Consider the following 121,896-nt stretch of genomic DNA (forward strand, 5'->3'; position numbering starts at 1 on the left):
CTAGACTAGACTAAGCCTCAGCAATAGCATGCATTTATATAAGCATGAACATTATCCAGAATGATGAACATTTAATCTTGTATAATTGAATGCAAAATAAAGTAGTTGTGGTTTATGTTACATTGCCAGCATGCAGGCATGGCAGCAGGATACCGTAATGTAAAAATAATGGCAGAGTGGGGGATTTTTTTGATACTTGGTGGGAATGATCACTTTGATCAGTAGGACTGTGTACAATAGATTTTCATGATACTTGGGGGAATGAATAAAGGACTTTATTAATTCCCGTAAATGTACAAGATCACAACTCCATGGTCAAAATTACATCATTCATTAGTCAGGAACAGAGAGAGATGTAGAACAAGATGCTGGTGTGGGCAAGGTTGGTCTCTGTCAGTGAAAGGGAAACTGACCGATTTCAGAACACATTTGTGCTGTTTTGTCGGAGGTCTGCAGTCTACTAAGTCGTTTCTAGTTTTATATGATTTAAATGTGTACAATGTTTTTCTTTACTATCACCCACTGTTATATTATTAGTTCAGGAACAGTACTTATTGTTGTATATTGTCAGACAATCGGTAGTTGCTTAAAGATGGGTCAAAGCATTAATGGTAAAGTATCACTAACTTACTGTACTTCCTACAGTACAGTATGCACTGATATTCTATGCACATACTGTATGTATTGTACAGCAAAACATCATATAATTCATAATACCTCTGAGGGAATGCATAGCCCTTCATTTGGATTCTAAACTGAAGCGAAGTATAAGCCGCTGCTTCGCATTTCTTCATTTACAATTACACGATGCATTTTTCATAACTCTCGGACTGCTGGCTTACGTTTTCCCTGGGTGTGGATGGAAATACAGAGAACGGTCCACCTAAAATGTAAACAGCAGTTTCTCATTTCTCTGCCTTAATTTCAATGTAAACCAAACCAATCGCTCCCCCCGCTGCTCTCGCTCAAACCACCAAACTTGATGGTTTCTTGGTGTTCCTAGCCCCGGGGCCACCCATTTGGCACGGCGTCCGCACTGTGCATTTCCTCACTGTGCTGTACTGTAGGTCTCGGGAGGGAAAGGAGAAACAGACAAGACGGGCAGATGATGCGAGGCGATTGTCTTTGTGAGTGATTTTCGGGTTGTTGTTGAGAAAGCAGGAAGCGCCCTATTACCATGCTCAATGTATTATTTCTGTACCCATTATGTCTGATAGGGAGAGAAGAGTAGACCTGGTGTGGCGTCGAGGGATTTATAGAGAGCCAGATGGCTTGCCGATATAGTTACACACTGTTGTCTTGTCATGTTTGCCATGTTTGCCCTCTATTTTGATCTTAGGGCCATACATCCACACAATAGTAAGGAGAGCTAATCTGGAAAGACTGCCTTTTATGTATTTGGTCTGGATATGTGGCACTCTAGTGAACCTGACCCACTTCACAAGCCCATACAATTAAGACCAGGATGTGACCTATTGTACACTTACATAAACGGCCATAACGCAGTTTATGATGCAATCTCCATTCAGAGGGCAGGTAGGGAATCCGGGGCATTTTGTTCTTTTTTTGTAAAAAGAACCACCGCTCATCCGCTGAAAAAAACTTAAGTGAGGTGCTGGAGCCACAAAGGGAACATGAGAAAAAATAAAGGGAAGCTCCGCACACTCAGATCTGCGCACAATCAATGTATTTATTTAGCAAGCTTTTGGTCTACTGACCTTCTTCAGGTTCTTTTTTTGTGTAAAAGACAAAACCTTGCTTGCTTCCAGAAGGGTCAACATGGCATGCACAATATTCATGCTGCATTAGTTATAACCATTTTTACGTGGACATGTGCAGATAAACACATCAATATTCAGTGAGAATCCACACACTCACACGGAATAAAAATATATTTATTTCAGCGCAAACAGGCTGTATTTGTTCGCCTAAGCTCTAAAGGAAACTGTCCCTGAATTATACAGTTATAAAGCAATCAGCTGCAGATAACACCAGCAGCATTATTATCAGCCTATTGAGCAATTTCTTGTGCCTGCGTGTATTGCCACCGTGCTGGCCACGGCCTGCGGGTCATCTGTTTCTCTGTCAACTGTGATAGTATCTGTCACAAGACCAAAGCCACAGCGTGTTTTGTTAGCTAATCTTTAATGAGAGGCATCAATGGGTAGATATGGTAACAGTACAGTAGATATGGTAAAGACATGGCACACACACTGCTCAGCTACTGGGGACGATAGCCATATGGGTCAGCAGGTGTTGAGCGACTTATGTTTGTTTATTATTATGTTTGTTATTTTTGTGCCATGACAAACTCGCTGACCTCAATGTCTTCTGTGGTATTTCTTGTTGGCTGCAGTAAACTGGTCAATGTTTAGATTGATCTTTCTATCTGTCAAGGCATTCTTGATTATGGATGATTAATGACATTAATGAGTGTCTATAAATGGGCTATAGCTTTCATCCACACATGCCAAAGTTCACTGCTTTATCAAAATATGTGATAATACTGTACTTTATGGAACAAAAACACTGGGCGTGCTTACTTGTCCATGGTGTGACAATGCCATATAAACCCTTATGTTGTCATTATGATTACAGAAGGATTATGCAAGTAAATGCCCAGCAGGAAGCAAAATACTTGAGGAAATGTGTGATTATTATCATTTTCAATACATTTTGCCTTGATGTTATCACACATCAGTTCTCAATTCAAAACCCACGTGTCTACACTTGCACTGTAACCTCACACCAGAGTACAGGCTCTGCTTTGTGGGATCCCTATTGTTGCTTGTTTTGACAAAATTCAACAAATACTGCCATAATGAATTGGGGGACGCTGGGTAGACATAAATAAATGACTGAGCACCATGTGGAAGTGCCATAGCTATGGCAGAATAGGCAATCAACGTAACCACTACAAATCCACTGCCAGCTGTTTAAGAAATTTGTCAGACAGGTATTTACCCTGTGCCAGTCAATTAGTTGACTAACTCAAGTGTTTTGCACATTCTTCTCTCAACACTCTTGTCTGGGAGTTGGATTAATGAAGCTGGGATACTCCCAGATTTCATAATGCACGACTACATATTGGATATGTGAAGTGGGTATCTGAGCAAAACAAGAAACAAGAAAGCACTCTCTGGTTACAGTCGAGTGTTCATGAGTCACCAAAAGTCTGGAACTTTCCAAAGGTCTGGAAGTTTGACAGCAACATGGGCGGTTGATTGATTGGTTAGAATGTTTAGCTGTGGCTGGCACATGCATACAGATACTATACAGTAATAAGTATGCGTGCCTGCATGGCACTATGTTTGCATGCTATAGGTGCTTTACTGAGCAGAGAGCACTGTAGACCATTGGTTCTCAATGAGGGCACCCGGACGGCTGGTGTAGCCGTCTGGGTACCTAGGCTGCCGCCGCCGCCTGGCAGCACGTTGTGAGTTCGACTCCCAATCCCGACAACTTTGCTGCGTGTCACTCCCAGTCCTCATCTCTCTCTTCCTGTCAGCCAGTCTATACTATCATCGATCAATAATGGCCAAAACATATCTTAAAAGAAGGTTCTCAACAAGTGGTCCGGGAACCTAGCCCTGGTCCAGTGTTTACAGCGAGTCTCTCTCTGACGCCCTGTGGAAGTCCCTTCCGCAGCCCTCTAGCGATTTTCTCACTCCCATGCGAGTGTTTCCCTATTTTAATCATTAAATAAAATGAATCCAACCAGATCGGCGCAGGCAAAACCCGGAAATGCCGTAGTAGAAGAAATGACTGCCCGGTAAATTCAGGGTACATTGCGTTATTAAAATGGCACAAAGTGCATTTTAGAGAGAAGTTGGGGACCTTAGATGCTTCCCAGCTTCGAGAATAGACTTTTACCAAGGTCTAGCAGGCTTTGTGTCGGTGAGTATTTACGTCGTTTTGTTTATTTGCTGGGAACACTCGCACGGGAGTGAGAAAATCGATAGAGGGCTGCGGAAGGGACTTCCACAGTCAGAGAGAGACTCGCTGTAAGCACTGGACCAGGGCTACCGGGAACCTAGCCTGGGTTCCAGCCTGATTCGCTGAGTTCCGCTGATCTGAAATGTCACTGCGCTAATCAAAGTGACATTTCAGACCCGCGGAATGCAGCAAATTAGTCGGGAACCTGGGGAACCCCAGGGGTTCATAAGGGGGCCCACAGCGAAATTCTTTGATATTGCATCAAAATCAGTGTAACCACTTTAACCCTATTTTATTGTCTAATACAAGCTCACAATGCGTTGTCTTAAATTGTGTTAGATAGATGAACTTGATTTCAGACATACAGGTCCATATACAAAACAAGATAAATACAGTACACTTTATTTCAGACACGGTCCATACAAACAAAATATTAAACACTGAGCCTGAATGTCAGACTGACCATCCACTCCGTTACCCAAATCAACTACAGTATATCTATATATATATATCTATATAACATATACCTATATTATAATTCATAACATACGCCTATAGAGTCTATACCAGTGGTTCTCAAAATGTATTAGGCCTTAATGCATATATATACAATCTCATACTGGGCGTCCTTGAAATGAAACCGATTGAGAGACACTGGTATAGCGACTATACCAGTGTTTCTCACTATACTATAGCCCATAAGGTTAAGTGGTAGTAGCAGTTAAAACCCCACACCTCAGGATAACACTTTTTTTTCCTTTTTTTTTAAAGATAATTTTTGCGGCTTATGCCTTTTATTGTTTTTTTGAAGGGACAGACAGTAGGCTGACAGGAAACGGGAGAGAGATGGGGGAAGACATGCAGTAAAGGCCGTGTCGGGCTCGGGAGCCGAACCCGCAGCACACTGCGACTGGATTACCAGTCGGGTGCCCAGACGGTTACGCCACCGCCTGGGCCAGGATAACACATTGAGTAAAATATAAAACAAAATCTACACAACAGGAGACGATGGCTGTTTGGGTTGCAGAAGCCTTACAAAGCACTGCAGCAGCGTCATTACATCATATTGTATACACGGAAGGTTGTTTTTCCAGAGTTTATGAGGGTGTACTGTCGCAGTAACAACACAGCAAGTCTTGTCATTCCGATGTGACTCTGAACAGCGTAGCGTGCAGAGGTTCCGAGTTTGAGAACTATGTTCTCCTTGACATTGCTGCTGTCTCTCTTCACATCCAGTGGTGGAAGAAGTCGTCAGCCTTTTCTTTTACTAAAGGTAATAGCAGAAATACCACAGTCTAGCTATATAGTCTCTCTCGAGACAGACTGTTGACTCATGTAAAATTCAAAGGTAGCTAGCTAACTAATTTCTGTTACTGAATTTAAATGAAGTAAAACAATTTTATGTTTGACTCTCAGTTGTAGTGAAGTAGAAGTATAAAGTATCGAAAAATAGAAAAAAGTTACTTAGTACTTTGAGTAAATAGTTACTTTCTGTCACTGCCTCACACCCCAATCATTCTCCGCTGACTTCTGTTTATGCGGAAACCGTCTGCCCTGAGCTCTGACAGAGGCAGACAAGTCTTTATGTGGCCCTAGCTCTGTGACTGTTAATAGTGCTCTCTTTGTGCGGGCTCCACGCACTGATAACTCACAGCTTTAATCCAACCTGGTGTGTTTGGAAGAGGAACATTCACTGCGGCGTATGTGCGCCGGGATTAGTGGCAAGGGTCGCTGTAACGGCAGCTAATCTGCTGTTCTTCTGTGAGTCACAGCTCTCAATACGGCTGTAAGAAACACAACACAAAAAGCGAGATGTTCCTGCAAGAGTGCCTAGTATTATATTAACCCAGACAATGTGAAATGCATCTTTAAAGTGGCTTGTGTTGTAGTTTGTCATGCATCTGTGTGTGTGTGTGTGTGTGTGTGTGTGTGTGTGTGTGTGTGTGTGTGTGTGTGTGTGTGTGTGTGTGTGTGTGTGTGTGTGTGTGTGTGTGTGTGTGTGTGTGTGTGTGTGTGTGTGTGTGTGTGTGTGTGTGCGCACACACACACAGAGTTTAGGTACTGCCAGTGCCAAACAAACATTGCAAAGTGAGTATTCAAATAAGTATCCTATAAACACCGGCAAATAAAATGCCTTGCACACTTCAGAAGTTGACGAGCTGAGATGGGCCTGTCAAACTACTGTATATCTATCAATAAAGGCAAGACAAAAAAGCCCCCAAGAATACCAAAATAAAAAAAAGTCACATCACAGGTGTACAGGGGGAAATTAGTGGGTAAAATTCATTTTTTTTGGAGCATGCTCCATCAATTTATAGTTTTCGGGAGAAGAGACAGGATAAAGACAGTTAGAGCAGGAGAGGACAGAAACAGGTCAATAATCTATGATAATATATATACAGATGGCATGTGTAGGTGGTACTATAGGTGTATGTATACACTATACATGATGTTTAGAGCATTTGCATTATGCAGGTGTGTAGTGTGTACCTGCTCTTTTGAATATTAGCATCATGCAGATGTGTATATGTTCTTCACAATATTACCATCATAAACATGCCACCGTGATGCAAAGTTGAAAAACATTAGTAGCAGTGTAGTGTTCAGAGCAGTTCACTAGCCCAGTTTGTTTGTACCACAAGAAAAGATAAAAGCTGGTTAATGGTTACGAAAATAATTCAAAATAGTCATCCATATAATACACACACATGCACGCATCCACGCATTTGTGGGCACACACGCACACGCACACATGCTACACATGTATTCGTATGCGTGGACTACACACATGCACACATCCTCAAACATTCGCACTCTCTTTCCTAACATTTAAGGTCACCCCCTCTGTTATCATCAGCAGATATGGCTGAGTAATTGCTGCAGATACATTTCACATGAGCAGTGGGCGTTACCACCGAGCTCTGTTTACCCAGTCACTCAAACACACCCAGAGGTTAGGCTGAGGTACGCGCTTTTTTTTTTCAGGTGCAAATTGTCCTGATCTCCCCTCTCTCCTGTAGCTAAACCTGCAGTATCTGAGGCCACGGGTTCACCGCGCTCTGTCCTTCTGGTGAACCGATTCTGCTCCTTCCAGCATGAGGGTGCTTCACCGGGACGCCTAAAGGTGTGTCTCTAGAGGGCATTTAGAGTGTCAAAGCCTGGAAGAGCTGATAGACGCCGACAGGCAGCAGGAGGGAACGGCTTGCTCAGCAGTTTCACCCCTCTTTCCCCCGTGTCTCACCTTCTGTCCCCCCTTCTCCAGGAAGGAACAAACAACAGGTTTGTGTTCCCTCACACTTGAACCTAGAGAGGGTAGGCGATGTAGAACGAGTAGTCATAATATAACTGGATTTTTCTCAGACCCCCATCCGTTTCTCTTTTCAACCACTTTTTTTGAAAACATCTGTTTATTATGATTTTTGGCATACAAGCATTTCAATAATGTTTAACCAGTAAGTTACAGATTGGACAAAAAATAGCAAAAACATACAAACAAACAAAACAAGAGATTTACAATAAAAAGAGACAAAACATAACCATCAAAGAAAAAGACAAAAACAATAAAATAATAACTGACATGGCTGATGACTACACCGCACTCCGAGGACAGAAACAACATCACAATCAATTCTAAAAAAACATTTCTGATATGGAAAATAAAACATATGTATACATGTGTACCCACATAGACAAACATACATACAGCATACACATATCAAACATTCATAGATACATTAATTAGATTACATTACTATATTGAATTCAATCACTTCAGTCCAACATAACAAGCATTTCAACCACTTTATAAACCCTCTATACTTAGTAATCTAATACTTAGTTGAATAGTTTGCTCTGTACTTGGTCCATCTTGTCCCCCATCTACACCCAAAAATATCTGATCTAATTTTGGCAAATGTCCCTCGTAGGGGATACTATAGGGTTCAAGCAGTTACGTCAAAAAAGTGTTGGAGATTTGAAATGGGGAGAGCAACACGGAAGGAGTGACGCTGGTGAGCCGTTAAAGCGAGAGTATAGAAAGAGGTTTTCGACACCTCTGTGGCAGCTGGCTTTCCTAGTCACGCCATGTTGCACGGGTTCACTGGCAAGCATTACTTCACCTGGCCTGTGGCTGGCTATACGGGAGAGACACAACATCCAAATCCTCCTCGGGCGAAAACAGTCACATGTGACACCAGGTGACGGAGTGCACATGTTTACCATGAATGACAGCATCATTCCACAACACCGAAACTTTCACTGTATCCCTAGATTCTTCAGTTTAAGATCATTGTTTGTACGTTTTTTCAAAGCATATCTAATCAAGTCGTCGTGGTGAAAAATCAAATCATTGTCAGAGCAGAAGCACAATACGTTGAAAGTGCAGAACATTTGTCTCAACCAAACCACAATGAAAACTAAATTTAGAATATTTCAGTAAACCGAGTCCTTCCTTAAAATAGCAGTGCCTTTGTGTATGGGTGTTATGGTGTGCAATATACCTTAAATTATGTAAGTTATCTTTCCATGGAGGAGAGAGCCATAATCATTGTTACTAAATCCATTCACAGCCCCATCCATCCCTCTGGCCATGGAGATTGATTACACAAGAAACACACTCAGATATACAGTACGCACATGCACAGACACAAGATGCACATTATACATTACTTCTTCTTCTTCTTCTTACAGTAGTATATACAGTATGCACATGCACAGACACAAGATGTATACATTACTTCTCCTGCCTGAAACACACTCAGATATACAGTATGCACATGCACAGACACAAGATGTATATATTACTTCTTCTTCCTCGTGCCTGAAACATTCTAATATGTTTGGAACTAAATCATGATCTTGACCTTAATCAATCCCTAAACCTAAATCCAAGTACTGTACGGCCATGTACATTTATTTTAGTATCTGTACTTTAGTATTTGTACTTTTTTGGAGCATGACTTTCAGTCCACTACATTACAAAGTCTAAATTGTACTTTTGACTCCACTATACATTTCTAGAAACAGAAAAAGTACATTATGAATTAACCATTTAAGACCAATTTCAAATATAGTGAAAATAGCAGATCTACAAGCTAACAACACATCACATCATGGCGTGTTGTGGAGTGAGCTTGTAGATCTGATATTTTCTAATTTCTAAAGTTTTTTTAATTTCTAGAAATCTATTTTCTTTGTGCAGAAATTCTCAAAAATGTAATACAGCAATGCATTGGAGCACCGAAGTCTGACCGAAGTCTGACGTCAATATCGGTAGAGGGCGCTAAATCCACAGGTTCATGTACTTTTTGGTCGTAAACGATAGAAACACCTCCCGACAATATCGCCAACCACAATTCTTATATGAGACGAGTTTAAGATTACCCCATGTTATTCTGTTATTATATTATTCGAGTGACGTCAGGACTTCGGCGCTCTATTAAATAGAAATGCACTTTTAATTTAATTCACTTTGAATACTTAATACTTAAAAGTATCTTTTATCCAGATATATGCTCAAATTCACACCCCAAACCCATATCTTTAATGACCTTACGGACTGCAATATTGCATGTAAATCTAAATCTGAGGGTGTAGAAATGGCCCCTTAAGGGTCCCTGTGCCTGCTGATAACGTTCTAATAACAATGCCGATTTCATTTCACAGACGGAGACTTCAGGGCACTAGGCCATTTGCACAATGTGCAGACACTCAGAGCCATCCTCTGGGGACATGCGAGAAGTTACCAAGTGGTGTAAAGTAACTAAGTACTGTACATTTACTTAAGTACTGTACTTAAGTACCATTTTGAGGTGTTTGTACTTTACTTGAGTATTTCCAATTTCTAATTATACTTTTACTTCGACTCCCACTACATTTCAGAGGCAAATATTGTACTTTTACTATTTTTGATTATTATTACAAAGCATACACTAACGACTTCAGCCCTATATACATTTCAGCGATTTGAAAATAGTCAATTTACAAGCTCACATTGCGTCGCAATGCGATGCATTGTGAACTCAAAAGAGTTTTACAATACATTTGGAAACTTGAAATGGGACATTCTGCACAATGAGTACTTTCCCTTTTGGCACTGTAAGTTCATTTTTCTGTCAATACTTTTGTACTTTCACTCCAGTGCATTTTGAATTCCTGACTTTTACTTGTAACGGAGTCGTTTTATATTGCAGTATTGATACTTATATAAACATTTGTGTACTTTTCCCACCACTGATGACGCGGTGTCCATTACCTGTGTCATACATGCATCCTCAGAGTTATATAAATCATTATGTAAAAGCCACACATCTGAGATATGCGGTGTGTCAACCACACCGTATGGCCGTATGGCTCACACATCCGTTTACGTAAAGTGTCCGGCAGACTCCTCCTCCTCGGCGCGTCGTTTGAGCGTAAACAAAGGGAATTTGGTTATTACCGTATGAGTCACCTGAGCGGCGTATCTGTATTGTGTTGACTGAGACTCCTCCTTGTGTTACGACCACTGACACGTTATCAGGTGTACAGTACTGTGTGGAGGTGTATGTGTCTCATCTCTGGCAGTGGTGGTACATTATAATGATCGGCCCCAGGCCAGGCACTGTGACCCAAAACTCTATTATGGTCTTCTGAAATCAAACAGCTACATTGGGCGTTAGCTCTCCAGTTACCTTTTTAGATGCAATGCTGTATTATAGTGTGTAGGGTTAGGGTGTTTTATTAACCACATGAACCCTAGCATCCCTATGCTGGGCATGTCATAGATATGGCAAACGTTTGGCAAAAATAGCCAAATGTTTGATGATGTGTACATTCATGCACATTCTCCACATATATTTAATGATATTGTGAACTTTTGATTTGATAATGGAAGTGAATGGCAGTTGGATCAGCCTGAAACCTTTACGAAACATCTAATCGCGCCTCATAGATATGTCATAGATCATTGACTGACGTAGGGCGGCCGTGTATGAATGAGCCTGCCTGTTCCAGGTTCGATTCCAGGCCAAGGTTGTGTTGAAGTGTCCCTGAGCAAGATACTTAACCCCTAACCCCCCCCCCCCCCCCCCCTTACATAGGATTTAGTATGACCTCATAGACTATGGCCACATGAAGTCCAAGATCAATGCTAGACTAGCATTGCTAGTTATTAGTATACATCTAGTTTTGAAAGACTTTTTAAGGCATTTCTGTTTTAATAGCATGAGAGAGAGAGAGAGAGAGAGAGAGAGAGAGAGAGAGAGAGAGAGAGAGAGAGAGAGAGAGAGAGAGAGAGAGAGAGAGAGAGAGAGAGAGAGAGAGAGAGAGAGAGAGAGAGAGAGAGAGAGAGAGAGAGAGAGAGAGAGAGAGAGAGAGAGAGAGAGAGAGAGAGAGAGAGAGAGAGAGAGACAGACAGACACAGACAGACACAGACAGACACAGACAGACACAGACAGACACAGACAGACACAGACACAGACAGACACAGACAGACACAGACAGACACAGACAGACACAGACAGACAGACAGACAGACAGACAGACAGACAGACAGACAGGAGAGAGAGAGAGAGAGACACACAACACACACACACACACACACACACACACACACACACACACAGAGAGAGAGAGACAGAGAGGAGAGAGAGAGAGAGAGAGAGAGAGAGAGAGCTCTTACTGTATTACATCATTATCCTGGTTAAATGGGGTTTTGTATTCCTTTGTAAGTGGGGCCATCTGATAAGTGCAGAGGGCATATGGTGCAGTGTCTCTGTAGACGGAACAACAATGAACAGTTACCTACATGGAGGTTTTCAAAGGACTGCTTACACAGTAAAATTCCTCAGTGTTCAGTTCATTTAACCCAGAGAGTTGTGTAACCAAATGGACCACCACACTGGATTTTACCGTGTAGCCGAAGATATGTCAATGTGATGCCTTGGTATTGAATTGAGGTTGGGTAATATGGGACTTTTCTCATATTAATCAAGGAAATTATTTTTATGATATTAGATATTGGGCCCTAAGTATGCCCAAAGTCCCTGATTTATTGCGAGTGATTGATTGAATTGATTGATTGGTTGATTTCACTCCAGTACATTTTGAATTCTGACTTTTACTTGTAACGGAGTCGTTTTATATTGCAGTATTGATACTTTTCCCACCACTGACGGCGTGGTGTCCATTACGTGTCATACATGCATCCTCAGAGTTATATAAATCATTATGTAAAAGCCATAAGGTAGCGACATGCGTGGTTCTTATATGGGCCATAGTGTAAGGCAAGATATCACTGGGCATAATGGATAATGGATAATGGATAATGGATTCTCTTAAAGGCAATATTGTGGCACGGTGATTGGTTTCATTATTGTAACGCCCAAACCACACCTATGCATAATGTAATGGTTAGTGGAGGTGTTTTAGGGATTTAGGCTGGGGTACAAGATAACAATTCTTATGGGGGTACGCCTCATGCTAAATGACCAAATTACGGATTTAGTGCCTCTGACACAAGATAGGTCCCATTAAATAAATCACGTTGTTATTATTTAGAATTTATGATCTCTCATAATTTGGTGTTTATGGTATTGTGTCTTAAATCTTTGTGGTAAGCATTGTCAAAAAATACTGTTACATTAACAACTAGGCTGCCTACTGTACTGTACAATATGTCTCTCTTCCCACACGTGTATTTGTTTTTTATCTAGTATGGCAGTCTTGTTATTGGACATCTAAGTATGTAAACCATGTTTGCTCATAAAAGCATCCGAATGCTTGCAAATATTACAGGCAAGCATTATTGGCCTTATTGGCCCTCTAACCAATGCAACGGTTAGAATTCTGACGACAAAGGGTGACCTGAATTGAGACCGAAGTTGTCCTCATTGTTACGATACAATAACCTGAACCTTCGCCAAGTAGTGGAGGGTTGGCCGATAGCTGCAGCCAGTGGCATTTAAAGCCATTAGCCCTGGGTGTGCCCGTCCCGTCCAGCTCTCTGCTTTGTGCAAGTGACTAAGCTTCTACATTAACCTGTGATCGATGACAGCTTTATGAGTCCTGATTGGAGAATGAACTATTTGTGCATAATGAGGGTGCGGTGGCGATGGTACGCGATAAAATACATGACATTTACCCGCAGATAAAAAATTATAAAGTGGTAGAGTGGTTTAACCGCAAGTTGAGCCCCATAACAAAGATGTATCGAAAAATAGCAGTTCTACTTACTGTGTTCTGTTGCATCGCATATTTTTGAATCGCTCATTTACTTTTTTTTTAACATGCCCAAAATAGGGACAACAGGTTGAAAGTGGTTAAAATGGTGTATGGAATGTCCTAAACTTTAAGATTTAAACAGGATTGTCAAATTATTCCTATAGCTACACAATCAAAACTCATACTTGCATATTTCACAAACCTACATATCTTTTGTGTTTGCTTTATATGTCACTGTAGTTTGAGGATTGTTTTTTTTATCCGTGTACGTGTGAAAAGGTCCTGGCCTCCAACCATCAGAATTGTTTAAACTAGATTAGTTAGTCCATTACTAACTCAGGTGTGTATCCATTGAGCATTGAGCCTGTTGTTCCTACAAACGTAAGTCAACATGTGCAACACCTGAACCGATAAGGAACCCCAAATGTTTATCTTAGAAGATCTTCGCACAAAGATGAGAGATGAAAATGGCATTCTTATCGATGAATCGAAAGTATTTTTTGTTCCATGGGTGGCACTTTCACTATTACTGGCCTTCTACAATTTGCAATTTAGGCATTTATAGCAGACACACTATTCCAGAGCGATTTACAAAATGCAAGATCAGAGTAAGTGGCATGGACCCTAGCCAACAATTGACAGGGTAAGTGTTAAAATAAATACTAAAAAAAAACAAAAAAAAAAACAATGAAGAGATATACAAAGTAACAAGGATAAACATCAAACCTATAGAATCTATCTAACAACATGCTATCTAAATAACATACGTAGCAAGGACACCGGCCAGGCAAACAGTATACAGTACATAGTACAGTAGCATATGTGTACAAATAACCAATACATAATATATAGCTAGTATCTAAGAAAATGGGCAATAAGAAGTGATACAAAGAGTGGGCGGTGTTAGGGGCTGATGAGGTATAGAGAGTCTAAAGAAGTGAGTTTTCAGACGGCAGTGGAAAATACAACCCTTGGTGGTATAGTTTCAATATGACCCCCCAGTTACCATGTTATGAACCAAAGAAACGGTGTTTACAACCCTTGTGTTTGTCTGCAGCGTGTCAGCCGTAAAACATTTGATCATTAGTCTCCGGACTGAAAGCGGCAGGTCCCTAAATCATTTTTATGTGCTGTCAGTGTGATAATGCTAGCATGTGTGCGCTGCATTGTGGTCGTTGGGGATGATTGACAGTTTGGGTGATTTTACTTTGCAAATTCATCTATCCTGAGGTGAACTATACCTGCTTGACAGTTGGTCACAGCGAGTTGGCTGTTGATGACTGACTCGCTCACACATACAAAACCGAGCGCACACAAAAAACAACTATTAGTGTCAGGCATGTAGGCCTATTATCTGCGTGAGACATCTCACCTGTACATTCAAATGCATGTGTAACGGCTCGTTTCCAAATGGATTTAGCACCTGTCGCTCAGAAGCCCACACAGGCCAGTTAGGCCACTCCTAGACCTGCCCACGCTGTGGACATTAATGTGATTGCGTGTGTGCGTGTGCGATAGAAAGAAAGATAGTGCACTGCAGTGTTTCCCAAACACTGGGTTGAGTCACTGTTTTTATTGGTCACACAAGCATCATTTATATCCCTTTTTCCTTCTTTACATTTATATTATTATTTCTTTGTCTGTCTGTCTGTCTGTCTGTCTGTCTGTCTGTCTGTCTGTCTGTATGCGCGCGTGCACGTGTATTGCGTCTATGATGAATAAACATATACCGTAAGTCATAAGGAAATGTTACATTTTCTTGCATCTGTTTTAAGAATATGGATTTGTATGGATTTAGTATACAATTTAGGCATTTAGCAGATGAGCATTTAATCCAGAGCGATTTACATTAAGCAAGAACAAAAACATACATAAACTATACATAAAAAGCAGTTATCATGAATCATACGTAAGCTAAGAACGTAACAGTGGAATATCTATATAATGAAGCTATACTATATAGTGATATGTCTACATAACAGTTATCTAAGTTGAGCCTTTGCATACGCCTGTAAGGTCATCAAGGCTAGGGCAACTGCTACGGGCCATGATGGAGTCTGAAGAGGACATAGAAACTTTATTTATTATCAATATTAATATATTAATAAGGCGGCCATAAATGAGACAGTTGATTACACAAAGGAGAGAAAGAACCACAAAAGAAAGTGGAAAGACCAAAAAAGACACTTGGAGTGCTCAGTGGAAGAGGTGCGTGCGTGCGTGCCTGTGCACTGCATTGTATTGCGAGAGACAACAGCAATGGAGAGTGTGCCTGTGCATGCTTGTATGAGCCACTGTATTGGAATGCTGGCCCCGGGCACTCAGCAGCTCTCAGCTTTAACTTCTGTAAACAAACTAATAGCAGGAGACTCTGGGGACCACACAGCCTCTTCCAGTGTAACATCCAAGCAGATGGAAAGGACAGAGCCACATATTCTGTGGTGGAGGATATGTGAGGGAGACAGAGCCACAGGAAATCGATGTGCTTAAACCTCAACTAGTTGTGTGCCGGTGTCATGCTCCGTAAATAGCAATTGTGAGCTTGTATATCTGCTATTTTCGGCATACAACCCCAACGTGCAACAAAGTATAAATCAGGACTTAGCTGACACTGAATTAGCTAACTCAGAGATTGTACAAATGGAACCAAATGGACCTGTAATGGTCCTTTTGGTTCCATTTGTACAGTCTTTGAGTTATAAATGCAACTCCACTTTTACTGTCTGCACGCATTTCAAATCATCTTTGTTTGAATTCACAGTTTGGTTTTATCTATCTTTATTAACATTAATGGCTTCCATACAATAATGTGTGTAAAGATCATGGATTAATTATTGATGGTGCTATAACTATTAGCAACGGAAGTCAGTAGACCTATACCGCAGCTGGACGGCCAGGACACACACTACAGAAACAACTGTAGATTGTACTGTAGATTGGCTATTTTTGGCAAAGAGATTTGGTGTTGAGGGACACAAATGAGGGGGCCCAGTTCAGACCTCTGGGGGACCCCCGTCAATGAAGTATATATGTGGTTTAAGTACACATTACCTTTACCTCATCATGAAAGGGTCCCTTTGGACTCTTTGCTCCTTTTGGTTCTGCTGTTAGTGCCCAAGGCCAGGCTGATACCAGGTCAGCAAGCGGCCGCGGAGGTGTCATCCTTTTCACAATCATCCCTTTGTTTCCCGCCTCGATAACAATCCAACTGTCACCTCATTATGGGTGTAAACTGGTTGGATGACATGCTCAACATCCAAGAAAGCTGCATGTGCTCCAGCCTGCAGCCGTGCAGTCGCACGCCATGGACATTCTTTGGGTTGGTGAAAGATCACACCACAGCGCTTCACTCTGCGTCATTGTGTGCGTGTGTACGTGTGTGTGTGTGTATCACTACAGAGCAAACTTAAGGCACCTGTCCAACAGCTACATAATAAATCATGGGAAATCTTAGGGTCTACTGTATATTCTAACAGTTTATAGTAGTAATTTGTGTGTGCTGTGTGTGTATTTGTGTGCGTATTGTTCATGTGTGCATGATGTGTGTTTATGAGCCCATACAGGGAGATTTGTCTCTGCATGTCTGTGTGCGTGGCAGCATGTGTGTGCGTGTGTGCGTGCGTGTGTGCGTGCGTGCGTGCGTGCGTGCGTGCGTGCGTGCGTGCGTAGGTGGGTGGGTACATGAAGTTTAGGAGGGCAGCAACCGGCGCATTGTCTGCTGGCTGAACTCTTGCCATGATGGATGTGTGCGTAGAAGAGATCATTACCCCTTAACGAGGCTCCGGGTGTTGTTCTTATGAATCATATTAACTGGTGCAAAATGCCTAATATTCCATTTCCTGCTGTGCACAGGGCGTAGGGGTCGAACGCAATTAAATGTGAAGTAGGCATTGATCTTAGATCTTTTGTTGCGCTTCATTCTCCCATGCTTCAGACGCTTCACGCTGAACTCTCAGTTTGTGTTAGATCAATCCCTTGACTCTGTGTGTGATGCAAGGTCACTCACAATTTACTATTACAATTTAGGCATTTAGAAGGGGTGCTCTCCTCACCAGGAGAGGAGAGGAGAGGAGAGGAGAGGAGAGGAGAGGAGAGGAGAGGAGAGGAGAGGAGAGGAGAGGAGAGGAGAGGAGAGGAGAGGAGAGGAGAGGAGAGGAGAGGAGAGGAGAGGAGAGGAGAGGAGAGGAGAGGAGAGGAGAGGAGAGGAGAGGATCCCGTGAAGATGCAGTCCCATTTTCATCCTCACAAGGCACACCTATTCTTATAAAATAATCACAACCCGTTTGCTGTCTATTAAAATAATCATAGGTAGCTACACAGTTATCCTTGTTGTCAGCCAACCATTGGACAGGGTGTTTTCCTTGGCTTGTAGTATTAGTTCACAAACCCAGAGAGATTCCCAGGTGTTGGAACATGTTGTATTATGTAATTGTCCATGCCCAATTTGCCCATGTCTCTGTAAGCAGTTGAAGAGGTGAACTATATACCTCATGCTAATAAACTAATTTTGTCTGTTGATGTTTACGCTCTCCCTTCGGGCATGATTGCCCATGGGGGTTATCACATCTAGACGTCACGTTACGTACCATAGCACTTACCCTAACCCCTTAGATAGAATTTCTGTTGGCTTAGATAGCATTTGACTTAGACTTATAGCATGTTATGTAGACAGCACTATAATTGTATTGTATATAGTCATAGCACGCCATAGTACATATGTATAGCATAGTAGTGAATATGTATAGTTTATTATGTATAGTGTATGTATAGTTTCATCATATAGATATTCCACTGTTACCTTCTTAGCTTACGCATGTTTCATGATAAATGCTTTTATGTGATGTATTCCCATGCTTTTGTTCTTGCCTAAATGTAAGTCGCTCTGGATTAAGAGCGTCTGCTAAATGCCTAAATTGTAAATTGTAAATTGTAAATTGTACCCAATCTAGTTTGAGCAAATGACGTCATGACAACGTAATGATGACTTCATCCAGTGACTCCGGTGACGTTCAGGACTAGGCCAGATCACAGGCTATATGGGGATGATCTTTACGTTGTTTCCAGGACGTCTTCACCAGTTTAAATAATATAGCTTATTCTGGGCCAGATCTGACTAGTTATGATATGACTTAAGTTGACCTGGCCTCCATCGGACTCTCTCTGATTCATCCAGGGATGTCCGTCTTAGTGGGTAAAATGTATGTTGGTTGAAATCAGGTGATATTGTGGGTCAGATGTGACTTGTCTTGGTTTGACTTGATTTGGCCCCAATCAAGACGTCACTAATTTGTCCAGGTCCTGACCGTGCTTGCTGGGAAAGGCATTGTTTATGTGCACAGTGAATTTATCCACTTGTAACTCTGAGAGTGTATAATGTAACCAAATGATGGGTCCATCCATGTGTGTGTGTGTGTGTGTGTGTGTGTGTGCGCACGCGTGCACACACACATGGACAGGTGTCAGAGTGAACCACTGATTGCTCCTGTACATTAATATGGAATGAGGGCAGATTATCTCTCTGATTGGGCCGTTGTACCATCATTTGCATCCTCCCACAGCATTTAATGATCTTTTGTCAGGAGACATGCCAAGCACCCTACACCCCCCCTCCCACACACACACACACGCACGCACGCACGCACACGCGCACACTCATACACACTCACACAGTTTTCATTTTTAACCCAACTCTAAAGCAGAGTTTCAATGGCCACCGGTGTTGCTCACCCAAAACAGCAGATCTACAAGCTTACAATGCGTTGATACACCTTCGTAAAGCTCTTTCCATATAGTTCTTTCCTATTTATACCACAGCCCCCTGAACACACACACACCACTAACTGTTCTTTGATCCTGATCCTCTATTGTATCTGAACATAATATCGTTCCATCCCGTCGTTAATGCTCCTCTGTTCTTTCCACCCTAAAAGCACGGCCGCCGGATGCTTTGAAGTGGTACGCCTACACTGAAAGGTCCTCTGTGTTAACCCATTCTGACCTGAGATCAGATTCTAAAGGTCTTCTGTGTTAACCCATTCTGACCTGAGATCAGATTCTAAAGGTCCTCTGTGTTAACCCATTCTGACCTGAGATCAGATTCTAAAAAATGTCTTCTACATCCTGACAGTTTTCTGAAAAAGCTATGTTTCTATGTCAGTCGTTCTATTTTTCAAAAATAGCAGACCTACAAGCTCGTAGCGCGCCACTCGGTGGCACGCTATGAGCTTGTAGGTCTGCTATTTTTCAATAGATCTATTTTTCAATAGCTAAAGCATAACATGATGCTAACATCAAAAGGGGTTCCCGCCCAACATTTATTTCACTTTCAAAATAATGTTTGGTCATTTTATCGTCTATTCAGGCTTATGTTAACACCCCAGACAGTTTTTAAGTTGCTCGATTCAGTGTTTAGATATTTTATATTAATTTCTGCTGCCTCGCCCCCTTCCTATTGTAACTATTTTAACCATGTTGGATTCATCAAAATCACCTGTCCCTTTTTCTGGTGACTGATACTGCCCTCCTAATACGTGAGGTGCCCGTGTTTATACTTTTTTCATTTATTTTTAATACTTTTTTTGGAAAAAACATGGGAACCTCACATATTAGGAGGGCAGTATCAGTCACCAAAAGAAAGGACGGGTGTTTTCGATTAATCTTTCATGGCTAAAATGGAATTTGAAGTTACAATGGGTTTTTATAGGAAGGGGGGCGGGGCAGTTAAAATGAATATCAAATATCTAAATACTGAATCCAGCAAACTTCTTAAAAACTGTCTGGGGTGTTCACATAAGCCTGAGTAGACGATGAAATTAGCAAAAGTTTTTTTGAAAGTGAAATAACCCTTTCATTTGTACACACTCTGAGTTAAACGAACGGCGGACTTTCTAGTGCTGGAGTCAGTGCAGAGAGAGAAATGAAACGAGAGCGAAAGGGAGTAAACAGGAGCGAGTCCGAGAAACGCAGAGTATAGAGTTGGAGAACGTGCTAGCAATGCTTATAATTTATACCGGGATGCAACGTATTGTGAGCCTGCATAATTAAGTGCCTATAGGTTGTTTTTGGCAAGCGACAGACACCATCGTACAACAAAGTATAAATCAGGTTTAAGAGACCCAGAGGGACAGAAACAGACAGATATAGAGGAAGGAGGAAGGCACCTCCCATACAAACCAGTAACGCTGGCAAACTGGGAGCCAGAGGCCTTATTGCCCTGGGGTTATGGAACCAGACACACACACACACACACGCACACACACACACACACACACACACACACACACACACACCGTATTTCCTCACCATTATGCGTGGGCTCAGATACAGAGTCAAATGGAAAAAGTTATGGAAGAACATAATTAGATGAGTCAACTTGCTTACCCGATACCTGATAATTTACTTCCATTTACATATGTACCATTGTTGTGTTGACTTATGTTGCCTGTGTTGTGCACACTTCTTTTGTTAACATTCATCCTTTTCTGTGTAATGAAAAGCCCAGGCAAAATGCTATCTTTCATTCCGTGACAATAAGCTGAATGCAATTGAATTGAATTGAATTGAATTGAGTCATAGTAAAGTATTTTATTTACAGATATGCAATCATTATTTCTCTGGCGTATATCTGTTTGTGGCTGACATGAACGCACACAGAGATAAATCTTTAATGTTATTTATCCATTTGCCACTCAGATAATGTACAAATGTAATGAAATGGATAAATAGACTCTCTCTCTCTCACACACACACACACACACACACACACACACACACACACACACACACACACACACACACACACACACACACACACACACACACACACACACACACAGGTCTTGTCCCTGTCTGACTCGTGGGAGGATCAAAGTTCGTTGTTTTAAATGTCAGACAAAAGAGAGGGGGAGTAGAGGGGAAGAGATAGATGGAAAGCAAGGATATACACTAGTGTGGATAAAGCAGTGATAAGGCCCATCAGGATTTATATTAGCAGGAAAAAAGGCTTGATGATTTATAGAAACGTGTGGGCGAAGATGGAATCAGAGCAGAGACAGATGACAACACACGATTACACAGTCCACACTGGCTGCAGAATGGGATGGACCAACATTATAAGCATACATTTTACAGCCTGCAGGGTACAAAAATCAAGACTTTGGATTTTTCTGTTAGTTCAGCCTTGAACCTCATAAGCCTCGTAACTTTCACCCGTTACTTATATACTTGGTTGCACACCTGTGTCGCACATCGCATATACCGGTAGCCCATGTACAAGCTCACAACATGTTGCAGCGCACTGGCACGTACTGTAGCAAAGTGCATCAGTGGTTCCCAAAGTGGGGTCCGGGGACCCCTAGGGGGTCCTTGAGGGACTTCCAGGGGGTCCCCAGCTAAATGATAGTTAGGAACCAAATGGAATCACATCAGAAATACAAATGAACATATGTCTTTCCCTTTTTCTCACTGCCTCTCCCTCTCTCTCTCTCTCTCTCTCTCTCTCTCTCTCTCTCTCTCTCTCTCTCTCTCTCTCTCTCTGTCCTAGGCAGGGGGAAGCAGGATGTCTTTCATCCAGTCCTGTGTAAGGATCAAAGCTTAAATAGGCTTCTCGGCTGAAACTGACCTCAATTTGCACTGCGGCACACTCCACACCGCGCCTCCAACATACACAATCTTATAGTTCACCTTGCGTGCACGTGCAGGCGCGCGCACGCACACACACACACACACACACACACACAAACACACACACACACACACACACACACACACACACACACACACACACACACACACACACACACACACACACACACACACACACACACACACACACACAGACAGACAGACGCACAAATACACAAATACACAAACACACTCCTTCCTTTCCTGTACGCCACACTACCTCTTCCACTTAAGACGGGAAATCTGTCACCGCCTTAAACCCATTAGCGATACAATTTACTGCCCCACCCCCACCGCCCCCCACCACCACCACCACCACCACTGCAACATGGAACCCTCATCAATACTCCCCTCATTAGTTGCTATACAGTATATGTCACACACAGTATATTAACCAATACACGCAGATTACCAGTGCCTACTAGACTAACGTACAGTACATGCCTATCCTGTACCACTCAGCCCCTCTGATTGCTTTGTGTTTGTGAGACAACTGGTTCACAATAGTGTTACCCTGCTCTCCACATCAAAGAGCAGCCTGTGTTTAGCTTCCTCTCTGTGTCTCGGGCCTGGCTGTGTTTTCACTACAAACAGCCGCTCTCTTTTCAAACTCCCCACCCACACACATGTATGCTGTGTATACACATGTTTGTACACACACGCACGCACGCGCACATGCACATGCACATGCACATGCACATGCACATGCACATGCACATGCACATGCACATGCACATGCACATGCACATGCACATGCACTTGCACTTGCACATGCACATGCACTTGCACGTGCACGCACATGCACGTGCACACACACGCAAGCAAGCAAGCACACACGCACGCACGCACGCACGCACATCCTTAACGGGAATCATCACGTAGGTACATGCCGGCACACGCAAACATACACCACGCGCAGACAGGCACACATGTACGTATCTGTAGAAATATTTACTACTGTACTGATGTAATTCTGGTTTATTTATTGTGCATGTGATGTATTGACATTGCTTCTTGCAGTTTAGATGGGGGGGACGGGGGCAGTCGTTTTCACCCATTCACACACACACACACACACACACACACACACACACATACACACGTGTGTGTGAATGTGCAACGCATACCAGACGGTAACACTGCAAAATGCTGGTAATGTTCCGGTTCATATGATACTATGAGTCTCTTATGTCAGTCTCTTATGTCACATTGAAGTTTTGAATGTTTATGGTGTCATGCTTCCATAAGTGTATAGGTTATGTAAACAGCTTACAAATACCTATTCTTTATATAATATGATGAAGTGGCCCTCTGCAATGACTGTGATCCTGGGAACTGCTTGCAATAGGATTTATATTTTTTAAGATTGGTTTTTGGACTTTTTTCCTTTATTGATAGTTATTAGTGAAGACAGACAGGAAAGTGGGAGGGAGAGACATGCAGCAAAGGTCGTCATGAACGGGACTCGAACAAGCGACACGCTTTCAGGCCAGAGCCTATACAGTATGTGGCATGGGCCTGGACCACTTGGCCCGCGGGCACCCCAACAGAGTGCGATATTAGTGTTAAATCAGTCATACATAATCAATTAATCATATATATATATATATATATATATATATATATATATATATATATATATATATATATATATATATATACACACACACACACACACAAAACCATGAAACATTCAAACAAAAGCTATGTTTTGTTTTGTTTTTCTTTTTGCCCCTTTCCTCCATGTACAGTACATTGCTCTGTCTCTCCTTAAGGAATGAAATCACAGTAGAACCCTCTGTAAATGATGCTCTTGGGAGCCCCCTTCTGGGCTGTAGCTGTAGCTTACTCTCTAAAACTCACTTGAGATGTCAAAAGGCAGTCAGAGAGTGCCTAAGGAAACATTTGTGGCATGAGACCCAAGCATAACTGACGGTATCAAGACAACAGACATGTTAAGCCAATTTGTTGTAGGATAATATCCAGTTGATGTTTGCAGAGGCTGCTTGACTTCCTGCTGTCTCTCTGATAAATCCTTACAGACCAATGCTTGGAATGGAAAGGAAACCCATGCAGTGTAGCATTAACGGACTCATTGGATTTAAGATATTGTCTTTTTTTCACAGAGCGGAAAGGAAGAGATGAACTTTCACATTTCTATTTATTTTTTCTTTCCTTTAAATATGATTTCCAAATTCCCATTTACTCCAACTCTCACATCCACTGGTGTTTCCAGTAGGTTTGCTCTTTCAGTCATCTATTATGTTGTTTCATTTTGTGTCCTGTATTGTTTTACTTGCTCACTTAGTCACTTCACTTCCATGCTTTCATGGGAGCTTCCCCCCCAATTCCAAACTGGCCCCCGTAATTAAAGTCTGAGTTACCCCCCCCCCCCCCCCCCCCACACACACCACTTTCTCCCCATACTGTACATGTTTTTCCCTTTCTTACTTTATTTATAGGATGATTTCCTGTTTAAAAAAAAATATATAGAAGTGTATATTTGTACGTCTCTAATTGTTCTGATGAATTGAAAATGAAAAGAGATTAAAATAGGGTGCATTTTGCATTCCAAAACGCAGTTTATAGTTAAGGGATGCAATAAAACAACGACCTCTGCTTCCACGGGATGCACTACTGTACTGTTTTTTTATTGTAGTTTATTTTGCTAGCTTTAGTTATACTAATCATTTCTTCTTCTGTTTTCTACATGAATATACCTGTAACCAAATGTAAAAATGTAAAATGAAATGGGAGTTAAACGCTGCAATTTGTAAAAATGGCAAAATATGACTCCTAACGTCGTTGAAGTGGGACACATAAAATGTCACTGGGACTCATCTAATTGTCCAATTGGAATAGAAAATAGTGACCATATAATTACATACCGGGCAAGCTCATAGCTGTGTCCTCTCTCTCTCCCTCTCTCGCTTCCTGATTGCAGTTGGCATAGATCCATCCTGTACACAAATAACCACCAGCTGTAACAAGCTCCACCTGTTTATAAACACAAACAGTTATCCACACACTCCGACCTGTCAGTATTCATGAGAGGACGGCCAGGCTGATGAGCACATGTCCTACCTCAACAACACACACAGCCGCCTGTTCCAGCCGAACCCTCTGGAAGTACAGTAAGGCGGTTCCTCTGTGACCTCTACAAAATTCATAAAACAGTCATTCTAACTCAAATGCATGCACTGTTTCAGAACTTTACATTAAATCACATCATCACTGCTATTTATCATTGGAATGATTCACGCTGGCTCTGCCTCTCATTTATAATGACGTGTTGTGTTTGTTTGGGCCTCCTAATGTCCAGCTTTTGGCGTACAGTATGTATTGTTCACAAACTTTGTCCTACGCAGACATTAAACCCCTTTGACAATGAATGGACAATTTTGAGTGTTTGTGTAAACACAAACATTGCATAACACAAACATTGACGATGAAGGCGAGGACGCAAATTCTGATTGGCCGGAATGAGATGATGTATGATGATAAGAGTGCCCCTCACTTCACACGGGTATGATTTTATTTCCCTTCTGTAGTTGGGCTTTTCCCAGAGCGTTGTTCTGCACGGTGCTCGGGGCCCATCCAGACTGTGCCTCCTGAGACACAGTAGCCTGTTGTCTCGCCAGCGGGGCAGAGGGAGTGTTATGGCAGGGCAAGGGGACATGTTATGTTAACCTGGGTGGTAAAAGCCTGTACATATCTGAGAAAATGCCCCTTCATACTCCCACTCTCACCCTCCTCCCTCTCTCCCTCTCTCTCTCTCTCTCTCATTAACTCCTTCCTGCTCCAATTGTCCCTTCTTAGCTCTAGCAACAGTGATCAGTTCCAAGTAAGGCAGCGATTACCAACTTGTGTGCCGTGACGATATTGCAAGTTGGTCCCCAAATAATTGGCAAAACACGACGATTTTATTGATAATATAACACTAATAGAAAAATAGAAAAAATAAACCTGTATTGTTTTCTTTAAAAGCTTGACAAATTACAGTAGTTTTCATTGTGATACTGCTAAGGGAGTCTAAGTTTATTGTTGGGAATTTTCAGGTGGGTCCTGATCCAGAATGCACTCGGGGTATGTCAGGTATTTTGCTGCTACCTTACGAAAATATCCCTCCTACCTCCCTCCGTGTCTCCATCCTTCACTTAGTTGTTCTCCAGCCATTACGAACTGTGTCAGCAATCAGACTGAAAGGCCTTCTCAGTTCCCGCTAAACTCTCTCTCCACCATTGTGTCCATCGCCATGCTTTTCCAAGCTAAGCCAGGCACAGGCCTGGATTTCCGGAGCCCAAGCTCCGAGCCCAGGGAACTGGACTTGTCTGGGAAGAGGAGCTGCAGGAGGTGGAGCACCACTCTGAAGCAAAACAAACCCAAATATCAGGGGTTTATTTAAAATCTCCCCGTCTTATATTAACAGCAGTGCTACAGGCTGGAGATTAGTCACACATGGGTCATGGGTTGCTGAGCCTCACTTAATTTCCCCAGGAATCCATATTTTGTGTGTCTTGTAAGTTGCAAGTTAGCACCAGGGATTGGGTTCGTGCCTTGTCATTAGAAATATGTTATTGCACAATTTGCAGTTACAGTGACTAAGAAAACAGTAGCTGTCTGACAGGCATGGTAGACATTCTATTACACTGATGAAGGCATTTGCACACACGAAACACAAGACGTGAACATTCTGTATGATGATGATGATCACCCATGTGACCTGTCCATGGTTCCTGATCCTAAGTAGCAACTTGTAATGGCACCTTTTGAGTTATGTTAAACCCATCCATGTCACACACACATACATACAGGTTATTGTAACGTCAGGACCAGCCATATGATCTAACTGTAGTGATCTTTGACATTGATAGATTCATGCTTGTTTGATGTTGCCTTTTGGCCCGGACTACAGTTGAAATGCCCCCCACAAGGAAGGAAGTGCTCACCCACTGGTCGCCTGTTCCCTCTTCAGGAGCTTGGTGGGGGGGTGGGGACGGGGTGGGGGGGATTTCAGTGCAATATTTACAGTGACCTTTTCCTCTCGCTGGCCAGGGGCCCATGGGAAAAAACTGGAGGAGACAAACAATGAACAATAGGGTTCGAGGATGAGCTATGGTACCAGCGCAGCGTGTGCCATTACGGGAAGTGTGAGGATCACGGTGTGTAGGAGGTCACAGTGAGGATCAAGGCCCCATCGCTGCCCCCCACTGGAGCACACCTGCCCCAGAGAGGCATGCACCTCTATTAAAACACATGCCATCTTCCTTGCTAGATGCCAATCCAGTGAGCAGAGCAGATACTGTAGGACAATGTGAATATGATTCTGTGGTCTATGAAACCATGAGCTGACCAGGGCAGTTAACTGGGCATGAAACCAAAATTGTGCACGGACAGCTGTGACCTGGCATCGTGTTTCTCCCAGAATCCTCTGTGATATCTCGCGTGCAAATGTTTCTTTATATCTGTCATGAGACTGAAAGAAAACCCCCTTGAGGGCTCCATTAGCTGCAAATAGAGGGTTCTGTTCTAGGTTAAATAGCTGGCATGCATGATATGTCAGTGTTCGTTCTCCGTCATCGACGAGGGCTGCTGTACCCCTGGGACTGTGACCAAAGTCCTTAAGGCCTCAGTTGGTGTTTATATAGACAAATAGCCCCTGTGCCGCATGGGCATCTGCACTGATTAGTGGCCAACCGCCCAAATCACAGTTTGATCCCTCAATGATCAGATTAACCCTGTCTAATTGGAAAATACTGTTTCCCCAGGGACTGGGCCTTGCCTTATCACAGAAATTCTTTCTGCCCTGCACAATTTGGTGCGATAAATGTACTGGTATCAGTATTCTAGTGTGAGCCTGGGTGGTCTCTGTAGCAGCTCTAATGATGCTGCGCCTTTCCCAGAACAAGTGGAAATGCCTTGGTGATACACTGTGAAAAGAAAGGAAAAGGGCGATCTCCCACCGGGACTTGGCACTCTCACACTCTCCCTCTGACGCGAGGACATCTACAGTAACACTTCAGAGGGCCATATTCCCTAGTTGACTGTGCTGTATTTACTCTCAAGGCAATTCACATGACATTTACAAATTCATTGTACGTATTTAAAGTGGGCTAACTTCTTATACAGAGCACAGTACTGTACAATCCACCCAAGAATAGCTTTGATTTATTAATCGCGACTGAAGGTCGCATTTACTATGAAATCCTGCGTCTCGCGTCCGTCACACCACCATATATGGTTGCCAATTAATCCAATATGCCTTGTGACATCATGTGACGTCATGGAGACCCTTACATGGGACAACTGGTCCAAATCAATCAGATGTGGAGATAAGTATTATGTAATAGTATTGTTTGCTGTGCTGTGCTGTAGGTTACTAAGTCTGTGAGGAAGAAGGTAGCACAATGGGATGTTTATTTTTCTATATCACAAACATAATCTCCATGGGAAATAAAAGGTTACCATGGCATTGTCAACAAGGTGTTTTGTTTTGAAAATTAACTGGATTGAACATTGCACATGTAAAGATACAATGTCACAGGTCAGCTCCATATATGGATATCTAAGGGTTTGAGGTCAGATGTAGAGTTGCTGGATGGCTCCATAAATGCAGATCTAGGTGAATAAGGTGATGATCTAGTCTTCTCCATGTGGCTAGTCAGGGTTTGATGAGGTCAGTGTTGTGATCTTAATATATGGAGACGGTCATATATGGAGCGTGTCACACTCACGAGATGTGATGGACTGACGGCCATATATGGTGGCGTGACGGATGTTTCAGAGTAGTCGCAATTAATATTAATATTAATATTAATATTATTGTTGTTGTTGTCATCATCATCATCATCATCATCATGATGTGTGGCTGTAGTAGTGGCTGAATCTGGGCTGAATGGCAGGCAGGGCGAGGAAGGGGAGTGGATTCTTTTGGGACATATGACTGGGAGGCTTTGACTATACCGGAAGTTTATAGAGCAAGCAGGGACATCCAGTGAAGCTGGATTTCAGCAGTCGCTTTTTAAAACTGTAAGTTATCATTTTCTCTTCTGTAATACGTCTTTAAAAGTAATTATACAATAAAGTCAGCGCGTTTGCCCAGAAAGAGTTGAGATTACTGTCGTTTCAGTTCTCTGAGGACATGCTAACACAGATAAGCCTAGCTAGCGATAGCTGTCAACAATGTCAACAATGGCAATGCCGCTGCAGTGTCTCCTCTCTCCAGACTCTTGTTGTGTTGTTTGGAGGCAGCTGTCACTTTCTCCTTAGATGTAATTAACCTTAGCCATGTTTATAGACACAACGGTTATATATAATGTTATGTCAAGACAGCTCACAAGCTAATGTGCTAAGTGCTAACTTTAGCAGCTGCTTGCACATATACCATCCTTTCCCCAGGGAAAGTAAATAATAGCCGTGCATTTGTGTCTCGGAAACGCGGTCGCGGTGTTAGTATGAATACTTTGGAGACCCCCTAGCTGGGAGCTTTTCTCTCATACAGAGAAAATGGAGCTGTCATTACAGTACGTACAACGTTCCTGTGGCTGTGCGTCTTGTTCGAGTTGTGTATTCTGAGAAGTGGGCAATGGGAATAAATTGGATTACAAGACGGTCGATTGTCATCTAAAATATTATATGCTACCATACCAGGGATTGAGTGGATGATGTAGTTCAGTCACTGTGTAATATACAGGCTGCACCCTAAATGCATGCAGCTGCTTAGCCTGAGATCATTTAGCCGCAATTTGCAACTTTTTTTTACAATGGGTTGAATCTAGAGTTGCAACAAGCTCCATCCACTTCCTATTCATCATTTTTGGTTTGTGATCTGCTTGTCTTAAATGACGTTAAACTCACTAACATTGCAGCTGCAGTCCAAGCTTGAATTATCCTCTTTCAATCTGCCAAGCTTGTTTTTCATACAAATCCACCGTAGAGATGTTATGAGCTACTTTCTGTCAAGACATCCTCTGCAAATGAATATTTTTTCAAGTGTTGCAGTTTGGAAGCACTCGTTTCTGTTAACGGGTCGCGCTGCTGCCTCCTGCATTATGTGCAAATTCGAAACAGGTTGAACGCAGGGCCGTTCAGTGACGTACGACGAGTGCTTCCAAACTCCAGCACTTAGAAAAATAATCACTTGCAGAGGATGTCTTGACAGAAAGTAGCTCATAACATCTCTACGGGGGATTTTTATGAAAAATAAGCTCGGCAGATTGAAAGAGGATAATTCAAGCTTGGACTGCAGCTGCAATGTTGGTGAGTTTAACGTCATTTAAGACAAGCAGATCACAAACCAAAAATGATGAATAGGAAGTGGATGGAGCTTGTTGCAACTCTAGATTCAACCCATTGTAAAAAAAATCTAGAGTTGCAAATTGCGGCTAGAGATCATTATCATATTGACATATCATATATGTATTTTATCGAGTCTGATATGAAAGCAAAATATATGATACTAGTCCAATCCAATAAATTATGAAATTATGTCTCTAGTTAAAAGACAGCATAGATTCATACAAGAATAAAATATCTATGGCAAAAAAATACTTGATTTGTAGATTGTAGATTGTCATCTATTTTTTTATGCATAGGAAAAGGAATACCTCCCCAAGTTAATGTTAATGTAGGGAGACTGGAATTCAAATTTAAGTCTGATTGCCTGTGGAAATAAACTGTTCCGCATCCTTTCCGTCCTGGCACTGATGCTCCTGTATCACTTCCCAGACGGCATAAGGGAGATCAGTCTGTGAGAGGGGTTGGTGGTGTCCTTAATGATTACAATTTAGGCATTTAGCAGACGCTCTTGATCCAGAGCGACTTACATTAAGCAAAAACAAAAGCATGACATACATCACATACCGGTATATAAAAAGTAGTTATCATGAATCATGTATAAACTAAGAATGTAACAGTGTAGTATCTATGTCAACTATACATATACATAGTTACATACTATACTATATTATATAATATACATGTGTACTATAAAGTGCTATGACTACATAAAATGCAATTCTAGTGCTGTCTACGTAACGAGCTATAAGTCTAAAATACTATCTAAGTCTACATAAAGTGCTAGGGCAAGTGCTAGGGCAAATGATGTTAGTCACTCTCCTCAATCATGCATCGTTGTTGGTATATGTCTTCCAGGGGTCGATGGCAGCTAGGTACCGATGATCTTACTGGCTGTTCTCACTGTCCTGTTCAGTTGTTTTCTCTCCTCAGCTCATCAGCTGTGTTGCTACCGTACCAGGAGGTAAAACATTGTAAAATTCGGGTACCTCTGTAGAACATGGTCAGGGCTGGAATAGGAGGGGGTAGAGATGCTGCTCTGCCTTTTATGTGATGGCAGTGGTGTTGCTGCTTGGGGCCAGGTTGTCTGTCAGCAGTAGTCCCAAGCATGTTGTACTGGCTGCGAAGCAGTCTTGTAGCCTGTTACAGTGTGGATCCCCTGCCACAGTCGCTGAGTGTCTTTGTTGTCATTAAAGTGACTTGCCAGCCTTTTCCCATACATTCCTTTTGCCTCTTTTATGCCTCTTGCCTGATTAAAATCTCCCCCCACCAAAAAAACAAAATAGAAAGGATCAGGATGGGCCATTTGCAATGTTATGTATAACTTGCTCATGGCATCCTTTACATTCTCTCACAAACTCTGTGCAGAAACTTTAGAAAGATCTGATTTGTCTTTATCTAGCCTATGGTATTTCTCAAATTAACAGCAACAACCCTTCTTGCCTCTGCCAAACAACCTTTTGACCTAACCAATGGAGTTGTTGCCAGGTCTGTTGAAGAGGGGCGCGACAACACAAACGTAATAAAAAAAAGGACAAAAAAAAAACACTGATACATACATAGGTGTGTGTACACGGACATTGCAGGTTGTAGGAGTGGTTGCACCACTCAAAAACTAAACAGAATCCAGGTCTAGTGAGTCGCGGGCATGTGCACGTAATGAGCACACGCGCAAGAAATTCACGGGGGCGCTCTCACGTAAATACGCTTGCGTTGTCGCACCGCGACTTCTCAGAGCAAAAACGCAGGTCTCATTGGAAATGAACTATAGGCGCGTTTTATTGCTCCCCGTTTGCAAGGCCCTTAAAGCTACTCTTATTCCTAAACTTAACCTCAGTAAAAAAATGCCTGTGTTTTGGAGTGAGCATTCCGGTTACCGGTCAGAGTGCACATACAGTACAATTCACGCTGTGTGTCTCATGTTTGCATGTCTGTGTTAATATGGGGGCATAAACCATTACCCTGCGTGGGAATGAAACACAGACAGTGCATGAGATGAACAGAGCACCGTTTCAGCTGTGGTCTTAGTTAGAGCAAGTGCAGATACAGCTATTTCCCAGTAGACCCAAAGCTTAAAATACTAGGTATTTAATAGACCTAAAACCCTTGCCTGTTATCACACAGTGGTGGACTAGTGTTAGTCACTGTCAACAAGTCTAATATTACCACTAACACTTCTCTGTGTTGGGCTTCTTAAGTGTAATGTTTTTGAACAGAACACAGACTAAGCCGTAGCACTCCAGCTCCTGTCCTCCTTGTCAAATATTGTTGTAGCAAGCTTTCTTTAATTAGGCCTTTTTGGTGAAAACACCACCTTAGCATGTGTGTTTGTTTAACTGATTGATTATATGTGAGTGTGCGAGAGGAATTGATTGACAAGTAGGCGGGTACGGCGTCCCCCAGATCAAGCTGTCATTGAGCCGTCATTCGGACCAATGACGAGTCCCGTGTGCGAGCGCCTCTCGAGTCCTAATACATCCACCCTCGTCCAAGCGTTCCCCGTCCTCCGCCTCTCTCTGACTGACAGTGTACCCCTCCGCTGGGGGAAGGGGGGACTTAAGGCTACACAAGGCCATTTCCTGCCCCCACCTCCACCCCCTCGCAGGGCTCTAATTGGAAAATTTGGGTGGCCCTGCTTGTTTGTTTTGGTGGAATGCAGTGGGGTTATATTTTCGTGGCTCTTTCTCAGCGGCACCGCTCCGTGGTGGAGCCTGGGGTGAGCGGAGCGACTGGGGCGGTCAGGGCCCTGCCTTGTTTGTGAAGTGGCACTTCTCTCTCACCCCTGTCCATGTTTCCCACTCTCTCCCACCTGGTAGCCCCCACCCACCCACCCACCCTGCTGACAGGCTTGCTGGACCACTGGTTTTCACAATCCCCTTTTCCATGACCCAGTCAGACCACAGACCTGGATGGACCACACGTTGATGTGGAGACAGCCAGACAGAGTTTGAAAGGGTAGCAGTGGCTCATAAAAAGGCTCCAGTACTAACTGTACATATTAACTTTTAGTTTAATATTTACTGTACTTCTTACCATTGTTTTTCAGTTGGTTATGAAATTGCAAATTAGTGAAGCTTTATTTGTCTTTTAGGCAACAGTGTTTTTGTAATTTATTCTAGTTTGTGAGCTCCTGTGAATAAGGTTCTCACGCTGTTGATGTGTTTTCCTATGCAAAGCAGAGCAGAGGTAGTGGTGGCGACCCAGCACGGGTTATGAGGGCTTAATCCCCTCGTCTCTATTTGCCATGTCATTCAGCGGAGCTGCCTGTCTCCAGTCGCTAAGCCCACTGAAAACATCTGCCTGCATTCATGGGCCTAAACGCCATAGAACTGTTTATTGTTCCAGGATTCTAAAATGAGAAATCAGTGCATGCACGCCCAAATCTGAAATGCAATTCGAGACCAACAAACAGACAAACAGCCCAGGCCCAAGGATAACAAACCCGAGTACAGGCGGTAACGGAGAGCGAGCCAGAGGCAGACGATATCTCTCTCTCTCTCTCTCTCTCTCTCTCTCTTCCCCCCCACACCCCCACTCTGTCTCTCTGGACAGACACTCCGACAGCCCCATGTTGAGACTGGATGCTCAGAGAGGAAATGCTGAGTCATGTTGGAAGAGACGAGTGACTGTCCAGTGGTTGCAGTGTCCGCTCTGAAACATAGAAAATCGTTTGTCCTTTGACTGAGATTGCTATTCATCAGCATCTTTTTTGCATGTAAAAATCTACACGATATTTGCTCAGTTCGCAGTATTATTTAGTATTGGAGTGTCAGTGTACAAAAATATGTCTGTTTTTTATCGGTCCATTTGGTTACATTTTGTACAAACTGTTAGAAAAATTAGCACATTTTTACTCTGTATGGTCTCAGTCTTCACAGAGATATTAGCCTAAAGTTATTGACAAAACACGTGGGACCGTTTTTGCCATTTCAAGTTTCTACAGTGAAGAGCAGCTCTCTGCTGCGAGTGCTGACCTGGGTGTGAGGCAGCACTGAGGAGGGGATTGTTTGATGCTGTGCTCCGCACGGCCGTGTGATCAGGCCAGGTGATGTTTGGCCGGCTCTGTGCATTCAGTGTGGAGAGGGGGAGATCTTTGAAGGAATCTGGTGTTTGTGTAATGTTGGGGGGGGGGGGGGGGGGGGCACTGAGTGCGATGGCTAGCATGGGGGTACGTTAGCTGCACTGATGGAGAGTTGGAGACATGTAGGTGGGGGTGCAGGGGGGTGATGAGTTGTCTGAAAGAGTCCCTTTGTGCCCACTCGGGCCATCTCTCTCTCTCTCTCACACACACACACACACACACACACACACACACACACACACACACACACACACACACACACACACACACACACACACTGATCTGCCAATCACTGCCACATGTTAGTCAGAGACGGAGGGGGGCCTATGATCTAAGTCATGAACGCCTCATTCATTGGATGGACACACTGCCAAGTGTTGTCGTAGCAGGTCATGTGGATAAAGTTCACCTTTGGTCTGCTGCTCAAGTCACATTTCAAATGTTGGTAAATCCATGTTTGGCCCAGCTCAGTGTCTCTCATCGGAGCCGTAAAGTTGAACACTCCCGTCCCTCTTGTATTCTGTCATTCATTGACCTCCTCCGGCAAGGTTTTGGGGGGGAGAGGACACTACATGCAGCATAGGAGTGAAGTTTAGTACTTGCAGACGAGTGGGCAGATAAATCTCTTGAGCTGTGTGAAGTCAACCTCCTGCTGTATGTGCTACCACCTCCTGTCTCAGCCCCGCCACACCACGTTCCCTGCATTAACCTCCACAGCAGGGGAAAATCAACCACACAGGCCTAACCTGGAACTCATGTCATTATCAGCAAGAACTCTGAGTTGAGCTGATTTGTCTCAAGTTGCATGTTACAAATCAGGCTGACATTGTATCGACGTTTCAGTGTCTACATTTATTTGGCTCTTTTGAAATTATATATATTTTTAAAAATAGTGAATGCCTTAATAATCCATTGTCGCCACCGTCTAGACTAGACCCCATGGGGGTGTATGTTTTGGTATGTGAAACTGCAGTGGTTTACATTAACTTCCGTGGCATTGTTTAGGTGTTAGATGAATGGAGGCATTCTGTACAGCCGTGCACCCATCGCCGTACAAAGCTTGTTAGCCACGCTCGCTAAGAAGTGCCCAGATTTTAAGAGGTCCACGGCTACCACCGCACAGAGTAGAGGCGGTCCCACTGTTTATTAGTCAGCCTAGAAGAAAAACAAACTTGCCAATTATGAGAGGAAGACCAGAGAGAGAGAGAGAGAGAGAGAACGATCCAGGGAGAGAGAAATGGAGAGAGAAACAACGTAGAAAGACCATAGAGAAAGATGACAAACAATGACAGAACTGATCAATCATTTGACACAGCATTTATTATAAATACAACTAAGCCAACAATCCATGTGTTTAATGAGATCATTTCTGTATTAATATAGTACACATGTCAAAGATACATTAAATTGAATGCATTTTTAAATGCTTTGGCAATAGTCTAATTTGTCACGGTCTACTAATATTGTAATCGAAAAGTCTTAGCTGAATTGACCATAAAGAGTGTGACTAAGTGACCGGAGAAAACTTTTAACACATCCTAATAAATCCATGCAAGAACAAAAGTAACAAAACAGTAAACAACTATTACTGTATTTATAATCGAGAATTAAATTACCTTGCACTGTTCCTATCATACCTGCATTTATGACATCTACTCTACCATCCATTCATCCTTTCAGCACAGCTGTTGATATTGCTGATTGCATTACTTTGATGTAACCTACAAAATCCTTAAGTCACTAAACAATAAAACACACTAGTCATCTGATGGAAACAAGTAGCATATGAACTTAAGGGAATCCTCTGATGCCACCTAGAGGGTGAACACACCATGTCCTATGACTATACAAAATCACAGTTCCAGCTGGAACATCAGAAATATGTTTATGATAAATATGTGGAGAAATAATAGGCCAAGGGCTGCGTTGGGCTGTAAGGTAATTAATTGTTACCTCTCTATTGCAGGGTATTCCTGATGTTGTGTGATGTAAGGCTTATGCTTTTTCCTCTGTGTGCGTGGTCGTGTGTGTGTGTGTGTGTGTGTGTGTGTGTGTAGTGTGCGAGTGTGTGTGTGCATGTGTACGTGTGTTACAGAGAGGGATCTGGGCAGTGTTCCCGTGTCCATGCACAGCCCCCAGAGTAAAGTAAACACAGCGGCTCTTTTCTCATCCCAGCCGTCAGCAGGCTCTCCCCAGGCCCGCGCCAGAGACCACACACCCAGACCACACGCACACACATATACACACACATATTATACACACACACACACACACACACACACACACACACACACACACACACACACACACACACACACTCACACACTGCCCAGACCTCTCCGCAGATCCTTCCACACACTCGCATAGACCACACAGCGCCAGTTCGGGCCCCTCGCACGCAAACCTCGCTGAGCTGTCATTCTGCCCAGCCTGTGTGTGTGTGTGTGGCGTGCATGTATAGGCAGTGCAGTGCTATTTGTGTTTGTGCACGTGTATTTTCAAGATTTTTTTGTGTGTGGGGAGGGGGGGGGGGGCAACTAGAAACACTCTTGGAAACATACCGGTTGCAGTTAGAATGCTCTCTCTCTACAAAATAAGAGCCCCGCCCTCTAACTCGCTCCCACTCCAAACATATGGGATTGATGAAGGCCAGAGCGAGCACTCGTTTCAGGCCTGTTAACCTCTTATCTTCTCCATGTCACAACCGCCGCCCCTCCGTTTCCTCCTAACAAGCACTGTGCGGCGTGGGGGGGCTACATAAGTTAACCCCCCACCCCACTGCCTACCTACCCTCCCCGGGAGTTATATCACCCCATCTCTCGTGGACGTTATGGGGTACTACGTGGAGAACCCACCCTCCCACCCAGGACTGTTCCGCCTGTGTGGAACACCTGGTGTCTCCCACCGTCGAGCTGCTCTGCGATGCACTGTAGTGTAACCACATAATGTATTAAATATCCTGCACAATCAAGAGTGCTGTTATTTCGAAAAAATAGACCTGAAGAAGGTAATGATAGTCATTTTAGTTTGACTATTTGACATTCTTGGGGAGTGTGGGCTCTTCTGTTTATACTATACTACCTCTTTCTTTTGGTCTTAAAACTTCTTGAACCCCTAGAGTCCCTTTTCTGGGGTGAACACTCAGCGAAAGTAGTAGATCTGCAAGCTCACAGCGTGTCACATTTGTAACATTATTTTTGGCAAAGATATTTAGTGTTGTGTGAGAGAATAGGAGGGGGCCTAGTATAGAGACATGATGGACTACGGTCAACTAAGTGTATAGGGTGTAATTGGTGATCAGATGATGGAGCAGCGAGCCATGTGTGGACGTCACTGACACCGCGCTGAACTTGCATCAGGTCCAATTTGTGTGAACGCCCGCATTGTTTGCGGAGAACGTGTTTTGGCCGCGTGGCAGGAGAGCTGCTGCGGGGGCCGTAGTTTGGTCAGCCCTAGCAAGACCTGGCAGTAATTTATTAGAAAACATCTGCGCTGGTGAAATGCATCCTTTTAGGATTTCATTTTTCTTTTTATCTTTATTTTTTTTTAAATATAAATTGGCCTTAGCTCAGTTAAATTGTTGTGTGTCTCTCTTCCCTTACTCAGACCTACACTTGGACTGATCTACATGGGCCGCTCTCTCTCTCTCTGTGCTGGTACCTTAAAGGCACCATGGTCACTCTGTGTTGTAGTGTGTAGGCTTATGTGGAAATGATTGAGGGAGGCCAGGTTTATTTATCCTTCACCGTGAGGTTTACATTCTTCCTCTTCTCTCTGCTCTCCCTGTCTCCCTGCTCCTTCATACTTGGCTCCTGGCTCTATTTTCCCTATTATCTGAGAGATAACCACCGCAGTGTATTGTTGGAAGACCTTCAGGGTGGGGAAATTAACACTATAGCCACACCAGCCAGCCAAATGCTGGGATTTTTGTAATTAATATTTCATGCTGGGGCTCGTAGGTTCATTTGTACTGCAATCAACGCTGGCAGCTAATTGAGCATCATGAAAGCAGATGGGAAATCTTGGGATTGAAATACCGCTGTGGCCAAAAAGCAAATAGACCTGAAGACCTTGTGAGGGTAGTAGGAAAACTACACTCACAAGTATACCGCTAAAGGACATTTATATAACAAACTAAGTAGGGGTGCAGCTGTTAATATATTTTAATAAAATTGAGCTTAAGTGGTTAATTAGACTAATCAAGTTAGTTGGTTATAAAAAAGATAAAACAAATGGTTCGGTTTGTTGATATATTGAGAAGAAAAATCATGCTACTCGATATAATAATAATATATAATAATAATAAAAATAATTGGTCAATAAATCGATAAGAAGATAATCGACTGCAGCCTAAACGACTAATAGTTTCTGCCTCCTTTGACGATGCTGCTATGCCTGTCCTTTGCATAGTTATGAGTCATAACTTATGACTTACTAATAATATTTATTCTGATACTTCCTCATATTCCATGCATACACTATACTGTAGGTCTTCATTCCTGATGTGCTAGCTTTGTGTTAATGACTTCTTCCTGTGTATTTCTGTCTCTTCCCAGCTTAAAGGAGCTGGGCATTCCTGTCTTCCTGCTGGCCTTATAGGACACCATGTCTCGTGCTCGTCCACCCCCCCTGGTCACGGGCATCTCGCCCAATGAGGGCACGGCCTGGACCAAAGTCACCATCCGCGGGGAAAACCTGGGCAGTGGCCCCGCAGACCTCGTCGGTAAATATACTTTATATAATCAATCAACTTAGTGACCGCACGCACGCACGCACGCACGCACGCACGCACGCACGCACGCACGTACGCACGCACGCACGCACGCACGCACGCACGCACGCACGCACGCACGCACGCACGCACGCACGCACGCACGCACGCACACACACACACACACACACACACACACACACACACGCAAATGCAAACTGCCATATTGCTTTTTTAAGATTTTTATATTTATTTTAAAAGAAAAGCCCTGTGTTTATAACTGGCCTATTTCTACTGTATGTATTTGTCCTTTTCCTTTATTTTTGCAGCTCAGTGGGTGTGACAGGTCCTAATTATGTTCTTAGCATCAGTATGTTGTGGTATTTGGATATAGATAATGCAAGCAGTCAACGTGCAATTGATTTACATTTGTATTTTATGCGACAGATTCACATTTAGTTTTGTGTGTCTACTGTTGCTGCTGAGTGACTGAAGGAGAGACATCGAGTTAGTTGTTTGTTCTGTTCAAGTATCAGGGATATTATGTAACATCAGTCAAACTCACAGCAATAAGCCTTAGAGTCCACATGGTTAAAATTAGACTGGTTTACACTACAGTTTGTTTGTGTTTAGCTGATATGTAATCGGACAGGGGCCCTTCTTTATTTTGTGTCTGCTTGTGATAAGTATTACAAATGAAAATGATTTTTTTGTAACACTGTGGAGTGTATGTAAACTGAGTAGATATTAGCATAATGAAGATTTTCACATTATAATTTGACAGGTTACATACAGGTTTGAACTAGAAGAATGTTAAGTGTATTAAGAATGTAATTCAATACGTATCTGTGTGTTCTATTTAGCTATATTTTATTAAGGATTTTATTACTTTTTTCCAGTATTTTCTTTACATTGTACTTTTGTATTTAATTATATAATCTAAATATATAATACCTCATATTTATATAACACTAATACCATTTAAAAGACAAAACAGCTTTATTTATTTGTATTTTTGTTGTTTTTCTCAGTTGTAGGACTACTGAATAAGCGGCACCAGAAACAGACTACCTCATTTTGTTCCCTTCACATAACATCTGAAATGACAATAAAATATCCATATCATAATATAGTATATTGCTCAAAAGAATTTAGCTGACATAAGTTTCGCAAATAAATCACACCGCTGGACGTTTTGTTTATTTAAAAAAAATCTTTGCTTGTATGTAATTTGTACGTAAAAAAAATACATTAACTATAGGCTACGTGTCTTACTGTAGCAATGCACTTAACGGTATAATGCACACACACACACACACACACACACACACACACACACACACACACACACGTGCAATACAACTGAAAGCACACGTGTGACTCATATGGGGTGTTGTTAGTGTGCTTTCAGTTGTATTGCTATTACCTGCACTTGGAAATGTAGCAGGCCTAAAGATGCTAAAGGGGTATACCTAAATATTTTATGCATTTATTTGTTATTTCTTCTGCATTGTTTTATAGTGTAGACTAGAGAGACAGGAAACTAAGGGGAGAGGGGAAACATGCTGCTTTACTAATTATTTAATTACTAATTCTTATTTAACTATCAGTGATAAATATAAAAAACCTGACCATGCCTATTTTATTTTCTGTTTTTTAATTTTAATTTTTTATATTTATACTATATCTACCATTATTAATATCTTACATCCATGGAACTGGTGTAATCAGGGACCTCTTATGCATACTACACTAACTACAGTGATTAACACTATTGTTACCTTCATCACTATGTCTCATGTTTATATCAACAGGTTCTATTTTTTGTCTTTTTATTTATACTCTCATACAATTGTCATCACACAGACAATCACTATATGCAAAGGGAACACTCGGACACTGACCCTGGTGTTACATATGTAACCCCCCCTACATATACAGGCATATAGAAAAATGGGGGGGGGGAAAGGCACATGATCTACTGAGAAAAGAGTAGAAAGAGAAATTAGTTTGTCTGATACCCATAGTGAAATTTTAGATTTACAAGCTCACAAGGCAGAGCTTCATGGCGTGCTATGAGCTTGTAGATCTGGTAATTTCACTACATCTTGAAAAAAGAATCGCATTTATTCATGGAAATTATTTGTTTTTATTTGTTTTAAATAATTGTGGAAAAATTGTGGAATTGTTTTTCATTGGTGAAAATATATCATTTTCCAAATTTAGGAAACGGATAAAACGTGATATTTACTCGCAATCCTAAAATTTTTGTCTGCGACCCAAAGATGGTCCCGACCGACCCACTGTTTGGGTGTACCTGTCTCTCACACACAGTTGGATCTGTTGATGCTGACAATACTATGACCATGACTGGATTGATTGTCTTGAGATTGAACATGAATTAACGTACACAATGAGAAAATAATTATAGATTTCCTTTTGTTTTTGTTTTATTCCAAGAAGCCACACAGATGGAATATTCCCGTCTTGTTCCCATTATAGGCTTCGACCGTACACTGTTCTGTGTGGATATTTTCCCTCATATACCCTCTGGCTTGAGTGAAGAGAGGAGGATCATTCCAATCCAGAGCTCGGTTCTCTCTCTCTCTCTCTCTCTCTCTCTCTCACAGTCTCTTGAGTGTTCCATACTTGGCAAGCCGTATCCTCGCCTGTGATACAGGTCTATTTCTGACCATGAATGTCCCCAGGGTCTGGAATTAGCCAATTAGATATGCACAAATTTCTGTGTGTGTGTAAACGTATGTGTTTAAAGTACAAAGTGGTTGGTGGAGAACAGAGGCAGGAAATGGGCTCTAATGGCCATATTATTCACGGTTTTATGGACTATTTGTTGATCAGGCCATGCAGGCTTTTTTTGTTTGATTGTACAGGCGTGAAGGCTTCTATTTACAAGACCTTACAACCCTATTGTACAAGATCCCGTGGAGCACCTCACTGGTTTTCTCCTAGCCACTTCTTAACCACTTAACCTGGTTACGGTATCCCTGTTTTGGCCATGTCAGTATAGGCAAACATTAAAAGCAATGTCACTACTATGTGCTTGTAGATGAGCTATTTTCACTATTGTTGTACGTATGAAATAAGGGCTTAAGTGGTTAAACATTGTCTTCTAGTGCCTAAAGCGGTTTCAAGAGGGTCTCAAAGCAAGGTGGATGACAGACGTACAGCGTACATACAGACGGGCACTCGGTGTGTCAGTAATGAGCCACTTAGGACTGAAGTGACAGCGTTAGCGGTTAGTGCTGCTGAAACGTTGATGGGGCTGAGAGAGGACGAGGGTCGGGGGCCACCCACACCCACCGTGACCCCACAACCCCTCCCTATACGTCCAGTGACGGCTCGACACCAATTCACTCATAAAACACAAAACAAAACAAACAAACAAGCAAACCGAAAAGAAAAAAACCCAAATCTCTCCAAGTGGTAGCCTCTTGTCTCCATAATTGTCCTTTGTGTTTATGGCAACTCCAGCCTGTTTATTTTGTCCTGTCACCGTGTGTCCACATGCCAGGTTTTAGTCTCTTGACCCTCTTCTCTCCACTCTCAGGCCTGTCCATCTGTGGCCACAACTGCCTGCTGACGGCAGAGTGGATGTCGGCCAGCAAGATAGTGTGCCGCGTGGGCCCCGCCAAGGACGACAAGGGAGAGATCATCGTCACCACCAAGTCTGGAGGCCACGGCACCTCCACAGTGTCCTTCAAGCTGCTCCGGCAGGAGAAGATCGGTAAGACCCTCCGATCTGTGCCATAAGACCCTGGACCACGGCACTCACATCTGTGCCATAAGGCAGTGGTTCTCAGCCTGTGGGTCGGGTACCCACAGGAGTGGGGTTACCCGTTCAAATAGGATTATTTTGCGGGGTCACAACCTGAAAAGGTTGAGAACCACTACCAAAATGACTGATTTATACTATCTGCAAGCATATGTATATGCTCCACCAGCTCACAATGTGACATGTTGTGAGCTAGTAGATCTGCTAATCTCGTTGTTATACAAGGCGTGCAACCAGATATAAATCGGGCGTAAATTCTGCACTGTACATTGCACATACTGTATAGTCGGGTTAATAAGATGTAGCGGGAAATTGTAGCTACCAACATGAACCCCCTCTATTCTGCTTCCCCCGCTGCCTCAGTCTTTGTTCGTGCATGTCCCAGGGAGTGTGTGTGTTTACACAATGATGGTGCGTGCATGCAGACATCTGGGATGTGTTGCAGGATGTGAGTGATGTGGGCTGTGCCCGTGGCCCTGCTCTGTCCCACAGGTATCCTGGACCAGTCGGCTGTGTGGGTGGACGAGATGAACTACCTCGACATGAGGACGGACCGCAACAAAGGCATCTCCCCCCTCTCCCTGCGACCCAGCAACCCACTGGGCATCGACATAGACAAGTACGCAGCGGGAACGTGTATTTACACGCAACGCAATGCGCCCCACACACACACACACACACACACACACACACACACACACACACACAAAATCACTCAACGCAATCGCACAACCGTAAACACACACGCTCTAGTCATTGAGTCATGGTTTACATCCCTAAACAGAAACAAACTCTCCCCATGTGGAGGCGTTTGAAATATTATGCCAACACAGCGATGGCTGAGCTGCCCCAAACCGCTGCACATAGGGAGTGGAAAGGGCACAAAATGTGTACACTACAGTATATAAATCGGAGAGAGAGAGAGAATTGGAAAGAAATAATGCATCGACCACTACCACATATGCATTCTCTTCGTTCATATCGATGGAATATGGTGCTGGCCTCCCACGTGCCTGGCAGTGAAGAGTCCAGGCTGTAACGTATAGTTTGTGTAGTTAAGTTCTGGCATGTCTGGGTCTCATGTTTGTTTGGCTTAGAGGGGCCAGGGGGCAAGTGACCGCTCGTGGCCAGGGACTAGTCCCTCCTAAACAGGCTGCTGCCCTCTGTGCCCTTCATCCGTCATTCAGGATCAGGCTGCAATCCAAAATAATCAACACTTTTATAAACAAATACACCATCTGCATCTAAATGTCAATGTTGCAGTGCTACTGGAGAGAAAGAAGAAATGTTATAATGAAAGAAATACAATGGCATCTGGAATACATGTTTTTTTATATAAACATTTCATTTGCTCCAATAATGATAATGAACCCAACCCACTTCCTCACCCACCCTCAGGTTTTGAGTAGTTTAAGAGGCGCCCGGCCCCCAATGAAGTGCAGTTCTAATGAAGCAGCCTCACATAGCGTATTATTCGTACAGTGATATCACCGGCTGGTTATTCAGCTCTGAGGCCTCTGAGAAGAGGACGCTTTTTTCTGGTCAGAGAAACACTTCCTCGTGGTGATGTCACTGGCCAGTTCCCCGGTCATCCCCCGCTGCGCAGGTGACGCTTGAATGATAATGTTGGCTATTCAAGAGCACTCTCGCCTACTGAATTCGCACGAATAGTAAAAAAGCCGCGCTTGTGTCCGTGGCCTGCTTCCTGTCTGCATAGTAGACGGCGGGTGGAGGGGGGGGGGGGGGGGGGGTGTGTGAGTGCAGCCTTTGATGGCATGCCAGGTACAAAGACGAGTGAGTTACATTAGGGAGTGCGAGATCAAGCCCTGACCTTTTCCTTGTTTACAGTCCCTCTCTCGTCTACTGTACTTACTAGGGTTGTAATGATACGATACATGGACGATATTGGTTAATTGATGGCGATACGATTCAATCATTTGAAATCGATACAATAACTATTTAGCAAAGAAATTAAAAATGTGGATAGTGCAGGTTTTTAAGGGAAACATTTATTATGGATATAAAGTAAACCGTGAACATTATATAACACCTACTGTATGGACAAACCCACACCTTGACATGAGCACATACAGATAATGTGTATAATATACACATCGACAGACCAAGTGTAGCGATATGGAATGGAAAAGTACAGTAATTAAACCACTCTTTCTCTTTTGTGTTCTTAAAAAGCAAGGCTTTTGCACACCTACAAGCGACAGGTGCGTTGGAGAGGGACAACCGTGTGCCCGACGTCATGAAAAAGAAAAAACATCCGCACAGTGCGCACACTGTCTTCAAATGCAGTGAAAGGCCTATACGGCCTTCAGCAGTATAAAGATAGCCTGCATTTGAAGACAGTGTGCTGTTTTTTTTTTCCTTTTCTTTTTTGTTCTTAAAATTGCTAAATAAAATTACTAAATGCAGTACTAGTATTGCTACAATTGATTATTTGCATTGCAAAAAGGTTTGATACCGATTATTTGCATTGCAAAACGATACAATACAAAGTCAAACAATGCGACATGTTGCTGTTTACATATCAATATACTTTGATTCTTGAAATTAAAATAGATTTTTCGATGCAGTTACATTCGTTACATCCCTGGTACTTACGGGTCTCCTCGTTCCAGTATGAAATCACAGGTGAGAAGAGGTTGGTGATTTGCCCTGGTGTTACCCTTCGTTAATTAATGAAGAATCCTGCACTTTCACCCTTGGTTTTCTATCGTGTTAAAGTCTTGTCTATCCCATGACAGCCGGTCTTTCTTTGATTGAAATCAGGTGTGTGTGTGTGTGTGTGTGTGTGTGTGTCCATGTGCATAAAATGGTGGTGCTATGTGATTCTGTGAGTGTGTAAGTGCAGAGTGGGTGGTGGGGGGGTTTGGTTTGTGTAGGCCACGGGTCATTAGTAGAGATCAAACTTCTCTAATGACTGCTGGGTCCTCCGAGGGCACCCAGGCGTCACATACTGCTCTTCCCACGCCAGGGCCTCCTCGCTGGGGCACCACTAGGCCACACACTGACCCCTGCTGGAAGTCCTCATCACCAGCATCATATTCAGCGTTTATGTTTCATCTCTTTACAGTTCTATGATTACATACACTATTACACTACACAGTATTCATCCAGCCAACCCACATTCATCAGACATCCACTTACTCGCATTCATTAGGCTTAATTGCACATTATGATTAATTTAAGATTGATTGTGCGCCGGTAGTTAATGATGTAATAAACCAGGCTTTCTATTTATTTTAGCTTTTAGCTCAAAGTTTGTACTTGTTACATATTGTGTGACTCTGTAAAGGTTTTAAATATTGATCATGCTTGATAATAATAATAATAATAAATTATAATGATAATATATATATATAATTTATTTAATTTAAATGTGTTAACCCATTGAGGACAGGAACTCCTTTTGGTGTTTTAAGCATTTAAACTTTTATCAAAAATGTTATGCCACGATTTTGCAACCAATTCTTTTCACCCAGTGTCAATTATCTAATGTAATCCTGGGCGCTACACTTCCTCTGCCAACCTGGGGGGGGGGGGGCAGTGGACTGACCTCATGCCTCCTTCTATGCATGAGGAGTCCAAGCTGCTTCTTTTCACCTGACGGGGGAATTTCACCCGCCAGACGTAGCGCGTGGAAGGAACACGTTATTCCGACCAGTTCCTTTCCCCTCCGGCTTAAGCATTTAAACTTTAGCTATTGAAAAATAGCAGATCTACAAGCTCATAGCGTGGCACCGAGTGCTGGGCTACGAGCTTGTACATCTGATATTCTTGAAAACTAACTAAAATCTTTGCGGTGGTCGGCGGCCAATTACATATCATTTTTGGGATCCTTGAGAACCACTGACATAGAAACATAGGTTTTTCAGAAAACTGTCATGATTTAGAAGACATTTTGTAGAATCTGGTCTCAGCTCTAAATGTTTTAATACACATACTCACAAACACTCTATCTCTGTCTTCTTCCAGGGCCAAAGTCCCCCAGAAGGACATGGAGGTGACATTCCCAGGAATGAGTGGAGACTTCACTAGTGAGAACTTCTCTGCAACGTGGTATCTGATAGAGAACCACTCGGCCACCAGGTAGGCCAATCTTCACAATCACTTAGTAACTTCCCAAATACCTTTCACATTATGATGACAGGGCTCTACAAATGTTTAGCTTGGAAAAAAGAAACATGCAGTAAACAACAGATAATTGTTATCTAAAGGACCATTGCTTTACGTCAAAAATAAGCTTGTATTATTTAATTCAGATTTTGATTCACTTACTTACCACAAATGTCACGTGAAAGTTACTACTACTACTAAATAATAATAATAATAATAATAACTTTATTTATATAGCACCTTTCTAGTGCTGCACAGGAATAATAAGAAAATTCACAATAGAAAAACAAATAAGTAACATGATCTATCATAATAAACGTAACAAACAAGAAATACCCAAACATTAAGCAAATCAAGATAACACAAGATCAGTAAAAGGCAGGGGAAAATAATAGGGATAGGGATTTAAAACGTGTAAGGGAGTCAGTGAGGTGAATTAGTTCTGGAAGCTCATTCCCATGGGCGACATGCGACATACTTAAACCATGTGAACCCTAGTGTCCTTATCCTGAGCATGTCATGATAGGCAAACATTTGTTGAACATTCGGTTGTAGATCTGCTTTTTTCGCTAGTATTTACATACATATTCACAACAAAGTTCAGTACAGTATATAGTGTTTATGTGGTTAAACTATGGTTAAACAAATAGTGCCCTCACTAATGACAAATTGCATGGACAATTTACAAATCATGACATTTAACAGACTTACTGAGAGTGACAAGTGCAAGATCAGAGTAAATGGCATGAACCCTAGTTGACAAACGATAAATAAATTGGTCACTTAAGTAGCGTAACTATTTAGTGTTTTGAAGAAACTAAACGTAGCATCAGCCTAAATAACATCTGTAAATACAGTACACTGCATCTTGGGACAAAAAGGACTAAGTACATTATATAGTATACTAGTATATAGTGTCCCTGGGCATTGTAAAACATACCGTTTATTGTTCCCAACAATGCCATTTTCTTTTCTTTTATAATTATTTTGCCATTTTTCTTATGACATTGTATCATTGACTCTTTGTATTTTTTATTATTCTTGATGCTTTGTCTGTGCTATACAAATCAAATTGCCTTGCCTCGTGTTGCCTACAAAGGCCACTTGTCAGTTGTCACAGCTGTTTATACAACAGTGCATGCGACAACAACAACCTTTTAACCTTGAAGCAGTGGCACCAGGTTACCCGTAGCTGCCCGTGTGGCTCTCTCAGACGGGAGCGGTCAGAGATGCTGGGTGATGCGTGAGCCCTGTAGAGCCGTGGGCTGTCATGGATGGACAGTGGACAGAGTTATTTTGGACTCTCCTGGCTTCCTCTCCCTGTGTTAGCCTCCCGTTCACCCAGACCCCAGGATCCAGCTTGGCCTGTTTGGACCTCACTGGGTGACTGTTTCTTCCTGCTGAGGAAGCCTCACGCAGGACACACTGACACACACACACACACACACACACACACACACACACACACACACAGATTGTGCACACACTGTGTGTGATTGTATGCGTGTGTGTGTGGGAGAGCATCTCCGTCTGTGACTCATTCTCAGTACATGCTCGGTTAAACATGACCACGTTACCACTGTAAACTATAATGTGGACCACATAAAGTTGTATGGTCTGTAACGTTGCCTCTTCAGGGTTTTTCCTAGCTCAGAATGGGCCTTTAGGGGGTGACTGACCACACATGACAATAAGCGCCATCCGTCCACGTTGCAACAGCAAAGGCAATACATTATTCTGTGTTCCCTTATTTGACAGATCTATGTATTTTCCTGTAATTTAGTTTACCTTTTTTATGTTTTTTGTGGCTTTCGCCTTTATTTTATTATTTTTTTATGGAGGGACAGACAGTAGGCTGACAGGAAATGGGGAGAGAGATGGGGGGGAAGACATGCAGCAAGGGCCGTCGGGATCGGGAGTCGAACCCGCGGCACACTGCAAGACTGGATTACCAGCCAATGTGCCTGGACCACTGAGCCATGGCCCAGGCGTTTAGTTTACCTTTTGATAAACAGAAATATCTATCATGGTTGAGTAAACAAAAGCCCATTTAATGTGGTTGAAAAACTAATTTTATTTCAACATTATAAGGGGTAAGGGGAATGAGTTTCAGGAAGATGGGAGTACAATGCCATAAAAGCCAATTGAAGGGGCAGGTGATTGCCTACAATCCTTTTGATTGATTTGTTGATGGGCAAAGCAAATAGCAGCTTGTTTTACTTGCAAGACAACAAGTATACATAGTCATACATATTCTCAGTTCTTATCATTTTGGTGCTGGTGATTTTACTTTGTGGCTAGCAAAAACCTCCAGAACGAAGCCTTCTCTTACATCATTGCTCTCCTGTGTTTAAGTTTTGAACAGTTGCGGATGGGGGCCAATACCCTAAAGAAGCAGGCCACTAAGAAGAATGAGGGCAGTCTGGCGTATGTGAAAGGAGGCCTCAGTACATTCTTTGAGGCCCAGGACGCTCTGGCAGGTAAGCAGGTTTAACACATTTTGAGGCATTTTCCCGGCTTCTTTACAAATGGCCTTTAATTAATCTGCATATTTCCGAAACATCATTCTTCAGAACTGCTCAGAAGCTCTTGATGTTTGGAAAGTGCCTGTGTAATTGAGCCTGTGTGTGTGTGTGTGCAAGTCTGTTTCGTGTGCATGTGCGTGTGTGCGCACGTCAAGCGGTGTGTTTCTCGACTTGCGGTCGATCGGTGGTTGATTAAAGAGACTCATTTGGGCGCCGTGTGAGAACCCTGCTCGCTCCATGCCACAGTACCGGCAGCCAACCTCAACACGCCTAATTCACCTCCATTAAAATGAGATCAGGCCCCTCACCTGTCATTCAGAGCAGTGTGCCTGTGGCTGTGGCGCTGCACCACTGAGGCCCTCTACAACCCAGATGCATAAAAACACACGCACTCTGACGCAGAGAACTCCTCGGAGTCCAGGAACATTTTGAGGTAGCGGAGACTGACTGCTGTCGCTCTGCCAGGTAGCTCAAATCAATTGTCCACTCCATCATTCATAGTTTTGTCTGTTTACTCGCTGCTCTTCTCATAGCCAATCGGCTACTTCCCCTTTACTATTTATACGTCCACGCTTTCTGCCTCTGTCATTATTATTGCTTTCCGTGTGCCCCTGCTTGGGAGAAAAAGGCAATGTTATCGTTGTTAGTGGTCAAATCTAAATAAACGGAGCAGCCCAACACAATGCGGGCTGCCGTATTAGGACCGATAGGGCCGATAACGGCCCCTAATATGAGCGGAAGGGAACAATATGTGACTGTTCTCACGTTAAGACTGAGCGTGCCTACTGTGTGTGTGTGTGTGTGTGTGTGTGTGTGTGTGTGTGTGTGTGTGTGTGTGTGTGTGTGTGTGTGTGTGTGTGTGTGTGTGTGTGTGTGTGTGTGTGTGTGTGTGTGTGTGTGTGTGTGTGTGTGTGTGTGTGTGTGTGTGTGTGTGTGTGTGTGTGTGTGTGTGTGCGTGCGTGCGTGCGCCCCATTCCTTGTGAATGGGAAGTGCACAGACCCTGGTGACCCAGGAAGCACTGCACTCAAATGAACCGCAACCCATGAAATATTGAAGTTCACTCATTCAACACCATACAGGTCCTCTAATACAGAATGTACTAATGTAGTTCACCCTACTACAGTGGTTTTCAACCCTTTTCATATCAAGGCCCATTATTCAGCATTTGAGCCACGGACCACCATTTGATGAGATTTAGCCTCTCGGACACAAACTAAAGATCGTTATCGTTGGATAAGTTTGTCCACAATTCCATGCTGTATTGATGTGTAGGAGAGATAACAGGCGAACTTGATCGAAGTAACAATTACTTTTATATTCTATAAAACTGTAAATTAAGTAATTCAGATGTTTAACAATGATTTAACTCTTGTATGCGTAAAATTTGTTTCAACACACTCAATAGTTAAATATCTATAAGGAGGTTCCATTTGGTTACCAACTCTCCATCATTTGGAGGCTGGGCGCCACCTGAAACCCCCTCAAGGACCACTGGTGGTCCCTGGATCACTGGTTGAGAACCACTGCCCTAATGCACTACAGAGCAAGCACTTTTCCTTTCCGTTTCTCTTACCATCACCATCAGAGCTAGTCTGATGACTCATCGCAGAACTAGAAGGTCCACTCTTGGCTCAAGGTTTTGCTCTCTTGGCCTTAAATGAAGGGGGAGGGAGCCCGGAATGGATGGCTCAAGGATAGGTCACAGCTCAAGGGGTGTATTCCGTATCGTCAAATAACAAGCCAAACCGACATACCAGCCTCGGTGCCAGTCAGCCAGCCAGCTGTAGACAACTCTGCGCTCACTCACTGTCGGGTGCCCCGGTTTAGTACAGCTGTCTCCCATACTGTGAATCCTTTCTTTGTCTCTCAGCGTTTTGGCATCACTAAGCAGTTTTCGAGCCGTTCCAAATTAACCTCACCTCAGGTGTTGCCATGTAAATGGAGAGGAAATGAGTAAAACGCACCGTGTGCGCATTGCAGACGCGTGCTCGCATGTTCTCTCTGGTTTAGAACTGTGCCGCATTAAAAAGCGGGCACGCTTCTAATTGGTGTTTAGCCTGTAGTGCTTCCAGCCCTCTCAATCACCATTAAAAACCTTTATTTTCAGTCTTCTCTCTTGTTTATTTTCTATCCTGCCGGCATGTGCGAATTTTATTGATGGCTCTCATAAAAGTCAGGGGCTTTTATTAATAGGAGACTGACGATGACTGCCGGGTGGAAACGGGGAAGACGAGCCAAATCTGGAAAAAGAAATGAGGCGGACAAAAAACGTTTAGAGCAAATAGTGGCCATCTGACTCAGTATCCATTGAGCTCCTCTCTCTCCCTTTCTCTTGTTCCCTTCTCAACAGTTATTGTTCTCTCCATCCTCCATCATTTTTTATCTTAATTGTAATGGCAAAAAATACTTTATTAGGCTATTTTTTTTAGCCTGGAAAATAGAAGCAGTAACCCAAGATATTTAAGGGCCTAGGGTGGTTAATCACCCTGAATGTGAATTATATCCCGACAATGCCCACGTAGGCAGACATTATCCCACTTAATACATACATTAATAAACAGACCCAAAACACAACAAAACGAGGTATTTCCTTGCTTGCGTGTCGCACTTGCGTGAGTTGATCAATACATTTTTGGGTACTGCTTCGTCTATTTCTCCCTCAAATGTTTTCAAAAACATTTTTGAGAGCAATGTTTAGCTGTAAATGACATTGTGTGTGTGTTGTTTAACTGTCATGTTGGAAACAGCAGTAAATCAGCGCTTTGATTAGGCATCGGTTTGTTAGAAGAAATTACAGACCACTGAATTCAGCGATTGACCAACCAGAATCGAGCATTCAACCAAGCCGTGTAATAATAAAAGCTATTACTAGTATTGTTACAGTATCTGAAGTACCATCAGATGTCGTCCACACACAAAATAATTTCCGTATGTTATTGAATTCAGATTTGGATACCTTGTAAGAAGTTTTACTTCCTATCCAAAAGCTCACAATGCTTTGAGCTTGTAGGCAGCCCGCTCTTTTTCTTTTTTCGTCGGGGGGCAGTCTTTGTCTCCATTACCATAGACTGAAAACGCGCATTCTGTGCAACCAGATCTGCTGTCTCACGCCTCATCTGTCTGCGATTTTTTGCGTTCCCCCGCTGTGTTTAAACACACAGGCTTGTGGAGCGGCTAAATACTGATTTGGTTTCATTACTGACAGGGTGTGTTAGCTAATGTGAGGCTTGTGCTGTAGGGAGGCAACGCTGGGAACTCTTAACTACTACGTGTCAGTATTCCCAAAACTTCAAAGACACACTGACCAATAAAGAACAGAGTCTGGACCAATTAAGTTCTGACACGCAGGTAGACGACTCCACCGGGGTTCCGCGAGGCACGCCGAGTCAAACGAGTGGTTGCATGATGAGGTCACAGGTCACAGACACGCTACACGTGACGTCATTAGTTTGTGGTCAGCCGGCCCAGAGTTGAGGGTTGAGCTGAGGTGCAGAGGGGGTTAAACAGGAAATAAGCGGTCCTGTTAAGCATCTCCATGTGACCCACAGACTGCTGAGAGAGATGGAAGGGTTCACAGTGCGGGCTGTTTTGTCAGCCAGCTCCGGTGACAAATAGAGCCGCGCTCCCTCGCGGGCCTTCTGAGACTTGGGGTCGACTGGGGGGCTGAGTGACTGGCTGGCTGAGTGACTGACAGTCCGTCAGGGAGGCCCCCAAGGGTCATCGGCGCTAAAAATGTTGAAATTAGAGGTTTTTTCATTGTTGTGCGGAAAGGAAGTCTCCCAGCGATTACAGGAAGCAGCGCGGCTACCGTGTTCCAAAAATGCCAGATTCCCAGGGCCTATCCCCCCCAAGCGCCCAGCCCCAGCAGGAGTCAAAACATCTCCAGCTTTAGAATCCAGGGACACTGTATTTTTATTCTTATTCATTTTCCTTTTTCTCTCCCCCCCCCCCCCCCAACCAACGATTCCAGGAAGGGGAGCAGGAGCAAGCTCTTCCTCAGGTCCTTCGTGTGTGTGTGTGTGTGTGTGTGTGTGTGTGTGTGTGTGTGTGTGTGTGTGTGTGTGTGTGTACGTGTACGCACGTGTGTGCGTGCGTGTGTACGTGTACGCACATGCGTGCTATCCGGGCCCTGACTTAGTGTTTAGGTTAGCTGTGACGTCACCGCCCCCGCAGCCAGAGTGCGTGACAGACGCAGAAGACACACAGCTGGCAGTGGGGCGGGGGGTGGCATGGAGACAAGAAGCAGACCTGCAGTGTGTGTGTGTGTGTGTAAGAGAGACAGACAAAAGGAGAAAGACTGATTGTGTGATTGTATGAGTGCCTGTATGTTCAGCCCTATCGAATCCCATGTATGCAGTGCTGTATACACCCTCTGGAATGGCTGGTTTTATCTTATTTTTATTCCATCTTTAGCCATCTTCTCTGCCACACTGCTGGTTCAGAAGATTTAATGTATTCCTCTTTACTTGTTAATAATTTGTAAAGTAGTACAATTACATGTTAGCAAAGCATATCATGCTATGAATGAATGATACATCCACCTTTTGAAGAATATGACTTTACAAATAAGAAATTGAGTTAAAGGTTTGTGATTAGTGCCTCCTGAGCAGGTCTATTTTAAACGTTTGGCCAACTGGCCATAACTTTTTAGTACTGTAAGTCATGTATTGATGTCAATTATGTTCAAAACAAAACATAACAGCAAATTAATACTGCTTTTATATTAAATATCAGTTTGTCAATGTTTTATCTAACCTCGCGTCACCAGACTTTCAACCTCTTGTGTTTTATTAAACATATGGTAAACTAGAACTGTACTCTGTCGAGTGCATACTTGCTTGTTGCACACTAGTATGCGCAACTAATGCGCAAGCAGAGCGCGCAAGTACTTTCGACCGCTGTAAACTGTCAAATCTCAGTATATCTGTGAAGGAACGTTTGAAATGTATGGTTAACTTTTTGACAGTATCGTTACTTTTATACACCCCAGAAACATAATGTTGTATTGCTTACGTCATCATTGAGAGCAGTTATACAGAGTATATAGAGTATGTAGAACAGCAGATTTGTGCCTGGTTTGCTGGGACCAGATTACACAAATTACCATATATCATGGTCATACATATACTACATAGAGTATGTAGTTGTAAGTTGATTAGCGGTATACTGTGGTTACTTTGCGCCAAAAACCGTGACAGCCAACCCGCCATTTGATGCGTATGCAAATAAAACAGCAGATTTGTGCCTGGTTTGCTGGGACCAGATTACATAAATGACCATATTTCTTACATCATCATTGAGAGCTAGTCATACATATACACACCACGTACTCTGGTCCCAGCAGATCAGGCACAATTTGCTATTTTATTTTACTGATTATGTATATAGTATACGTATGACTAGCTCTAAATGATGACGTAAGACATACGTATACATATACATATACTATATAGAGTATGTAGTTGTAAGTTGATTAGCGGTATATTGTGGTTACTTTGCGCCAAAAACCGCGACAGCCAACCCGCCATTTTATGCGTATGCCAATAAAACAGCAGATTTGTGCCTGGTTTGCTGGGACCAGACTACACAAATGACCATATTTCTTACGTCATCATTGAGAGCTAGTCATACATATACACACCACGTACTCTGGTCCCAGCGGATCAGGCACAATTTGCTATTTTATTTTACTGATTATGTATATAGTATACGTATGACTAGCTCTAAATGATGACGTAAGACATACGTATACATGTACATATACTATATACAGAGTATGTAGTTGTAAATTGATTAGCGGTATACTGTGGTTACTTTGCGCCAAAAACCGCGACAGCCAACCCGCCATTTTATGCGTATGCCAATACAACAGCAGATTTGTGCCTGGTTTGCTGGGACCAGACTACACAAATGACCATATTTCTTACGTCATCATTGAGAGCTAGTCATACATATACACACGACGTACTCTGGTCCCAGCAGATCAGGCACAATTTGCTATTTTATTTTACTGATTATGTATATAGTATACGTATGACTAGCTCTAAATGATGACGTAAGACATACGTATACATATACATATACTATATAGAGTATGTAGTTGTAAGTTGATTAGCGGTATACTGTGGTTACTTTGCGCCAAAAACCGCGACAGCCAACCCGCCATTTTATGCGTATGCCAATAAAACAGCAAATCTGTGCCTGGTTTGCTGGGACCAGATCACACAAATGACCATATTTCTTATGTCATCATTGAGAGCTAGTCATACATATACACACGACGTACTCTGGTCCCAGCAGATCAGGCACAATTTGCTATTTTATTTTACTGATTATGTATATAGTATACGTATGACTAGCTCTAAATGATGACGTAAGACATACGTATACATATACATATACTATATAGAGTATGTAGTTGTAAGTTGATTAGCGGTATACTGTGGTTACTTTGCGCCAAAAACCGCGACAGCCAACCCGCCATTTTATGCGTATGCCAATAAAACAGCAAATCTGTGCCTGGTTTGCTGGGACCAGATCACACAAATGACCATATTTCTTATGTCATCATTGAGAGCTAGTCATACATATACACACCACGTACTCTGGTCCCAGCAGATCAGGCACAATTTGCTATTTTATTTTACTGATTATGTATATAGTATACGTATGACTAGCTCTAAATGATGACGTAAGACATACGTATACATATACATATACTATATAGAGTATGTAGTTGTAAGTTGATTCGCGGTATACTGTGGTTACTTTGCGCCAAAAACCGCGACAGCCAACCCGCCATTTTATGCGTATGCCAATAAAACAGCAAATCTGTGCCTGGTTTGCTGGGACCAGATCACACAAATGACCATATTTCTTATGTCATCATTGAGAGCTAGTCATACATATACACACACCACGTACTCTGGTCCCAGCAGATCAGGCACAATTTGCTATTTTAATTTACTGATTATGTATATAGTATACGTATGACTAGCTCTAAATGATGACGTAAGACATACGTATACATATACTATATAGAGTATGTAGTTGTAAGTTGATTCGCGGTATACTGTGGTTACTTTGCGCCAAAAACCGCGACAGCCAACCCGCCATTTTATGCGTATGCCAATAAAACAGCAAATCTGTGCCTGGTTTGCTGGGACCAGATCACACAAATGACCATATTTCTTATGTCATCATTGAGAGCTAGTCATACATATACACACCACGTACTCTGGTCCCAGCAGATCAGGCACAATTTGCTATTTTATTTTACTGATTATGTATATAGTATACGTATGACTAGCTCTAAATGATGACGTAAGACATATGGTCATTTATGTGATCTGGTCCCAGCAAACCAGGCACAGATTTGCTGTTTTATTGGCATACGCATAAAATGGCGGGTTGGCTGTCGCGGTGAACGTTGACCAGGCGAAATTATTACTTGCGCGCTCTGCTTGCGCAAGTAAATATTTGTTTTCCATTTTCTCTCACAAACATACTGTACCCCCTATATAGCATCTTTGCATACCCCTGGGGCTAAACGTGCCCCTACACAGTTCGTTAAGGAGACTAGAGCGGTGCCCAGCTGTAGAGCACCGAGTCGGTAACGATGGAAGTTGGAGATCAATGCCCCACCCGTCTATGCAATACCCATTGTACCCGTGTCAGAGTACCCGTTCCACCCATCTGTCTGTGTCCCTTTATGCCCATATATGGAGATTTCTGTATCTTCTGTATCCCTTTATTCCTATGGAGTTCTGTGTCAGGCATGCCCAAATATGTGCTGTGTTGTGATGTCAGAACAGGCCAGCTCCATATATGGAGATACAGTATAGGGGAGATCAGGTCCAGAGCGGGCGGTGGCTTTTGTGTTGGTCCTGGACAACGGTGTATCTGACTGACTCGACACCGGGCACATCACTCCCTGTGATGGTGTGGAACGCGTCGAATTTGAAGTCGGTGGAGCGAACGGTTCTCGAGTTACGTGGATTACAGACGTACACACAGTGACTTTGCACATTATAGATAGATAGGCCTGCCTAACAGCAGTAACGTTACCATGTTGTTTCTCCAATTGATTGAAATAATATTGTTGTTCATTGTTTCTGATACTAGGAATATCATTACTCTGGCAGTAAGGTGGTTGTGCCCAACACTGTTCATGCGTAGAGAGAGACCCCTATCAGAGAGGAGAGAGCTGGCTGATGTCCGTGCCGATTAGACAACGTCCGTGTTTGACTAGTGCGTTGCAGGAATACCTCGGCCTCCGCCTTCAGGGCTCCCGTCTGTCAAAACCCACCCACATGTTTATTTACAGAGCCTCTACCCTCCCGATACTCTCCGCTGTCTCCCGCGTCAGCAGGCAGCCATTGTTTTCTGGCGGAATACATGGGAGAAGAGAAGAATGTCTAGAGGAGGAAGATATCATCCCGTTTCTTTTTCTTTCCTCCTCTCTGGTGTTCCCTCTGCCTCACTCTCCAGTTATGCGTTGGGTGCGTGTTTGAAGCCGGCCGCAGGAATGCACTGAGCCCCCGCCGGCCCTCTCCGCTCTGTCAATAAACCCACACGGCCCCCCCTCTCAGCACCCAAGCTGCCCCACTGCTGCACACCATTTATTTATTCTTATGGGCAGCCGCACCGCTCTCTCCCTCTCTCTCTCTCTTCAACCCCCCCTTGTTCTCTTTCATATTCCTTCATTTGCACTCTCCCCACAGTCTCGTGTGAAGCCATTCATGCTAAGCGACGGGCACAACGGTCGGAGTGCCCCCCCATCCTCTCCCAAATATTATTCCGCCGGGCCAGATGGAAACTTTGTAGATTTGCATTAGCTCTGGGGTCGACGGCCTCTGAGCATCGTCCCTGGACCCACGGCACCGCAAGAGCTGTGTGTTTTAAAAGCTCTTAGTGGTGGCGGTCAGGTGAATCAATGTGGTACGGTTATGCCCTGGGTACGCGGTCAGGTCCTGGGTTTTCGCGTGGGAATGCGGAGGAGGAACACGGGATGGAGGGGAGCAGGGTCCCACAGACCGTCAGAGGTAATCTCCCCACAATTTCCACCACTGGGGCAGTGTAAGGGTTGTTTATTGTTTTACCTTGGGTTCCTGAAATTGAAAAGGTTCCGGAACTGTGAAATTGTGCATTTGTTAGATTGAGCAGGGGAGCAACCCTGCAGTGACTATTGTATTTAGAACACAGAGTGCCCACCCATCTCTCTGAATAACTCCTTTAGCACTCTGCTTCCACATCCATGATCCATGATTAATCCTATTCTATCTCACTGGCAGTTTTCTAATACTCTGATGCTGAATTTTTGGTCTGTCGTATGACGGTGCCATGCAATGAAAATAGTCAATCTACAAGCTCACAACGCGCCACATCAGTGACCTGTTGTGAACTTGTAGATCAGTGATTTTTGCCATATGTCAAAGTATAAATAATGCCTAATCCTTGAAATTGTTGTTTCAGCGATCCACCAGAGGTTGGAGGCGGATGGCACAGAGAGAGTGGAGGGCTCTATGACGCAGCGTCTAGAGAACGTCCTCAACAGTAAGCCTCCATCTAATAATCCACCTGTCTCATCAGGTGGTACCACTGACTTACATGGCAGTTAAGAAACGCACACTGTTACTTGTGCAGAAGTACACAGACAAGTGTAATTGATGTATATTATGTATATGCCTTCTGCACATTTGATAGTTTGTGATGGTAAATTGTTATCCCAAATTGTCTTCCCCACTTATTCTGCACATCCCCCTTTGCTGCTAAAAAGGTTTTAACCATACCTGCCGTGAAAAGGTTTTATTATAGCTGCTGTTCTTACCCTGTATGAGTGAGTGACAAATATAACTCCCTCTTGATTCCTGATTCGTGAGAGAACGGTCTCTTCCACCTTCAGCCTCCCTCCCTCCTTCTCATGCACGCATGTGCGTGCGTGCGTGCACACACACACACACACACACACACACACACACACACACACACACACACACACACACACACACACACACACACACACACACACACATTCAGAGAAAGAGTGTATCCTTTGTGCATCCTCATACATGAAAATGTGACCACCCTAATGGAGGGGCATTAAGCGGGTCCTTTCCGCGGGCTCCTCAGTAAATAAACGTACCAGAAGGACGTGGCTTTCATCTCCCCCTCATCCCCCACCCCCAACCTGTGGGCCATCTGCCCGCAGAGAACCCGAGGCCCTCAGCCACAGCACACCTCTTACCCCAACCGGCCACAATCCCCAATGTGTTGAACATGCAGTCCGGTCATCAAGTTGGAAACCGAATCTCCACCGAATCTCAAACACATGACAACTCATCAGTCGGAACAGCCGAGTGAAGAGTGAAAAATGCAAACTATTTCGCCGTTCACACTCTCGCTGTTTTTCCTTCAAACTTTGGGCCGTAGGAGGGAGGGAGGGGGGGGCTTTGTTCTGATTAAAAGAATTTGACGTGGTTGAGTATTTTCTTTCTTTTTTTTCTTTTTTCTCCACTCTTGTGCCGGCACATCCGAGGCCACCCAGAGTGTAGCGTGCGAAGGGTCCACCGAGCCAGCGAGTGAGAGATAGCTGTCACCCTCTCCTCCTTAGCAGCCTCTGCCTCTCCCACTCCCGTTCCTCCCTCTCATAGGTCAGATAGCATACGCATCAGGAGGAAAGCCAGGCCTATAATAAGAGGGAAATGTGGTGTCAGAGTTTATTTTCATAACGCCCCCCCCCCCCCCCTTTCTCATTTTCTCCCTTTTTCATACAACTCACAATTTCTGTCTTTCTGACTTTTGTTCATTCGTGTTTCTCTCTCTCTCTCTCTCTCTCTCTCTCTCTCTCTCGGTCTTTGGCAGGAGCGAGTGATACTGCAGACACTCTCTTCCAGGAGGTTCTGGGGCGGAAGGACAAAGCTGACTCCACACGCAACGCGCTCAACGTCCTGCAACGCTTTAAGTTTCTCTTCAACCTGCCGCTCAACATCGAACGCAATATTCAGAAGGTGCTACTCGGGCACTCCCATACGCACACACACACACACACACACACACACACACACACACACACACACACACACACACCCTCACACACACACACACACACACACACACACACACACACACACACACACACACACACACACACACCCTCACACACACACACACACACACACACACACTTTTTAATATGAAACATGGTACATGTGAGGACGGTTCACTAAACTCTACGTCTAACCCAAAAGCCTGCTTTATACCTGTCCTATGACAGTCTAGCACGCCGATAGTCAAGCTCACGCATGATGCAATACGTTGTAGAGGCTATATTTATGTCACATGACACTGTTGTATGAAGGAGTATAAACCCTAAAGCCTAAACCCTGAAGTCCGCTCACCAGCATTCTGAGACATACATGTTCATGTCCTGAACAGTGAATGCAAATGATTTATCTCCTGTGTAACCACAATTTAGTTGGGTTAGACAGAAGTTTTGTCCTTTGTCCACCAGTCCATCGTAAAAATATGTATGGATTAACCCCAGATCAAAAAGTATGTCTTGGATATCATCTTGTGATTGTAATGTTTTAGTTTTAGTTGCAAATTGTGCTACTTGGATGCAAAGGAAATGTCAGGCCAGTCTGACAAGTATCAACACACACACACACACACACACACACACACACACACACACACACACACACACACACACACACACACACACACACACACACACACACACACACACACACACACACACACACACACACACACACACACACACACACACAGTAAAAGGCGCTTTGATCATCCAGAGGGTGGTGCTAGAGAGGCTTAAATGCATGATGTGCTCATCATGATTGATTAGAAAGATAGAAAACATCTGGCCTGCCTATACAAGCTAATTACTACAGTACCCAACTGAGTTATCATTTATTTTAATATTTTTCAGGGAGATTACGATGTGGTGATCAACGACTACGAGAAAGCCAAATCTCTGTTTGGCAACACTGAGGTGCCCGTCTTCAAAAAAGGTACCGGGATTCTGCAATTGTCTTTTCATATTATTATTTTTATGTTGTGGCTCTGTAAGAGGAAAACCCTCTACAAATAGCTCTGTCCATTTGTTTGTTGGTCTATTCGTCTATCCGGGGCTAATTTCACAAACCGCTGGACCGATCGGCGCCAAATGTCTAGTGCACATGGCTATTTGGCGAAGGAAGTAGCTCACATATGTTTCATATTTTCTGATATATAGTATGCAACTTTAATTTTGAAACGGAAGTGAATGGCGGTAAGATCGGGCTACAACCTTGCTCAAATATTGTGTCATACATCACAGATGACTGATGTCATAGACTGACAGGAAGTCAGAGATCCACTTGGGAGCCACGCCGTTATTGAAACCATCTGGTTTTAGAGTAACTCATCCATACACATTACTAGAGTTCAATTATAAACTAAAACAAATTCTCCCTACAACAAATGAATACAAAAATGGGTGAAATTATTATAATTTTTCCGTACCGCTCTGTCCTGACGTCTCTATGGTTGTGTGTGTGTGTGCATCTGTCCCTGTCCAGTGTATGAAGAGGTGGAGGAGAGGATCAAAGCACTGAGGAGTCTGCTGTTGGACAAGCTCCTGCAGACCCCGTCCACTCTACATGACCAGAAGAGATACATCAGGTCTCCTCACGGGCTGTTATGCCTGATTTACTACATTTATATGACAGTCATAGATGACTAGCGTCATAGGCAAAAGTTCAATATCGCCAAGGAAGCCATTGGATTTCATTCACTTCAGTAGGATATGAAACTCAACTTGTAAAGGGTCATGAAACATGCTTGAGTTAGTTCATCCAACAACACACCAAATTTCTCTTTGCCTCATCTCTTGTCCAAGTGCATTTACATTTTAAAGAACATATTGTATTGAAAGCATTGGCCCTTCAGCCATAGTCCCTGGAAACGGATTGCTTTGCAATTCAAACACCCATGACCACATAACCGCACAATGATGTTTATCAAACATTGACTCAATTATTCTGGTAATTTCGATTTAATTAACATTAACATTTTAATGACTACGGAGAAAATATAATCATACGCTAAATCAAAAAAATAACATTGTCCACGGAAAAGTGGTCTCTGTTCATGTGCGACGCATATGTTTTACAACTCATACAGAGTTGTTTTTTCCCATCATTCAAGTTCCAAAATGACAGTGTCTGAAGTGTGTCTGTCTGAAGTGTGTCTGTCTTGTTGCCTTGGTGCCTTCCCGGCTGTCTCGCTCATTTACTTGCTGTCCATCCTCTCCCCTGCCTTCCCTTTTTCTTGTAACTCTGCTTCTCACTTCCCTGCTGCCTGTACACTAATCCACTCAGCTTTCTGTTCCCCCTCTCTCTCTCTTTCTGTTTCTGTTTTATACCTCTCTGCTTTCTCTTCCCCCTCTTCTTCATCTTCTCTTCTTCTCCTCTGCCATCCATCCATCCATCCATCCATCCATCCATCCATCGTTGTGGTCTGTCCTGGTTTATTATTGTTAAGACTGAGTCGTTGGGAGCAGAAAGGGCAGCCCAGGCTCCACCGCACGGCCCTGTCTTTCATCCTGCTGCATTAGGCAGTGCTCTGAACGCCCACTCGGCTCCTGATTACTCTTTACACGCAGTGTGTGTGTGTGTGTGGTGTGTGTGTGTGTGTGTGTGGTGTGTGTGTGCGAGCATGTTTTTGTCTTTGTGAGAACATGTATGTGTCCTGGGATTCTGAAAGGATGCAACCAAACAAAGAGACTTTGATAGGAGGTGTAAGACGGGACTCGGGGCCTAGGGCTGTGATGTGGACCCACAGCCTTATGGCACAGATCAGTCCAACACTGGGGGAATACTTTAGTCATAGAGGGGTAATTACAGATTAGGGATAAGAGGCAGATTGTGGAGGCCTTTGCCCCAGGGAACGTTAATACTATGTGTTTTGCTGTGATTTCGGAGCCATTGTAACGTTGGTGTGTGTGTGTGTGTGTGTGTGTGTGTGTGTGTGTGTGTGTGTGTGTGGGGGGGCGGGGGGTTGTTGAATGCAGATATTTGTCCGACCTCCACGCCCCCGGGGACCCAGCGTGGCAGTGCATCTACGCCCAGCACAAGTGGATCCTGCAGCTCATGCAAAACTGCAGAGACGAGTTCATCAATGACCAGAGAGGTGACTTGACGACTTAACGCATGCACAAACATGCACACAAACATTTACATGCACGCGACAACACACTTGGATGACTCATATTACACACAGAGTGAAAAGTCCCTATTTAGCATTTCCATTCAGGCTGGTGAATGTCGTGATGTGGAAGCTGGCTGAGTCTTGGAGAGCTCCAGCTGCCTCTCTGTTAAACAATCCCCTGCCCACTCTACAACCCCCCCATTCTTCTCAGGAACCCCTTTCTGTCATTCCCTCTCCTTCTCCACCATATCTCCATCTCCCCGCCTGTTCTGCCATCGGCTCGCTTGTTTATTTTTTCACAAGCACATGAATAAGATGAAAGCGGGAGAGCATTGGGTTTGGATTCAGATCTCAGGGGCCTGACATGTTACAGCATGCAAAGACGCACGCACGTGCAAACACACACACACACACACACACACACACACACACACACACACACACACACACACACACACACACACACACACACACACACACACACAAGACAAGGCCACACAGATGGATTGGAACAATTAACCCCAATTAAGCTGTTTCTCTGTTAAATCAGCCAGCAGGAAAAATGTGGATGTGAAACCGTCCGCTCAGGAACAACAGCAGATTCACCCGCCCTGCTCGCACACACGCTCGCACACACACACACACACACACACACACACACACACACACGCATGCATGCATGCATGCATGCATGCATCCATCCATGCATGCATGCACATACAACCGCACACATGTCTATATACACACCCACATGTACTTCCATAAAGAGTACATAGTGAGTGGGTGGCTCCTTGACATAGCCGAGGTTGGAACATAAACATATCTAATGCTAAAGGTAACAGTGGTTTCCGGGGCTCAGGTTGATGGATCTGGGGTCCAGTGGTGTGTCCCCCCCGTCCCCGTCCCCCCCCGTCTTTTTATTATCATTGTCAGGGATGGCCCTGCTCGTCCACACACAAACACCAGAGTCGCACTTACCCATATATACACATACTGTACATGCACACTTTTTCTTTCGCTGTCTTGCTCTTTCCTTCCTTCTTTCTCGTTCTTTTTTTCCCCTCCCAACAGCTGTCTCCTGTCTGTCCCTTCCCCTGTCATACTGTATGCACTATGCAGCATGGCCCCTTCACGCACGCACGCACGCACGCACACACCTGGTAGCTATTTACCACAAAGCCCCCACCACACCTCCCTCCGCAGTCCATCCCTCGCTTTCAGCCCCCGATCCCCCCCCTCCCCAAGTACGAAACCAGCGCTTCCTAAAACATCCCTCTGCCAGAAGCTGCTTCAACCTCCCACCATCGAATACCACATCCACCGTAAAAGCCCATCCCACCCACCGACCCCCTCAAACGCACGACACCCCTTCACTGGTACCCCTCCCCTGATACCTCTTCTCCTTCTCCCTGTTATCACCTTGACGGCGTTCTGCGGCCGTGGTCAGAGGAGACGATTGATAAATCCTCGTGTAAAACAGCACACTGTGTTCCACCACTTCCATTCCGAAATATGTGAGGCTACATGATTCTGTAATTACTGCCCCCGCCCCCTTCCCATGTCAATTGCCTCAAACATGAATTAGGCACCATTCTTCTTCGTTTGACCCAAAGCCAACGTCTTGATGTGAGGGAGGGGAGCGCATAGCGGCACCAAGTCGCTTCCGTGCGCCTAAACGCTCCCATTGATCGCTCTTTTTGCAAGCGCGGTCCTGCCGCTGCCTGGTCCAATTATTATAAAAGTGCGCCGCTCTTGTTTCCTGAGCAATGCTCAACTCTCTGCCAATGTCAATACAATTAGCAGCAATTGTGACTGTGGGCTAATAGCGCTGCCGGTGAACAATTAGCAGGGATTCCTGTGTCAGTACATGGTGTAGGGCATCACGCGGTTGTGATTTTAAGCTCAAACTGGGTACTGTACATGGGTTTAATCTGTCTGTTATTACACTGCACCTCTTTAGCGTCTTAATTAAGTGTCTACTCTGTGTGTGAGCGTGCAGTAGATGTATTTTTGTGTGGGTGTGCCTGTGTCTGTGCCCGTTACATAAAAGGCCCTATGTACTGTACAGAATCGACATGCTATATAAGGACTGTATGTATTATGTGCATTACATTGGAGAGCGCAAGGTGCGTGCCTGTTTTGTGTGTGTGTGCGTATGCGCGAGCGTGTGCGTGTGTGTGTGTTTAGACAGAAAGCAACTGTGTGTGGTCGGGGTTGGTGACCCCATGGGGAACAGGAAGTCCTCCGACCTGCAGAGGAGCGTCAAGCCTGAGGAGGAAGTGAGCAGCGCAGATACATGTCACACGCACACAGTCTTTAACACACACACACACACACACACACACACACACAGTCTTTAACACACACACACACACAGCCAAGTTGAAATCTAATGTCACGCATTTTACCGTAAGACTCACAGCTAAGAAACATAGCAGCATATTGAGTAATTTGCACACACAAAGAATACATGTGCAATGCATTTGCGCACATTACACACACACACACATGCACACAAACTGGCGCCTCACTCTCAGGACGCCAAGGGTTCACCCGACACCTGGATCAACAGCAACTCTCATCCCTATAAAAAGAGAGGAAAACATCTCCCAAGAATGAGAAGACTGTGCCACGGCATATGGGAACTTGTGTGTGTGTGTGTGTGTCTCTCTGTGTGTGTATCTGTGTGTGTGACTGTGCGTGTGTGTGTGCGTGGCTGCGTGCGCATGCATGTGTCTGTCTGTATTCGTGCTGTGTGTTATTTTGCTGGTTTATGAGTCAGACCCAGAGTTCCCTTACATTCTGAACTTTGGGAGGGTTGATAATATGCTGTACAACTCACCATTTGCTCTTTTCAGCTCGGGGATTTCTCAACACTATCAGGGCAAAACACGTAAACCCCACACCAAATGTTTGTTACTCACCAGCATGCTCTGTACGTGTGCGGGCAAATGTTTTGGAAACATGTCTCTTTCCTCGCACCACCACTTTCAATAATGTACTGTAGGCGGCTCGCACGGTTCTGTGGACCTAGCTTAAGTTTCATTTACACTGTCATAGTAATCAGGTTGACACCGCCACGGTATTTCACTTTCACTTCACCATACATGAACGTTTAGCCCTTTTGGCTAGCTCCTCGTTGCTCCAACGTCCACTATACCCAATAGGGACCAGGGCATGAGGCAGGGGTTGCCCCAACGTCCACTATACCCAATAGGGACCAGGGCGTGAGGCAGGGGTTGCCCCAGCGTCCACTATGCCCAATAGGGACCAGGGCATGAGGCAGGGGTTGCCCCAGCGTCCACTATGCCCAATAGGGACGAGGGCATGAGGCAGGGGTTGCCCCAGCGTCCACTATGCCCAATAGGGACCAGGGCATGAGGCAGGGGTTGCCCCAGCGTCCACTATGCCCAATAGGGACCAGGGCGTGAGGCAGGGGTTGCCCCAGCGTCCACTATGCCCAATAGGGACCAGGGTGTGAGGCAGGGGTTGCCCCAGCGTCCACTATGCCCAATAGGGACCAGGGCGTGAGGCAGGGGTTGCCCCAACGTCCACTATACCCAATAGGGACCAGGGCGTGAGGCAGGGGTTGCCCCAGCGTCCACTATGCCCAATGGGGACCAGGGCGTGAGGCAGGGGTTGCCCCAACGTCCACTATGCCCAATAGGGACCAGGGCGTGAGGCAGGGGTTGCCCCAACGTCCACTATGCCCAATAGGGACCAGGGCGTGAGGCAGGGGTTGCCCCAACGTCCACTATGCCCAATAGGGACCAGGGCATGAGGCAGGGGTTGCCCCAGCGTCCACTATGCCCAATAGGGACCAGGGCGTGAGGCAGGGGTTGCATTGGGACTCGCTCATTCACCAGACCAGACCATACTGTAGCTGTATCGCCATCTAGTGGAGCCTTCATTCCTGGCTGAAAAACTGGCCGGCTTCGGACGTTACTGAGCCCAGTTTGGCCCCCTTCTAAACCCGCTTCACCCCTGGCAAACCCCACAGAACAACGGGACATTGTCTCAGCCGCCGGCCATGGGGGAGACGGATCCGAAGACAAATAAAGAAAAGGCGAGGGAGGGCTGTTTGGTGTGAAAGCCCGCTGAGCTTATTGAGGAATGTGGAGTTATGGAAATAGTTTGTTTGATTATTTGATATCCAAAGTGTGCATTTCTGAGTTCATTTCTCTCTCTCTCTCTCTCTGTGTGTCTCTCTCTCTCTCTCTCTCTCTCTCTCTCTCTCTCTGTGTGTCTCTCTCTCTCTGTGTCTCTCACCCAGTGGGTGCTGGGGCCATATCTCTGGACCTGGAGGGGGATAGTCGTCCATCGGCCCTCGGCAGAATCAGCCACACAGCGTCTCTTAACAGACGAGGCAGCCGGTGCACACCACGCCCCAGCAGTGAGCAAAACTTATACTGTTCCTTACACTGCACATGCTACAGGTACACACATGCTCTTTATCTGCTCTTTAAACAGTTTAAACACACCTCGTCTGGGTCACCTACCACTGTACCGCTTCTTGTGCCTGCATGTTTTTAGGTTCAGTATTCATTATGCATAAACATAGCACATTATAGCTAATTTGTGTGTGTGTGTGTGTGTGTGTGTGTGTGTGTGTGTGTGTGTGCGCTGCTAGCCTGGCGCTTTGAGACCCCTCAGCAGGTGCAGTTTGTGGAGAAGCTGTCGGATGTTGTGATCGGTCAGCTGCCCAACTTCTGGAAGCTGTGGATCTCGTACGTTAACGGGAGCCTCTTCAGTGAGGTAACTTTGAGCCTCTTCAGTGAGGTAACTTTGAAGCTGTGAATCTCGTACGTTAACGGGAGCCTCTTCAGTGAGGTAACTTTGAAGCTGTGAATCTCGTACGTTAACGTGAGCCTCTTCAGTGAGGTAACTTTGCTGAGCCTCTTCAGTGAGGTAACTTTGAGCCTCTTCAGTGAGGTAACTTTGAGCCTCTTCAGTGAGGTAACTTTGCTGAGCAGCAGCAGGCCAGGCAGCCTCTCTGAATCTGTGATCCAGAGGAGGGCTGTGAAACGTGCTGCTCTCAACTTTTCTAGGTTGAGGAACAATACCTGTTTGAAACGCATGGACAGTGAACACATCCTAATGATTGTTGTTCTTTGTCCTGCAGACAGGAGAAAAGTCTGGCCAGGTGGAGAAATCCAAGAAGAACGCCAGACAGAGACAGAATGATTTCAAAGTACGTTCCATGGAGACATTTCAGTTTACAGAGTCAGATGTTGTGAGGTGTTTCGCCATATAGATAAGAAGCACAATTGTGTGTGTGTGTGTGTGTGTGTGTGTGTGTGTGTGTGTGTGTGTGTGTGTGTGTGTGTGTGTGTGTGTGTGTGTGTGTGTCATAGAAAATGATTGAGGAGATGACCCATCGGTTGGTGAGGCTGGTGCGGGGGGCTCTCCTCCCTGCCACCGTGGCCCAGGGAGAGCTCAGCTTCTACGGGGGCTGGGAGAACAAGACAGAGCTCTCTGGTCCCTGGCTCACTCAGGTCATACACACCGTCAGGTACTCATTCACATTGTTACAGGTTAACGTACCTGTATCGGGCTATAGTAGTGGCTCTCAAACGGTGTAACATAACACATTGGTGTTATGCTGCGTTCACACGGGCAGATGCAAAGATACAGTCCACCTTTAAATTTCAATAGAAGCCAGCAACATGAACGTCCAACGTTTGTAGCTGCTGCTAAAGCTACAGCAGCTACAAATCTGCAAAAAGGTTCAGCTGGTTTCAACTTCAGCTACAAAGATACAAAGCTACAAATACGCTATATAGCTTTGTATCTTTTGCATCAGCTATTGTGAACAAAAAATATATATATTTTGATTTTTTTTTTATAATAAAAATAATAGTTCTGTGTATTTATCTATTATGAAGATGGTGCTGGCTGGTGTTTCACTTTTACTCTGTGTAGAGTTCTCAAATTCTGCCCAAACCCGACAATCTATGCTAATTAGTCGGGCCTTAATTTTCAGGCCCGTAACTAACTCGAACCGTAATGCATTGTGAGCTTTTTTTTTGCGATTTTCAGGTGTGCCTTGAGACTTTGACTTGCATACAGCATACAGTACATATAAGAACTGTTCTCTCCTCGTCATCCGTAACTTTTCTAATCTGCTTTCTTTCTGTGTCACTCTTTTACTCTCTTTGCTATCCCTCTCTCCTCTCACTCTATTACTCTCACTTTCTCTTGGTCTTTCTGTCTGTCTGTCTGTCTGTCTGTCTGTCTGTCTGTCTGTCTGTCTGTCTGTCTCTCTCTCGCTCTCTCTCGTGTTCGTGTTCGTGTTCGTGTCCAGGGGTTGCCATGAGGCTCTGTCTACCCTAGAGATCCCCAATGATCTTCTGCAGGTGATCCAGGACCTGCTGTTAGAGCTGAGAGTGCAGTGCCTCCTGGTCACCTTACAGCATGGTGCAGAAGGTGACAATGATTAGAAGGCTCAGGCTGTGTTCCTGGTTTAAATGAAATTCCATCTTTTTGGTGTGGTGGAGCATCTGTAGAGTATCTTTATTTTATCTCTAGGACTCCAGTCGACACTGAAAAATCCTTAGTGTTAATTTAACTCCATTGTATGTGTGTGCGCGTGCATGCATGCATGCCTGTGTGCCTGTCTGATGCAAGAGTCAGGGTCGTTGTATAGAAAGTGAATTTACAGTAAAGTGAGAAGTTCTGTGTTTCTGTTGTGGTTAGACATGTTTGGTCATTTTGACATGGGATTCACACTTCTCTGCTTGATAGAAACAGCTCAGTGGTTTCAGTCGTATGGGCTTCATTTCCATAAGTAGTGTGGTGTGGTCGTCCCTCAGAAAGTCTCAATTATTTTTGTTCACACTCACGGTGACCTCTTACAAAAAACATCAATCATGTTTAATCATCGAGAAGGCGTATGTTCTAGTAAAGTCTAGTAGAATTTATTTAAAAATTAGGTATCTTCTAGAAATGCCCCTTTGATTTATGTCTGTCTCCTTCCAGATGTCAAGAGACTTGCTGAGAAAGAGGACTGGGTTGTTGATAATGAGGGAATAACAAGTCTGGTAAGGTCACTTTACCACATCAAGCAGAAGTACTTGTACCTTATCATCAATTACAAGCATAAAAGAATAACTAGGGTATCCCCCAGCTACAGTATCTCATAGCAACAAGACATAACAGAATATCTGTGTTGGGCTACTTGAAACTTAGTATACAACATGATTCTATATTGGAACAGTCTCTTACATCTGTCAGTAACTGATCTCTGTGGAAGTTCATGTTGCTCATGCAATGTGTGTCATGTCATGTTATGATGTTTGTCTATTGGTGGCGATGGTGAGTGCAGCCTGCCCAGTTTGAACAGTGCGTCGTCCAGATGCTGCAGTCACTCAAAGAGCCAATGGAGACCAAACTAGGGGAGATCAACGTAAGAACATCACTGTACTGTACTTACAGTATAACGATAATGACATACAATGACTGTCTTGCATTTTGGACCCTAATATTTCACTAATAATCAGAATTATAGCTCAGAAGAAATGTTGTCCATGTAAATGCAGTCAATGAGACATAATTTATAACAAAAATGGTGTCGTGTTCGCCCCTGTTGTCAGGTCCTCCAACTGGAGATGGCCCAGGACCAGGCCTCAGAGCTCTCCGTAGCTATTATGAAGGTACCCTCCAACAAAACTCACAACCAGAGAACCCAAAGTGGGCCTGTTCTAGTCACATCGGTGACTAAGAATGACTCTTGAGTTCACAATGTCTGCATATGCACACATTGTCAACACTGAGAGATTCGATTTCACAGAATTACTGTTTAGAAATAACAAACAAAAAACAAGTCCTTAAAAATAACATTGTGGGCCCAGGCCGTAGCGTAACGGTCTGGGCACCGGACTGGTAATCCAGTCGCAGTGTGCCGCGGGTTCGACTCCCGGACCCGACACGGCCTTTACTGCATGTCATCCCCCCGTCTCTCCCGTTTCCTGTCAGCCTACTGTCTGTCCCTTCAAAAATCAATAAAAGGCGTAAGCCGCAAAAAAAAAAAAAAAATAACATTGTGAACAGACATCCCTGTCTCTTGCCCAGACTCATGACACCATGTTATTAATCTTGTCATGTGGCCTCCCACAATTTTAGGTTTCATGCCCTAGTTTAAGAAACGCCTCAGTGCACCGCTGTGCAAACCACAGTACTCTGCTCCAGCGTGCTCAAGATCTAGCTACTATATCTGTAGTGAGCACAGCATTATTTATGGACAGATGTCTAGATCTAGCTACTATATCTGTAGTGAGCACAGCATTATTTATGGTCAGATGTCTAGATCTAGCTACTATATCTGTAGTGAGCACAGCATTATTTATGGACAGATGTCTAGATCTAGCTACTATATCTGTAGTGAGCACAGCATTATTTATGGTCAGATGTCTAGATCTAGCTACTATATCTGTAGTGAGCACAGCATTATTTATGGTCAGATGTCTAGATCTAGCTACTATATCTGTAGTGAGCACAGCATTATTTATGGACAGATGTCTAGATCTAGCTACTATATCTGTAGTGAGCACAGCATTATTTATGGACAGATGTGAGTGCGGCTATTTTCCCTTTACTGCTTAAACTATGTTTTCTAATTTATGGAATTTCTTAGTACTTTTTGTTCATGAAATTACTTAGGAAACCAAAAATAAAGGCACCCATGAAATATGTCCATGTTTAATTATTGTAGTATATCGTATAAACACAGAATAAAGATTTACAACGCAGCGACACTTTTCAATGGAGACCGCTGTCGTGTAAAAGTAAAATCTAACCTCTCAGGGAGGTCACTCTAACCTCAAGGCCACTGAGTTGGGAAGGATTAGTCATCAATAAGGCTTACTGTACTTGAACTGTACTTAGTAGTATTAGTAATATGTAATGTATGTGTTTAGCTCTATACTCGAGGTCAAGGTAAACTTTATTGTCCACATGGGACATTTGTCTTTGGCTTTCAGCCCTGCTGTGACAAAAAAGTGCACAGATAGTATGGTTAATCTAACCTCTCACAGTCACTGCTGTTTCAGAGACTCGTTAAACATTTTAGTTGAAGCCGTTAAAAAAAAATTGTAATGTACTTCCACTTTGTTTCGCTGTACCTTCTACCAGAGGGCAGAAGTACCGACCTCATGTAAAACATGGGTAACATCACTGACTATTTTTGTGCCTGTCTTTTTGTGCCTGCTCATAAATACTCCAGAGACAAATTGATGATAGTGGAGTTGGAGTATGGAATAACTACAAATTGGGCATGAGCTATTTATTCACACTCGCAGTGTGAATGAGTACAAAAGAGAAGCAGTTTAATGAATACAATGGTTGGTGTTTCAATGGATTACATATACTGTTAACCAGAAATGAATGATCCTTAGAGTGATTTCTGTTGTTTCAGGTTTTCATCCACTGTTTGGATGATCTCAGCACCAAAACGGATGGAGATAGTAACACATCTCAGTAAGAGAGAGAGAGAGAGTGTGTGTGTGTGTGTGTGTGTGTGTGTGTGTGTGTGTGTGTGTTAATACCATAGTAAACAGTAAAATGATCTGTGTTAAGTTCCATTGTAGTGTATAAGTTTATCTTCTGTCTCTGTGTTGTCAGTATGTCAGACCTGGCCTCTCCAGATCTGTTCAGCGGTGTTCAGGAGGAGTTCAGCCCCACCCCGGTGAGCCAAGACAATTGTTTCATTATTTCTCGCTATCTGTTTGCGGTCTGACCCTCAAAATCCCACATTCGTCGGCTGGCAGCGTCAAGAGTGAGGGTTCTTTCACGTGGTCTCCCTCCCTCACCCCCACACAAACAGACACACTCAGGTCTCATTCATTCAAACCACCATCAGCGCTATGATGCTTGTTTCCTGGTTGTGGACAGGAAGCACATACGTCCTCATTTCCTGTAAGATGTGAGTGAAGGGAAGGGGGTGGAGGAGATGGAGCAGGGCATAGTAGGTTTCTGGTAAAGGGAAATAGAGCATGGTACAGACGGGGTTTCCCCTAAACCTCTGGTGTCTATCAGGGGTGAGACAGCCATGCCGTATTGAAGGCACTTGACCAGAGTTCACACATGGTGCCAGTCTCAATGGCCTGTTGGTATGCACTGCTTATGGTACAGTTAATACTGGCCAATATGTTGTGCTCTCCAGTGTCATGGCTGGCTGTGTTAACCCATTTTGTCCTGAGATCAGATTAAAAAAATGTCTTCTACATCCTGACAGTTTTCTGAAAAAGCTATGTTTCTATGTCAGTGGTTCTTCGATAAAAAAATAAATAGCAGACCTACAATCTCGTAGCGCGCCACTCGGTGGTACGCATGCCACATATAGGCTCTAGCCTGACAGCGTGTCGTGTGTTCGAGTCTCGTTCATGACGACCTTTGCTGCATGTGTCCCCCTGTCTCTCTCTCCCTCTTTCCTGTCAATCGTCACTTCTATCAATCAACTATCTATCAATAAAGGCAGAAAAGCCTAAAACAAACCTTTAAAAAAAAGGCACTACAGGAACTACTCATTATAATGAAAATGAACAATACGAACAATTATGATAGTGTTGAGTATTGACACCTTGACAATACAATTGTTGACATTATTATTGTATGTATATGTCACTCAGTAAAAGTATAATATACAAGTTTTGAGTAAGCAATCTGATTGATTGAAAGTTGAAACAGCCTTCTAGCCGTGCTTCAAACAAGCATCACCGCATACCTAATCAACAAAGAAATCAGCTGCTCTGTTCTCCCAGAGCAAGATTTTTGGGACATTTGTGGTCGTAGTGGCTACATCTGTCATTTAAAAAAGTATGATTTTTTTCAGCGAATATCTTAGTTTTAAGGGTAACTGTGAGCTTTAACGTCATTAATGCACTTCTGCACTGCCTTTCGGAACTCCTGCAGCATCACAGACGTGCATTAATGACGTTAAACCACACCCTCTCGTATAATATTGCTTAAGTATACTGACAGTACTGTACAGTATATGTATATTGAAAGGGTCCTTACAAGTTTCTAAGGCTACTGTTACGTTTGTCACTTCACTATGTGTTCTATGCAATGTCTGTCATCCGGTGACAGACTACCCAAAGTGACACATTTAGTTGGTGTTTTTGGTTTGGATCTAGGCGTACTATCTCAGACATTACATAATTACACATTCATAGGAAAAACAAATCTCCTTCTGTGAAGTGCTTCCACCTGACAAGCTGGAAACTATGGATGACGTTGTTAAACTCCTACATACAGTCTATCTAAAGATCTACAATAGTAGCTAAACCTATCAGGATTAGCCCTTCCTGAACATTCCTCCAAGACTGGAGGAAAAACAAAAAACAACTAAGACATTTCATCATGTTATTCTGTTTTAAATCATGTGCAGGGTCATTTAATCCGAACTGCGTAGATCGAACTGTCAAATGTGGTTGCAACTCAGATCTGGCTTGATAAGAGCAGATGTTGAAATTTGCATGAAAAGACTAGTGCATGCATGCATACTATAGCCCAATATTATTTAAGCAGCAGACTTGAATATATCTATTATGAACACTGCAAGATACAGTAATTACAGTAGCTATTTGTGAGTATGCTTTTGAGTAATTGCAGTAGCTTGTATTTAACCATTACATCCGGGAAAGCATTTTAGATGTCTGCGTTGGCTATTCAAAAATAGCGGATGTCTCTTGAAACTGTGAGAACTACTGAATCGACCTCAGGTCTTGGGATAAGAGTATGCTCTGTACATGTGTGTGTGTGTGTGTGTGTGTGTGTGTGTGTGTGTGTGTGTGTTTAGGAGCAGCGCCTGCTGATCACCCTCAGTAATTGTCAGTACCTGGACAGACACACCTTACTCAACCTGGCCGAGCACTTTGAGAAACATGGCTTCACAGGCACAGAGAAGATAACTCGGGTCAGTGTGGCATACAGAAACATGGCTTCACAGGCACAGAGAAGATAACTCGGGTCAGTGCGGCATACAGAAACATGGTTTCACAGGCACAGAGAAGATAACTCGGGTCAGTGCGGCATACAGAAACATGGTTTCACAGGCACAGAGAAGATAACTCGGGTCAGTGCGGCATACAGAAACATGGCTTCACAGGCACAGAGAAGATAACTCGGGTCAGTGTGGCATACAGTGACTGTACAGTGGTTCTCAACCTTTTCAGGGCGCAACCCCCCAAAATACTCCTATTCGAACTGGGGACCCCCAAAAATAATCATATTGAATGTAGGAATGTAGGGATTACATTAGTTTGACTCGGTTCCACAGATACACATTGAGAACATAGCAGATCTACAAGCCCAGAGTCACAACGCCAACGACGTGCGAGACAATATGGTACTGTACAGTTTGTTGCAATATGGTACTGTACAGTTTGTTGCAGTAATGGTATGTTTTCCGTTAACTTTCTTTCCTTTCTTTCTTTATGTATTAAAAAGGTCCAATTGTAATCCACTGTCATGGGGCCGCCCTTCCCCCCCCTCGCTGGGCTCCCGAGCCACAGGTTGAGAACCACTGGTCTAGTACACGCATAACAGACTTGATCATATTATATTGTCCAAGTTATGCTTAGAACAAAGAGCCAAACATATACAGTGTATTATAGTTAGAGATCTATATGTATAAGAGAAGATCTCACAACGTGGCGTGATGCATTGTGAACTGACGGGATGTCGGACTAACGCGTGCCCCCCCATTTTTGTACGCCACTATTGTACAACAAAGTATAATACAGGTTTAATCAGACAAATTGATGTAGTGGATTATTAAAGAAATGGCATATAAGACATTTGCAAAAACTATTTAAAAAAAGCTACATTTACTGTAATCATTTGAAATATAAGATACTACTCAGCTGTGTTTTGTTACTTATATGGTCTGTTTGAAATGTGTTAAGGTTAAGGTGAATATTGTTGACCAAAGGCATTGAAAACCATGCTCTCTGCAAGGAAGAAGGTGACTTTCTCTTTTTTTAAATACCAACGGTCACCACAAGAGAAATGTAATTTCTCCACATTTGAACTCCCTTCTCGTGTACCAGTTGGACATGTCCCGCTTACCAGCACAGGTACAGTACACGTACCAGTGGTTGGATACCTCTGCTGTACAGAACCCCAAGAGGGGTTCCCGTCCAGAAGGCTTAGAACACCAAAAGGGGTTCCCGCCCAGAATGGGTTAAAACAATATTGAACCAATGAAAATTATTAAAAAGAAGACAAAACCTCTTAATAGTCCAAAATTGGATTATTGAGCAGATTAGGGTAGATTTTTTATCCTGGCTAGTAGACCTAATGTCCTGTCAGAATCCGTTGAGAAACAAAATAATCCAATTTTGTCCAACCTCTGATATTTAATTATTGGACAACTCCATTGGACCCTCAAACTGTCTGCTAAAGCAGCTAACTCCACCACCTCTCCCCCTCTCATGCACGTAATTGAGAATATATAAAGTCACAATACCAACTTTTATGAGGCAGTATTGCTATATTTATTGCTATATAAATAAGTTTTTATTCATTTCCTGAAGAATGTATTTTCATTTCCTGATTCCTGAGTTAGGTAGTTTCTCCCCTACAGCAGAGATATGTTTGATGCGATGCGATGTTGCTGATAAGGATTTGTCCTCATCACATCGGCGGATTATAAAATATTCCACCAGCATATAGAATGTTGGACAGCATGTTTCACATTAGCAGCGGTTCAACACTCCTCCATCCTGTTGTTTGTGATCAGACATTGTTGGCCTGGCCCGCTGGCATAGCGGTCCAGGAACCTATTGCGGTTCTAGTCCCGATCCTGGCGGCCTTTGCTGCATGTCACTCCCCATCTCCCTCTCCCCGTTTCCTGTCAACCTTCTAAAAAAACTAGACCTAGACAATGTTGCCGACAACACCAACACCTGTAATTCTTCTAGCCAGAAGTTTTATGGCTTGAAGTTCTTTGCATTCATACTGCATATAATATATGCTATCAACTATCAAAAATCATGATTTTGATAGTTGTTTCACCATGCAGTGAAACCCATACTTCTGGTTCCTTGATCACAGAGCACAGATTCAACAGATAAAGATGGTCAACAATATTTTGATTTGCAGTATGATAGCAAGCAACCCAAATGGTATGCTGAAGCCGAGGTAGATACAGAAAATCAACATCAACACCGCAAACCCACATACAAAGTCCAAAGACATGTGTCTTTGGACTTAAATAATGGATAATATGAATAATAATGGATGCATGTGGATGACATAAAAAATCTAATAGGCTTATCCATGCTTGGTGAAAAAGTGTTGTTGTGCAACGTATTGGTGTAATGCAACGCAGCGCAGTTATAGATCATAATACAATAAAGGATAAAAATGCAATAATGTGGTTAAATATGTGTAATCAGGTCAGTCTGAAGACTGTGAGGGAGCTGGACGCCAAGCTGTTTGACGCCTACATTGAGAGGAGGGCCGACCCCATCGCAGGTTCCCTGGAGCCAGGCATCTATGCCGGCTACTTTGACTGGAGGGACTGCCAGACGCCTACAGGTACACCTATTCCACATGCACTCGCTGCACAGTCTGCGTGGAAATTAGCCCTAGCCTCATGACAAATGGGCTCTATGCCTGTGAGTGTCAGCCTTTTGCAGCATCGGCCTGCAGGAGGCTGGCAGTCTAAAGGTAGCTATCCACCAAACAGACTGTATACTACAGATTACTACACAGGGCTTAAGGTTCTCACTCCTGGGGACTGATTTCAGTCCTGAGGATTTCATAGGATATTTCATTTAATAAGTGCAGATTTGCAAAAAATATTTTTCAGTCTTGGGATTTCTTTTGGCTTTAAGCCCTGTAATACAGACTGGCAGTCGACACCGACTGACAGCTACTATGGTGCCAGAAATAGCCCTACGGCTTGGTGTCTTTTTCAACAACAAGCCTGCTACTATCTGACTGATTTTTGGCAACGGATGCTTTCCAAGTTCCAACACGTACCGCCACCGACATCGTTGAGGTGGAGAGCTGCCTTTAGAGGGTCAGGATGTGTGTGGTTCATGTCATGTAGAGTAGGCTACAGCTGTTTGAAGTCTTACTGTAAACACACCTACTGAAATTACTTACTCAGACTTTCTCAAACATGAGTCTGACATTCCCCTGGCCTTTCTACGCTATGCTTAGTTTTTTTGTTGTGGTGCTGTGCATGTGATTTTGCGTGTGTGTGTGCCCCAAGCTCAGGTGAAACCTTTGTGTATATTGTGGTTTATGTTTGCACACATGCTTGAGCTTGTGTGTGTGTGTTATCAAGTATGGTGATTGTTGCAAGGCCTAACAAGGTACCATTGAGTGTGTGCAGTCTAGCAGCAGGGGGGGGTGTGTGTGATGTACACGACTCGCGCACGCGTCGTGTACATCCTCTTGGCGGGACTTCTTGTGAAAGAGGAACATTTTGGATTGATAAACCACTGTTCTAGGATATGATAGTTTCACTTGTTGACCTCTGAGTAGAAACCGCACTCTTTAATAAATGAGTTATTTTCCATTGTGCTTTCACACCTCCCTCTCTCAGGTGTGAGGAACTACTTAAAGGAAGCGCTGGTCAACATCATCACAGTTCACGCTGAGGTACGACTCACCAGCAAACCACTACCTCATTAATATACCCTAGTTCAAAAGCTTTTGCTATATCGGAGGTCCAAAACCGTTTTTTTGTTTTGTTTAGTTTTTTTTAAATAATTTTCTAAAAACATTTCCAAATGGTGAAAATATCCTAGTCTTGTAGATCAGCTATATTCACATACGAAAAAAAGAAAAGAAAATATAGTTTCTGCTCTGACGATAGTCATACTGTATACGTTCTGTTGGCTTTGTGATGCTCTTTCTCTCTCTCCCTCTCTTCAGTCAAAGTATACATCAAATCACCAAAAATAGCCAAGCTACAAGCTCACAACAACGCGGTTGCAACGTGTTGTGAGTTTATATATCTAGTTAAGTATCTACTATTTCGGTCACGTGACACGTCCACGAAGCATATATGACGTGCATTGTCCTATTCACTCTGACTCTCTCCACCCATCTGTCTCAATTTATCTATCGTTTTACCTTTTTTCCTCATCTCCCCCATGTCGATCTGCCCATCTTGTTCTGTATATCTCTGCATATGTGTGTGTGTGTGTGTGTGTGTGTGTGTGTCTCTATCTGACTGTCTGTCTTGTCTGTCTGTCTCTCAGGTATTCACAGTGTCCAAGGAGCTGGTTCCCAGGGTTTTGTCCAAAATCGTTGAGTCCGTGGCGGACGAGTTGAGTCGCCTCATGCAGTGTGTGTCGTCCTTCAGCAAAAACGGAGCCTTGCAGGTGTGCACATGCAGATTTTCATCATTTATTTATGTCCACATAAGAGATGCAATACAAGGACAAAGATATGTACAAGGTGCTGTACAGAATGCAATCAGCAAATCCCAGACAAATACCCACACACCCTTCAGGGGTAGAATTAACAGCGTCTTCGCTACCGATAGTAGAAGAGATTGCACAGAATGTTGCAATCCGTTTAGCTGCTTTTTTGGCATCCCAAGTTGTTGGACGCCTCTTACAACCAACCTATGTACATGTCCTAGGCTGCCAAAAATAACGTAGATTTCACCTATAGCCTAGCCTATGGTCTGGAGGAGCGGCTGGTAATTAATGATTTTGGTCTTCTTCTAAGCTAGAATCAAAGGTGCATGCCACTTCAGGAATGGAAACACATGCACACACAAACATAGACGTGAGGGGGATTTACCTGTTGTAATAATCAGTCAGGTTCTTCTAATCAAAGTGACTAACCCTAACAGTGCCAAGGCTTCAACGCTTGACTCCATCTGTCCTCTGTTCACCCCCCACCCCCCTTCTCTTGTTGCACTTGTCAGGCCCGCCTTGAACTCTGCGCTCTGAGAGATGCCATATCTTCCTACCTTAATGCTGAAAGCAAGTAAGTACTACACACACACACACACACACAATGATTTATGGCACTGTATGTCACACACATAAATCTTTAGCAGTCACACATCCCACATGACAATCCCTATTTAGGTTACTTGGTGGCTATTGGAAAGGAAGTGAAAGCAACCTGGCTATGTGGTTCATGCACACACGCGCGCACACACACACACACACACACACACACACACACACACACACACACATGCACACACTTATACATGTATCATGACTTCTTTCTGTGTATTTGGACCTATATTGTGAACATGTGTTGTGGATGCTTGCTTGATGCCATGCTGCGTGTCCTGTCTCCCCATGTGTCCCTTATTTTAAATGGATTTAACAGTGTATTGTTCTTCCAGTGACAGCTTCAAAATGGCTTTGGAGGCCCTTCCCCAGCTTCACAGTGGAGCAGACAAAAAGTGAGTCTTTTTTTACACACGTTTCATCCAATGTACGCTATTTATCTTCCATTTTGTATCCATGAGAGCGGTCGTGTCCACTGCTTTTCTAACTACAAACTGCATCTGTCTCTCTGCCCTCCGTCCCAGGTTACTGGAAGAGCTGCTGAACAAGTTTAAGAGCAGCATGCAGTTACAGCTGACCTGTTTCCAGCCCTCCTCCGTCCTGCCCATCAAGAGATGAAGCTGTTATCTCATGTGTTCATTCGTTCATGTGCAATGCATCAATGGATGTTCATCCAATCATTTCACTTTACTCTAGGACTCTACTCTACTTACGGCTGACTTATTCTCGGTTGTACACGGGTGAGCGCACCAAACATAGCCGATGTACAAGCTTATAACGCGTCACTCGCGTGCAACTAAGTATAAATCAGGCTTTATTTCAGAGTCTTTACTCACAACTTTATGCTATACGAGCACCTGCCTGTATACACATCTAATCACGTTGCAACTTTGAAGTCATAGATCAGATCTCAGTGTTATTGGTCAGAACAGTCCCTGGGTGACAGATCCATGTTGATTATGGTAATGTCGGAATACCTGGCTATGTCACGGTGACTATGGTTCAGAGAGAAAGACCGTGGTCTGTCCTTCAGGGAAATGTGGACCATAGACCATCGTCTTAAATTTTACATTTGGGATTTGTTGTCGATTTCAAGGTGGTGCTGTTTTGTCCCTTGCCATCTCAATGGCAAAATAAAAGAAGACAGTCTTAACATGGCTGGGATTGAATTGCTTCGTCCTTGGTAGCTTATCACCCCATTGTCCTGACACTGCTTTTTTTTCACACTCCTTCACTTCAGATGTCACAGCTATTCAGTGGTGACTGGTGTCTGGGTATGTATGAATGAATAGTAATGTCTTCATGGAGTATTGGGTCAGCATGCACTATGCTAGCAGTGTATGAAGACACAAAATCTCACTCCATAAATACTTTATGTAATAATGAATTATTATTCTTTAGTGTGTGTGTGTGTGTGTGTGTGTGTGTGTGTGTGTGTGTGTGTGTGTGTGTGTGTGTGTGTGTGTGTGTGTGTGTGTGTGTGTGTCACACTTACACACACAGTGCGCACGCTCTCTGTGTGCAACAAGGGCAGGTTTACCACAAGCCATTCATCTCTGAAGATCCTGCCCATTGGTTCATGCAGCATAGACACACACAAACTGGTCTTCTGGGAGTAGATTGAGTGAGTACAGTATGTCCGAGTGTGCGGTGGATGAGTGCACAACCGGGTGGGGTATGTCAGGGTGGAGCAGACAGTTTTGCTACAAAAATGCCACATAATGTTCAAACCTCATTCCTGGCAAGCAGGACAAGGTAAGACCTAGTGATACGTTTGTGAGCGTCACGTGAAAGAAAGCCAGCGGGACTGTTGTGGTGAGGTCTCTCAGACATATCATAGACAGGAGGAGACCACTACACCCCTACCTCACATGAGAAAATGCAGCAACAGCCACCGACTAAAACACTAAACAAAAAAATAGGTTGTAGTAAGACCTAGATGTGTTGACAATCTCTCCTAAATAACCTCTGCTGGTATTGACAAATCAGTATTTCTTTGGTGTCATGTTTTCCCAGACGGGGAATGCTGTGCATGGCGGATTCGGTTTGTTTTGATTCTCTGTTCTAAACTTAGTTCGCTGTCAACCCACGTTATTCATTCACAAAAGCAGGTTCAAAGCCTGAAGTCTCATCCGTCCTCTGACGGTTCTGTTTACAGTAACTGAGGTGAAGAGGGGAGTTTTTCACCAGAACTCTGTTCCGTTCAGGAGACCCAGAAAAACATGTTCCCTTTGATCTGGCTTTAATCAGGGCAATGTGATTTCGGTGAAATATGACAGAACGTAGCTTATATTAGGATGTTAGAGATCTTCAACTCTTTGCAGAGTTGAAGTTGATAGTAGGTTAGAAAAAGTATTTATTTGTTATTTGGTGGCCTCTAGTTAATGCATAGATATACAAACAACCCCACAGCAGTGAATTGTGTATTGTTATCAACTGAGATGCATGCCTTTAATTTCAGGCTCGGCCTAAACATTTCTTCTGACATCCTCGCCCCTAAATGTAAATCATTGAGACCAATAGTTGGTACACAGCATGGCCATATTGGACTTAAAAATCTAATCCAAAAGGAAAGTACGCATATCTCAAAAGATTATATGTGTACTGAACAAAGATATGTACAGTTTAGAAGGAAAGAAATCTGCGTATAGGACCCTCGCATCCTTATTCTGAGGAAAACATTCAGCGAAAATGGCAGAAAATGGCAGTAGTGCAAATGTGGTTTGCACTACTAGTCTACTGCTACTGCTACTACTATAAATGCTACAGTACTACAATTTTAGACAGAGTAATTTACAGTAAGGATATACATCAAATGCAATACATCCTTTTTCACTGGGATGTGATGTCGTCATTATTTTATCTTTGCGATGCATTTTAGACTTTTTCCATGTAAATGGAACTCTAGTCTAGTGTGTGTATGCAGAAGCCAGGAAGGTGCTCTCTGCACAGGGCGGAAAGTGTAGCGCACCTCTTCCTCCCCTCGTGATGTCATTCACATTGTTTATGATAATGATGTTTTTGATTAACCACCACCATCCTGTATTGCAAACATACTTCCTGTACACGAGCATGCATGTGCGCCCAACACACACACACACACACACAGATGATACACCACCATGCTTGTAAAGTTCATATATACACATTGATCATACACAAATGAATATCCTTATTTAGGCTTAATCCATTTATTGTTTAAAATTGTAGCCTACTGTACAATGCAACGGAGGGGGATAAAAACATACAAAAATATGACACCTGAAAAGTACTATAGACTCCTTACAATACATTGTGAGTTAAGTGGACGAAGATTATCTAAGGTGTGTGTGACGTCTCAAATCGTTTCTCGCCCAATGACACCCATGTAGAATCTCTGCTATCATAATTGCGACTGTAGGTCGCAGATTATTATGAAAACCTGCAAAACCTGTCCGTCCGTCAGTCAGTTCACGCCTCCATATATGGTTGTCAGCCCATAGCGCCTCGTGACACGTCACACCACCATATGTGGTCGACGCTCCATATATGGCCATCTCCATATATGAAGATCACGACACTGACCTCATCAAACCCTGGATAGCCAATGAGCCATACATGGAGAAGACTGGATCATCACCTAGATCTGCATATATGGAGCCGGCCAGCAACTCTACATCTGACCTCAAACCCTTAGATCTCCATATATGGAGCTGACCTGTTCTGACATTCCATATGTTGATACTTCCCCATCCGTCCTTCCTCTTCCATGTCTCCCTTTTGACTGATACCTGTCCATTCAAACTCTCGACGGGCCTCGAAGGGTGTCTTAAACTTAAAGTATTTATATAAAAACACTAATGGTTTCCCACACAAGCCTTTATAGTAATCTATACAAGTGAGAAGATGGACAAGTTGTGAGTGCACACTTCGTGTGCAGTTCGGATGGCCAACTTGCCAAGTCATACACTGTTACGTATGCAGATTATGTGGAAGTGCTGGTTACGCCTGGGCTTTGTGGCCGTGATACGTCACTGACTTTACCTCTGCGTTTTTAACCCAGCTATGTGGGTCTGCGACTACTGGCCAATGACAGCGGGCCAGCGTTTGCAATTTCTTTTTCTGTGGACCGATTGCGGTGAGCATGGAAAAAACACGATCAGTGGCCAAAGACACATCACTGCCTGCCTTCGTTCAAAATGTACACTTCGTGTGTGTGTGTGTGTATCACACTCACACATACGGCATTCACGGAGAAACAACACAACACGAATGCGTGTCGTTAAACGTGATCACGCCTGTGGCACGCAAGCTTCTAGTTATCTAGTACAATCATCATAACTGTCAGTTTTATTTTATTTTATTTTGATTTTTAAAAATCCTGAGATCCTGGTAGAAATTGGCCACTTGTTTTAGTCCCACACACACACACACACGTGCACACAAAATCCACACACAATATAACATTGTGCTTTTCAACCTGTACATTTTAACCATGTCATGTCATTATAGAAAGTTTTGAAAATAATATACAGTATATATCATTATAAAAAGTTAATTCAAACGTTTTCAAAACATTGTATAGGCAATCGACAAGCTCACAACACAATGCGTAAAGATGTGTTGTGAGCTTGTACTTTGGCTACTTTCACTATTCATCGTAGGATGAAGTGTATACTGTAGCACTTAAGTGGTAAAATGTTACTCCTTGTCCCATATCAGTCTCAGTACAGTTTGGGTTCGCCAATTATAGTCTCTTGGACCAAGCTGTGAAGGGTTCATTCAGTCCAGTTTGTGATCCACAGAATGGTCTCCCCATTCATCTTGTCCATTCTTGTCCTTCCCATGCACCACTGAGGTCATTCCTGCAGGTTACTGTGGTGGTGTGTGATGACCCTCTGGTAGTCCTCTGAGGGGCCCATATGGTCCGTGACCCCCGGGTGCTCGTAGCTGCGGTAGTAGTGGCCACCTGACTGCGGCGGCGTGTAGTACAAGAGCTGTCTGGCGATCATGGGTTCCACCTGTGCGAAGAAAGTGGAGGAAATCAATTCTCAGTCTAGAAAGGTGTATATATACCGCTATACGCTGAAAGGCTTCGTCGAGATTTTGTCACTTGATTTCACATTTAAGATTTTGTCACTTTGTTGTTCCTCATAGACAGACATGCACTGACACACATTATGCATGCACGCACGCGCACACACACACACACACACACACACACACACACACACACACACACACACAAATAAACCAAACCAATCTGTGTCTTCAAATGGGTTTGTCGGGTGGAAACGAATGTCCAAAACTGTTACATTTCAGGATTCAAATTCAAAAGTTGCAAAAATAACAGATCTACAAGCTCAAAACGGGTCATTTGTGGATATGACGTGAGGAGCAGTAGAATGGACAGTTACCTGGACAGTGAGGGTCCTTTGGTGTTGGGGGTCCATAAACTCTTCTCCAAAACTCAGCAGTACCTGGAACCGAGGCAGCGGTCGGCCGTGGAGTCCATAGCCCTGTATTTCTGATAGGAGAGACATAAACAAGGTTAATGTACTGTATAGGTGCTGCAACTATCCATTCTTTTCTATAGCGATTACTCCATTGATTACTTTTTCGATTTATCGAGAAACTGTTTTTTTATATTATATTTTATATATTATATATTTTGAAATTATATATCGACGAAATTTTTTGAAAATAGCAGATCGATTGTTATTTTTACAATCTAACTGTTCCAGCCCTATAGTTCAATGGGTCGGGTATGACCTTTTGGAAATAGGTATTTTGACAGAAATTCCTGTGAATGTGATGTGACTAGATAATGTGACTGGAAAGTCCTGGTCATGTAGTCAATGCAAAGCAGCACAATTAGCTGTCGGTGTCACACAGCTGTGGTTCTGGCAGGTGGGCGGGATGAGGTGGCAGCACTAGGGCCACGTGACTTGTTTACTCGACATGGGAACAGGGAACTAGCTCAACTCTGAATATGGTCGAAGTGGTTCTCAATTTAAGGTCTGGGGACCCCCAGGGGTCCTTGGGGGGGATTCCGTGGGGATCCCCAGCTAAATTATTTAATAATATGGCATCCAAATCAGTTAAACCACTAACCACTTTGATCCTACATGCATCGGCTATTTACTCTCAGCGTGTCACCTTGTGAAATGATGTGAGCTTGTAGATCTGCTATTTTCAGAACATCTTAAAATAAATCACACATTGAGGGGTGCTCTTATCATCATACATCAGCCAATCAAATCATCACATTCCGTGCTCTTAGGACCGGGACATACACACAAGCTGTGCATAGGAGGGGCTAGCGAACCTCAAAGACAATTTAATAATTTTTGAGGGGCACTAGCCCCTCATATTCCCGGCTTTGTGTGTTTGTGTGTACCCCATAGGGATGATTTGTTAGGATGAGCAATGTACGTGATGAGTATAAAAAGTGAGAACAGAAAATTGAGGATGCCACAAGTGATTAGCTGGATTGGATTTAGGATAAAAAGTGAGGACGCCAATTGTTAGCCGGAATGTGATGATGTATAAGAGCACCCCTCACTTCACACGGGTGTGATAACAGAAATCTGGTATATTGGGTCTGATAACTCTGATTCAAACTGGGGTGAGCAGCGAGAAAGACTATAGCCTTTATGTGGTATGCACTTTTACTAGAGGTGTAACGATATAGTATAGCATCGAAATGAAAACAGCAACATTGATTATGTATCGTATCGTTTTGCAATGCAAATAATCGGCATCGAATCGTTTTGCTATGCAAATAATCGATTGTATCAATACTACATTTTTGTGTGTGGTATTTAGCAATTTTTTGAAGAAAAGAAAATTCCATTGAAGCATTGCATACTGTATCACTAGCTTGAATAAGTATCCACCATGTGTCTTACCTGTTAAATAGTCTTGTGTGTGGAGGAGTTTACAGGTCACCTCCCTCTCCAGCTTGCTGGGTTTGTCTCCATAAGGAGACATCCCTCCCTGCCAGTACACCCTCTCCAGGCACTGCCTACGAGCATAGAGGCCGTCTGAGGCCATCCATAGTCGCACGCCCCCCTCCAGGGCAGATGGAGGGCTTGGAGAACAATCCTCTGCCGTCCGAGAGAGGCTCTCCACAGGCAGGGCGATGAGCTCCGGACTCCCTGGACTGAGGTGAGGCTTGTCCTCGGCAGGGCATGGAGCGATGTGACAGCCCTCTGGGCTGGAGGTGGTCACCTCTCGTATCAGGGTGTCTCGGAAGTACACCGACACATGCAGGCGGAAGTCTGAGTGTATAGGAGAGAGAAACCACAGAGTTCATAAGGGGTGTGTGTGTGTGTGTGTGTGTGTGTGTGTGTGTGTGTGTGTGTGTACGTGCGTGCACGTACCTGAACGTACCTGAGAGTGTGTCTGTTGGTCTCATGCTGTTGTCCAGTGTGTAAGGAGAGGGCTGCATATCTGGTGTGCTGTAAGAGTAGGAGAAGGTGCCTTTGAACTGGTACCCTGCATGACAGACAGAGAGAGAGGCAGGGGCTCAACACAGGCCAAACCAATGCTAAACATAATATTCTGCTGCTGTAATGTGCAGTCACATACATTCACACCTAGACTTATACCGGTATTTACAGTAGGCCTACTTATATTCACTTGCATCTGCTTAACCTCTTAAATCCTCTAGAGTAGACTTAGTCAAATGGACCTTAGTTGTCTCCACCAGGCCGAAGGCATGTGGGGAGAGTATGTTTTGCACTCCGTCCGTCCGCGTGTCCGTCCGTCCGTCCGTCCGTCCGTGTGTCCGTCCGTGTGTCCGTGAACAGCTAATCTCGGCCACCGTTAACCCGGTCGATGCCATATTTTGCACACACACTCCCTGGATGCCAACCATGAACCTCTGCCCCAAACTTTCCAGAACGGCCTGTTATAGCGCCACCAGGAGGCCGCTTTGTGCAAAACAAGTTTTTGCACAGTACACCTACAGATTCTGTCCAAACATCACGCAAATTGGTACACAGTCTCTCTAGAGCCATTCAACGAAACGGGTCTTTCAGATTTATCAGACTCCATCCTGATTGGTTAAGATTGGCTTCCAAAGTTCACAGGAGTGCTCAGTTTCAAACAAAATGCTGCAAATCATGAACACATCGTGTGATTTCCGTGAAATTGTGCACCCACATTCCCACTAGGCCGAGGACGAAATGCCACATGAACAATTTCAACTCAGCCTCAAGGTGGCGCTATAACTGGCCGAAAAGTGTTTTTACCTCTAACTGCACGGATCTGTGGATAACCTGGTGGAGACCTGTGCCCAGAAGGGCACTTTTTCTAGTTGGTTATGTACTTGGACTGATTTTGTCTCCACCAAACTCTTCACCAAACACAGCCCATTTACAAGCTCACAACAATGCAATTTGACACGTTGTCAGCTTGTAGTGTGTTTGTGCTTCTCTCTTGTGCTAGCTGTCAGTAGTCAAATTAATTTCACATACTGTGTGTCACACTTTTTGAGGTCTCCTATGTCCAGCTTTAAGTGTGCGTGTAAACACAAACTTCGTCCTAACACAAACATTAAATGTCATTGATAATGAATGGCCATTTTTACCTCATTGTCCCAAAACAAACATTAATAATAATAATAATAAAACTTTAGCACCTTTCATTGAAAGCAATAGAATACACCCGCACACTGTGTATTTGCTCGGCACATGAGTATTTTCTTATTTAATGAAGCAAGTAAGCAACGTTTCGTTCCCTCCGGACCTTCTTCAGGCTTCGGAGGGACCGAAACGTTGCTTCATTAAATAAGATAATACTCATGTACCGAGCAATTACACAGTGTGCGGGTGTATTCTATTGCTTTCATTGATGTCGTGGATCAGCGTTTTTGCATTGTCCAATGACAAATAGGCTCTGATTCAGATTAAATGCCATTGATAATAAATGGCCAGTTTTGAGTGTTTGTGTAAACACAAACATTAAAAGCTGGACATAGGATGTGATTGGCCGGAATGAGATGATGTATGATGATAAGAGCTTTGATTTTATAATGTACAGTAAGTCAATGGAGGTCAATTGGGCTGAAACTTTTGCCCAGAAATGGATATGACTGACGACCTAGTACTGAAGTCTGACATAGATGACTGATGACTGTCTGCGATCCACAGGGAAGCCATAAGAACTAAACATAGCAGGCTTTTAATTACAGTACAGTGCATACACAGACTTACGTACAGCGGGTGCAGTACTTAGTTTAGACAGTTTTTTTGTTTAGACTAGTCATTGGTTAGACCAGTCATTAGTCCTATAACTACAACCTATCTCAAACCCTCACCCTAAACCTAACCTCCCATGGGGCAGCACACCTAAACCTAACCTTAACCCATGTCTAACCAATGACTAGTCTAAACTAAGTATGCACCCCTCTACTGATGCAGCAATTATAATCATATTCAGTGGTGGAAAGTCATTAAGTATATTTACTCAAGTACTGTAATTAAGTAAAATACTACATTTTTCAATACTTCTACTCCACTACAGCTCAGTGGCACATATTGTAGAAGACAGTGTACGGGTGTCTCCTTATATACATTCTTTGGCTATTTGAAAATACAAACTCACGATGCGTCACGATTAAAAGATTTAAAAAAAATGTGCGTAGTATATCTTGATGCCAATACCTTTGCCCGAGTAAATTTTGAATACAGGATTTTTACTTGTAACATTGTGGTATTGCTACAATATATCTTCCACCACATAACTGATAGGGTCAGCAGCACCGTACCATTCTCCATGGATGGGCCTTGCCACGACAGGCTTCGAGGCGGGTAGGGACACTGGACGAAGGGGAGCTCTGGCAGGGAGGCCTGCTCTGGGAAATAATCTCTCCACACATCGGGAGTGGGCATGTACCCCGGCACCTACAGTAAGAGAGAGCGGAGTGAAACATGGTGTTAACACATGATCTCACACACATGATCACACCGATGACATGATCACATATTTATACAGCATGACAGAGGAAGCAGTGTGTAACCTGTGACCTTCTCAATTGGCTCCTCTGACCTTTTCTCACACATCCAACCTCCATGTGGCTTCTCGTTCTCACACACATACTGTATACATTATACACACACACACACACACACACACACTACTAGACCTGGACAATTAACTGAAAATAGTACTGTTAGAAACCAATATTTAGGACCAATGCCCGACTTAACCGAGTTTTATCTAATGTATAATTTTAAATGTCTTTCATCAACAAATCGACTAAATCGATAAGTCTGTTTCACCACTGTATTTTACTTTGTTGTACAATTAATGATGGCATAAAAATAGCTTAAATATCCGAACTAAAAGCTCACAACACGAAGCTGCTGTGAGCTTGTAGATCTGCTATTTTCACGATTATTAATAATAATCATGATTTAATTTTAAGTCAAGGCAAACATCTGAAATAATTGTGATATATTATTGATTTGATGTCCTATCCACCCAGCCTTACACACCACACACAACATACAGGAGAATTACCTGAGTCTGCACTGAGGGGTAAGAGGGGTGCATGGCATAGCTCACTGGACTCAATGGACTGTCCTGTCTGGGTCCTGGTGGAAAAAGTAGGCCTACTCAAATATGCAATATAGACATATATAATAAGTAAGCCCAGAATTCAAAATGTATACTTGAGTAAAAGTACAAAAGTATTGGCATCAAATATTTACTTAAAGTACCAACAGCATTGATTGATTAAAAATTGTATTCACAGTATGTAGAATGGGTATACAGTTCAAACAAAAGTACAGGTCAATAACAAAAACTGCTACTGGATACATATAACCAGGAAAAGCACTAAAGGTGCATTCAGACTTGGATGGTTAGAGCGGCGTGATTACATACAAAGTCAATGCAAAGACGAGAATTGCGCAAACGGGTGCGGCGCGACCTGGCGCAGCACAAACGGGACGAATATATATTCAAGTCTGAACGCAGCTTAAGAGTTGTTTACATCAGGGTCCTCCATTTTCAATTCATCAGAACATTTACAGACGTACAAATATACACTTCTATGAAAAAAAGGAAATCATGTATATACAGTCAAATGAAAATAAAAAAGGAGAAAAACGTGTACAGTATTGGGGATAAAGGGGAGGGGGAGGGACTTTTGAGAGCGGTTTTGAAGGAGTCTAGGGATTCACATTTCTTATTGGCAAAAGTACAACTTTTACAGAAGGTCCCATTTTAAGTTTTCAAATCTATAAAAATATTTTGAAGCAGTGAGCTTGTAGATCTGCCATCGGCTGCTATTGGCTATTTTCAAAATGTATATAGAGCTGAAGTGGTTAATGTATGTTTTGTAATAATCATAATCTATACAAAGTAACTAGTAACTAAAGTTTTCAAATAATTGCAGTGTAGTAAAAGTACAATATTTGCCTCTGAGATGTAGGGGAGTAGAAGTAAAAGCATTGGGAATTGGAAACACTTGTACAAGTATCTCAACATTGTACTTAAGTACAGTATTTGAGTAGGCTACATGTACTTATACTGTTACTTTCCGCCACTGGTCCTACATTGCAACGCCCAAGTCCATTAGACTGAAATTAACATTCAGATGGGCAACATCATAACAAGCTCAATAGTAAATATAGTGTTTGTTTGTAGTCAGTCTGGTGGTCTCTTTGCCTGACAACTTGGATAGAGGCTGTTTCTATTTACAGTCAGCTCACTGGCCCGTGTCAAAACCCACTGGTGCAAGACGAATGCTATTAACGACTACTGTAGTGATGCAAGATCCTATTTAAAACCTTTGTTTTAAGTGGTTAATGCAAAGTTATTTATTCATACTTTTTAATCAATTAATCCAGATTTTGCATTGGCTATTAAAAATAGCACATGTTTGAACATTTTTTAAAAAATCTTGAAAGTGTTTGAATGAAGTTGAATAATTTGTCATTATGAAAAAGAACTATAGAAGGCATTTGTAGAATCGGCCTCAGGTTGTGTGTGTGTGTGTGTGTGTGTGTGTGTGTGTGTGTGTGTGTGTGTGTGTGTGTGTGTGTGTCAAACACGAGGTGTGCTATTATGTGACTAACTTTTCTTTGCGCCCTCTGGGATGACACGGTAAACTTTGTATGGGTCCGAGATGTCCAGTTGGCTTCGCTCCACCAGCTCCTCAAAGTCATTACTCTTGTTGAGGGCACACCTCAGGCGTGTCTTCCAGGTTGGCGGGTCCGGCTTGTCCATTCCTTCTCGAAACTTGCCTTTAAACAGAGCCCAGGCCTGCAGGAAAGACGTCGGTATCAAGTTGAAACAGCTGGCTCTCAAACCTCAGAGTTAATGCATATAGATCGGGGGTTCCAGTTTAGTTCAGTGATTCTTAACTATTTTAATTTCAAGGACCCCCATCATGCATTAGGCTATATATCACCCTAGATAGGCCTACCCCCTTTTTTTACAGACCTGAAAGGGTCCATTTGGTCCTATATATTTGTAGCCTACAGTCCGAGTTACATTTACTCAAGAATTGCATGACATGCAGGGTCCATTTGGATTAAGGCTACATGTCAGCTGGACTTTTTTCTCCTTTTCTTTATTTCTTTTTTTTTTTTCTGTGAGAAGAATCACAAAATAAAAAATATTAATCATAGTCTGGGTTAATTTGGACTGCTAGTTGAAACGTATTAGGGCTACACAGTCCTTACCTTGAAAAGCGCGGCATCCTCATCGCGGTTGTAATCCTGCTTCCCGGCGTGTTTCCATGGTATCCTGAAGATGCTCTTGTCGTCATTCTCCCACACCAGGCCGGGGTACTTCCCACAGTCCACCTGCTCTAGTAGCCAACTCCGTAGTTTACCGTTCCCGCTGCTTCTAGAACCCCCGTAATCCGAGTCAGTGTGCATGTTCTCTCTGTATCCAAACCAAACACATGCAACAACAGTCCAACTTCATCCACGTATAGGCTACAAGTCCTGTTGTCACTTTATTGCTCTAAAACAATAAATCAAGTATCGGGTTCTTGGCTGTTTTACCCTGTGGGCTACTACGAGTCATAAAAAAGAAAACGGACACAACGCCGTGCCTTGTTGGTCTCGGTGTTTCCGAGGAGGTTTATACAAGTCTCTGAAACTCGTCAACTTTGAAATCATTCTCCGAAACTCATCAATACGGCGGGGCGACTTAAATGATCCCCGACGGCGGGGGGCGGAGACTTTATGAAGATGCTGCTTGGCGAGGCACCTGCCATTCTGTAGCCTACTGTAGGTTGGTTGGGGAAACCCTCAGCAGCGTCAGTCGGCGCTCATGCGTGCAACATGCACCTCATACGTGGAAAATGACAATATAGTAGACGGTGTGTTGTGTTCGACGCAGAGGGAGACGGAAACAATTCTTTGAAATTGCAAAAAAGCTAATGGTTGAAACATGAAATAACAAACCTTATGTCAATAGGTTTTAGGATATTAGGCTGGCTACACTGTGAGTAGGCCTACAGTGTGCGCACTGCATGGGAATTGCAGACTCATTCGTCGCAGGGTTGAGAATATGAATAATATAGTTAATATTAGTAAAATGCATTGTTTCCACGGGTTCTCTGTGCTTTGTTATAGTTAGTCTATACTGGACCAAAAGCAGACATATTATGAAATAATGATACTCATTGTTGAATGTTTCAGATTTGACCAATACATCATTTTAATAATAATAATGATAATACAACCAATTTAGATGCTTTTCTATAGGTAGGCCTATATAAAGTCTCTTTACAAAATAAAACAGACAAATAAATAAATAAAGGTTAAAAAGTAAGCAAACAAAAAGATAATTGATTTAAACATTATGATGTGCCTATATATTTCTACTGTTCAGAGCAATTCCAATAGCCTACACAACATGACAGACACATCAAACAACACAATAAGTTACATGGGAAGTAATATGCAGTACAGCGTGGGGATGGCATATAAATGTGCTTGTGTAGAGGTCATTCAGGCCAACTGCACAATAAAGGGTGTTAATTGAACTACGAGAGTGTATTAATTCATCAAGAAAATGTAAATTTATAGCCTAGACTAAGAGTTGAATCAACACTGAGCATTTTGCTGTGTTAGGCCAACTTTTGGGGTTCTGCTTGACTGCCCTTGCATGTTGTTTTGACAGTTGGAGCAGGCAGGGCTATATAATGTCAAAAGAGACTTGAGACCATGACCACAAAACCCCCCCATGCATTGGCTTGACTTTACCCTATATGTGAGAGTCAAATTATCATTGAACATACACTATCCCAGCAATTCCCAAGCTGTGGGCTGGGACCCACCGGTGGCCCGTGGCCGTGAGGATATTGCTAGAGGGCTCACAAATATTTGGCAAAACATTACAATTTAAATATATTACAAATATAAATATATAAAAAAACACTGGTCAGATGGGTGGGCCGCGAACACTTTCAAGAATTTCAAGTGAGTCCGATCCAGAAAAGGTTGCGAACCATTTGACAAATTAGCCGCTATAGGAGTTCAACCGAACGTCACAGTCACTGCTCATATAGAGGCTGAATGGTCAACATTAACTCCTCTCACAGCCATTCTGTGGGAGGCAGTGGTTGCGCTTGTGTAGATTGAACAGGGTTGATGGACATTGTCTGTCAGGAGGGCTTTTTGACTGGCTCATGTGTTATTTGTGGCCGGTTGTGTGTAAATGCCATTTGCCATGGCCTGGCTTTTGCGGACCAATAGGTTTGCGACCTCCTCGTCATCGTTGAAAGTATCCTCCTTATACTTGTCCGTCCACCATGCTCTATACTGGACGCAACAGAAGTAGAAGGAAGGACAGAAAAGAAAACATTAGAGACTGAAAAGACTTACACTATTATTTTGGCAGATGAAATAAATGGACAAATAAAAGTGGAAACTTGGCATCCCTATTTTGGGCATATCTATCTATCTATCTATCTATCTATCTATCTATCTATCTATCTATCTAATATCTATCCATCGTTCCATCGTTCACAGGCACCATGGGCACCGCTCTAGTATTTTTGAAGATGGAGTGCCGTGATTGTTTTCCACCCTAAAACATGATCATCAGGTCTCATTGTATCTAAGGAGGTATAATTTTTTCAAAAAAGTGTACAGTATTTGTTCAAATGTTGTTTTTATGTGGGCACGCCCACCAGTTCATTAAGTATGCCTGGTTCACTGGTGGGTGATGTGTGGTGATCCACCTGAACTGAAGCCGCACCCACAGCTGTAGTAGTATGATAAAGGGGGAGGGGTTAGGGGTCTGACTGTCAAGGGTTCAGCCTCCAGGAAGAAACCCTAAATACAAAGTTAATACACCATTGCACATAAAAACGACTCCAGGGTGTCTAATGAAGTACTGTCACCTCATAGACACATGAAAAACTGGAAAAATAAAAAAAATTGTGGCACTCCCTCTTTAATATACGAAAACCACTCACTTGTGTCAGTTCATTTTTCTCAAACTCCTCCAGCTGGCGTAGAAAGCCCAAGTTGGGCCCAGCAGACGGCCTGGCTGCCCTCACAGCAGCCAGTGACTCCACCCAGCCCCGTCCTGTCACTGTCATGAGGTACGCCACCACCAGGGTCACACTGCGGGACACACCTGCCACACTGGAGGACACAATAAGTACGCTTTTTACTTCATGCTTCATGCTGATCAATTGGTTTTCTTTTCCTGCATGGTTATATGTAAATAACTCAAACCCGCGGCAGGTATTAGCAGCACTGCAATCCATGTATCCCAATGATATTGTCAATTTAGGCATTTAGCACTGGCACTCTTATCAAGAGTGCAGGTGCCAAATCAGAGTAGGTGGCATGAACCTTAGTCAGCAAACGACCAGGCAAATATTCACACGAGAATAGTATTCCTGCTTGCATTGGATCAAATTCCACCATAACTTTCAATGTCAAATTACTAATTGAAAACAAAGAAATACAAAGAAAGAAAGAGAGGTGGACTGTTGACTCTCCCCCAAAGAGCTTATTTTTTTCCTGGAATAAAAGTTAACATTAAAATGATAATTTGCAGCAAAAATAAAGATCAAATGTGCATAGACAGGAAATGTTGCTCAGCAGCCATATTATATGATATGTATTTTCAAAGTGAATGGCATCTCGATCAGTCAACTGGGATTTGTTTTTCTTTCTCACTTTTGTTTTGCATGTGATATTTAGACGTATAGTATAGCCTATACTATCAAATTAACGCTGTTTACATTCTACCAATATAATTTGATTTCTATTTCTGATTTGATTTCTATCTCACCAGTGGACAAGGCAGCCTTCTCCTTTAAGTCGGGACTCATGGATAAACACAATGACATCTTTGAAGTGTTGGACTCTGGTGAGAAAAACAAACAAACAACAAAAACATAAATTAGCCTACTACAGAACATTACATGATCAAGACATACTGTAATAGTCATACATCTGTGTGTAACTTACAAGTTTTGCTTAGAATGGTCACCAGCAGATATACAAAAATATGTCTTATCCTGGTGGGAGAAAAAATAGATGCTGTCACATTATGAATTATAGTCCTATATCATCATCATCATCATATCATCATCATACAATACAGTCAATTCAGTCAATGTCTGTCTGAATGTCTGTCAGAAACACAGCCGTATCTCCTCACCGCCTGCACCAATCGCTCCCACTTTTCACACAAGCATCGATCATACTAATATGGAGGTCTTAACGAATCCCTTTTTCCAATTTAACAAATTATAAATTAATAATGAATGTATTAGTGAATAAAAAATGCGAAAACGCACCCAGGGCGTAGTACCCCCCACGACCACAAGGGGGGGGGGGCAATATCTCACAACGGGTAAGGGCTAGTTTATATTAAATAATAATATACCAGTTTGAACAGAGGCTTTAACACCATGGCCATTTGAGGGGTATGTATCCTCATATTATTGGACAGCCCCTCAAATCTGATATCCTCTGGACAGGTTGTTCATCCATGAGTGATCACGATGTGTGTGTGTGTGTGTGTGTGTGTGTGTGTGTGTGTGTGTGTGTGTGTGTGTGTGTGTGTGTGTGTGTGTGTGTGTGTGTGTGTGTGTGTGTGTACTCGCACAGAGAGAGCGTGTGTGTGAGAGAGAGTGAGTGAGAGAGAGAGGGGGAGAGATTGGGTAATGTGCACCTGACAGCTGCCCCAGTAGACAGAGAAAGCACCTTGTCCCTAAATCAAATGACTACACCTCAGCATCACCCCAGGGCCCTCTGGGACACACTGAGACACAGGGGTCCATTCTACACAAACTGTCACACCTAGCTCAGTATACTGTACTGGATGCACACACACACCAACACAAATACAGATTCCCAACTGCATGCCTGCTATACAAGTACTTTTTTTCCCCGTGAAGAATATAGAAAAAGGATTGAGCATTATATTTTACATTTAATTTCTACACACAGCACACATTTAACAGTACAGCGCAGCCAGCCATATAAAAACATCCCTTCCGCTGTCTGTAAACGCTGAGCCACCTTCCAAGAAATCAACCCTTAAACAGGTTGACTGTTGGATATGCAAATAGGCCGTCCATCTGGCCAGTACTCTGTAAGTCACTCAGTGACTACAGAGTGTACTGTCTTGTAACTAGTTAATTCAATCTCTACACTGCAGTGACCAAAAAGCCCATTAACCACTTAAACTATATATATACTACTGCAAAAATAGCTAATCTACAAAGTCACAACACGTCACAATAAAGAGCATTTTTTGTTTTTATAACTTTTCTTAATCCTGATTAAGAAAAGTTCATGTGGTTAATAAGTAGGCAGGGCAGATAAGGAATGACAGCATGGTTCAATGTCCAGTGTGTGACTGCCACATAATTTGTGGCGAAACCTTTTTTAAGGTTTTGGTGGTTGATCAGACTGGGTAGTGATACTGTAGTAAAAGTTGCTGTTTCTCTTTAGCACTACTGTTTCTTCGTAGTGAAAATATGCTGACATACATCCATTGGATAGAGAAAGCAAATGGCTTTTACGCCTGCTTTCAATGAGAAAAGATGAAAGTCGCGAAAGAAGCAAGTAAAGATGTCAGCTGCATTCTGATAATACAGTGGTCAAATGTCAACAGATGGGTCCTCTAATTTTAGTCATGACCAATTCCCTCATAGTCATTGTCACTGCCAGACCCTACGTATTGGTCTTGAGGAGCCTTAATGGAGTCGCCGCTGATTCTTTTCACCTGACAGTGAGGAGTCTTACTGGGAGGGCATAACGCTTGACGAACACAATTATCCCAAATAGTACCGCTTTCTGCTGAACAGGCACTGCCTAGAGACCAACCTATGCAGCGACAGAGATCGCCTTCCCCTGCCGGCTTACAACCCAGAAATTGGGCAAACCATGGACCATGGAGGAATCAAACCTGAATCTCTACAATGATGGGCAAGAACTTAACACCCTGACAAGTATTGAACCTCTATATCCGTGTATATAACACTTAAGTATCTAAGACTTAAGTAATATGCAGTAGAGAAACTCAAACGCCACTGTGACAATAAAGAAGGAAATCTTTGTCTTGGTCTATACGTTCTAACATTGTTTTCAGCATCTGATGTTCCACTATTCCCCTTTAAGTGCTTTATCTATGCAAGAATGGCTAAACAAATATTTTTTTGTTTTGCATAATAACCGTGTGTGTGCGTGTGTGTGTGTGTGTGTGTGTGCGTGCATGTGAAGCAGGGCGTTCTTGAAAAAGATAATTCGTCCTCTGTGAACCTCCCCTGGGTAAATAAAGGTAAGAAACAAAACAATCACTAGGCTACATTATAAAAATGAAAATCACCCAGAACAAGTTAGAACTTTCCCCTGTGATCATGTGTTAGTGTGAGTTTTGTCAGTACAATGCTCCTATATAAACAAAGCACAATATTTTAATCTAGCATTAAGCAATATGTGAAAAACTAGAACCCTTGTAAAGTAGATGCACTTTCAAATCAGGTTGTAGTCTCATTAAGCCAAAATAACAATAGATTATTACGGTATATCTATTCATCGATAGACACATTTTTTGATAATTTGATAAAGGCCATGGTCATAAGAGATTCAGACAGAGTAGAGTCTAGACTATGGTCATCCTTCCGCTGTCCCTTCATACCAAAATACCACACAGTGTGTGATGATAGTAACAGGTGACATCATTGCATTAAAGCCTGGGTGTTTACAGTGGGCAGCATGTGGTCAGTGACTGTGTCAAGACCAGGGCAGCAGACAGACATGGTTTCTCACCTCCAGGATGGGTGCAGCTTTGTCATGGATAGAGAGGATGTGGGTGATGTTGTGCCGATCCAGGAGATCCTTGTCTTGAGAATCTGGGGATTGCAAAAATAAAATGCCTCAAGTCATCCCCTTCCTCCAATAACAAATCACCCCACATAACCAACAACTAAATAAATGTGCCAATGACACAGACACACTCCTCATATAATGTCCCAAGCAAATATGGCCTATATATAGGTCTGCTCTTATTTCTTAACTGAAAAAACACCCATTAAACCAGCATTTCTGGGTTATCTGTTGGGCACCTTGGCCCAAAGCAAGAAACAGTTAATGTTCCAATCTTAAAAGGAAGCCAAGCTAGGACAGATGTGCCCAGGCCAGGGCAAGGTTTCTCATGCTTTGCACGTTTCAGCATGCTGATGCAATCTATTCTATACATGCCCTGAAAGCCTGGTGACGTGAGGTTATACATGCCCAGATAGGGCAAAACCCTAAAAAAACAACAACTGTCTTGTCTATAGACTTCAGCAAAGTATGAAGTTTTAGAGTATGGATATCTTAACACGGTAAAATGCAAATGTTCAATGTTTGTTTAGGCATGACATGCAGAAGGTTTTTCCAGGTTTCCTAGGTCAGATAATGAAGTGTACGTCCTCTAGTGTGTTGTTGTTATAGGATAAATAGGATTATGTGAGAATCCTGAGGTGCTGATGTTCTGTTAGAGCTGGTGACAGGATACTGGCCGTCGGCCGTCACCCTACACCACACAAACTGTTCATCTCCGGCCTTGTTTAGAGTCGGAAAGGGTAGCCAAGAAACACGGCTTGATAGCACGCACGCATCAGCTGTTAAAATGTTACGATATTATATGGTTAGCGAAGCTCCAATGTCAATATAGCATCGGTGGTAATTGTGAAATGGATGGAACAGCATCATTAATAAATTTCCTGACTGTTTCTCAAACATTTCCTATATGTAAAGAGTTTCTCCATTCTTGTGAGACATAAACAGTGGTCTCTGGTTCACAAGATCAACAACAACCAACCATCTCTAGTGGTGAAAGAGTAACTAATGACATTTACTCAAACACTGTACAATTTACTTGAGAATTTCTATTTTTGTATACTTATATACATACTACTTTCAAAGGCAAAGGCAAAATTATTTGACAGCTTTAGCTTTAGTAGTTACATTGCAGATTTGATTTGATTATTATAACAATAACATACATCAACCACTTAAAACCCTTATTTTACACTTCGGCTATAGTCGATCTCCAAGTATAGTTGCAGATCGGATGTTTTCTAAGAAAGTTAGAAAAATGACATTACTTTTACTAACCTTTTTAAATTTTTGAATACAGGACTACTTTTACTCAAGTAAAACATTAAAACCACTACTACTTCTACTACCACTGTCTGTGATGAGGTTGCTGATCTTGTGTACCAGAGTCTCAGTTCTTAGGAAGTCTACTATAGGGACACCCCCATGTGAAGGGGGAACCCCTTCCCAGAATCATGAGCGTACAAACAGAGTGTACAAACAACCACCCATGAAAGTAATCTATTTTCTCCAACTGCTGACAAAGCAGCATCAACATGAATGCCTGAGGGTGTCATAACACACTGTGAGCTTGTAGATCGTCTATTTTTGGTGTAGGAGGAGAGGACCAAGTATAGACCCCTGGGGGACCCCGGTCAACAAGGCCGGGTTTAAGTGGTTCATATTGTCTATAGAAACAGAGCTCAGTGCTGCTTGTCACCATGCACATGCCACTTCACAGAGGAACTGAAACACTATTACATGCATTGCCCTAACAATAAATCATTTTTATTCAGTAATTACATGGAATAAGTGGGTGGCACTTTACCTCTGAAGTTACCTAAATAGAGATCCGGCAGGACCTTAAGTAAGATAGAAACTCAGGTTAGAAATGTACAAATCATAAGTCATATATATTTAACTTTCTCTTTCCAAACACTTATTGAAAGCAGTTCAATGTATGGTACCTTGTTTATTCCATTACCCATGTCCACAAATTATTTAAATTTTAATAATAAAAGGCAAGGCACATGAAGTTGAGTTCCTCAATTTATCTCTTCGATTTGATCATTCTCCACCAAGTATAGCCTTTTTGTTGAAGCTCCTCAAATTCCTTGACAAAGTAGAATAATCCGGCGCTCCAGTATTGCGTTATAGCAGTCAAATCCACTCAACAGGTAGATCATTTAGAGATAATTTGCAATGCTCCGTGTCTTCTGGTGCTCCTCCATGGAATAAGAAAAGTGCTCTGAGTGTGACCTGGGGGGTATAATAAAGCTCTCAACAAGTCTGTTCCATGGCTTGAGCGCAAGTTAATTGAGAATCTGTTGCTTTGGGATGACGCAATGTGACCTTCGCAGAGCAACGCCTTCTTGGATATATATTTAGCCCACCAGGGATAGGTCATGGGACAGTCGCATACCAACCATAAGATGGTTGAGGGCCATTCCGTCCTGGGCCTGACACTTCAGGGCAGAGGAGGACAGAGCCAATAGCAAGTACTGGTGGAGAGGTGCTGGCAGCTGGCCATATTTGGAGTAATGACCTCTGAAGGAAGTAAAAAGCAAAATGGTAAATGTCATTTTGGCCAGTTGTTTGGGTGGACCTACTGTATGCATTTACCGTAATATAGGACTGCGCTTGAATTTATACAAAGTTATTTGTATGTGTTTATATAATGGACATATGATTGATATACACCCTGCACAGATTGAGCAATGAACAGGTTTAGGTTTATTTATTTAGCACATAGTATAAAAAATAGACAATACATATCAAAGAACAAAAATACAAGGAAAAGTAGAAGCCAGCTGGCTTATTTGGAATCCTTTCCATTAGAAGCTGAGGTCATTGATTAAGCAGATTTAAAGTTCATTAGAACACATGGTACTACAGATGCATGAGACAATTTATTATAGGCTAGAATACTAATGCATACATGCCTTCATCTTTCTTCCTTTAGTCTTTTACAGGGATATTTTTTTACCACGTTCTTGTAATTTACTCACAAATCCAAGCTGTTTTTTTGTTCGTTTAGTTTTTAATGGTGATGATGATGGTGATGATGACAATATGGAATGTTCGGACATTCAATAGTATGTTTTGTTTTATCATGTGACTTACAGTAAATGCGTATAGCCGTATACACACCGGCCGACCTTCTTCACATCTCCTGTTAAACGAGATATTTTTAGCACAGCAATTGTTTTTGTCTTGGGTTCCACTTCCTGACTAGGGGGGTTTGGCTTGCCATGACAACAAGCAGCCCCCACCCCCTGTGACAAGCAGCCATAGGCAAGCAGCAGAGTGGAGGCGTTTACAAAAATATGTCTGTCACGTGGCTCACATAAGTCACATTCATTCATTTGTTTATTTCTAGAACGTGACGTGGAGGATCGCGGTGGGCAGCCTCAGGAATTTATTATATCGTCCACCTTTGAACGATCTATGTTAAGTCCTGAGTTAACTCCTGGGGGTAACTTGATGAGTTTACTTTCGCTTTCGTAATTTCACCATTAAAAAAAAGATATATAATAGCCAAAATAAGAGAACCGGAAGTCCAGAGTGCCATCCGGCCTATGTTATTTCACCAAAACCTTCTTGACCAAAACTAACTTAACGTGCTTGTAAATGATTTTCAGTCTCGTTTTCAAAGATTTCCCTTGTTTGTCTCAGTCTGTCTTTGCTTTGAACCTCTGTGAGCAATGTCACTGTGGTTACTGGGAGGACGATTCTGCACGCATAAAACTGAAATCAGCAAAGCTATGAAAGGGATCCAGCTGTACTGGTAAATGTCTGTGTACTAGCATAGCCTGCAGTGCAAAGTAAAGTATTTTTGTTTTTTAGGTTCAGTTGTAACATGTTTTGTCGACATTTGCCGTATAACTTTACTCTATGCATGATTTGCACTACATTAGTTTTGTAGTTCAATATATATGCACTAGATGGTGCTATGTTTGAATGATATTAAGGACAACTTTAGTTTTTTACAACCAACGTTCATGTTTTAGGCTGCTATTAGAGAAAGTAAAAGAAATTACATCTGGCCACAAAAGACCACAGGATGTACTGAATGTGTCAAACTGACATGAGCCTATGACACACAGTGTGGCTTCCCCCCAGTAGGCTACCTTCATATTCAGTAGATCCTGTGAACTTTTGTGGCCAGATGTAATTTCTTGGGGTCTAGTAGGACTATAGTAAATGATCCAAATTAAATCGCTATAAAATTATGTAAAAAAATACATAAATAGCCCCATGCTCGAATGACCCCGCCCCCCTGTCAAAAACAGCTAAAATCCCTAAAACGAAAGAAAGCAGCAAATGAAAAAAAAACACTCATCTTTTACTTTCTCTAACAACAACCTAAAACATCATAAGACAAGAGGACTACTGTAGCTGTTTTATTCTCTTCTGTTCTAGAGTTACCAAGGCTAGTGTGCTTTTGCTTCATAGTTCTTCTGTGACGTCCGGAAGACAACATGTAAATGGAGTGGACTTGTATTATGAGCAGACTGGTAGAGGGAGCCATGCTGTCCTCCTGCTACCTGGAGCACTGGGTAAACACAACACATGCATGTTATAAGTATAACGATATAGTTAAAAATAGCTTGTGCCACATTGCGAGTTTGTACATCTGCTATTTTTGAATAGCCAACGTAATCTAATAACGGATATTGGATAACATGGTTAACACATTTTGTTGGGGACGCCTTGGGGGTTCCCGGACCCTACTCTGAGAACCTAGCCGTAATTTGCAACACTAGATTTTTTGAGGGGCCTCCTATATTCAGCTATAGTGTAGATTTTTGTCCTAACACAAACATTAAATGCCATTGACAATGAATGGAGAAATTACGTCATGTAGACGAGCAAATTGCTATTTTTGTTAAATTCCCATTGACAATGAATGGAGAATTTACGTCATATGTGTCTGAGGCAAATCGACCTGTTACGTCTTGATGACGAACAGTTAGCAAACAGCCACTGTTTGTTTCCGTTTTTGTCTCTCCCACCACAGGAAGTGCTCAGACTGACTTTGGGCCTCAGTTGAAGTCTCTGAATAAGGAAGTGTTCACCGTGGTTGGCTGGGACCCACGGGGATATGGACGCTCTCGCCCTCCTGAGAGAGACTTCCCCCCAGACTTCTTTGAGAGGGACGCCAAGGATGCAGTGGATTTGATGAAGGTCTAATCCAGAAGTTCTCAAAAAATATATATTTTATTTCAAGGGCCCCCAGTTTGGTATGCATTAAGGATCAATTGTTTCCATTTGTATGCTGCTATAGTTACAAAGCTATTATTTCGTTCCTATTTAATAACTATGACTACTTTTTCCGGGGACCCCTGGGTGATGGAACCTCACTTTGAGAATCATTGGTCTAATCAATCAATAATATATCAACATGTTATATTATGGCTAATTATTCCCCATCCAAGCTACTTACACTAGTGTCTGAATGATGAATTGCATACCTGAGTGTGCTATACTGTAGGGAATGATAGAGAGTTGAAATAGAAAGTATGTGGATGAGGACAATTTAAGTCATATACAGACTTAAAAGAAATCTCACCCGTGTGAAGTGAGGGGCACTCTTATCATATCATCATACATCATCTCATTCTGGCCTTTTTGTCCTCACCTTCGTCTTTAATGTTTGTGTTATGCAATGTTTTTGTTTACGCAAACACTCAAAATTGTCCATTAATTGTCAATGGCATTTAATGTTTGTGTTAGGACAAAGTTTGTGTTTCCACACACACTAAAAGTTAGACATAGGAGGGGCTATCAAATGCAGTTGTGGGAGCATTTGAGGTAAACATTATACAACATCAACAATGCCTCATAGTGAACTGCTATCGGTCTTCTGTTTTAGAACATGCATGGCTGATTTATGGTTGTGTGCTGTGTCATAGGCCGATAATAGCTGATGTGTGAACTGGCTATTTTCAGGGTGTGTCACCCGCATGCAACCATGTATAACTCAAGCTTTAGGCGATCAAAGAACATTTCAGCTAAAAGGTTTTCCTTTGCAGGCGTTGGGCTTTCACAAGTTTTCTTTGCTGGGTTGGAGTGATGGAGGAATTACAGCCCTGATTGCAGCAGCCAAAAACCCAGGCCTCATCAACAAGATGGTAGTTTGGGGATCCAATGCCTATGTCTCCCAACAGGACATCAGCATTTACAATGGTACTAGAGCTCCACCTCTGCTGCTACAAGCACTGCTGTTGTGAGCTGGTAGATCTGCATGTTTTAGAATTTCTGTGAAAATGTACAGTGACATAATGCCCAAAATCGTTGCACCTGTGTGTTTGTACTACAGTATGTGTGTTCATGCGTGTCTGTGTGCACACTATAGCTATCCGTGATGTGTCCAAGTGGAGTGCGAGGATGAGGCAGCCCATGGAGGAGATGTATGGAGCAGAGCTCTTTTCCAAGACCTGGGAGGGTTGGGTGGATGGGATTTCACAGTTTGCCCTCAGACCAGAAGGTATTGGCTTCATATTGCCAAAGCCCATGAGTGTTACTCCATCAACTTAGAGGGCAGTATGTATCATTGGTAGTTACAGTAGGATATGGTTTTCATACCGGGTAACATCAGTGACACGTTTTATGTTTATTTAACACAGCAACTTCCCCTGTAATAATGTATGAACATCCCCATGTGGGCACCTAGGCATAATTGAAAATGGGGAAGCAACATTTAGAATTAACTGGGGGGTTCCAGAATGGGGCTTTCTTGTATTCTAGTGTCTTCATACGATAATCATTCCCTGCGTGACGTGCGCACATGGTCCTCAAGGACCACCAGTGGTCCTTGAGGGGGTTCCAAGTGGTCCCCAGCTAAATGACAGAGAGTCGGTAACCAAATGGACCATTAAAGATCTATAACTATTGAGTGTAAACCAAATGGACCCTTACACGTCCATTTGGTTTCATTCTACGCTCCCAAAAGTTAAATTATTGTTAAACATCTGCATTACTTAAGTCTACACAATTAGAGAATATAGAAGGATTGTTATTTTGATCAACGTGTGCCTGTTGGACAAAATATTCTTAGTCTTGGGTCTGCAAGGTTAAATCTCATGAAATGGTGGTCAGAGGCTCAAATGCAGAATAAATAAACTAGATAAAGTGCCCCTCGGGGCACAGGTCTCCACCAGGTCAGGTAGTGGCCTCCTGGTGGCGCTATAATAGGCCAATGTGAAAAGGGTGTCATTTCTTGTATTAGTAAGGAGTATTAAGTTCACTTACTTAAGATAATACAATTATTTGATCCCCACACCTTTGGGGTATTTTTGTTACTATATTCTTGCACATTTTCACGATATGACATCACAATATTGATAGAGGTATTTGCAGGACAAAAATATACTCCATGTCACCCAGCCTTATTTCTTTCTACATGAGAGACAGATGTCATGAAAGGGCCTTGGGTCGGATTTGAACTAGCCTTGGAAACCCAGACGTTTTTATTTCCAGGGAGAAAAAAAAGAGTCTGGGTCCGAGTCCACTTCAATTCGGCATAGAGTAGCGCAAACGTCGATCACTCTCTGCTGATTTCGGATTGTCTGCATCTTTGTTAAATTGACGCACACCCGTACACACACACTCCTCTCTGTCGCTCTAATTAATCAGTCTCATGTCGCGCAGCTTTGTCTAGATTCTCCCGGCGGATCCGGCCGGGAGCTGCCTATGCCATAGAAAGCATAGATTGACCCCAGGCTAGATTTGAACCAGATCCAGCTGCAGGAGGCTATTAGTCTTTACCTGGTGGTCTTGTTTTTTACTCAACTAGATCATTTATAAACGCATTGTTCATTTTTCATTACCCTCCGAAAACAACCAATAAGCCACTTCACATATGTTAACGTGATGTATTTTATTTAGGGAACATCTGTATGGACCTTCTGCCTTCTATTAGCTGTCCTACCCTCATTATCCACGGAGAGAAAGACCCCATGGTTCCCAGCTTCCACCCGCTGTACCTACTGAAACACATCAGGGGCTCACGGTGAACGAACGAACGCGCACACACACACATCAACTTGTGTTATGCAAGTATGTTATTTGCTTGACAGTGACACTTGTTTTAAAAAATCCACTGTAGGTTACATTTGATGCCGGAAGGGAAACACAATCTCCACCTGAGGTTTGCAGATGAATTCAACAAGCTGGTGGAAATCTTTCTGGATGAGTGACTCACATTCAGAGACATTTAGGTTGGCTAAGGACAACTACGGTACAAAGGCTGCTGTCTTAATCTAAAATGATTAAACAATTATTTTTTGTACAATATCCTTAAAATGTGGGTGGCTCAGTCTTTGCAGTTAAGACTATTAAGATAATTTAATTGATTTCTATGTAAACTTTCTGTATTTGTAATTTATTTAATTATTGTTGAATTAAATGTATATTATGTGTATCCTGAGGAACTTGAAGTCTCAGACATGATCCACTGCAACACCGTTGATGAAAATAGGTGCGTGCTCTCTCTCTGGCCTCCTAAAATCCACAATCAACTCCTTGGTTTTACTGACGTTGAAGCCAGGCTGTTCTCCTGGCACTATTGTGTCAGTGTCTCGTCATCGTCGTCGATCAGGCCCATCACTGTCGTGTCTGCGTAGGTATTATGATGTTGGAGCTGTGCGTGGCTGTACAGTCAACAGTACCTGTACATTAAAGGTAGTACTGCCTTTGGTAAGGTGGACAAAATGTATAAAAGACATGGGCAAGATCGCTGTGCATTATAATTGTCATATTTTGCCATTTTTACAAATCGCAGCATTTAACTCCTATTTCATTTTATATGGTTATAATGTGGTTATATATTCATGTAGAAGACAGAAGAAGAAATGATTAGTATAACTAAAGCTAGCAAAATAAACTAGAATAAAAAAACAGTACAGTAGTGCATCCCGTGGATGCAGAGGTGCGTTTTGGGATGCAAAATGCACCCTATTTTAATCTCTGGTCCTGTCCTATGTGCTTATATCCACCACGGTACTATAACTATATATCGTTATTTCCCCCTGCAGCTTCCTCAGGCCCTGCTGCCCGCAACCCACGACTTAACTACCCTAGGTAGAACATCTGTCCTGAATATATTAGTACTGTATTGTAAGTCTTTCCTCTTATTTTTACAGTATGCCTTGTTTTTATATGCAGTTGTTAGTGGCTAAAACAAGATTTGATATTCATCTAACTGTGAATAAGGAATCATCCCTCGATAAAAAAGAAGAAAAAACTCATGAGATCATGACTTATAGTAAATTTTCTGTTGTGAATGAGAATTTAAATTTTAATAGGATTTTAGTAATTTAGTAATATTTGTTTGGCAAGTTTCAGTGTTGATACAATTTAAATTACCTCTAAATGAAATGCTAATACTGACCATACCACATTGTGAGGCAATCGCTGACATTAGCTTGGATTTGAGTACACACACCCAGTGTGTGAACGGGTGATGTAACGCACATTATAATATGCTTTGCTTAAAAGCGCAATTTAACATCTTCTAAAGGTCTGGTTGACTCTTTCTACGTGACTCATCTATGTCATCTATTTGGTGATTACCGACAGAAGATCATTATCTGGTGATTTTGTTGCTATTATTCATCAGGATCAAGGCTCACACGGAACAAAGTCTGGCAAACAGTAACAATTAAGGCCAAACAATCTTTTACATTGCATCATGGAAACTAGCCTCAATAGAAATCTTAACACCCATTTCACAAAGGCCTCACTGACCATAACAGAAAGAAGAAAAGATAATGTTAGCCCATTTCCTTGAAAGAAATTATGTAAATGATATTAATAAGTGAATTGACCTAACACTGTGATTGTACCTCTGAGGCGGAGATGTTGAAAACCTTGAAAACCTTGGCTATCTTGGCATAGAGCTCCTTGACGTTAGTGAATCCGTGGATACGGCCCGTGAGGCTGCCGTGGGCCAGTTGGGTGAGGAAGACCGGCCCGGGTGGAGGTGGCGAAGGAGGTGGCAGTAGTGGGCCCGAGGGCTCTGCGCTCCCAGGAGTCTGGCTGTGGATGTTGGCCCTCTGTTCCTCCGGTGGGCCCGCGGCGACTGCCGCCTTGGAGTCCTGTGGGCTCATAGCCTCTCCGTTCTGCATCGGGCCCCAGCTCTGATATGGTCTTGCTCTACTGGGAGCCGTTCTGGTGGTGTGCTGCTCTGGAGCCTTGGCTGCTGAATTAGTGATGAAAGTCTCCAGGTAACAGCAGCCTGAGGCCTTTCGAGGGCCAGAGGATCGTATGGGTGACACCTGATCAGCACCCCTGTGGAACACAAACACAATGCATCACACAAATATGACACGGCATCATTGATCCCCTGTAGCAGTCTGGTGTGAGTGAGGCATCAGCGCTTCCTGTGACATTCTCTCCTTGAATGAGGTTTTGTGCTGCTTCTGATATCAAACAAAACGGCTGCCGAAGCATGCCACCTGGAAATGGCCACAACAATGTGTTTGGAGGAAAGGCGATAGCTTTGTGCAGGGAGCGAAACCCCCATCAGTCTGAAAGAGATATAGGCTGCTGCAGGTTTGACCTTTCTGACCCCGCAGATAGCCCGCCAACGCACAAGATGTCAGTTCAGTCTGATAAATGGATATTTAATTAATGGCTGTGCACTGGTGTATGTCTTGCTTTCTGACTCGCCTGTACTCTGGCCTTTTTCCTGGCTGAGGTGTCCCTGTCCACCCAGACTCTAGACTCCCCATCCTCTCTGGCCTGCCCTCTGTGCTACCATCTCTCTCCTCCTTCTCTCCACTATGTCCTTTATTTAATAGCCTATACATTTTATAGCAATGAATAAACATATATAAAATGAAATGAAAAAACAATGTCCAAAGAAAAAAGAAATGGAGAAGAAAGCAATAAGGAAGAGAAAATAAGTGGCATACGTTTATAGACATTTTGTCCAAGAAATATATCAGAGATGGACCGGAATAATATACGGACGTGTCACGTGTAACATATCTGATACAGGTACAGTACAGAGTTTCCATTATAACATAAGGCTGCCAAATCCTCAAAAAGCTGAAGAAAGGGTCAACATCTATCAGGTATGAATGAGCTAGCGACATCTGCTGGCTGGTCGATGCATGGCATCCAATGTTCTCAACATGGAAGAGTGTAGCAACCATGCAGAAAGATCAGATTAAAATATGACATTTATGAGTATGATAGCCTATATTATATATAATATGTACTTTACACTGACCCAGCGCTTACTACCTGGTGTATGTTACGTCCCTGCCCTGCATGTAGTTATGTTGTACATGTTTTGTAAATGGTGCTATTAATGCTATAGCTAACGTAGGCCTATAGCTTGATAAACAAAAGTCACAATTTCATACTTTTGACTTCCGCCACAGCTGTCATCAGAAACTGGAACCCGGCAGACGGTGATTCGATCCCCAAATCGCAGGTGTTGAGTTATGACAAACCCAAAGTTTGTAGTGTTTGACCTCGGTAAGTAAGCTAAGCTAACAATAGCTCTTGTATTTGTATTTCTGTGGAAATGATCTTCTGGACTGGAATCCGTGCTTTACTTGTTTCAGATTACACCCTCTGGCCCTTCTGGGTAGATACGCACGTAGATGCACCTTTTCACAAGGACAAAGAGTAAGTTAAACTGTTTGGAATGAATGAGATGTGCACACACTAAATGTTGACTATATACACGCAGATAATATTTTAAAATAGCATGGCCTAATAATTTAACAAGTCCCGTACATGTCCCCCATGTGGCTGAAAGGTGAACATCTTATTGAGGTACTTAACTGGAGTACACCTCATACAACCAAACCTCAACATTTTAATTCTGTTTCTGTCCCTCACCCTCAGATAAAGTTTAGTTGATACTAACTCTAACTCAATGCCTCACAATCACATACAAGTAGTTATAACGGAATAACACAGCCAGTCTATCATGAACATATAGGCTACAATAAACAAATTAACCAGGCAGAATTTTGTGTAAAATAACGTTATGCTTTTGATACTGTACAGGTCAGTTAGTTAGTTTTTTTGTTGTTTCTTTACCTCTATTTTCTCTATACGCAGATTCTTGCATTGTGTGTTCCACTCCGCCTAAGAAATTGATAAGAACATCTGTGTGAACATCTGTGTGCTGAGCTCCAATATTTCATCTATAATATTATATCTGTGTTTCTGTGTAAAGGGGAGTGGTGCGGGATGCAGGCCGCAAGTTAGTCTCTCTTTATAAGGACACAGTAGAGATCCTGAAAACTCTCCACAACCAGGGCATCACAATAGGAATAGCATCACGGTGAGTTATCAAGAAATTGTTATCCCTTAAAATTACCACCAGGGCTGTAACTATAAATTATGTTTTTATAGGCCTATTTACACTTTCAATTAATAAGGTGTGTTGATCAATTCTACAGTATAAAATATCTGCTATTTTCATTACTTTGGAAAAATGTTTTCTATATAATGATGTAGCAGAGTGGCTCAGAGCCTCAGCCTGATGGCTTCAAAAGTATAATATCTCCCCCAGTCCAACTCCATGCTGATATCCCTTTGATCTAGTGGTTAAGATATTGGACTTTCACGTGGGAGACCCAAATTCGAATCCCGGGCGTTACATTGGTGCCTTGACCCGGATCGGTGTTTCCCATGGGAGGTCAAAACAAGGGGCGTGAGTGTAGCAGAGTGGCTCAGAGCCTCAGCCTGATGGCCTCAAAAGTATAATGTCTCCCCATGTCCATGCGAGTGCGCTAGCCCTCCTGTCTCGCTTTCGGAAAATTACGTCATTCTACGCACTCTTATCATCATACATCAGCCAATCAAATCATCACATTCCGTGCTAAAAACACACACACACACACACACACACACACACACACACACACACACACACACACACACACACACACACACACACAAAGCTGTGCCATAGGAGGGGCTAGCGCCCCTAAAGAAAGCACCCCACGTTTTGTGGGGTCATGTGACAGCCAAGTCTATGGACTTTCTAATGTTTGTTTAGAGCACCAGAGTAAACAGCCAAGTCTATCTCTTCAGAGCACTTTGAACAAACATAGAGGAAACATAGAGGCTCCTTAATTTAATTTAATAAATATACTTTAAAACATTTATACTCTTGTGTGGACTCGCTTGTTTTGTCATACATCCCTACTAGTGTATGACAGCCCCTCACTTCACACAAGTGTGATTGTTTTTGTATTATGGGAATACATGGTAGCTACAAACTCCTTCTGAAAAGTAATGGCTCCCCTCTGTCTGTCAGCACCGGGGAAGTAGATGGAGCCAATCAGCTGTTGTCTCTCTACAATCTCAACCAGTACATCTCCTTCAAGGAAATATACCCTGGGTCAAAGGTCACTCACTTTAAAAAGTAAGTAATCGTTAATAATGCATTCCCACTTGGTGAATGTTTCTAGATCATTATTTTTGAAGATGTTAAAAATTGTTCAAATCAATCAATCAATTTTCGCGTGTCATTTTTGGAAAGAAATTTAAAATGTTCACCTAATAACATGCCCAAAATAGGGAGTAGGGACCCCAGGGTGAAAGTGTTTAGAACCCACCTCAGGAGGTGGTTTGAGCTGCACAAGCTCAATGGTAACAAAGTGTAAATGCATTGCATCTACATTCCACGTACAACATCTACAGCAGTACAAATACAGTATCAAATCATTTTCTACAACTTTTACACATTTGTCATTTTCCAGATGCAAATTCTATACCCACAAACATATGTTAAAGGAGAATTCCATGCTATAATGCTTTCTTATCTTTCTTACCTTTCTTTGTAGTTGTTACGTCCCCACCAAAGAGGTCCAGGTGTTTTTTTGTGCAAAAACTCCTTATTGGCTATTTTCCCTACCATAAGCCCTCAATGAATTGCATTGCATTGAATGGGAATTGAATGGGGCTATGGGGTGTTATGCTAGTTCGCTTATTTCCATTGAAAGAAGTAGTAAAGTGTGCCGCTTGGGATATTATTTACATTATGAAGAGAGGATATATACAAAGAAATTATAATTTTGAGCAATGGAAATAAGCGAATTAGCACAACACCCCATAGCCCCATTCAATTCCCATTCAATTCAATGCAATTCATTTAGGGCTTATGGTAGGGGAAATAGCCAATAAGGAGCTTTTGGGCGGCGGTGGCTCAGGGCGGCGGTGGCTCAGGGGTAGAGTGCCTGGATAGTAACCGCAAGGTTGCCAGTTCGAACCCGGGCTCCCCCAGAGTTACTGTCGAAGTGTCCTTGAGCAAGACACTGAACCCCTAATTGCTCCCGATGTGCTAGTTGGTGCCTTGCATGGTTTCCGCTGCCATCGGTGTATGAATGGGTGAATGTAATGCACAATCTCTGTAAAGCGCCTTGGATAAAGGCGCTATATAAATGCACCATTTTGCACAAAATAACACCTGGACCTCTTTGGTGGCGACGTAACAACTACAAAGAAAGGTAAGAAAGCCTTTTAGTATGGAATTCTCCTTTAACCTCTTTCATCCTGGCATCCCTACTTTGGGCATGTCATTATAGACAAATTCAGAAATGAGTCTCATGGTCGCAGCTTACGTATTTCCTGTAGGTGGAGCCAACATAGCTGCGGCTTTATACCTCATACTTTATTTTTTATAAAACATATAAAAATAAATGAATTAGTATTATAAGATATAAAAAGAAGGAATATTATCATAAACAATTGGAACAGCACCGAAGTAACATCCAAGGTACATGGAAGATTTTGAATAGTATCATTAAAAAGGGCCAGGTAAGTAACAACTACCCAAATCATTTTATTAAAGATGACACTATTATAAATAATACCATAGAAATAACTTCTTTGTAAATGTCGGGCCTGCTCTTGCAAAAAACATCCCAGAGCAGAGAGATAGTGAAGGTCTAAATGAAAGTATAATCAATCAGGATTGTAAACGAAAGTGAAATCCTGGAAATTGTCCGGAAGCTCAAAAACAAGAAGTCAACTGACTGTACAGACATAGATATGGCACTAATTAAAGACATCATAAATTGTATAGTTGCACCATTCACATACATCTGCAATCAATCATTTTTAACTGGGGTCTTCACAAACAGTATGAAGACTTCCAAAGTAGTTCCTATATTCAAAAATGGAGACAAATATAACTTCACAAACTACCGACCTATCTCTCTGCTGTCACAATTCTCAACAATTCTAGAAAAACTGTTTGTGCTAAGGCATTTGACACCATACATCATGGCCTGCTCCTAAAATAAATGGAAAGATATGGTATACGAGGAACTGCAAATGCATGGCTGGAGAGCCACCTCGGCAACAGACAACAGTATGTATGTATGAATAATGTTGAGTCTGAAAAACAAAACATCTCATATGGAGTCCCACAAGGCTCTGTACTTGGGCCGAAACTGTTCATAATGTACATAAACTTAAATTGCGTATTGTTCGCGGATGACGCTCAGGGGGGAGCCTCGAGCAGCTCCTGGACACAGTAGAAAAATAGCTTATAACTCTGAAAAAATGGTTTGATATTAATAAACTGTCACTAAATCTAAGCAAAACCAAATTCATCATCTTTGGAAACAGGAAAATAGACAAACAGATCAAAATCAAGTTTGCCGATGTCGAAATCGAACAAGTACAAGACAGTCAATTTTTAGGAATTATAATTGACAACAAACTTAACTGGCATTACACACATAAACAATTTAAGAACCAAAGTCTCTAAAACTATCGCAATAGTGTATAAGATGAAACCCATTTTGGACCAGAAATCACTATACTTACTGCTCCCTCGTACTTCCGCACATCAGTTATTGTGTGGAAGTATGGGGGAGCAACTATAAAACAAACATCAACTCCATATTTCTTCTCCAAAAGAAAGCAATCCGAATTATAAATCACGCTGATTATTACACACCAACAAATCCACTTTTTATTCAGTCACACACCCTAAAATTGCATGATCTGGTAGACCTCTCAACAGCAGTTATAATGTATAAATTACATAACAGACTGCTTCCGCCCTGTGTCCAGGAGTTGTTCGAGGCTCGAGAGAGCAGGTACAATCTCAGGGGATTCGGCATATTCAGGGGGACTAAGGCAAGAACCAACAAAAAGGCCAGATGTATAAGCGTAAGAGGTGTGAAACTATGGAACGGCTTAGACAATGAATTGAAAAAGTGCGGCTCAATTAATACATTTAAAATAATGTATGAATCTAAAATTATAGATAAGTATAGAACATTATAAACCTAGTATTTTTACTAATCATGTCTAAATCATATTAGTATGACAAAGTAATATAATTACTATATAATAATCATATAACATTCTTCTCCTGTGTATCCTTCTGTTTTACTTTTTCCTTGTGTTTTCTTTTGTGTTTGGTTGATTGTTTTTTTGTTTTCATGTTTTAGTTTTTTTGTTTTCTCTCTCTTCTTCTTTTTCTCTGTCTGTTTTATGTCCCCCATGGTTTGACATTCCGTTTTTCTCCAAAGTTGAATGTTGCCACTACTGTTGGAGCAGCCATAAACTACACAGGTTCATTCTGATGTTCTGGGCATTTTTGTAAAGTTAGTGTTAGTAAAAAGCAGGTAAAAGAGTAACGTTTGAGCAGAGGTTGAAAAATAAGTACCAATTCACAACACATCACAATGCACTGTGAGCATGCAGCTGTGCATCAAATTAAACATTTTTATTGGCTTTAGTAACCAAAAATAAGCGTTTACAGAGTGATATGTAACTAACATTGATTGATTGAATAGTTAACAGTTTGAATGGACAAGCACAGGGAATTACAGTACATGCAAGATCTGATTAAAATGTTTTTGTTTTAGTATGTAAATCCACTTAGAACACCCTCATGTGGCATTTTGTCTTCTCCAGGTTGCAAGCTGACAGTGGTTTCCAATACAGTGACATGATGTTCTTTGATGACGAGTCGAGGAACATCTTAGATGTCGGTAAATTAGGTACAGTAGCCTACTTTCCAACCTCGAAGCATTGCAATGTGTCTCTGTCTGTGTAACAGTATGTGCTGTGTGGAAGACACTGTCTCCCCTTGGGGTTTGACAATATTTTGAGAATACTTTTGGCCTATAGTTGTTGGAATGGGAATCATCAAATTCAAGCTGTCTTAAAGGAGAATTCCATGCTAGAATGCTTTCTTATCTTTCTTACCTTTCTTTGTAGTCGTTACGTCCCCACCAAAGAGGTCCAGGTGTTTTTTTGTGAAAATACTCCTTATTGGCTATTTTCCCTACCATAAGCCCTCAATGAATTGCATTGGATTGAATGGGAATCGAATGGGGCTATGGGGTGTTATGCTAGTTCACTTATTTCCATCGAAAGAAGTAGTAAAGTGTGCCGCTTGGGATATTATTTACATTATGAAGAGAGGATGTATACAAAGAAATTATAATTTTGAGCGATGGAAATAAGCTAATTAGCACAACACCCCATAGCCCCATTCAATTCAATGCAATTCATTTAGGGCTTATGGTAGGGGAAATTGCCAATCAGGAGCTTTTGCACAAAAAAACACCTGGACCTCTTTGGTGGGGACGTAACAACTACAAAGAAAGGTAAGAAAGCCTTTTAGTATGGAATTCTCCTTTAAGTGCTAACTTCATTTGGGTATCTCTCCCTGTCCAGGTGTCTACTGTGTCCTGGTGCGTGATGGCGTCACCATGAAGCAAGTCAATGAAGAGCTAATGAGCTTCTCCTCCAAAAGACCCACATAAAGGCTTGACATGGATACCATTCTTCTTCCATAGTTCCAGGTCTTTTTGTTCTGTTGTACCCATAGATATATACATGTAGATGCCTCATTGGCCGATGCCGTTCATCGGCGAACCATATCTTGTTTGGTTTGTTACAAATGTCAAACTTGTACTTATGTTATGGTCTTTTGAAAACCTATATTATTATAGGATACTTGATTTAATAATATAGGGTCATAGATAATAACCGTAATGGTTAAAAAATAAGAACAGTTTCAGTCTCAGGTAGTTGTATCCAACTATGCATCTGTGGTAAGCTGCCCTACTAAATATAGGGGTACCATTAACGTGCGGGCCAGTGACCAATGAAACGTCCACATTGATGTCTATGGTTGTATAAATCCCTTTCCCCCCCCCATTTTACCTCCTCTATGATGATTTCCTGTTTTTGGCTATATAGATGTGTATATTCATATGTTTCTAAATGTTTTGATGAATTGAAAATGGTGGGCCCTATTGTAAACAAGTGTAATGCTTTCAACTCACAGTTAACAGTTTTTGTATTGAGCTGTACTTGAAATGTACACTAGGTGGGAGCGTGACACTTTCATTAAAAGGACTGTTGCACATCTATGACTAATCTATTCTTCACAGCAGTTTTGGTTTTTAATACATTTTAAAGGACATATCATATAAACTTTGCAGGTGATATCATATTGTAATAATATCCAAACTCAAACTTTATACATGCTCATGTTCTGTATAATTAAATTGTTTGAGTATACGTATCCTGTCTTTGCTTTTAGTGATTGGCCTAATTATTCAACACATTATTATTTTGCATTTCATGCAAATGCAATCTAACTATAATTATATTGTTTTAATTACTTATTCTAATAACTTCCAAAACAATATATACTTAAGTTTGAAAACAGTTGTGGAAATATTAATTAAATTATTAGTATTCCATGAACACATTTTCCCTATTTTGTAGTTTTTCGAAAATGCTCGAAACGTTTGTGGCACTATGCATATGTGGCCTTTACAATAATTGTATATTGATTGCAGTCGCTCCTTCTGGTCACTCTTTCATGATTTCCACCTGCCATTGAAACATCTGGTGAAGTTCCTCCCCTTCGCTCTCCAGGGAGCACAGAGATTACAGTACATGCCCTCCTGCGGGTTTGACAAGGATCTGGCCTAGCTCTGGAATGAAGACCTGTCAGGCCACAGTAGGTGGCAACCGTGGCACAGTATAGTGGCAGCGTTGTTATGAGAGTTGACTATCTCACTGCATACTTTATCTGTAGACTAGAGGAAGAAAGAAAGAAACACATGACAGGAAGCAATTTCGATTAAATGATGGCACTTAGGTTGATGGCAGCATTATTCCACAGAAACAGTGTTCAGTGCATTCCTCCCCCGAATTCCACTTTGTGTCGGTATTCACTTCCCCATCTAGGTCTGCCGCTGCGGGATGGTTTTCGCTTCATCGCTGCCTAAGGCTCATGTCAGAGCCTGCCTTAGTAGTGGTTCTCAAATTGGGGTTTCATTTTGTAATTTCAAATATTCAATGTCTTTGTATCCTGGATGGCGTGAAGAGACATGATAATATCAGTTTCTACTAGAAGTTAGAACTGCTTGAAAATAACTTTTGCAGTATATTGATAAGGTTCAAATATTAGTGGCACCCCAGGACTGGTGTCAAGGTGGGCACCCACTTTGAGAATTATTAAAGTACCACAGACGAAAAACAGTGTCCAATTCATTCTGACCCCTCCACGAAAAGGCCTCGTTGTCCTGACCCCTTATCTATCATTTATACATTATGGATAAATAATGTGGACTTAGACTGTTTTTCGTCTGTGGCATTATTTATTTGATACTCAATTCGGCATTCAGGTGGTGGAACAAAAACAAAGCGATGCCAACCAGAATCCACTATGTAGAATTCTACAGTACTAGTAGACTTGGCCCTATGGTGTGGCCTAGAACAGATCACAACGGTCAGTTAGGAATGAAACCCAGTCTTTCTGCCATGTGGAAAGCCTTGTAATGCAAGGGTACTCCCTTTCTAGCCTTGTTACCCAGGCTTTTACTCCAAAGTGTCACTCCAAATTTGGTGAGGTCGGTGTTCTCCACTGTTTTCTACCGGGTAGGGTAGGGGAGGCGGGGGCGGGCGCTCAGATCGGTGACCCAATAGGATCCACCACCTTGTACTCGCCGGCACCTGCCCCTCTAGACCTATAATCATACAGGCTGGGGCAGGCTACTCCCCTTCATGTGTGGCTGTACCCAATTGACTAAAAACATTTGTGTTGCCATGGCAACTATGACATCAACAACACGACTGTAACTGTGACGCAACATCTTGGGAATGTTTGGTGTATAAGTACGCCATATTACACATATTATACCAAAGTAGCACTCAAACAGCAGCCGACCAGTAAAACTGCACACATTGCAGCCTCTCCGATTCCTCTCAGATTACAGTATATGTCTATATATATTTACATAAGAAGAGAAGCTGAATAACTGAAACCTAATAATTACAACAATGTTACACGATAAAGTGTTTGGTGTTGGTTTTATGGCCGCCGCTGCCTCTATGTTTGGTTACTCTTACATGCAGAAAGAGAAGGCCTTTGAGGAATTGAACCAGACCTTCTTCAGGATGAAGAATGAATGGGAAGAGTCAAAGGAAAAACTGATTGAAAGTCTCTTCTCACAAGAAGAGAAGATTAAAGACATGGAGGAAGAGAGGAAGACCAGAGTTCTCAAGATCCTGAAAACAGAAGAGAAGATTAAGGAAATGGCGCAAGAGAGGGAGCAGGAGAGGAAGGAATGGGAGGAGGATCGACTCCAACTGATTAGAGTAAAGGCGGAACTGTCTCAAAGCTTCCTCTATGCTGATGTGAACCCCATCAAGAAGAATGAAAGGGATGAGGATAGACTCCAACTGATTAGAGACAAGGATGCACCGTCTCAAAAGTGCCTGCCTGCAGAGAAGGATGAAGACGCGATCTGTCAGACCCTCATCGAGAAGAATGAAAGGGAGGACGATAGACTCCAACTCATTAGAGAAACGGATGCACTGTCTCAGAAGATTCTGTCTGCAGAGAAGGATGAAGACATGAACCAAACCCCCATCAAGAAGAATGAAAGGGAGGACGATAGACTCCAACTCATTAGAGAAACGGATGCACTGTCTCAGAAGATTCTGTCTGCAGAGAAGGATGAAGACGTGAACCAAACCCCCATCAAGAAGAATGAAAGGGAGGACGATAGACTCCAACTCATTAGAGAAACGGATGCACTGTCTCAGAAGATTCTGTCTGCAGAGAAGGATGAAGACGTGAACCAAACCCCCATCAAGAAGAATGAAAGGGAGGACGATAGACTCCAACTCATTAGAGAAACGGATGCACTGTCTCAAACGTTCCTCTCTGCAGAGAAAGATGAAGACGTGATGAATGAGATGAAGACAGAGAAGTTTGTCCAGAAAATGGAAGAGATGGAGAACGTTCAAGAGAACAAGACCCCCATTGAGAAGAATGAATGGAAGGAGGAGGCGAAAGACAAACTGCTTGAAAATGTCCTTTTGCCAGGAGAGAAGAATGAAGACGTAGAGGATGACATGAAGACCAGAGAACTCTCATCCAAGAATATGGATGAGAAGATTAAATACACGGAGGAGGAATGGAGGGAGGAGAAGAAACGGGATGAGATACTCCAACTGATTGGAGGAAGAGAGTCATTGTTTCTACGCTTCCTCTCTGCAGAGCAGGAAAGTGAAGACGTGACAAACAAGATGAAGACAACAGGGGTCCATGAAATGGAAGAGATGGAGGATGTTCAAAAGTGGACAAACCAGTTCTCAAATGTGTGTGAACTCACAATGGATGTAAAAACAGCAAACAGATACCTGTATATGTCAGAGAACAACAGAAAGGTGATACGAAAGGTGACACGTGACAAGTTGTATCGTTCAGACAGTTTTGTCAGTTTCGACTATTGGCAGCAGGTTATGTGCAGAGAGGGTCTGACTGAACGCTGTTACTGCGTGGTAGAATGGGGGGGAACGGTTTCTATAGCAGTGACATACAAAGGAATCAAGAGGACAGGATGGCATGATGATGGTCTGTTTGGAAACAATGACAAGTCCTGGAGTCTGGAATGCACTCTGGAAAGGTACACTGTCTGTCACAATAAGAAGAAAACTGTCCTCGCTGTCCGTCCTTCTGGCTCCAATAGAGTAGGAATGTATCTGGACTATCATGCTGGCATTCTATC

The 121,896-nt window shown here is 42.8% G+C and overlaps 6 protein-coding genes across 9 annotated transcripts; 3 read left to right on the top strand and 3 right to left on the bottom strand.

The window, feature by feature from the left end:
- Positions 1-28,716: 28,716 nt before the first annotated feature.
- exoc2 (exocyst complex component 2) lies at positions 28,717-81,724 on the top strand. Its single transcript, XM_083767948.1, has 28 exons — positions 28,717-28,848; positions 38,752-38,918; positions 42,475-42,651; positions 43,192-43,318; positions 46,690-46,803; positions 49,186-49,310; positions 58,831-58,911; positions 60,220-60,365; positions 61,310-61,391; positions 61,941-62,043; positions 63,434-63,552; positions 67,844-67,963; positions 68,201-68,325; positions 68,693-68,761; positions 68,925-69,082; positions 69,875-69,996; positions 70,549-70,610; positions 70,895-70,975; positions 71,163-71,222; positions 72,983-73,044; positions 73,189-73,252; positions 75,368-75,484; positions 77,970-78,111; positions 79,130-79,185; positions 79,791-79,913; positions 80,468-80,529; positions 80,903-80,962; positions 81,092-81,724. Exons 2-28 carry the CDS (start codon positions 38,801-38,803, stop codon positions 81,183-81,185), a joined length of 2,769 nt encoding a protein of 922 aa, XP_083624074.1. The 5' UTR covers positions 28,717-28,848; positions 38,752-38,800; the 3' UTR covers positions 81,186-81,724.
- Positions 81,725-85,327: 3,603 nt separating this feature from the next.
- LOC310859938 (interferon regulatory factor 4-like) lies at positions 85,328-93,445 on the bottom strand (the record flags this gene model as incomplete). Its single annotated transcript, XM_083766705.1, has 8 exons — positions 85,328-85,567; positions 85,964-86,073; positions 87,458-87,829; positions 87,942-88,046; positions 90,322-90,457; positions 91,077-91,150; positions 92,639-92,825; positions 93,248-93,445. The coding sequence occupies 8 exons, from the start codon at positions 93,443-93,445 to the stop codon at positions 85,406-85,408; spliced, it is 1,344 nt and encodes a 447-aa protein (XP_083622831.1). The 3' UTR covers positions 85,328-85,405.
- Positions 93,446-94,210: 765 nt separating this feature from the next.
- LOC310860791 (dual specificity protein phosphatase 22-B-like) lies at positions 94,211-102,210 on the bottom strand. Of its 2 annotated transcripts, none has more exons than XM_083767951.1 (7): positions 101,824-102,210; positions 101,685-101,718; positions 99,824-99,906; positions 97,010-97,059; positions 96,831-96,905; positions 96,001-96,172; positions 94,211-95,336 (listed from the first exon to the last, which is right to left on the bottom strand). In XM_083767951.1, the coding sequence occupies exons 1-7, from the start codon at positions 101,842-101,844 to the stop codon at positions 95,313-95,315; spliced, it is 459 nt and encodes a 152-aa protein (XP_083624077.1). In that variant the 5' UTR covers positions 101,845-102,210; the 3' UTR covers positions 94,211-95,312. The 2 variants fall into 2 exon arrangements, with proteins under 2 accessions (XP_083624077.1, XP_083624076.1); XM_083767950.1 differs by having other exon boundaries at positions 94,211-95,341; positions 101,824-102,201.
- Positions 102,211-102,244: 34 nt separating this feature from the next.
- LOC310860794 (uncharacterized protein) lies at positions 102,245-111,389 on the bottom strand. The gene is made up of 3 exons (XM_083767956.1): positions 111,232-111,389; positions 109,705-110,149; positions 102,245-102,403 (listed from the first exon to the last, which is right to left on the bottom strand). Exons 2-3 carry the CDS (start codon positions 109,984-109,986, stop codon positions 102,260-102,262), a joined length of 426 nt encoding a protein of 141 aa, XP_083624082.1. The 5' UTR covers positions 109,987-110,149; positions 111,232-111,389; the 3' UTR covers positions 102,245-102,259.
- Positions 103,237-108,752, top strand: bphl (biphenyl hydrolase like). Its single transcript, XM_083767949.1, has 7 exons — positions 103,237-103,643; positions 104,312-104,415; positions 104,877-105,043; positions 105,892-106,045; positions 106,215-106,346; positions 107,747-107,870; positions 107,967-108,752. The coding sequence occupies exons 1-7, from the start codon at positions 103,561-103,563 to the stop codon at positions 108,055-108,057; spliced, it is 855 nt and encodes a 284-aa protein (XP_083624075.1). The 5' UTR covers positions 103,237-103,560; the 3' UTR covers positions 108,058-108,752.
- mdp1 (magnesium dependent phosphatase 1) lies at positions 110,969-118,345 on the top strand. 3 transcript variants are annotated; one of them, XM_083767953.1, is made up of 7 exons: positions 110,969-111,052; positions 111,250-111,346; positions 111,436-111,499; positions 112,059-112,166; positions 113,148-113,255; positions 116,768-116,853; positions 117,536-118,345. In XM_083767953.1, exons 2-7 carry the CDS (start codon positions 111,313-111,315, stop codon positions 117,622-117,624), a joined length of 489 nt encoding a protein of 162 aa, XP_083624079.1. In that variant the 5' UTR covers positions 110,969-111,052; positions 111,250-111,312; the 3' UTR covers positions 117,625-118,345. The 3 variants fall into 3 exon arrangements, with proteins under 3 accessions (XP_083624079.1, XP_083624080.1, XP_083624078.1); XM_083767954.1 differs by having other exon boundaries at positions 111,020-111,138; positions 111,260-111,346; XM_083767952.1 differs by lacking the exon at positions 110,969-111,052 and having other exon boundaries at positions 111,250-111,499.
- Positions 118,346-121,896: the final 3,551 nt, after the last annotated feature.

The sequence above is a fragment of the Protomyctophum parallelum genome, assembly GCF_964188405.1.
Source record: "Protomyctophum parallelum genome assembly, chromosome: 6".
NCBI classification, from domain to species: domain Eukaryota; kingdom Metazoa; phylum Chordata; class Actinopteri; order Myctophiformes; family Myctophidae; genus Protomyctophum; species Protomyctophum parallelum.

Coding starts and splice junctions, on each gene's coding strand:
- exoc2 (XM_083767948.1), top strand. CDS start 38,801: ATGTCTCGTGCTCGTCCACCCCCCCTGGTCACGGGCATCTCGCCCAAT. Junction 62,044..63,433: donor GACCAGAAGAGATACATCAG/GTCTCCTCACGG, acceptor TGTTGAATGCAG/ATATTTGTCCGACCTCCACG. Junction 79,914..80,467: donor GCAAAAACGGAGCCTTGCAG/GTGTGCACATGC, acceptor TGCACTTGTCAG/GCCCGCCTTGAACTCTGCGC.
- LOC310860791 (XM_083767950.1), bottom strand. CDS start 101,844: ATGGGTAATGGAATAAACAAG. Junction 101,719..101,823: donor TGGGTAATGGAATAAACAAG/GTACCATACATT, acceptor ATCTTACTTAAG/GTCCTGCCGGATCTCTATTT. Junction 97,060..99,823: donor AAGCTGCACCCATCCTGGAG/GTGAGAAACCAT, acceptor TTCTCCCACCAG/GATAAGACATATTTTTGTAT.
- bphl (XM_083767949.1), top strand. CDS start 103,561: ATGTCACTGTGGTTACTGGGAGGACGATTCTGCACGCATAAAACTGAA. Junction 103,644..104,311: donor AAAGGGATCCAGCTGTACTG/GTAAATGTCTGT, acceptor TTTGCTTCATAG/TTCTTCTGTGACGTCCGGAA. Junction 107,871..107,966: donor AAACACATCAGGGGCTCACG/GTGAACGAACGA, acceptor AATCCACTGTAG/GTTACATTTGATGCCGGAAG.
- LOC310860794 (XM_083767956.1), bottom strand. CDS start 109,986: ATGCAGAACGGAGAGGCTATGAGCCCACAGGACTCCAAGGCGGCAGTC. Junction 102,404..109,704: donor TCAACATCTCCGCCTCAGAG/GTACAATCACAG, acceptor TACTTCCTTCAG/AGGTCATTACTCCAAATATG.
- mdp1 (XM_083767952.1), top strand. CDS start 111,396: ATGATCTTCTGGACTGGAATCCGTGCTTTACTTGTTTCAGATTACACC. Junction 111,500..112,058: donor CCTTTTCACAAGGACAAAGA/GTAAGTTAAACT, acceptor TTCTGTGTAAAG/GGGAGTGGTGCGGGATGCAG. Junction 116,854..117,535: donor CTTAGATGTCGGTAAATTAG/GTACAGTAGCCT, acceptor CTCCCTGTCCAG/GTGTCTACTGTGTCCTGGTG.